The following is a 142139-nucleotide window of genomic DNA, read 5'->3' on the forward strand; positions in this document are numbered from 1 at the left end:
GAGCAGCCAGGCTGGGGCAGAGTGAGAGTGGGGCTGGGGGGAACACACGACCCCCCCAAAATCAGCGCGGGGACGGAGCGGGGGGTCCCGGCCGCACCCGAGGCCATGGGGAGGGGCTGCAGCAGCTGCTGGGTCAGGAGTTCTGTGGGTAGAGAAAAGGGGGCAGCACCTGACTGGGTCCCCATGGGGAGCGCGCACGCTCCGGGGTCGGAACACGACCCCCGGGACCCTCCCCTCACCCTTCTTGCACAGGTTGAAGCCGAGCCCCAGCTCCAGGAAGACGAAACCCAACACGGAGCCCCCGATCCCCATCAGCACCTTGCTGCGGGTGGTGTCTGGCGGCATCTCTGGGGGTCCACAGGCGTCAAGACCTCCCAAAATCTCTCACTGACGCCCCAAGCTACTCCAAACACCCTCCCAGTCACCTCTAGCCCCCCCAGGACTCCTTGAATCCTCCTCCCAATCTCTTCCCAGCCTCACCAGGACCCACCAACGCTCCTCCTGTCCCTCTCACGATCCCATAACCCCCTCCCAGTTGTCCCCCACCACCCCAGGACCCCCAAACCCTCTCCCAGTCCCTACCCAGTGTTACCAGGACTCACCAGGACTCCTCCCAGTCTCTTCCCATCACAGCCAACCTTATTCTAACCCTTGCTTTGAAGTTCCTGATCTTTCTCCATCCCTTCCAGGCTCACTCAAATCCCTCCCTGTTCCCCCCAGCTGATCCCAATGTCTCCCCACTCTCTCCCAGTGCCCCCCAGTGTGTCCATCTCACTGTGGCCCTCGAGCTCCCAGCCTGGCCCCCGCTGCCTGCTCTGCTCCATGGATTTCTATGCTGCTGAGATCCAGGTGAGGTTCTTCCAGGGCCAGCAGGAGCTCTCAGGGCATGTGGTGGCCTCCAGGAAGAAGTCCCCAACAGGAGATGGCTGGTGTGGCCCTGCGAGGGACTGGGAATGAAATTGGAGAGAGTGGGGGAACAGTGGGAGAGAGTGGATTGGACTGGGGCAATGGGAGAGAGGGTGGAGGTTTGGGATTGGACTGCAAAGGACTTGGAAAGGACTGGGAGGAACTGGGGTGTCATTGGGGGAGAAGGGAGAGATTTGGAAGGGCACTGGGAGGGCACTGGGAGAGAGGATGGAGGTTTGGGAGTAGATTTAGAAATACTGGGAGTGGGAATGGAATGGCTGGGGACTGAGAGGAATTGAGAGGGACTCTGGTGACACTGGGAGGGACTGTGAGGACACTGGGAGAGACTGGGATGGACTGGGAGAGCAGCCGGAGTCACTTGGGGTGAGGGGCAGGAGGCCCCGGGGATGGGCACAAGAAGGGCTGACGTGTCTCGGGTGATTCCCAGGGAGGTTCTGAGGGGCTCCAGGGTCATTCCCAGGGCAGGGCCCGAGGGGACACGCTCTGCCCCACGCTCACCTCTGCCCTCCACGAGGAACGGGCTGGACAACTCGTAGTTGTGCCGGCAGTGCCTGTCCACCGCAGCTCGTCTGTACTCCATCCATTGCGGGTCGCTGTTCCAGTGCCTGGCAGCCTTGTCCCCAAAGGAGGTGTCCCCACGTGCAGCCCCACATCGCTGCCCAAGTGCAGGAACTGCTCCCGCTTGGAGATGTTCCTCTCCACGAACCTCAGCCGGTCGGTGCCGTGAATGAAGTGACACTCGGACTAAACCATCTCCTGGAACAGCGCTGTGTGTGCAGGACACAGGTCCGGGGGTGTCCCCCCAGCAGCCCCCCAGCAGCCCCCCAGCAGCCCACAGTAGCCAAGAGCTCCGGGTCCCCGCCACACGCCCCATGGCCAGCGCCGGGCAGGGTCTGACACCTCCCCCTGTTGGAACCCTGGAAACTGAGGGGTTTGGGCTTTCTCTGCTGACAGGCATTGACCCCCAGGAAAACACTGCTTTTGACCTAAGGCCGTGAAGAAGCTTTCCAGAACTGAGTGATAGAACTGGGATCACTGGTGTGTAGTTTGAATAGAAGTGTGTTATGTCCCATGGTGGAAAATTTAGAATTTCTTGGTTTAAACTATATTAATACATATAAAACAAGATGGAGGTTTTAGGGTGGAGTTTCCTTTCTTTTTCACATTCTTCACGGGTCTAGGTGGTACTTTTGTAATTAGATAGAAAATTCCACATTGCAGGTCACGGGTGACTGGTTCTTGGGCTATTATGGTGTCTTTTTTTAATTGGACTCATTGGCCCTTAAAAGGGCTTGTAGAGACAGGTACGTCGCCATTTTTAGCCTGTTAGCTGTAAGTGCTGTTGAACTCACTGTAATATAGATAAGAATTAATAAACATCTGAGTCCGAACACGAAATTCCGTGTCTAGAGCATTTAATCTCGACTCTAGAAAAACAAAAAAGAAGATAAAACGCGATACCCCCCTCCCCAAATTCTCCTGGCGGGGGGCGCTGGGGGCGGGGCGCGGGTGGAGTCCAGGTGAGGAGCTCTGGGCGCTCTGAGACTGCCTGAGGAGTCATCAGCGCCGCGCGCTCTGATTGGCTCAATTATTTTGGTGCCTTCTCTGATTGGCTGAGGAGAGGCCCGGGAGTTGAGAGGAGGACCGGGAGAGATCCTGCCCCAGGCTAACGGTGGAAGAACATCCAATTAACAAGGCATGCAGATCATTTCCCAGCGGTGCCCACACTCCTGTAGGAACTAAATGCACCGAGGATCTCACGAGGGTCACCAACTCTCTGGCGGCCAAATCCAGCCCTGCGCTCCCTGCGGGTGCGGGCACTCTGGGAAGGGCTCAGCTGCGGGTCAGATGGCCGGAGAGTGGCTTGGTGGTCACCTCGTGTGTGAGGCAGTGATGGGCTGGGGAGATGCGTGGACACTGCAGATCATCACTTCCATGCAAAAATCATTCCAGGAAGGAGTAACAGCTTCTGAGAGAGACCAAGTGTTGCCACCAATTGCTCCAGGTGCTCCTGCCAACAGCTGCCTGCAGAAAGGAGCACACACACCAATGCACGTGGGCTTTGGCTGTCCTCTGGCAGAGAAGTCCCCAGGGGACACAGGTCTCTGTGGCAGGAGCAGGCACCAGCATTGGCAGGCCTTGGGGGCGGCAGGTCTCCTTTGGCAGGGACTCTGCCACACCTGCTGATTTCACTGCTCCCAGGACTCAGAGCAGCATTCGTACCCCGGGCCATACGTCCCGTGTCTGTGTCACACTCCTGTGTGTGTGACGGCCACCCAGCACCGGGTCTTGTCCCAGAGAGGCCCTGGCAGCTGCTGTGGAAGGCCCCGATGCCCTTCCTGCTGCAGCTGCATCGGCAACCGTGGGGGCTCCTTCTGCTGCCCTGAGCAGGCAGAGCAGAGGAGCATCTGCTTGTTGTTTGAGCCATTCCTAAAATTCCTGTTGGGCTGTCCTCGAACCTTGGGGGAACGTCTTCCTTGCAAGCTGGGCCACCTTGCGGGTGGGGGTGGGGTGGGGGTGTCCTCAGGGCACGTGGAGGTGTATCCCAGTGCACAGTGCACCGTGGTCACCGTGCAATAGGAAAGGGACAGAGCGTACAAGGGTGACCCTTTGTGACACGTCGTGACATAGGTGCTGGCGGTGACACGGCCACACCACAGTGCTCGGTGCACTCGTCGGGACAGGACGGAGAGAGCGATGCTGTGAGGAGCCCCCACACAGCCAGCTTGTTCCTTACTGACCCGGAGCTTTTCCAAAGCTTTTCCTCTGCAGGTGACCTCGAGGACAGACTGCAGGACACGGTGTCCTGTAGCCTTCCCAAAGCTTCTCTGTTGCAGGTGCCCACAAAGCACAACTGCAGCACTTGCTCATCTGGAGCTTTTCCAAGACATCTCTCCTGCAAGCAGTCCCAACTCCATACACTGACATGGAGCAGACACCACCCAGAGTGCCCAAGCTGGCCTGGGTGAAGGAGGAGGAGGAGGCTGCAGCTCCCTCAGCACAGCAGCCTGAAGAGCTGGAGCAGATCCAGCTGCTGCAGGAGGGTGAGTAGCAGAGCTGGGCTACAGAGCTGGTGCCTGCAGCCAGCTTAGCCCCATCCCATCCCATCCCATCCCGTCCCGTCCCGTCCCGTCCCGTCCCGTCCCATCCCATCCCATCCCATCCCATCCCATCCCATCCCATCCCATCCCATCCCATCCCATCCCATCCCATCCCATCCCATCCCATCCCATCCCATCCCATCCCATCCCATCCCATCCAACATGCCCATGGATAGGACAGAAGAGGAGCTGGGGCTGAAGCCCCAGGCAGCCACACCCCATCCCTGGAGCATCCCAGGGCTGTCCCTGCCTGGGAATGCAGGGCTGGCCTGTGTTCTCCGGCCTCTCCCACAGCCCCTCAGCCCTGGCTGCGCTCGCTCTTTGCCAGGTGCCGCCATGGACCCGACACAAGAGCAGGACCCTGCCCGTGGCCGCTTCCGCAGAACAGCGCAGGTACTGCAGCCATCCCCACCTGGGCTGGGCCTGCTGTCACTGCTCAGCCCAGCACCGTGCTTGGAGCACTCCATGGATTCTCCCTCTCTTCCTGCCCTTCTCCTGCAGATGATCTATGAATTCATCATGTGCATTTGGCGGGAAGAGACCACTGGTGTGGGCACTGGGCTCTTGGCAAACTTTCCCCTCTTCACTGCTGAGACCGGGGCTGCCATGCTGGATTTGCTTGTGGGGAAGGGTGTCTCCAATCCAAAGCAAGTAAGCAGCCTGTGGCCAGGGCTTGATCACCCCAGGAATTGTGTGGCGCCTCAAGCCAGCTCTGCTGGGTTCCTTCAGTCTTTGAGGCCCAGACCAATAGGGTGGGAAGGGCAGCACTTCTCAGGGGAAGCTGGGGAACCTGCTGCTCGGGCAGGTGTCCAAGTCTCCCCGGGCCTTCTGCAGGTGCCAGCCATGGTGAGGTGCATCCACAAGTGGCTCACGGCCAATGAGTCTGCTGGGCACAGGCTGGACAAGGCCCTTCTGGAGCTGACCAGGGAATACCCCTGCGATGTGCTGATGACTCTCTTGCGCTGGGCCCCATCGGGTGACAGGTACGGCAGCCCCACCTGCCTTGAGGGTTTAGGGTTCCCCGGCCCGTTACCCTGCAGAGCCTGTCCCTGGTGACTGCCAGACAGGGGGACAGTTCCAGGAGCCTCTGGCTCCTCCGTTTGCCAGTGCTGCCATGTCAGCCCCTGAGCGTGCTGCCACGCTCCCTCCCTGCCCCTCAAGATGCCTGCACCCCCGTGGGCTGGCTGGGTGCTGCCAGCGAGGGCCGGTGGGCAGAGGCAGGGCTGACGGCCAGCGCGGGCCCCTGCAGCAGCCCAGGCCACAGTGCTGTGGTCGAGACCCCCCTGACACAGAGCTCTGACCCCACAGAGCTGCTACGGCCATGTGGGGAGTGATCATGTCCTCCACTGGGACTGTGGAGCCGGCGCTGCAGATACTCCTCAATGTGCTGAACGCCTGGCCAGTGGACAGTGTGTACACCTCCGATGGGGACAGCACAGGAGTCTTTGCCCTGGCTGTGAGTTCCTGCAACTGACCTTGGCTTGCCCCTAGGCCACCTCTCCAGCAGCTAGCTCTCTGTCCTCCCCCCAGCTGCATCTCTCTGCCTCAGGCACTGGGCTGAAACCTGCCTTAGGGGCAAGGTTCAGGGGCACCAGGCTGGGCGCCCCCGAGGTGTCTCCCCCGGCCTCTCCCTGCCATGCTCGGGCCCTGCCACACGGATGTCTTGGCACTGAGTGTTGTCTCTGGGTGGTTCATTTTTTGCAGGCAACCGTGACCCTGTGGAGGGTCTTCAACCTGACCTGGTGCCCACCTATAGTGTTGGAGTATTTTCCCCGTCTCTTTCTGTGTCTGCTCTTCCAAGTTTACATCAGCGCACTGGATACGCCAGAGGAGGTTGATACCTTCTGGAAGGGGTGCCAGGAGCAACTGGGCCTTGCCACCAACCCCCAAAGGTGCTCCATCCCAGTCCTCCCAGTGTCCCCATCCCTTCCAAGGCAGGAGCCAGGGCTTCCAGCATCACCTGGGCTTTGCTCTGCACACAGGTTTGCGGTGCAGACCCTGAAGGTCCTGCTCTGCCGAGTGCAGTGTGAGCGTGTTGTGGTAGCCATGGAAGGCAAGGCTGGCTGGGACACGCTGCTCTGTACTGACACCCACCACTATGCAGTGGGACTCCTGGCCAGGTGAGACCCCCTTCTCCCTGCTGCCCCTGGCACTTGTGCCCAGGGTGCCCCACACAGTTCCCATGGGCATGGGTGAGAGGGCTTTGTCACAAAGAGACGGACGAGCAGACTGGAAAAGGCTGGCACAGGAGGGTGCCCGGGAACAGCCGCCTCCCAAAGCGCCCATGGGGTGCTTGGGAAAAGACCAGAGCTCCGTGGGTCACTCCTGGGAGAGCTTTGCCCTCTCGGCTCAGGGGCAATGATGCCTTTTCCCCCCCACCAGGGAGATGCGCTGTGTCTCCATGATCTGGTGTTGCAGCTTCATCTCCTGCCTCTTGGAGCTCCTCAGCCAAGACATTTCAGACTGGCAGCTGCCCGCCATGGCGTTCCTTGTGGAGGTGAGCCCCATGGGCAGCACAGCTGAGCCACCTCCCACCTCTCTGCCCTCTCACAGCCGCAGCTGCCTGGGACGGTGCCCGTGCCCTGTGCTGCTGCCTTGGCTCAGCCCTGTGCAGTTCTGAGCTCCTGCCAGCTGGGCACCCCAGTCACTGCTTTGTGCCTTTCAGGTCCTGGACCTCCTGGACATCAAAGAATGGGGTGACAGCCTCCTGGAGATCATGGCAAGGCGCCTGCAGAGCACGTCCAGGGAGATGCGTCGCCTGGTGCTCAGAGGCCTCGTGCAGCTCAGCAAGGACCCCTCGATGGTGAGAAGACAGCAGCGGCTGAAGCTGTGCGGGCAGCGTGGGGCTGGGGAAAGCAGCCCCTTGGGCTTGGCTGGGCTTTGGGAGCTGTGGCAGCTGCTCCCAGCTCTCCTGTGTTGCTGTTCAGCTGCCCGAGTGCTTCAGGACAGGCCTTCGGCCCCTGGGCTCCACGGCAGCAGCAGCAGCAGCGTGGGCTTGCCCTGCCTTGTCTTCCATGCAGAGCATTAGAATGTACAGCCTGACAGAAAGCCTTGTGGACCTGTTGCGGGATGCAGATGAAGACATCGTTGAGATGACCGTCGTGGTGCTCAGCTTTCTGCTCTCGCACAGACACCTCGCAATACCCAGCCCCATCGCCCTGCGGCTGGCTGGCGTGCTCTGGCCACTGCTGGACAACGTAAGGCTCTGTGCCCCCAGCCACGGCCACTGGGTGCTGCCCCCAAGTGTGGGGCCCCATGGATTTTTGGGCCTGTGCACAGAGGGGTCTGGAGCAGCTGATGAGGAGGGCGTTTGCTTCCTTTCCAACAGGACAACCGCCATGTACAGCTGCTCTCCATTCGCCTCTTCCAAGAGGTGATGAGGTTGGTAGCGGCCAAGGGTAAAAAGCCCCTCAAGATGCTTGTGAGCAAGAGCCTGCTGCCACTCTTCTTCAACTGCCACGATGAGAACATGCGTGTTGCAGAGTTGAGGACTCCTGGGCGCTGCTGTCCTCCTGGCAGGGGGCTCAGCTGTCTCCCTGCACCCGGGCACCTCATGGGCTCCAGCCTCCTCCTGGCCTTGGCACAGGGAGGCAGGTCCTGTGCCCTGGGCTGCCGTGCCATCTCTGGGTCTCTGCTGCTCTGCAGGCCTCTTGTGAAACGCTGCTTTCAGCACTAAGCTTCCTGAAGAGGAGAGATCTTGAGCACCTGCTGATGGCGGATCAGATGTGGAGGTTTGGCGAGTGCTTGGTAAGAACGCTGCTCCCTTCCCTGGGCTGCCCACGCGGGCTCTTCTCCAGGCTCCTCTGGCCCCAGGGCCGGAGCTGATGGAGCCCCGAGCTCCATCAAGCCCGCGCCTTGCCGGGCCCTCTGCCCCGCTCAGGGCTGTGCGGGCAGGGCAGGCCGGGGCCAAGGGACAGAGCCCGCGCCAACCCTTCCCTCCGTGCCCTGCCGCTCTCTCCAGCTGGCACAGGACAGGAGCCGAGCGGCCGAGCTGCTGCGCCAGGCGCTGCCGTACCTGCGGAGCCCACAGGAGCCCCTGCGAGAGGCGGCCCTCAGGTTTCTTGGTGAGCCACAAGCCCGGCTCCCTCCCCGCCCCGCCGCAGCTCGGCCCCAGCCCCGCCTGCTGCCCCGGCAGCGCCATCCGGGCCGGGGCTCTGGAGCCCCGCCTGCCCTCGGCGCCGCTGCCGCCCTCTCGCAGCCGTGTCCTTGGGCGTCAGGATGCGGCGAGGGCCCGGCCTGAGCCCTGCAGGGGAAGGCGCTGCTGTGGCCGCAGGGCTGGCAGCGCCGCTGCGGGGCAGCTGTGCGGCTGGGGCCGTGACAGGCTCTGTGTTGGCAGGGATGGCCGGGCGGTTCCTGAGAGAGCAGCAGCGAGAGTTGCAGCTCATGTGCAGGGGTGAGTGAGGCCAGCGGGCTGTCAGCGGGGGCTGGCGCTGGCAGCTGCGTTCCCTGCCCCGGCTGGGAGGGCTCTGCTCCCTGCGCGCACGAGGGGCGGCGTGGGCAGAGCACAGAGACCTTCCAGGGGCCTGCGGGAGGGACATTCGTGGCCAGCGCCTTCCAGCTGATCCTCGCTGTCTCCTTCCTCCAGGCTATGGCAGGAGCTGCCGTGTGGGAGGGATGGGGCAGGAGGGTCTCCCCAGGTCCCTGCAGCTGCAGGCTCTGACTGTGGCTCTGTTCCTCTCTCTTCCAGCCCTTCAGGACATGACAGATGACACCAGCCCTGCCATCTCATGCCTGGCTCTTCAGACTCTGTACATCAACAGAGCTGTACAGAGCATTCCCTCCTCCGGACTCCAGCAGATGCGAGATGGATTCCGCCGGCTCTGGAAGTCACGGCCTTCCCTGTGTCGCAGGGGCTGGTTGTCCTGTGTGAGCACTGTGGAGAACTGATCTGGGAGGCTGCGTCTGCTGGGGCCACCTGAGCCTGCAGGGAACACCTCTGCACTTCAAGGACGTTCTTTCACCCCATTGTAGGATTAGTAAATTGCTGTTGTCATACACAGAGGTCCAGGAGCTTTCTTCTGGTGCCCAGAGTCTTCAGGCCAATGGGGAAGAGGGCAAAAAGGGTGCTTGTGCTCGCCAAGTTGGCCGAGCGTGCGGTGTGGAAGGGAAAGTGGCCAAAAGGCCCTTGGCCTTTGGTGGTTCTGTGGAAGCCTTAAGGCTTCGGACAGAGCGGGCGGGCAGAGGCCGGAGCTGCGGCGGGGATCCCTGAGAGACCGGTCCCTGGAGATGGCCAGCACCCCTCTGCCAGCCTGGAAGCGCCATCTGTGTCCTGCCCGTGTGTTGCTGGCTGGATTGCTGAGGGCTCTGAGGTGCCTCTTGATGCGGCTCCTCTGGAGCTCCTTCAGCAGCCAGGCAGGCCTGGGGGAGGCGTGGAGGGCACGGGACAGTGGGAGGCCATGAAGGGCTGCGGTGCTGCCAAGGCCTGCCCGGAGAAGGCAGTGGGAAGGCGTGAGGGGGATGCGTGTGGCGCTGGGTGGCGGGAGGCTGTGATGGGCCAGGAGGACTTGTGTGGATGGGTTGGTGGGAAGCCCTGAGGAACTGGGTGGCAGAGGCCATAAGCAGCCCCCAGACAGCCACCTTCTTCCTGCCAGCCGGCTGCTCTGGCGCTTCCCCGACGCGTCTCTGGTGCCCGTGGCAGAAGCCCTCGAGGCCTGGCCTCAGCAGGACGGTGGGGACAGCCCCGAGGTGCCCAGGCTGCTTTGGCCAGGGACAAGGAGGGACAAGGACCCCAAGCAGGCCCTGCTGGAGCACGGCCACTGGCTGCTGCAGGCGAGGAGCAGTGGGAAGTGGCAGCGCTGGCGATCAGCCCGGGTCCCCAGAGCTGTCCAGGCCACTGTGCTGTGTGGCCAAGACTCCCCTGACACTGAGCTCGGGACCCACAGAGCTGCTGCCACCATGGCAAGAACGATGTCTCCTGGAGCTGGCCTGTGGAGCTGCTGCTGTCAACGTGGCTCTGGACACCAGAGAAAAATGACCAGAGTGTGCACAGGAACAGCAGCACCCAGAAGGCTTGTACCTCCTCAGGAAGACATGCACACCAGACAAGATGCCAAAAGAGGGGATGCTGTGTGCACAATTTTTCGTGGCTTGGCAAAGGGTGTAAGGGAAAGTGGTCACCATGGTTTTCTCTTGACTTGCCAGAATCACAGCAACGCTTGGCAGCTTCAGCTGCAGCCTGTCCCCCTGACTGACCTCAGCGGCTCTGCTCGAGGGCACACTCGCCTTCCAGAGTCGGCTGTTGCAAGGCAGCAGCGTTGGTGCCATCGTTAGAGACTCTGATGGGACACGAGCCCTTAGCTGCAGCTGCTGACACTCTCCTCCATTCAGGCACCTTTCTAAAAACAGCGTGAGCGTCTACATTGGAAATGGAGACCTTGCTGAGAAAGAAGGAAGAAGCAGCAGATGCTGAAGAAAAGCAGGACTCGTGTGGCTGAGGTTCAGGGATAGAGGGAAGTAAGGACTTTGGTGTCTGCTGAACAGATGGCCCAGGTCATAGGCTCAGGCTCTGCTGAGTGAGGATTCTCCTCTGGTCTTGTTGGAGGCCCTCCCTTATTCCTGGATCAAGTCTTGTGGAGCTGTGGGAACAAGTGTGTTCCGTGCCCATCGAACAGAAGAAAGTGGCAGGATACGTTTGCTCTCAGTGCTTGTCTTGGCTGTTCCTTCATGGGGCTGGCACCATCATCATCAGAGACACAAAACAGGTTGTCTCACCCCAGAGTTATCCCTATCTTGCCCAGGTTCCTTGCAAGTTCACCAGGGAAATTCACTGCGAGTTCCTGTCCATTCCCTTGCCCAGCAGGCACCCAGTTGTGTTTGGACGTGAGCTGCTGGCCACAGCCAGACAAGCAGCAACCTCCAGCATTGGGCATCACGTGCTGGGCTGATGTTTTTTACCAGAAAGCAAGAAAAACAGTCAGAAGGACACAAGGAAACTTGAGAGGATCTCCGTAAGAATCTAATTGTGTTGTGAAAGTCAACAGTGGATGGGGTTTTTGTGCTGCAGATAATCACTTCCAAGCAAAAATCATTCCAGGAAGGAGTAACAGCTTCTGACAGAGACCAAGTGTTGCCACCAGGTGCTCCTGCCAACAGCCGCCTGCAGAAAGGAGCACACACACCAATGCACGTGGGCTTTGGCTGTCCTCTGGCAGAGAAGTCCCCAGGGGACACAGGTCTCTGTGGCAGGAGCAGGCACCAGCATTGGCAGGCCTTGGGGGCAGCAGGTCTCCTTTGGCAGGGACTCTGCCACACCTGCCGATTTCACTGCTCCCAGGACTCAGAGCAGCATTCGTGCCCTGGGCCATACGTCCTGTGTCTGTGTGTAAGGGTCGGTCCGAAGTTCCCCTCGATTTTGCCTCCCGACCGTCGCAGGGAGACCTCGAGGACCCCCACCCAGGCTGACTCCCAACAATGGTTTACTGGCCGGGCCAGGTGGAAGCTCATGACTGTGTGCTGGTGTATTGTGTTCACTGGACTGTGCTGTTGTGGCACCAACCAGAGACTGTGTTGTACCAACTGAGGACTGCTTGTCCGTACCTGTCTCCTGCAGCACCACACAATGGTCCATAAATCTTCCCACCTTTTGGCCAGAAGCCACTCGCTTTGGAGAAGGACTATAAAAGAGCGACCCTCTGGGAAAGACCCTTTGAGATCTCTCCACTGATGAAGACCCCTGAGATCTCCCCACGGACGAGGACTCGTCTATTGGATGACCCGTGAGGACGCCCGTCTCGTCTGTTGGTAGCTATTCTCCCATCCCTTCCTTTCCTTCCCCTTTCCCTATCCTGTACCTCTCCCCTTTACCGTAACTGAATTGTTGGCATTTGATGAAATGCATTGCTGTTGTTGATTAAACTGATTTTCTGCTGTTGAATAAACTGATTTTGTCCCCTGCATTTTGCCTGTTTGCACCTTTGAGATCAAAAGAACCATCACGACCCCCGCTCTGCATTAATAGCGGATCGTGACATTAAATTGGCGTCACGGACAGGATTTTCTGGCAGACAGAAGGGATGCAAGGTTGTCTGTAGTCTGTATCAGGGGAAGGAAGACTTACTCCAGCCGCACCTAGCTGGCCACCTTGGATGGGTGAGCCTGTCTAGAAAGCAAGGAGGGTTTTTCTGATTTCCCACAGACTGCAGACACCTTGGTGTGGAGCATCCCCAGACTCGCTTGAGGGTTCTGTCGTCAGAATTTCACAAAAGATTTACTGGTGCAAAAGGCGGGACACTGTTGTTGTTGTTGTTGTTTTGTTGTTTTTTATGATGTTTGACTACTTGGTGCAGTGAAGAGACAACCTGGTGTTTTGTAACTAAGGAGTGCCTCCCAAGTAGTTTGGTCTCTTCACCCACACAGGGAAGCGAAGGGGGGCACACAGCGAAGCTGTTTCATTGTGTGTGGTAACTTAAGCAATAGACCTCCCTGTTGTGGTTTTTACTTATCCCTTCACAAAATGACTGAGAATTCCACTGTAACAAATAAAGCTGCATTTTATGCTCTATTAGCTAAGTATAGCGCCAGACCATCCCAAGGTGGGGAGGAATGGGCGAACAATAATTGGTTTAATCTGGAGAATGTGATTGATAGAATATATTCTCTGCAACATGAGTCAAAGTTCAAACTGGGCAAAGATAAAACCATGCTCTGCTCGGTTTTAGGAGCTTGTCTTACGGCAGCTATAGAAACTCGCTCTGAGCGCAGAAATGAGGAAAGAACAATTATAGACTCTCTACAAAATCTTGTTGAAATTTTGCAAAAACAATTAGATCAAGAAAGGAATGAGAACCATTTGTTGCGAGATGAAAATAATTTGTTAAAAGCTGCCTTAAGAGAAGAATGGGACGAAAATTCAAAGCGTGCTGATTCACCAAAAGGAACACAGGAGAAGGAAGCTATTCACATTAATCCAATGTACTCTCCAAAAGACCCAGTTTTGATGAAAAATTGTGGGGAACACTGCTGCTCCAACTTGAAACCTGTGATTAAAATAGAATATGATTATATCAGTGATGCACCCCCTGAGCAACCTTCTCCACAGGTTCTGGGCAGTGTACCAGAGCAAACTTCTCCACAAGTTCTGAACAATGCACCAAATCAATCTCCTGCACAGGCTCTGGGAGTTGAGCCAAAGCAGTTCACCTGCACTGGGCTTTCCCAAGGGTCTGAACATTCCCCCACTTCGGCCCACCACACTTTAGCCCAGGAATTAGAAAAGATACCCAAACCTGACAATACAGCTGTCTATCAATACATTGATGATATTCTGGTGGGAGGGGATGAAATAAAAGTAGTGGGGGATACCCAACAAAAAATAATCTCTCATTTGGAAAACCCTGATTTGCAAATTTCCTCAGAGAAAATTCAAAAACCTTCTCAGGAGGTGAAGTTTTTGGGAATTTGGTGGAAAGGAGGTATGACATGTATTCCACCTGATATTCTAACCTCCCTGGATCAAATTAAATTGCCTGAATCCAGGAAAGATATCCAACAGGATCTAGAATTATTAGTGTTCTGGAGAAAACACATCACAGTCACTATTGAGACCCCTCCCCCTGACGGGGTGGCCCAGAGATCCTCAGTTGGGAAGTGGTATGCCCAGATCAAACATTACTGTAACATCTTCTCAGTGATAGAAAGAGCTGTAAAAAATCTGGCAATACAAGAAACTGAGAGCTTAGCAAATAGCCATGACAAACCTGCCTTGGTAATTAAAGTGGCCACTCCTTTCTCCCCTGAACAATCAGCAAATTCTTGGTTCACTGATGCTTCTGCCAAACGAGAGGGAAAGGTGGGGAAATACAGGGCAGTAGCCCTCCCCACTTCTGCTGGTGAACAAATTATTACTGAGGGAGAAGGCAGCTCTCAGACCGGTGAGCTGACAGTTGTTTGGAGTGTTTTCCAACTTGAGGTACAGAATATCTCTCTTGTTTACATCTACACTGACTCCTATGCTGTGTTTAAAGGAGGTACAGAGTGGCCTCCTTTTCAGCAGCAAAATGATTGGGAAGTTAACAGAATTCCAGTCCATGCTACACACTGGATAGTTCCATCATTTTAATCTCCTGCCTCCTGGAGGCAGACTCTGTTTGTGTTTACTTTTCACAGAAGAACACCGAGGGACATGAAGAAGCACCCCCCTTAGTGTTGGATGACAAACCAAGGTTTTTCCTCCTTTCATGGTGACACAAGGTGATGATGTCGCAATAACTTGTAAATTAGTGGCTGGATCCCTCACTGAACCTGCATACAGTTATGGCATAGGATCTCATGGCCGGACTTTATATTGCAAAACCCAAAATCAAGACTGTTGGCTAAACCTAACTGCTGTACAATTTTCCTATAAAATCATGTGTGGAAAAAATGATACAAAATACTGGGGAGAACTTGATGTTAATGTTGTAACACCTACTACCCAACCACCGGTGTGCTAAGCCCTACGATTTTTCAATTTGGACCTTATGTAATTAGAAAAACTGGCCAACAACAAATATTGTTTAATCCGGCATGGTCTCTCAAACAAATCAAATTATTGAGGCAAAATAATGTCTCAGAAGTCCAACCAGTTTGTTCACCCTTTCTACAGACTTCTTTTGAGGGATGGACAACCTGGCTGCAGAAACGAAATCCTGCTAAAAAACGAATGGCAAGAGACATAACCGGTGTTGTGGGAACAGGATTGGGAATTTTGAATAGCATCGATTCGGAAGTACTAATGAATAAATTGGCTACCACAGCTGGAGATGTAACCAAATTACAACGGCCCCTGCAAACAGCCTTAACAGCTTTGGGGACCCAACAATGGTTGTTATCAAACATATTACCAAGTTGGGAAAAGGTAAACATAAATGACCACAAATTGATAATCGATGCACTTGGTGCTACTCAAAATAACATCTCTTTGGCTCTCAGTTGTATCCAGGCCCAGTTGTGGATGCAGTCAGTTGCTGCCTTAATTATAAGAGAAGGTGAGGAAGGCACTTTTCCCACTGAAATCCGAAAAATAGTCTGGGACAGTGCCACTGATTGTGAAAAAGAATTCCAGTCCTGGTGGAACTTAGTAAATTTTACCTATGATCCCAGCACAAACACTGCCACAGCCTTTGTACTGACAATTCGTAATGCTTCAGTGCATTCAATATTCCCCATCATTGCATTAGGGTTGAACCATGATGGAGCTATTCTCCATCCTTTCGAGCATAGGGAATGGGCCCGTCAAATTGGTGGGAGGTTGCAAACTGTCCATTTGGAAACTTGCATTGTCCGGGAACAACAAGGGTTTATCTGTGAAAGTAAGGCAATCAGAGCTCAAGATATCTGCTTGGACACAGAACAGAATGTTTGTAACTTTGAAATCCATCCAAATGAGATTCCTGAAACTGTATTAGTATATATAGGCAATGGATGTGCATGCTTTGGAACTGCTTGTGATAGTGTTTTTATAGAAAATTTGGTACTGAATACTAAAAATCATTCAAACTTTTGTGTCTGCAACTCTACTAGGATTTTAGGATGTGATTTTTCCTATGTAGCCCCAGTTACTTCTCACCATCTTTTGCAGTCAAATTACACACTGATCCACCATCTATTGCCCACTCCAATTGGAATGAACTTCTCTCTGGTGAAGCAATTGTTGCTCCACCAAGATCTGATCGAAATTTTGGAGAAGATTAAGAAAAACGGACAGAAAACTCTAATAGCCGTTCATCACAATGTGGAAAAAATACATCGTGTTTTAGAAAGGGTAAAGACAGATGCTGAACACAGGTGGTGGGATACTCTATTTGGGTGGTCACCTACTGCTACAGGTGTCCTGAACAAATTGTGTCATCCCACCATTGTTCTTTTGATTTTAGTTTTAATTGGTTTTGTTTTGTCAGCAATTCTATACATCATGACTTGGAGAATAACGAAACGATTAACACAATTGGCATCTGTGACAGATATACCCAGATCGGCTACTGTTGACATCCCCAGGGTTATTGACACAAGGTTTCAAATAAAATAAAAAAATTATGAATATGTTCTTTTTTTTTTTTTATCTTCTAATTTTAATTAGAATTGTTTAATCAAAAACTTGCTTTAAAAATTGATTTATTTCTAATCAAAATTGAAAAAATTTAAAGAATTGAGAATTGTTTAATCAAAAACTTGCTTTAAAAACTGATTTATTTCTAATCAAAATTGAAAAAAATTTAAAAAATTGAACAAATTGTTTGAAGTCATTAGCAATCAACAAAATTGAACATAATTAATCTGTTTTGTTTTCCCTTTTCTCCTTTTCCTTATCCTGTCCCTTATCTTTTTCCTACTTTCCTGTCTCTGTTTTCCGGGATATGCTACCAACAGGGACGAGTCCTGAAGACACCACAACTGAAGACTTCACAACTCTACAAAAGGGCGCTCTTGATGACGATCGTGAGTCACGGGGTGGTGTAAGGGTCGGTCCCAAGTTCCCCTCGATTTTGCCTCCCGACCGTCGCAAGGAGACCTCGAGGACCCCACCCAGGCTGACTCTGGACAATGGTTTACTGGCCGGGCCAGGTGGATGCTCGTGACTGTGTGCTGGTGTATTGTGTTCACTGGACCGTGCTGTCGTGGCACCAACCAGAGACTGTGTTGCATCAACTGAGGACTGCTTGTCCGTACCTGTCTCCTGCAGCACCACACAATGGTCCATAAATCTTCCCACCTTTTGGCCAGAAGCCACTCACTTTGGAGAAGGACTATAAAAGAGCGACCCTCTGGAAAGAACCCTTTGAGATCTCTCCACTGATGAAGACCCGTCTACCCCCTGGAGAAGACCCCTGAGATCTCCCCACGGACGAAGACTTGTCTATCGGATGACCCGTGAGGACGCCCATCTCATCTGTTGGTAGCTATTCTCCCATCCCTTCCTTTCCTTCCCCTTTCCCTATCCTATACCTCTCCCCTTTACCGTAACTGAATTGTTGGCATTTGATGAAATGCATTGCTGTTGTTGATTAAACTGATTTTCTGTTGTTGAATAAACTGATTTTGTCCCCTGCATTTTGCCTGTTTGCACCTTTGAGATCAAAAGAACCATCACGACCCCCGCTGTGCATTAATAGCGGATCGTGACAGGTCTGTGACTCACACTGGTGCTGCTTGGGAACTGTTCCTCCTCCCCTCCTCCCTCATCTCCCTCTTCTCCTCTTGGAGGCTCACAATTACAGCAGAGACATGAGCCTGCACTGGGCCATTGATCATACTCTCAAAATTTCTAAGCTTGTTTGTTGCTTGTTGGCAACAGAACCCACTGTTTCTTGGTTGTTATCAGCATTAATTGTTGCAGTAAAGGTGTATTGAGATGGCCCCAGGTTTGCCAGATTCCACAACATCTGCCCTGTGCACCTGACCTTGTCAGGGTCATTGTCATGCTGTCCATCCCTTCCAAAGAGCACCTCCAGCACTGCCACTTCTCTCAGCTCTTGGATCCCTTCCTCAAGGGTCTTCCAGCACATTCTATGGTGGTGCTCCTGCATTCTCTCTCTGTGGACAGACCTCTTTCTCACACTCATTAAAAGCCACTTCCAGAGGGAAAAGGGCCCTGGCTCCCTTACAAATACCTGGTCCACACCTGAGTCCTGGGTCACGGGTCCCAAATTCCTTGCCTCAGGACCATCCAGTTGGACGCCTGTACCCGTAAGGTCCCAGACCCGAAGTAACCAGGTTGTAAAAGCCTCACGGCCTCGTCACTCAATGTCTTTTCACAGACTAGAGAGACTTTCATATGACAGGGACTCGGTGATGATCTCAGCCTCTGGCTCCCCTGCTGGTTGTGAGGACCCTCCTTTCTTATTATCAAGGTGCTTTGTTTTCATCTTAGACTTCTTTGTTTCCACAGGGCTGACTATTGCTGGCTGTGATTGCCCTTGCAGTTCAGCTGGAATCTGGACAGATGTAATGTCTGTGGGTTCCACTGCTGCACCATCAGACTCTCCCTCTAAGGCAGGGGGAGGGTTTCTCACCAGCTGGGGAAAGGTACTCCTTCAGCATCTCACACATCTCCTTCACTGTAACGCCCACCCAGTCTGGGTGGTTCCTTTCTGAGGCAGGCTGTAGGGCAGGGTCAGTCTCTGCAGCAGCATCTCTATTTCCTGGGGTAGGTACCAGAGTGGTTATCCAAGCCAATATTCCCTTATCTCTGACTGCTAAATAGAACAGGCATATCAGCAACACCAGCTGTCGGAGAAGGGAGACGCGGACACCATATGGTCATCAGCAAAGTCTCGTTTATTGATACGCAGAGTGGCGATTAAATACAGTGCTTAATTAGCTCATGCATAGTGCAAAATCTGAGCTCATCATTGTTCTAGATGTGCTGCTTAGCTAAGCACTTCGGCATTCATGTTTTTCTCAATTCTACGTGCCTTCCTTATCTCAAGGACACTGTATCCCTGAGACTGAGGCCTGCTTTGCTAGCCTCACCAAGTTGATCTGACTATGGCCTTTTTCTTCCAGCTATTCCTGCACCAGGTTCTCTACACTTCCCCCGTTTTCTTTTTGAGCTAAAAGAGTGGCATGCCAAGCTTTGCTAACAGTCTTTTGAATAAAATTTTGTAAGCAAGTTATCAAGCAAGGTAGCAATAAAGCTAAGCACAAGAATATACCTAACACCATAATAGCATACTTAATAACGGTTTGAATCCATCCCCCAAGACCTAGGCTTTTTAACCACTCGTCAATGCCCTAACCATCTTCTTCTTTTAGGTTGTGTAATTTCTGCTGCATGTTTTGTATCTTTTTGTGGATGGACTCAGAGTGCTCAGATAAATTCATGCAGCACATTCCCTTGAACTCCTTGTAACCATACTGGCAACCTTACTAGGCAGGTTTTAAAAGGATTTTGTACTCCCTCTAGACTTAAGCAGATTGATTTTTGCTTTGTTATGTTAGCGAATGTTACCCATACGTTCTCCCGAGGCGCATGCTGCATTGGAAAAGATTTTGTGCGAGCAAAGTTAGCAAGCATAAGCAGTGTAATGATCATCATTTTGATTTCTTTGGCGGCCTATTCTTTTTACGCCCTGTATTGCTCCCCGTTATCTGCAGTTGTTTCACCTTTTCTATACTCTGATTTAATACCTCCTCTGGGTCTGTACCGGGCTTAACTGGTCCTACCCGAGGCCAAGGCAGGTGTGGGACTTTATGTCTGCATCTTGCAGCGATAATGTGCGAATTTGCATAGATGTGCTGCCTCTTAATCCAGTTGGTAAGTTCCCACCGGGCCCAAGCTAACAGGAGCTGTTCTGGTGTCTCGTATAGGTTTCGTACCTGGGCATATGGCACTCCTGCTTCTTTTTCTAGGGCCCGACCCCAATTTGAATCTCTTAGGTCGTCACTTTGACACCTCCAGCACCACAAACTAAACACTGCTCTCTGTTCCACCCACGAGCAGTCCCCACAGCCCCCGCACTTTAGGGCTACCCAGGCTTCACACCATGACCCCCCACACGCACAACAAGGACGGCTGCTGAGAGGCTGTTCTTCTTCGTGGGCGTGGCTCTCAATCCAATCAGCCCAATTCGGTGGTGGTTGCCTTAGTGCCTCACGGGCAGCGCTGTTATAGCGTCCCAACTTCTGTAAATAGGGCCGTAAGGTCACCGTCAACCTCTGCTGGATCCACTCTTGGTCGACTGGAGCCAGCCGCCTCCTCAGGAATCTTTCCACCAGTTCGGTCATTTAGGACGGGCTTTACCCACCTAGCAGGGACCCAAAGTGTTCCTGTGGGGGTAGAAACACAAACATAGCCTCTCCCCCAATATACCACTTCCGCTGGGCCATTCCATATTCCTGTCTTTGGATCCCGGTACTTTACCCATGCCTTCATGCGCTCTCCTCTGTTACCTTCCCTTTTCCCTCTATGCCTGATTGCAGGCGGCTCAGATTCATCCCCAAACACACACAAATAATTCATGACATAAAGAACCTTGGCTAGTCTTTCTTGTGGATCATCTACGGATTTGTGTTTGAATAAATACTGTTTGAGTGTCCCATTGGCTCTTTCTACTATGGCCTGTCCCGTGGGCGAGTGTGGTACTCCTGTAATATGTTTAATTCCCCAGAGTCTCATAAACTGACTTACTTTCCCACTGACATATGCAGGTCCGTTGTCGGTCTTTACCTCCTTAGGCGTTCCCATAACTGCAAAGCAACTTGTCAGGTGTCTAATTACATGGATTGCCTTTTCCCCTGTCTGTGCTGTGGCCCAGATATACTTACTATAAGTGTCTATGGTAACGTGCACATACTTGAGTCTACCAAACTCTGCCACATGTGTGATGTCCATTTGCCAAATTTCATTACTCTCCAGACCCCGAGGATTTACCCCACACCCAAGGCCTACCCCACTATTGTGATGACTGCAGGTGGGGCAGGCTCTCACTATTGCCTTAGCCTCTTGTATGCCTATTTTGAACTCACGCACCAATCCTTTAGCATTTTGGTGAAATCGTGTGTGTGACTCCCTTGCTTCAATCCCCCTGTCATCAGCTACATTCATAACCAGTCTATCCGCCCTGGCGTTGCCTTCTCCCAAGCCTACGTCCCACTTATGACTCCTGACGTGTATTATACAATAAGGCTTGAACCTTGCTCCTACTGCTCGCTTTAGCTGCAGCAAGAGTTCATAGAGTCTCTTGTTCTGCACCTCTTTCACAGAGGCGTCCTCAATTCTCTGTGCTACTCCTGCAACATAAAACGAGTCAGTGACCACATTCAAAGGCCCTTGCAGTTCACTTAGTGCCCACACAACGGCAAGCAATTCCAATGTTTGTAAGCTGTCCTCTGGGGCTGCATCTATTGTTTTATTCCTCCACCGAGGGCCTTCTTTCCAGGTGATCGCTGCTCTTCTCGTCTTTTTCCCGGCATCCGTGAAGGCTGTGGTAGCGCCCGCTATCGGCTGCTCCGAGCGCATTGGCTTTGCTATCCAGTCCCAATTTCCTAGCCACTGAAGGTGACGTGGTGTCAGCGGTCCTGTGCTGACTGCTGCTCCAGCTTCCAGCAAGGCCGTTTGTAGGTCCTCAGAATTGAGGAGGTACCAATCTAAGTCCTCCTTTTTCATGGGCAGATAAATTGTTGTTGGGCTCGTTCCGGTGATTTCCATGATCCTTACGCGACCCTTCCGAATTAGGGTAGCTACCTGTTCAATTTTTGTGCTAATTGTCCTTTTTGCTTGTAAAGGTGGGGTTATCCATTCTAGTACCCGTGTCTCCCGCGTTTTCTTTTGTAGCTGTGTGAGTGCACCGAGTAGGTGGTTGGCAGTACTCCAGATGGTAAGATCGATGGGCGAGGAGATATCTCGGCGAGAGACAAACCCCTCATCGATGCAGCGTATAATACCCTTGAGGGCTTCATGTTGTTGCGGGGTCACGGTTACGGGTGCGGTTGGGTCAGTTCCTTTAAGTAGTGGCCTGAGGGAGTCTAGCAAGGAGTTGGGTATCCCAACAATCGGCTTGAGCCATTGCAGATCTCCTAGCAGTCGCTGTGCTTCATTTAGAGTGGTGATCTTTGTTGCAAGTTGGAGTTTCTGCGGCCGTACGATCTGGCCTGTGATAGACCACCCTAAGTACCTCCATGGTGTGGATCGCTGTATTTTTTCTTGAGCTATTATGAGGGATGCCTTTGCTAGGGCGCTTTGAATCTCCTGCATCTGAGTGTCTGTAAATGCTGATTCTTGAGCAAAGAGGATATCATCCATATAATGATAAATAATTGTGTTGGGCCACTGTATTCTCAATGGTTGTAATGCGGCATCAACATACAGTTGGCACAGGGTAGGTGAGTTCTTCATTCCTTGTGGAAGAACAGTCCATTCATACCGTTTATCAGGTTCTTCTCTGTTTATTGCTGGTAGGGTGAATGCAAATCTTTTAGTATCTTGAGGGTGTAAGGCTATAGTGAAGAAGCAGTCCTTTAGATCAATGATTAGAAGAGGCCAATGCTGTGGGAGCATTGCTGGGTTGGGGAGGCCTGGCTGTAATGCCCCCATCGCCTCCATCTGATCATTTACTGCTCTTAAATCGTGCAGAAGACGATATTTTCCTGACTTCTTTTTGATCACAAAAATTGGCGTGTTCCATGGGCTTGTCGAGAGTTTCAAATGTCCTTGTTGGAATTGTTCCTTTACGAGTTGATGTGCTTGTATTAGACTTTCCCTTTTTAGAGGCCATTGCTTAACCATTACCGGTTCATTGGTAGTCCAGGTGATTGGGATCGGGAAAGTCCAAGCAATGGCAATTACCCCAAAGGGTGCTCGTTGGATAAAACGACCCCCATCTGAGCCAAGATGTCCCTTCCAATCAAGCAATGTACCGATGGCGGTAACGCAACTACGGACAACACAGTCACCAAATCTTGTCCATCTATAGTGACCCTTACTGGAGGTGTTTTTCTAGCAAGGGTGAACCCTCCGACGCCCGTGACGGTATCTGTAGTTTGCACTGATGGCCAGTTGTGGGGCCATTTTTCTGGAGAGACAATGCTGGTATCTGTCCCAGTGTCTAGGAGTCCCATCATTTCTATTGTCTGTCCTGCATAGGTTAGTTTCACCTTCTTTTTGGGTCTAGTATGGAGATCCATTGTGAGCATAGCAATACCTGATGATCCGAATCCTTGGTCTCCACGTGGGGTTTGCCTTTGTGGTTGAACACCCCGGCTCAACTGTGGAAGTGGAATAAATTGAGCAACATGCTGGCCCTTTTCAATCGTAATAGGAGGGAAAGGAGTATATACCATTATTTGTATTTCCCCGGTGTAGTCTGCATCAATGACGCCTGGAAGCACAAACAGCCCTACAATGGAGCTCGACGAGCGTCCCACTATTAGTCCTCCATGAGCTTGTCCTTTGATATTTATCGGGCCATAAACTCCAGTTGGGACTTTGACGGGGCGAGCTGTCATCAAAGATGTTTTTACTGCGGCTGCCAGGTCGAGTCCCAGGCTCCCTGTTGTGGCTGGTTGTAGACAGGAGATGGCGCTGATGTCACGGCGGCTACTTGTGTCCGGGCGCGGCTGCCGGGCGCGCTTCGCCGGGAGTTTCCCGACTTGCGGCGACAAGCTGACGTGTTATGCGTGTTGCTCTGGCAGTTTTGGCACCACACTTCTGAGGCTCGGCAGTCCCGTCGGACGTGGCCTCCGCTTCCGCATCTATAGCATCGCGCCGAAGGAGGCCGGTGGTCGCTCGATGTGGCCGGGGCTGCTGTAGAAGCACGGAGCGGAGCAAGAGCGGCTAGCACCTGTGACTGTGTGGACTCGGCTTGCTTTTGTAGCCCCAAGCCTAATTCTTTTAGTGCATTAACTAAGAAAACCTGCGCCCCTGTCGGCTGTAGAGCCATCCTTTCCAATGCCTCTTCTATCGTCCAATTGGCCCCCAAAGTTGATAATACCCTTTTTGTTGCCTCATTGCTATTCTGCAACGCACATTGCTTTAGCATGGCCCCTCTCATATACTCTGGGACTCCTGCCTTTTCAATAGCAGCAGCAGCCTTATCTACAAAGTCCCCAAAGGATTCATTTCTTCCCTGTTTTATCCCCATATACATGGGTATGCCTGAGCTATCCTTGACCTGATTGATGGCACTCCTTACTAGACGCATGGCTTCCCTAACCTTGTCGGGTCCCGAAATCATTTGAGCCTCTGTCCTGCGGTATTGACCCAATCCCATTAGTTCGTCTATGGTAATTCCAGCTAACGGATCTCCCGGACCCCTCTGTGCTGCAACTGACTCCTGAACAAGAGCCTGCCAATGCGCGTTAAATAGCAACTGCTGATGTTGCGTGAAAATCAGTTTCACTATACTTCTCATATCATTTGGCAACAGCAGGTATGTATCAAACAAGAAATCTAGCATCTGCTTAGCTGGCTCGCTCCGGAAACCAAACTGACTCACTGTCTGTCTCAGTTGGGCTAGCAGCTTCCAGTCGGGAGGCGAATACGCTCCCACTTGGACGGCTTGTCCTTGTTGATTTATCCCCTGTGTATACGTGACGGGGAAAACCCAGGTTTTCGCTGCGTCAACAGCGCTCTCGTCCCCAGTCTCCAAGCCGTGTCTGGCTAGCATACTCCACGCCTCCCCCCGCCGTCTTGCCATCTCCTCCCACAGGTCGCTTTTCGCCCTAGGGACCGGAGCTGGCTCCACGGCGGGCTTAGGGACGCTAGGCTCAGACTGGCAAGGGGATTTTTCGCCGCTGGTCTGGGGCCCTTCGCCCTCGGAAGGCGGGGTTACTCCGCCTTCTGCAATTGTCTCCGCCGCCGCGGCGGAATCCTCCTCAAGCTCTTCTAAGGGAGGTGCAGAGGGCCAAGCGCAGCTGGCCATGTCTGTCATTCCTGCTGTTCCCCCAGAGATAGGTATTTCAACTTTGGTCGTGCTGGGTGCTCGGGGCTCATTATCGCCATACTGAGCATTTCTTTTATATGCCTCTACTGCCTCCCGAGCCGCCCTTCTCTCTGCCTGCTGTTTTAGCAGTGCGTTGTGAACTACCCGCCAGATCTTTCCCAGCTTTTTTGCTGTTTTATCATCCTCTAATACCGCCTCCCACAGTGCATCCCCTAACTTACATTTAAATCATGCACGGTGTGAGGATTAGAGAATAAACCTTTAGCATAACCCCAGGCTAACAACCCCGGTATGTCCTTCCTGGGATTAATTTCTTTCAGCCCTAACTTATCTATATGTACTAAAAATAAATCATATGCTGCTTGCCTGTCCATTTTTTGTCGTCAGCGCTGTTGCAACTCTCCGGCTTCGGCAGCACGTATGGCCCAGGACCACCTTTGTAGCTCCTGGGGGTGTCTTCCCTACGTCGTTTGACACCGACCCGGTTGCAGCAGGCCCCAACTCTACTTCACCGACCGTGGCGCGTTCTCCCCCGTTTTCTTTTCAGCGACGGAGGGACGTCGGGGTTCACCATTTGTCGGAGAAGGGAGACGCGGACACCATATGGTCATCAGCAAAGTCTCGTTTATTGATACGCAGAATGGTGCTTAAGTACAGTGCTTAATTAGCTCATGCATAGTGCAAAATCTGAGCTCATCATTGGTCTAGATGTGCTGCTTAGCTAAGCACTTCGGCATTCATGTTTTTCTCAATTCTACGTGCCTTCCTTATCTCAAGGACACTGTATCCCTGAGACTGAGGCCTGCTTTGCTAGCCTCACCAAGTTGATCTGACTATGGCCTTTTTCTTCCAGCTATTCCTGCACCAGGTTCTCTACAACCAGCCACTGTATGATATCATTAGCATTTAGAGGACATTTTATCCCTTCAGAAAATGGTGGGGTAGACCCAAAAAACTGGGTAAAGGGTTGGGAGAAAAGTCTTCCCTGGTGTCATTCCCTCACAGTAGGTACCATTGTTAAAGTAATCCAAATAACACATTTAGAGTGTGATAGTCCTGAATCCACGTACCCGCCTTCCAAAGAAGTTAAAAATCCATTAATTTCTCACCTTATTAACCCATAAAGCAAACTGGATAACAGCCACAGTAGCTTTAGTTATAGGGCCTGCAAATGGGAGGAATACAGCCACGACCATGTGCCACCTGAACCACAGTAAGCTAGACCACATGGTGCCACCCAATGAGGTTCTATATCCAGCACACAAAAAAACAGGTTACCCAGGAGCTGTTATTCCTTCTTTCTCCCAGTGCCCTCAGACCCCATGTTGGGCACCAAAATCTATCTTGGTTTGAAAGAAGGTGTCTGCCAAGAAAGGCAGAAGCCTCTTTTTAAAATGGAGAATGTAAACTCCCACCCTCCAAATTATTATAATTTTGAAATTAAGAGGCTCTCTGGCAAAGATATGGGAATAGGCATAACAGTTCTTTACTAGGAAAATTAAAATAGAAATACAGTATCAGAGAGTAAAAACCCAAAAATAACCCACTGACAGTCAGAATACACCTGACACCGTGTCAGTCGGGGTGCTGGTAGCAGTCTGATTGAATGGTGGCTGCAGTCCTCCTGGATGACAGATATGGTTCAGTTGAAGCAGTGCTCCTGTAGAAACGTGCAGTTCTCCTCTGAAGGTCCAGTATTGATGTTGAAAGATCCAATTTTCCACTGCAATCCAGTGGAGAAAGACTGCCTTGGTGTTTCAAATCTCAGTTTTTGTCTAGCTAGGAAAGGCTTGGCTCCTCCCCCTGGCTGGAGCATCTCCCAATGCGATGATGGAATTTTATCATTCATTCATTGGGAACGGAAGGGATGATGTAATTTTATCAGTCATACAGTATAACTCAATAGCCCATTAACAGAAGATATCTTCCTGAAGGCAGGATGGGCTTTGGAAAAGATAAAGAACACTGCTCCACCTGATTTTAACAGATGGCCCATTAGCAGAGGATATCTCCCACAGAGATAAGGATCACTGCCCCAGCTGATTTCAACAGATGGTGATAGAATACATACTTTTTGTCCCATCCTGTATTGCAGCCTAAGACCAGGGGTCCTGGGGGGTCATGTGCCACCTCTCCTGGAGTGTGTGTGCTCCCCGTGGGGCCCCCACTCGGGTGTCACCTCCTTTTCTGTTCCCACAGAGCTGCTGAGCTGGCAGCAGCTGCAGCCCTGCCCCATGGTATCAGGCTTGGGCAGGACCCCTGCTTTGTCCCCACACTAATTTTAGGGGGATCATGTGTTACCCCCAGCCCTGCTGCCACTCTGCCCCTCCCCAGCTGGTCCCAGTGTTCCCAATAAAGCTTACCAGTTCGACCCAGTCACGTTTATTGTGTGGAGGGACTGGGGAAGGACCTGTGTAAGTGCCACAGGGGGTTAGTGACTGGGTGGGGTCCAGGTGGGGAACACTGGGTGCTGTGGATCTGCCTGGACACTGCTGTGTCAACAGAGCTGCTCTCTCTGATTGGCTGAATCTAAATTACATTATTTGATTGGCTGAGGAAAGGCCCAGGAGTTGAGAGAATGAACAGGAGAGATCCCACCCTGAGCACCTGAAGGGGAACAACAGACTGAGCCTGGGCACAGCAAGGGAATTTATTACCAACCAAATCACAGGAGAATAAGAAGGGAAAGAAATCTCTCCAACCCCTTCCCCCCACCCAACGAGGATAACCAGGACCACGGATCACCAGGGCTCTGCCCAACGGGGGTCACTGGGGATCATCCAACACCCATCCTCCCATGGGGGATGGAGCTGGAGCAGAGCACGAAGCTCTTCCCACACTCGGGACACTCACAGGGCTTCCCTTAGTGGTGCCTCCGTTGGTGTCGGTTCAAGGTTGAGCTCTTTGAGAAGCTCTTCCCACATTCAGGACACTCGTAGGGCCTCTCCCCAGTGTGGATGCGCCGGTGGACAGTGAGGGTGGAGTTGAGATTGAAGCCTTTCCCGCAGTCAGGGCAGCGGAAGGGCCTCTCCTCTGTGTGAATCCGCTCATGTAGGAGGAGATTGGAGCTGGTCTGAAACCTCTTCCCACACTTGGGACACTCGTAGGACCTCTCCCCGGTGTGGATGTGCTCGTGTTTTTTTAAGCTGGACATCCACGCAAAGCTCTTTCTACATTCCAAGCATGTGTAGGGCCTGTCCCCTGTATGGCTCAACTGATGCTGCAACAGGTAGGAACTGTTGCTGAAACCCTTACCACATTTCCCACACTCGTAGGGCTTTTGTCCAGTGTGGATCACCTGGTGCCGGATCAGATTGGAGCTGTAGCTGAAGCTCTTCCCACATTCCCCACACTCGTAGGGCTTTTCCCCAGTATGGATCATCTTGTGCCGGATCAGGTTGGAGCTGTTGCTGAAGCTCTTCCCACATTCTCCGCACTCATAGGGCTTTTCCCCAGTGTGGATCAGCTGGTGCCGGATGAGATGGAAGCTGACTCTGAATCCCTTCCCACATTCCCTACACTCATAGGGCTTCTCTCCAGTGTGGATCTGCTGGTGCCGGATCATGCTGGAGCGGTAGCTGAAACCCTTCCCACATTCCAAGCACTTGTGGGGCTTCTCCCCTCCAGGAGGCTTCTCCACCAGCTCTGAGCTCTGCCTGGATCTCCGGCCGCCTTCCCGGCTCAGGGAGGGTCTTTCCTCCTTGCAGCTCCCTGTGCTTGGTTTGCAGCCCCTCCTCCTATGGGATCTCCGGGGCTTTTCTGCCTCCTCCATCTCCTCACACCGTGGGAATGAAAAGTCCTGGTTTGGAAAAAAAACAAGAGAGCTCCATAAACTGAGAGTTCCTCCTTGCCCAAGTTCATCTGTGGAAGTCATTGAGCATCTTGTGTCTGTAATAACCTCCCAAACACCAAGATTCAGCCAAAATCCCCTCGAAAATTGGGCTGGTTTGAAAGCAAAACCTGTGAGAGACTCCAAGTCAGAAATAGAATTTTATAGAAAAAAACAAGAGAAAAAAATATAATACATGCAATACAAAAGAAAACAACTGACAGAGTCAGAATACAACCTTATGCCCCTCTAGTTAAGGTGGTGGTAGCAGTCCAGATGACGTGGTCTTGTTGTAGTAGTGATGCTGTAGAAAGGTCTGGTAGCTCTTGTCCTCTGGAAACCAGTGGGTAAGGGCTGCGTTGGTGTTCCAAATCTCAGTTTGAATCTAGGTACAAAATGTTTGGCTACTCCCCCTGTGTGCACAATCTCAAAATGGGATGATGTAATTTTATCAGTTATGTATTGAACTCAATGGCCCATTAACAGAAGATATCTGATATCTTCCTGCAGGAAGGATGGATGGAAGGAAAGATAAAGAACACTCCCCCACCTGTTTTCTAGCATATGGCCCTTTGACAGAGGATATCTCCCTCGGAGATAAGGATCCCTACCCCAGCTGGCTTCAACAGATGGTGACAGAATACATACTTTTGGGCACATTTTACATTGTAATCGAGGAAAAAAATATGAAGATTCAGCACCCACAGAAAAACTTCAGCCCCAACATTTAACCCAATAAAGCTCAGAAACACCAAGATTTACCCCTGTGCAAATCATGGATCCTTCTCCCTCATCACCTGTGGCACGTCAGGAGGTGCAACACTCCTGGGGCTGGGAGGGCCTGCAGATACAGGGAGGGGTGGAACCTTGTGATGTTTCCTGTTTCTGCTACTCCTCGTCCTCATCCTGTGTCCCTACTGCCCCTCACACTCCTCTTCCTCCTACTATTCCTCCTTCTCCTCCACAATCCCACCTGCTCCTCCCACATGCATCATTTGATCATGTTGTTCTTCAACCCTGCGTCTCCTTCCCTTCTCCTGCTTCCCCCAGGCCCAGCACCCACTGCCGGCTCCCTCTTCCCCCCAAACCCACAGCATCCCAGCGCAGGGGCAGCCATGGAGCTGGGGCAGCTCGGGCTGGGGCAGCGCTGGGCTCTCGGCCGCTCCCGCCCGCACTCGCTCCCCACTGCAGCCGCTGCCGCCACCACAGCGCGGGGGGGCCCGGCCTTGGTGCTCCCCCCCTCCCACCTCCCCAAATTCCCCTGCCGGGGGGCGCCGGGGCCCGGGCCGGGCGCAGGTGGCTCCAGGTGGGCAACGCTGGGAGCTGCGGCTCTGCCTGGACACTGCTGCGTCATCACCGCCGCGCGCTCTCATTGGCTCAGCGCTGCCCGAGGGGCGGGGCTGCACCAAGCCGGGACACCCTGCTCCAGGGGGGATGGCCCCAAAACGGGGGACCCCCATGCAAGGAACAACAGCAAAGGGTCTCTACAAACACATGCTGCGAATCCGCTTGGACACAGGGCCGGGGACGGGGACATAAGGAAGTGACAGCAGAAGCCATCAGGGTCAGAAAATGTTATTAATTGACCACACAGACTGCTGCTCAGCCAAGCTCCTGCTCAATTCAGGAACTCCCAGAAGAAGAACAAACACTTAACAGAGCCATGAATATCACTAGCTATACAAAAGTGGGGTGCATATTAAGGCCCAAGCACCCAGGGGCTCTCAGATCCTTAAACCATCTTCAACCAGGTGCCCTCCTCACATCGCCATCATTCAGTATTTGATGGCAAAGATGCTTTCTGGGGATGCCCATTTACACAGGATGGTAAACTGTATTTTCCTTTTGGGTGGGAACAAGAGGTAGAAGGGAAAATGGAAAAGACACGGACGGTCCTTCTGCAGGGATGCACGGAAGCACCGGCCTTATTCAGGAAAGACTTGCAGAAAATATCACAAGAATTTACCCCACCCCCAGGGATTTGGTTAATGCAGGATGTGGATGACTTGATCGAATCAGGAGGACAAGGAGTGGTAGAAGAAGCCTCTGTGAAATGGCTGAATGTTCAGGCTAAACAGCATCTTTGAGTATTTGAAAAAAAAAAAAAAGCGCAAATGGTGGAAAAAAAGGTTAAATATTTGGGACATATTTTGACTGCAGGTTTCTGGTGTATTGACTCAGAGAGAGACCAGGGAAGCTCAGAAATAACCCAGGATTAAAAAGGAGTTGCAAGAAGTATGACGATTAATCGGAAATTGCAGGGTCTGGATTGAGGATTCTCTGTTCTAGCCAGAACTCTTTGTGACTTTTTAACACCAGATAGCCTCAATGCTGTGGTATGGATACAAGAAATGGAACAAAACTTAAGAAAACGAAATAAACAAATGATTGATGCTGCAGCCATGGCTCTATCAGACTCAGAAAAAAAAATTTGAATTGTATATGGATGTTAAACAGGGCCATGCCAAAGGAACTCTTGTGCAAAAATGTTTAGCTCAGTGGCCAGAGTGGCCTCATTGTCTGCAGAATTGTGCAGCCACAGCTTTAATGGGACCTGAGGCCCAAAAACTGATGGCAGGAGATCTCCTGTTGTTCAAGTCTGGCACCAAGTGAAAGCTCTGATAACCAAAGGAGCCTCTACATGGATGAGCAGTGCTCGGTGATTACAGAATGAAACTTGTTCAGTGGCACAGGAGGATTTAGAATTGAGGACAGGGGAAGGGTTTAACCCAGGCTCCTGTTTGAACAGCCTGCACAGGGGGCTGGGAACAAACCCATGACTGCATTCAAGTGACAGAGCTCCAGAGCCAGGCTGGGAGGGATTTAGGAGAAATTCCCTGGCCTGAGGGACAAAATGTGTTTATGGATGGGTCTGCAAGGGCAGGAGAAGGGAAAAGAGCCCCAAGACACGCTCTGATGAAGGAAAGGGAATTAAACCAAGCTAAGTTTTCCACCTGCGTGGTCAGCTCAACCGGCAGAGCTGGGTGTGCTTGGAAGAGCCTGGCACTGAAATGCCCTGAGCAGGAAGGCTCAAATATCTGCTGGTGACAGCATGGCAGCTAACAGGGTGGCAAACGCAATTCTGACTTCTTCTGTTGAGTCGACTGCTGCTGTACTTGAGAGAGAAAACACAGCACTCTCTGATCCTTATGAAAAAGTCCTCTTTATTTTTCTGACTTCTTCTTAAACACCTTTCTTAATGTTCCCAGGTAAGCGCCTGTGATTGGTTCCAAGTTTAGGCTGCTCAGCCCTCTGACCAATAGCCCCTGCAGCTTAGGACAGAATTGAAGACAGACAAGGATGTAACCCAATGAGTTCCAGCCTATCTCTGTTCTCTGGGGGCCTGTCTATTATGCCAGGCCACTTCTCTTATCAGTGGCCAAATTCACTGCCCAGTGTAAGCCAGCTAACACTGTGACATTCTTCAGCAATCACTGGATCGTTTATTAAGGTATTTCTAAAACAACTCCAAGATAAAGGATTGTGGAAACAACAGACTCTCAGATGGGGAACTCTTTTTACAGCAAAGATCCTTCAGGGGGTTATGGCTGCTTTAGGAATACAATCGGACGTCCACAAGCCCTGGAACCCCCAGAGCTCAGGGCAGGTAGAAAGAACAAACGGGGAAATAAAGAAACTCCTTTGGAGGCTGGTGATAGAAACCAAGATGCAATGGCTACGGCAAGAATAAGAGCCAGACCCAGGGCAGATATTCAATTCTCTCCCTTGGAACTGATCTTTGGAATTCATTGCCCTGGTAATTCTCCACCTAGTGCAGGGTGGAGATAAGGGATGTATATTTCAAGCAGTCTGTGGCCAGAATCCTGTCTCTTGTGAAATCTCTGCCACAGGAAGCTGGGCTGGCACAGAGCCTGCCTTGGCACTTTGCTGTTCACAGCATCCACCCAGGCCATCGGGTCCTGCCTAAGGAGTGCAAAGAAGCACCACTGGTGGCCAAGTGCCGTGGCCCATTCCAAGAGTCCCTGAGCACAGAAACAGCCGCCAGCACAGCTCAACACGGGGGGACCCCTCACCCTGGGCTCAGGGGCTCTCAAGCCCCGGAGATTTGCAATTCCCGGCTGCAGGAGCAGCATGGGAGGGCACCACTGACCCTGCACTGAAGGCAACGCAGCAGCAGCCAGGGCTCCACATCGGGCCAAGCCCCTGGGCCTGCCCACAGATCCTCTGCTGAAATCCTCTGCCTGGGCACCCTCCTTTGGCATCTCCACACACTGGGGCCAATCCTTGCTGCCACTGCTGGAGCTTCGCTGCTTTCTGTGCCTGCACTGCCACAGCTGCTGGGGAAGACAACGGCACAATTCCACTCTGCCCCTCAGTTACACTCACACACTGGGCTGCCAGGGATTCCATGGCCGGAAAATATACCAAGTTGAAAAATGTTTTCAAAATTATTTCTCTAGGCAGGTCTGATTTGCATTTGTCTTGGAGAAAGGAATTATTGAGTGTGTTTTTAAAGGGATGTTACACTCAATGAACATGAGTTTATCATCCCAAGAGACTGGGAATAGCCCAAAAGATTCCCATAAAGCTAACAAACAACAGCGAAACATCAGCAAACATCAAGGAACACCCACTCCAGACACTGCCCCCGGCATACACGGAGGCACCTGGTCTGGAAAAGGCTGAGAAGGAAATCCAGGAATGTGGACCTAATTAACATCAGAGGAAAAGTAATACGGGGCCAATAGGATACCAGATATTAAGAACTATCCAACGTAGAAGCAATGAACACTAAACCAACGGATTCCAAAGGGTTTAAGACTGTATAAAGTTCAGGAAAAATCTAGTAAAACTCACGTGTCATGGAATGATTTTCTCTGCACACTCAGACAATTATGTGTGGATGAAATGATTTCTGTTGCACATCCTGCCCAGAATCAAATAATGCCTTGACTCTCTAAAGATATCAAGTAAAAAGCAGATTGTGGGGGGCCACATGTGAGTCATGCAACTCCTCCTCTGGAAGAGAACCTTTGGTACCAGGCAGTCAGAAGAGCTTTAGAAATGCAGATTAATACTGCTGGGGAAAATACCCATTTCTCATTTGTACTACAGCATTAGATTACAAGATGTCCTCGAAATAATAATGAAGCAGACAGATCCAGCTCCGAACCTTCATGACAACCAAACCACACCAAAGATGAAGGCGACATTTGTGGAAAATTAGATTATTCAAACTGCTATTTGCAAACAGATAAAAACCAAAAAGTGGTGAAACAGATAACAAAGGAAAGTAGAAAGTAGCTCATATTCTGGTAGAAATGTAGAAAGGATGAGAATTAGACAAGTTTTTGGGGCTCCATGGGTTAAACGAATGCTGTTCCTCCTCTGATGTGCTGCAGCAACTCTCATCTTTTTACCATGCACGACACCTTGCTGAGTGCAGCTCATTCAGCAGGTGAGCAAGGGGATGCAGGTGGCAGCCAGGCCTCCTGATCCACAAATGTCTATAAAAGGACAGGGAATGAGGACACTGAGAATAATCCCAAACCAAAGAGGATCCAGGAAAAGAGACTAAGCCAATGGACATTAAAGTTAGTAAAGATAATTACTGAGAAAATAAGAAGAGGATTTGAGTAGAGTAAGATGAATATGCCTGGAGATAGGGCCAGGGATTTGTATAAAAGGAAGTAATGGGAGAAACCATCGTTTTCAGAAACTGTTACTAATTTCCAGAGACAGATGCTCAGCCAAGATCCTGCTCAGTGCCTGACCTTCGAGAAGGAGAAACACTTAACAGAGCCATGAATATCGGATGTTATACAAAAGGAGAGGTACATATTAACGAGGACATGCAGTAGTCGGATCGGGAAGTCTGAGCCTTCAAAGTACCTCAGTCGGTGGCGAAAGGGAGAGGCGGAATGCAGCCGGGAAAATGAGGATAAAGAGGAGACTGCGTACTACAACAACTGGAGAGACTGCATGGCAAATGCCGCATGGCGTCTCCCTTTGTTCATGAACGAAGTCACTTTTACAGGACTCCTCTGTCTCCTTCGGGCACACAAACCTCTGGCCACGGGAATTTTCCCGCACAGCCCCGGCCACAGGACAGCCACCTCTGTGCCACCCACAGCAACCGGGACGAGCCAGCGCTGCTCCGGCACCGGCTCCTGCCGAGGCCCCAGCGGGAAGGAGACCGCGGGCAGCCGCTCCCGCAGCGCCCTCAGCCCAGCGCCAACACGGGCCGGCACCGGCACAACCAACCCGCCAGAGCCCCCTGCCGCCCCCTCGGCCCGCAGCGAGCCCCGAGCCCCCGCACAACCGAGCGCGGCTCCCACCTGCGCTGGGGCCGCCTCCGAGCTCCACCGCGGCTTCACCGGACTTGAGCAGCTGCCGCCGCTGCCGAGCCCACACAAACTGTCCGACAATGGCGCCTTTGCTGCACCCCGCCTCATGGGCGGGGCTTGTCCCCGCTCTGCCCAATCAGCGCGCGAGAACCAGGAGTGACATTGGCACAATCAGCCAATGGCAGCGAGGGCCGGGCTCTGCACACGGCCCAGCCTCGGCCCGCGCTCTCAGGGCCCCCCGGGCTGTGGGAGGGCAAAGGCGGAGATGAGGAACAGCCCTGGAACGGGCCCGGGCCCGAGCCGCCATTGGCCTGGAAACACAAACAAAGTTCTCCGCAGAGAATGTTGGGCACCAAAATTTCTTTCAGTTTGAAAGACATGTGTTTGCTAGGGAAGGCAGGACTCTCCCTCGGACTGGAAAATGTAAACCCCCTCCCTCTGAATTATTATAATTTTGAAATTAAGGGGGTTTTAATCGAAGATACGAGATAGGAATAACAGTTTCTTACTGGTATGTATAACAAGGCAAGAAAACAACAACTATGGAATTAATAACAAACAGAACCAGGGAGCCTGTGACAGCATTTCTGGCCGAGATGGGAAAGGATGGAGGAGAGGATTTGCTTCTCAAAGCTCTGGGGCAGTCAATCCCAGTGCCCCTGCAGGACTGAAAAGCACTAAGCTAGAACAGCAGGAATGAACAAAAGATGTTGGGCTGGTGGACGAGATGTATCAGAGAGTTTTTCGGCAGGAGTTGGAACCTCAGGACGTCCCAGCAGGGCAGGGCAGGGCGGGGCTTCAGCGCAGAGAAACTCAGAGCAGCGCTGAAGGAGCAGCGGGCAGCGGCAGCTGGGTGTGAGCAGAGGGTGATCGGTGCCTCTTTTAGTGAGGAAGGGGTTAATAAGGCCTTAGGTCAGTGGCTGCTCTTACGAGCAGAGGCTCACCCCAGAGGAGAAGGAGCAGCAGCTCTGTGCTGGGTCACGGGGACTTCCTCTCCTTGAGCAAGAGCAGCTCCAAACGTGTCTTCCAAAACCCAAAGCCTTGAGTAGCTGCCCACCCCCGCCCTCCTTTTTACCTGGGCCAGGCCAACCTTTTGTTTTCTCAAGCACCAACAAGTAGCTGCAGTTAGAATTTTCTAGCAATTCATGGGAAAAATTCTATAGGTAAGAAGGAACAAAAGAAAAGAAACCTAACCCCCAATAAATAGATAAATATGTAACAACAGTAAATATCTAACAGTAAATAAATATCTAATAGATAAATATCAAACAACAGTAAACATCTAACAACAGATAAATATCTAATAATATATAAATATCTAACAGTAAATATCTAACAGTAGTAATGTCTTGCACAGTTGGCTATCATGCAAAGACGAATCCTGATTATTACAAACAGTTCTTTAGGCACAGAAGAGGAATAATTTAAAACATGTTTTCATCTACATCAGTCTCTGTATTTTCAGTTGTTTCAGGAGCAGAACCCTTAACTCTGGAGCAGTGAATCCAGGGTCCTTTGCCAGCAGCTTTGACTGAGGTGAGGGTGGTCAGCAGGACTTGGAATGGTCCTCTCCACTTGGCTTGTAGAGGATCACTGTCCCACCACTTCACATAGACCCAGTGTCCAGGCTGGAAGGGATGTGCAGGTGTGTCCAGTCCTATGGGTCTGGATAGCAGGATGTAATTCTGGAGCTTCTGCAACGTGGAACCTAAAGCCATTAGATATCTCTGTAAATCCAGTTTCCCCTTCATGTGAATTTAACCTGGAACACATGGAATCTGATATGGCTGCCTGTTGTAATGCAATGGGGGTTTTTCCCTTTGTGGCAACTTCACCAGCCTGACCGGGTTACAGCGTGGCTAATAATAATAATAATAATAATAATAATAATGATAATAATAATAAGCGGGATGGGAATGATGGTGCCTGTGATATCCTTTTAATCCATCTGTGAACATGTGATCTGAGAGGCTGCATCCAAAGACCAGGGGGAGGGATATACACAGGGATACCCGAGGGCAAAGGTCCAAAGACAAATGAGAATTAGGGACGTGCCTAGGCATGCCTGACATGTCCTTACAAATCCCATGGTTTTAGGCTAAAGCCTCTGCATCTGCAGGGCAGGGACCAGACCTAATGTCTAAGGCCTTGCTTTTTAACAGCCTGCCTCCCAAGGTCTTAAATTTGTGCTTTCTTTATAGGGAATTTGGGCTAAATCCCAGTCCATCTCAGCCAAATCGACTACCACAGGAAGGGGCTGGATCCAGCTCTGGGGATTGCTCAGGCAGTGATTCCTGCCGGGATGAGAGAGGGTCATGGTGTCACCCTGTCCCTGTCCCCATCCCACAGGATGGACCTTGCTGGAGCCCATGGAGAGCGGGAGCTGCTCCAGAATTCCACCTGATCCTGTCCCAAACTTGCTCCATCCATCCAACTCATCCTGCTCTGGAACACCTCCCTGATCCCACTTCATCCATCCCACACCAATCCTGTTCCATCTATTCCACGTAATCCCGCCCCACCCATCCTGTCCCAATCCCTCTCTGGAATTCCAACCAATCCTGCCCCATCCATCTCACACAAATCCTGCCCCATCCACCCTGCACCAATCCTGCCCCATCCATCCCACCTGATCCCGCTCCAGAATCCAGCCCCAATCCCACTCCACAATTCCATCTGATCCTGCCCTGGACCCCTGCTCTGATCCAGAATCCCTCCCTGATCCCAATCAGTCCAATCCTGCCCCGATCCCTCTCTGGAATCCCACCCTCATCCCGCTCCATACCTGTGGTCAAGCTGTTGTTCCCACATCATTTCCTGCAGAAAGAGAAGATCCATGAGATTCTAGCACTGATCACACACCAGGATTAACCCCAGGATCCATCCTGAGATCTGCACAGAGGGGATCCAGAGCTGGATCCACCACTGGTACTCACTGGCTGCCATGCTGTATTCATTCCTGTCCCTCTCCCCTGTGGAGAAACAGAAGGATCAGCGTTGGTGGCACAGGATTCCCAGAACAGTGCCAGGTGGATCCGTGCCCCTTCCCGGCCCCCATCCCGTGCGTTACCGGATTGGTGCTTCCAGACAACGAATCCAATGAGGACAATGAGGATGATGATGGCAGCGATGATGGACACAGTGACCACCACAGTGAGATTCCTGCCAGCTGTCGGCTCTGAGAAATGTGGGATGGTGAGGAGGGGGAGGGGAATCCCCATTTGGGCATTCCAAATTCCCAATTCCCACATTCCACATTCCCAGCCTCACCCCAAGCGTAGATCCCAGGCTCCAACATTCTGGGATGCTCCACCCGGCACCGGTACTGCTCCCGCTCCTCCGGCCGCGCCTCGATCCTGGCCCAGGTGTGGAAGGTGCCGTCGCTGTTGGGAACGATCCCGCCCCACTCCGTCTCCTGATCCCAGATTTCATCCCCCTTCATCCAGTTGACTGCGATGGAGCTGGGGTAGAATCCGTACGCGTGGCAGGACAAGATCAGCGTCCCGTGTTCCTCTTTTCCAGACACATGGACATCAGGGGGCTCTGGAATGGGATAACGGTGAGAGACATCCATGGAATTCCATGGGAATGGGATGAGGGTGAGATCTGCCCATGGAATTCCATGGGAATGGGATGGGGGTGAGATCTGCCCCTGGAATTCCCACTGGAATGGGATGGGGGCGAGATCTGCCCATGGAATTCCCCCTAGAATGGGATGAGGGAGAGATCTGCCAATGGAATTCAATGGGAACGTGATGGGGGTGAGACCTGCCCATGGAATTGTCATAGTGCCTGGTTTTATATTGTGTTAATTGGTTTGTACTTAGTTCTACAATGGTTCACTCCTATGTTACACCCCTAGTTTGATATGTTTTGGATTCTCCCCTTCCTGCCTCTACCCATGTCCATCATCCCCGAACCCCTCCTATATTCCAGATTCTTCCCTGCTCGTCACCGTAGCCCCAACCCACATGGCTGTCAATCCCCCTTGGCCCCTCCTATCTTTCCAGCATGTTCTGTATCAGTCACCCCCTTCTTGGTACATGATTCGATGTTGCATTATAGTCTCCGCCTATGTTTCCCTCTATTGGTTGTATGTAAACTTAGTCCCGCCTTATGTCACACCCCTAAGCTGTAGCGATTGGTTGCTGTATTGTACCCTCCCATGGGGGAGGGCCCCTATTTAAGTTGCTGCAAGTCTGTGTTCCCTGCCTTCTGTGGTTCCTCCTCCGTGACTGTGGTTGGTTCTCTATCCCTCTCCAATAAATCCTATCCTGGAATTACAAAAGGACTCTCCTGCGCTCTTTTCCTTCCCTTGGACCGGTATCATCGCAGCAAGAGCTTGGAGCTCTACCTTTATCTCGGGTTCCCAGGATCCTGGGAAAAGGCCACTCTCGGCACAGGCTCGTCTTGGAGCTAGCAGGGTGACCCTAGCTTGAGTGGGCAAAGGGGAACTGTGTCAGAATTCTATGGGAATGGGATGAGGATGAGACCTGCCCATGGAATTCCATGCGAATGGGACAGGGGTGAGACCTGCCCATGCAATTCCCACTAGAATAGAACGGGGGCAAGATCTGCACATGGAATTCTCACAGGAATTACCATGTTCCCAAGTTCTCCATTCCCAAATCCCACATTCCCACAGGAATTCTGCTCCCACCTTTGTGGTCCAGCTCCTTCTGCCCATATCCGACATATTTCTGCAGCCATTCTGGACATTCGTGCTCCAGGGTATTCGTCAAACTCTTAGCATAATTTTCATGTTCCCAGTACCTCCTGGTGACCTCAGCAGCGCTGTTGGCCGTCACAAATCTCCCAGATCCCAGGTCAAAGGAGATGAAATCTTGCCCATCGTAGCCACTCCGGTAGGATCCCTGGACGCTCCCGTCGGACAGGAGATCACAGCCGGTAACTCGCAACAATGTGTGGAGACCTGCAGGGATTGTACCCACAGAGACCCATGGAATTGTCTCCTATCCCCACAGAGCCCCATTCCAACCCTATGGAGCCCCAGAGTCTGATGGAGACCCACAGAGCCTCATCCCAGCCCCATGGATCCACATCCCAACCCATGGATCACAAGATATCCCATACCAGCTTAATGGATGTATCCCCATCTCAGCCCCTTTGGCACCCTGTGAATCCACAGCCAAATCCCATAAATCTCATCCCAGCCTCACAGATCCCCCCACTCACCCCTGCTCTGGTTGTATCGGTCCTGCAGTGTCTCCAGGTTCCCAGCAGTCACGTGCTGGCCCCTCTCATAGAACTCGGTCTGGCTATCCCAATATTCCGGATCGGCTCCATCCTTCATCCACTGTGTCAGCGGCTCCATCCGGCCCCGCTCGCTGTCATAGCGTGTGAAGGGGATCCCATCCAGGTACCCCATGGACATGAACTGGGGGATCCCCGGGCTGGGCTCCGACACCCCCACAGACAGGAAGCGCAGGGAGTGGAGAACTGGAGGGACACGGAGATTTGGGGGGGTTGAGGGGGTCATGGATCAATGAAAGAGGAACTGGGAGAGCCGGGAATGGGGTGCATGGGGCCCCAGTGTCCAGCAATGGGGGCTCAGGGGACTCCCTGTGCCAAGGAAAGGGAGATACAAGAACTGGGAGAGGTGGGATGGGGTTCCAGGGTATCCCTGTGCCCAGGAAAGGGGGATACAAAGTTTAGGAGAGATGGGATGGGGGTTGCAGGAGATCCCTGTGCCCAGGAAAGGGGGTCCAGGGGTCCCCAGCCAAGGAAAAAGGGGTCACAAGGTGGGGAGACCTGGGACAGCTGGAATGGGGAGCTCAGGGGTCCTTGATGCAGAGGGAAAGGAGGCCTGGGGGGCGGAGAAAAGTAGGAATCAATGTCCAGGGGGTCTCAGGGTCAAGGAAAGGGGGAGTCTGGAAATAGGAAAGGCAGGATGGATGGGAAAGGGGGTGCAGGGGGGATTGGATAAGGAAAGGCAGGGGGCACCAGTGCTCAGGATTAAAAATTCAGGGGGTGCCCAGAGCCCAGAATCCCCCCGGGACCCTCCACGACCCCCCAGGCCCCCCCCCGACTCCCTGGGACCTACCACAGGACAAGCAGGGCGTGGAAAACTGAGGGGACGCAGAGACTGGGGGGGCAGGAAGCGGAATGTAGAGAGCCTTGGAAGGGTCCAAGGTCAAGGAAGGGACTGGGAGAGGAGGGATCGGGGATCCAGGATGTCCCTGTGCCCAGGAAAGTGGTCCAGGGGTCCCGGGTGTTGCGGGAAAGCGGGGTCTGGGAGCTGGGAAAGGCAGGAATGGGGGTTCAGGGGGTCCCTGGGTCACGGGAAAGGGGGGTCTGGGGATGGGAGAGGCGAGCGGATCCCGGAGGCGCAGGCTGGGAGACGGGAAAGAGACCGAGGGAGAGCGGTGGGGGAGGGGATGCGGGAAAGGGGGAATTCCAGGGAGTTCATCTGGATCCCATTGGATCCCCGCTGCGACCCCCCTGAGACCCCTGGGACGCCGGGGACCTCTTGGACTCCGTTTCGGGAAGCGGCGGGAGTGGAAAACAGGGAGGACACGGAAAGCTGGGAGATCCGGGGGGTCCAAAGGTCAAGGAAAAAAGCGGATCTGCGGTCTGGGAAAAGCGGGATGCCGGAAAAGGAGGAGCAGGGGGGTCCCAAGGCCGGAAATGGAGATTCAGGGGTGCCCAGGAATGGGGGTTCAGGGTGGTCCCGGTGCCAGATAAGGGACTACAGGGGGGTCCCGGTGGCCGGAAATTGGTGCTCAACGGAGTCCCCGTGCCCAGAAATGGGGGTACAGGGGATCCTAGCGCCGAGGAAGGGCTTGGGGGGGGGGTCACAGGACCCAAAATGGGCTATGGAGGGGTTTCCCGTACCCGGGAATGAAGGTTTGGGGGGTCGCGGTGCCCGATATGGGAAGTTCAGGGGGGTTCCCGGTCCGCGATTCGGGGTTCAAAGGGATCCTGATCCTCAGCAATGGAGTTTCAGCGGGGTCCCGGTGCCAGATGAGGGGGTACAGGGAGGTCCTGGTGCTAGGGAATGGGATGGGGGGGTCACAGGACCCAAAATGGGGATACCGGTGGGAGGGTGTACAGAGTGGTCGCGATTTCAGGGGTCCCGCTCACCTTTCGTCGCGTCCCCCGGATCCCAGAGGAGCCCCAGGAGCCCCAAGAGCAGCCCCAGACCCAGCGCTGGAGCCATCGCGCTGCTCCGCTGCGGGCCAGTCCCCAGCACTGGCCCCGCCCCCAGAGCCGCCTCCGGCCACGCCATTGGCGCCGATATTTCCTTTCCGCCAATGGCAGCCCGATATCTCAGTGACGTCATCGGTCGCCGGGTAGATCTCAGTCTCTCAGGTTTGGACGAGGAAACGAAAGAAACCGAGGGAGCGCGGTGGGGGAGGGGACGTCGGAATTCCACAGAATTCCTCTGGATCCCTCTGGATCCCCGCTGCGATCCCCCGGAGCCCTCTGAGAACCACCTGGGACCCCCTTAAGAAAATGCCGGGTAAGCCGTTTCGGATCCTTGTTATTAAAAATGTATAAATTGAGGCCCAAAGCAAATTAGATTAAATGATCTGCTGTTACTGTCAGAGACAAAAAATAATTTATTGGGGAAGGATTAAATAATAGCATTGGATTTGAAAATTGAAGTATCCCGAGGGTAACTTAAAATTTATGCCTTAACCAAAAACATGAGGAACAAATATGTCCTGAGGTGTGGTACACCCCTGGGGAAATAGGGAAGTTAAAAATGAAATCTATCAAAGTGACAATCACTGATCCTGATTTGCCAATCCGAGTTTGTCAATATGCAATATCAGTAGAAGGGAGCTCGGGCCTTCAGCCTGTCACAGAAAACCTTTTGCCACAAGAGGCTTCAGAACCATGCATGTCCCCACATAATACTCCTATTCTGCCTGTCAAAAAGACAGACGGGAATTACAGATTGGTACAGGATTTGAGGGCTATAAATCAGCGAACTGTTACCAAATTTCCTGTAGTAGCAAACCCTTACACTCTCTTAAGCCAGCTGTCCCCTGACTACACTTGGTATAGTGTAATAGATCTAAAAGATGCCTTCTGGGCATGCCCGTAAGAGGAAAGTAGCAGAGATTGCTTTGCCTTTGAATGGGAAGATCCTGATAAGGGCAGGAAACAACAACTGCGTTGGACACTATTGCCTCAGGGCTTTACAGAATCCCCCAATGTCTTTGGACAAGGCCTAGAAGAACTGATGCAATCTTTTGAGCTACTAGAAGGGGTGAAATGGTTACAATATGTAGACGATCTATTAATTGCAGAAAAAAGACCAGAAGTCTACTAGAAATGGGACTATATGACTTTGAAACTTTTTGGGACAACGGGGTTTGAAGGTATGCAAAGCTAAATTGCAATTCACAGAACCAGAAGTAGAATATTTAGGACATTGGTTAAGTAAAGGGAAAAAGAAATTGGATCCTAACAAAGTCTCTGGAATACTAAGCCTAGGACTCCAAAGACTAAAAAAGAAGTGAGGAAAATGTTGGGACTGCTGGGATACAGTCATCAATGAATAGTGGGATTTAGTGAGAAAGTGAAAATTCTATATAAAAAACTTACCAGTAATCGCCTGAAATGGGCAGAGGAGGATGACAAAAGTTTTGAAAAGGTCAGACATGCTTTAATTCAAGCCCCTGTACTCAGTCTCCCAGACTTGGAGAGACCATTTCAGTTATTTGTAAACACCTCTGATCAAACAGCATATGGGGTACTCACCCAGGAATGGGCAGGCAGTCGAAAGCCAGTGGGATTTTATTCTAAACTGCTCGACCCTGTCAGTCGGGGTTGGCCCACATGTCTGCAGGCCCCAGTGGCCACAGCACTTTTAATGGAAGAAGCCTGAAAGTCACCTTTGGGGTGACCCTAGTGGTCCACACCCCCATAATGTGAGGGGAATTCTGAATCAAAAAGCTGAGAAATGGTTAACTGATGCCCGAATATTAAAATATGAAGCTATTCTAATCACTTCCCCAGACTTAGAGCTAAAAGCAGCAACTGCTCAAAGTCCTGGACAATTCCTGTATGGGGAACCAGGAGAAAATTCAGAATGTGATTGTGAGGACATTAGTCCTCAGGAAAAACAAACAATAAAGAAATTAAGGGCAGAACAGCATGAGAATTAATAGGTTTTACCAGATGGCAGGGAAATTTTACTCAAAACCCAGTCAAATTATTGAACAATTACATCAACGAATTCATTGGGGAGCCATAGTGCTAGCAGACACATTTTTAAAATCTTTTGGATGCATTAACATTTTTGATATTGCAAAGCAGAGCATCCAGAGGTGTTTAACTTGTCAGAAAAGTAATAAAAAGTTATGCTACAAGGTCCATCAGGAGGACAGAAATCTGCTTACAGACCCTTTGAAAGAATAGAAATAGATTTTACAGAATTCCCATAAATAGGAAGATGGAAATATTTACTAGTAAAAGTAGACCAATTAACCCACTGGGTAGAGGCATACCCTGCAGCTAGGGCCACATCACAAGTGGTAGCCAAAATATTGTTGGAACACATAATCCCAAGGTATGGCCTGGTTCGAGCCATAGACTCAGAGCAGGGGACGCACTTTACATCAAAGGTGCTGCAGTCACTGACCCCGGCACTGGGCATCAGCTGGGAGTATCACACACCTTGGCACCCTCAGAGTTCTGGCAGGGTTGAAAGGATGAATCAAACATTAAAACAACAGCTGTGAAAATTAATGATTGAGACTAAAATGCCATGGACAAAGTGCCTCCCACTAGCCCTGTCTAATATACGAACAATGCCAAATTCCAAAACAGGGATGTCACCATATGAAATGCTGTATGGTATGCCTGACCCTAAAGGAGTACGCCTTGATCCGACCTTAGTTCAGGACCTTTCTCGTCAGAATTACATAATAACAATCAGCAAAACTTAGAAGAATTAAGAGAGAAGGGGATTTTAGCCCAAACTGTCCCTCTAGGATTTGCCATACATAAAATTAAGCCAGGACAACATGTGTTAATTAAAGTATGGAAAGAAGAAAATCTAGATCCAAAATGGGAAGGACCGTATTTAGTTCTGTTAACGACTGAAACAGCTGTGAGGACAGCTGGAAAGGGATGGACACATGTGAGTAGAGTCAAGGGTCCTGTAACCCCTCCTACTGCAGGTTGGGCAGTGACATCCGAGCCTGGAGACCTCAAAGGGCGAATTCGGAAGACTTGATGTCAATATCGGATCAATTCGTCTCGAAGGTCTCCTAATCAGGACTGAAAGTCACCTGCCCCAAACCCGGCTGTAGCCTGTTCATCAAGAAAAGGTGTCCATATTGTACTGAGTTGTTGTGGTGTTATTCCTATGGTGGGTATCCCCCATTCACATTATGTGTCCAGTGTAGAAGAAATGAATATAAGGAAACTATTAAAGTATTAATACCCTATCAGCACAAGGAAAAATAGAAATTGATAATCATAACTGGTGGATGGAATAAGGAAAAAAGAGAGCCAGAGCAGAGGTATTGACAAGAAAGTGTCAGAAGGGTTGTGTATACTGTGCTGTTACTGCTGTACCTCATACTGGAATGTCAAAGCTAAAAGCTGGGACAAAATTAAGAAACACTACCAAAAGAGAAAGACAAAGTGGGAGAGCCCAGGACATATTCCCTGCTGCCGAGAAGATCAAACAAACCTCGGCTACTGGCAGCAACCCCGTAGGCCTTGAGGGAGGCAGAGGGATGAAAATGGTCATGGGAGTCATCCTATTGCTAATGATGATAAAAGGAAATAATGCTGATGCTTGTTCTAAGTGTCACCAGACAATTGGGTACGGGGATGCACGGTATCCACCCTTGCCTTCCACACACACATCAATTCGGCCTGCTGTAATAAACACATTATGCACTATTATGGAAAGAAGTGGCCACCAATTCGGGAAAAGGAGGGTGGGCTCCATCAGCATACCAAAGTTGCCCAGTAGGAGAGACACACCTCTGCTGCACAAAAGAAGGTATGTGGGGATATTCAGATCAGGGAGGAGTGCAAGATCACAACAAGGAGGAATTGATTAAAAAAAAAAAACTAAAATGTTCAAGGGAAAAAGGACAAACCGTGGCGGAAGTTTTAACTTCTATGAGAAAATAAAACAACAACTCAGGGAACGGGACTTACCCACCTTGGGAAAGAATTTATTTGTAGAATTAATGAAAGAAATGACTACTGATCTTAACTCACTGTTGGATCTGTAGAGGAATGCAGATGACTGAACAATGGCCAAGGAGGAGGGGAGGGATTAGGGCCAGAACAGTTGCTACAGTGAAATCAAACAGAAATATCGAGGGGGAGTGTGTGGGAAATTTAATAATTCTGAATACTGATTAGAAAGTTATGATAATAGTGAAGTAATTACTAAAATTGCAGAAGAAATAAAACGAATAGCCCATGTACTGTACAAACCTGAAACAATATGATTAATGATAATTGGTGGAATAACCTGTTGGGGGGAGCCTGGTGGAAAAAATTAAGGTTTATGTTAACATGTGCATTATTAGAACTACTGTTCATCCCTTGTCTTGTTCCATGCTTCATTTGACTAATCCAGTCGGTGGTTCAAGGAATGCAAGTTGCTACAATACCAATAGACCCTGAGAAGGCAACAAAATTAATGGCAGTAGATGTATTAAATCTAGTACAAGAAGTACTGACAAAATTTGAAACCAGAACACGAATCAATGGGATAAAAAAAAGAGAAGTGGGGAAATTGTGACAATTGATAAAAGATTCGTGTTAATCACAAAAGCATTGGGGTTTCTATAAACCAGAATACTAAGCTCTGAAATGAAGCATGGACACTAGATAAAGGAAATTATATGATAAAATAATTCAGTTTAAAATCACATTGTTATGTTATATTATGTTATATTATCTTACATTATAATATGTTATGTTATGTTTTTCAAATATGTTGTATTGGCTACCAGCTTGCAAAATCGGACTTCCCAAAAAACCCTTCCTGCCTTTATCTAATCAATACTGCCTATCTCAAGGACCAGACTCCCAGAACTTCTCTGGTGCTTATCTAGAAGGACCGGATGGCTATCTGTGACTGATTATCACCCAAAGGCTTTGTGAATTTGTGTACAACGAGAACCCACAGTATAAGAAGAGGCTGCAAACCAAGGTTGGGTGGAGCGTGGAGTGGGCGGTGACCCCTCACGTTCCCCAGCGCTGCTTGCTCTTTCTATATCAAATAAAGCAATCTAAATTTTGCTGAATATCGAGACTTTTGTCTCTCATTTATAACAGGGTTCACCTTTTCCTCCTCCATGTGTAACGTCGTCTGGAGCACAGAGGTCCCGGGAGCTGCTTCCTCCTGAGCCAGTGGCACTCCTGGCCCTGGGCAGCGCAGGGCCCTGTGCCCCGTATATACCCCTGCAGGGCGGGGCTGTGCCATGTCACCAGGACAACAGAATGGCCAACAGCACCCAGGAACCCGATAGAACGGCCCTGTGTCACAAAGGGCCCAGCCCAGCAGCCCTTCAGCAGCCCAAGCCCCTGGAAGTGGCATGGAGCAGGTGCCCAGCAGGTGCTGGCTTTGCAGGCTGGGCTGTGCGGGGCCAGAGGAATTGGCCGGATGGACGCAGGCAGGGAGTTGTGGTCAGCGGCTCCATGGGCGGCTGCAGGCCGGGGATGAGGGGTGTCCCTCAGGGAGGGCTCTGCCTCGGCCCCGGGGGGGCCCAATGCGAGGGCGAGGGGCTGGGGGGGCCATGGGGGCGTTCGATCAATGGGGAGGGCCCGGGGAGTGCTGAGAAGGGGGTGGTGAGTGGGGGGGAGGGAGGGGTCCCATGGATTTGGGGGGAGTCTTGATGAGCGTGGGGGGAGTCCCATGGATTTTGGGGTCCTGGTGACGGGGGGGGAGCGGTGAGTGGGGGGGGTCCCATGGATGGGGGAGGGGCGGTGAGTGAGGGGGGGGTCCTGGCGCGCTGGGGTGGTCCCAAGTATCCGGGGGGGTCCCAGCGCTTTGGGGCGGTCGGTGAAGGGGGGGCAGTGAATAGGGGGAGCCCCGGTAAATTGGGGGGGTCCCTGGTGATAACCGGAGGAGGGTGGGGGGAAAGGAGCGAGCCCCAAGGGACGCCCCCCGGTGCTGGGGACACCCCGGTGCCCCCCCAGCTCACAGCCCCCCCCCCATTCCCGCTCCTGTTCCCGGGGGAAGTCAAAGGGGAGGGGCGGAATCCCCGGGATGGGCAGGGGGGGCACAAAGGGGGGTCCGGGCCCTGTGCACAGGAGGGTGGTCGGTACACGAGGGGGGTTCCAGTCCCGGTGCCCGAGGGGGCGTCCCGGTGCCCGGTGATTCGTGAGGGGGTGTCCGGTGATTCCTGGGGAGGTCTCCGGTGGTCCTGGTGCATGACGGGGGGGTCCCGGTGACTCATGGAGGGGTCTCCGGTGATCTCGGTGCCCGAGGCTGGCGATGTTTGAGGGGGGGTCCGGCGGTCCCGGTGCACGATGAGGGGGTGTCACTGCTCGATGGGGGGGGGAGTCCCGGTGCACGGTGACGGTGCTGATTGATGGGGGAGGTCCTCTGGTGGTGCCGGTGCCCGGTGATTGATGGAGGGGGTCTCCGGCGATTCCTCGGGAAAGGGGGGGCGGTCCGGTGATGCCGGTGCACGAGGAGGGGAGAGAGGAAACTCGAGGGTCCTGAGGGGGTCCCGGTGCACGAGGACGGTTAAATTCGGGGGTCCTGGTGCTCGGAGGGGGGGTCGGTTCCTGGTGTGTGACACAGAGAGAGACCCGGGTGACACTGGGGACCCTGGCACGGGGCTGGTGACACTCAGGGGCTCCGGGTGGCACAGAGACTCTCTCCAAATTCTCTGGCACAAGGTCCTGGTGGCACGAGGGGCTCTCGGTGATACGAGGAGCTGGTGGCACTCCAGGGGCTCCTGGTGGCACAAGGAGTTGGGGGCACTTGAGGGGCCATTGGTGACACAGGGCTCTCGGTGTCACTCGCGGGGCCCTCGGTGACACGAGGAATCCCCCCCGTTCCTCCTGGTGGCACTCGGGGAGCTCTTGGTGACACTCACGGGGCTCTCAGTGACACTAGGATCCCCCAGATTCCTCTGGGTGACACAAAGAGCTCCCCAAACTGGTCTGGGTGACACGAGGAGACGGTGGCACGAGTGGAGCCCTATGCACGAGGATCTGTCGCACGAGGACCCCCAAAATTCCTCGAGCGAGCCCCCCCGAAATCCTCGCGCGGGAACCCCCACTCAGCGCGAGCCCAATCCCCCCCCCCCTCCCCTCCTGCTCCTCACCCCGGGGGTCTCCGGGTGATCCCGCCCCAGGTCCTCCCCTTTCCCCCTTTTCCCCCAGGACTGGGAAGGTCGGAGGGACTGAAGGGGGGGTGCAGGTGCGGGTTTTTTCCGGGGGGGTCCCGGCGGCCCCCGGGGCGGGGTCAGTGCTCAGCAGCGGGGCCGCGCCGCTCGCACCCGTTGGCCGAGATCGGGGGGGCGGGGGCGGCCCGGGGAGCCCCCTGGGCCCCCAAATCACACCCGGGTCTGCTGCTTTAGTCCTGTGCTCCCAGCGCTGATTTTTCTCCTTATTCAGTCTTTTGTTGCATTTTTATGCTAAAGTTTAATAAACCTATGAGACTTTAAAAAACCCTGTTATGAATGATGTTCTATTTTTTCCAATTTATCAAGCAACAAGATTAAATTTAATAGTAAGTTTTTAATAGTAACAAAATGAATACAATCAAAGTATTGGAGATGACAATTAAAGTATTGGAGATGAAACAATCAAGGTGCATATATTTAAGAATATACAAAATTTGGCAGTAAGTAATTTAGTATAATTGAGGTTCATATAAAGCATAAGCAAAACCGACCGGGGAGGGGCCCCCTCCGACCGGGGATACGGGGATACGGGATACGGCATAGTGGCTCCCATTCCTCACGTATCAAAGCATCCAGGCTAACATTCCCACTTATATACTGTAGGCTACAGAAGTTTCTAGAAAGCTCCTCCTAGTTTCTATTCCTAAGATCTACGTAACTATACTGCACGGCGCATGCTCTACTAATGGGTTGGGGGTCTCTTATCCTTTTAAGGGTCTTATTTCCGGTGAAGGCTCATCATCTTCATCAGTGACCGAGGTGTGACCTGCAGGTAGCGCAGGCGCCCTGTGTGACTGAGCAGATGTTTTCCATAACATGACTCTAATTAAGTCCCATGCTTGGAATTATTCCATTTTTGCCCATTTCAAGGTCGAAGCTGTATTTCTAGATGCTGCTTATCAGACCTACGTCCTTCTTCTATTCTTATCTGACTTTCTTCCAACCTCCTTCTTCGACTCCCAACATCTGGAAGATGTCTTTTGTCCTGTTTCACCCATCTCCCCCCCTTTCACTCTGTAACAATAGTCTTTTATTGATCTAAATACAATTTTGTTAATATAGTTACAACTTAATTAGCACGAATAACATTTATCACACTGCTCCTTGCAACCACAGGGGTTTGGGGCAGTTTCTCTTTTTGGGGGAAATCAAAGCCATGCACTGAGGCTCCTAATTAGGGGTAAGAGAAATGAGGTTCCAGGGATTTCCACTGAGCCGGAGCCAGCGAACACGCAGGGCTGGGAAAGGCGTGCCGGGAGCTGAGGAGAACTTTGTTTGTGTTTCCAGGCCAATGGCTGCTCGGGCCCGGGCCCGTTCCAGGGCTGTTCCTCATCTCCGCCTTTGCCCTCCCACAGCCCGGGGGGCCCTGAGAGCGCGGGCCGAGGCTGGGCCGTGTGCAGAGCCCGGCCCTCGCTGCCATTGGCTGATTGTGCCAATGTCACTCCTGGTTGTCGCGCGCTGATTGGGCAGAGCAGCAAAGGCGCCATTGTGGCAGCGTCTGTGCGGGCCCGGCAGCGGCGGCAGCGGCCGGAGCCCGGGGAGGCGGCGGCGGAGCTCGGAGGCGGCCCCAGCGCAGGTGGGAGCCGCGCTCGGTTGTGCGGGGGCTCGGGGCTCGCTGCGGGCCGAGGGGGCGGCAGGGGGCTCTGGCGGGTTGGTTGTGCCGGTGCCGGCCCGTGTTGGCGCTGGGCTGAGGGCGCTGCGGGAGCGGCTGCCCGCGGTCTCCTTCCCGCTGGGGCCTCGGCAGGAGCCGGTGCCGGAGCAGCGCTGGCTCGTCCCGGTTGCTGTGGGTGGCACAGAGGTGTCTGCCCTGTGCCCGGGGCTGTGCGGGAAAATTCCTGTGGCCAGAGGTTTGTGTGCCCGCAGGAGACAGGGGAGTCCTGTAAAAGTGACTTTATTGATGAGCAAAGAGAGAGGCCATGCGGCATTTGCCATGCGGTCTCTAAAACGCAGCCTCCTTTTTATCCTCATTTTCCCGTCTGCATCTCCCTCTCCCATTCCCCTCTGGCTGACGTTTTTGGAAGGTTCAGACTTCCCGATCCGCCTACTGCATGTCCTCGTTAATATGCACCCCCCACTACGATATTAATCTTACTGCTTGCAATCCCTCCTTTTCTTATTTTCTCAAGAATTGCCTTTACAAACTTTTAATTTCCATTGACTCAATCTCTTTTCTTGCGTCCTCCTTGGAGCAAGGTGTCGTGCATGGTAAAAAGCTGAGAGTTGCTGCAGCACGTCAGAGGAGGAGCAGCATTCGTTTAAGCCATGGTCTGCCAGGGAACCACGAAAACGTGTCCCATTCCCATCCTTTCTCCGGAATACGAGTTATTTTCTTATCTCCTTTGTTATCTGTTTAACCACTTTTCAGTTATCATCTATTTGTGAACAGCAGTTTGAGTCATGTAATTTTCCGTAAACTCCTCCTCCTTCTGTTAATAGATAATCTGATCCTATCCCATGTGAAATGTCTCCTTCCTTATTTCAGTGGATTGGTCGTCAGGAAGGTCAGGAGCTGGAGCTCTGTGGTTGGTTATTATTTTGAGGACGCTTTTTACCCTAATTCTGCCAGTCAAATTATGGATGGATTTTCTGTGTCCTGATATGAATTCGTTAGAATTCCCAGGGGCTGGTCCATGGTGTTGTAGGATTGGCTCTTGTGTCTGTTCATCTTTTTTGGGTTTTTGGATGCTCCCTCCATCCAGGGCTGCATCAATTGACCACTTTTCTCTAATTAAATCACCACATACTTGGATTTCCAACTCATTTCCCTGAACTTATGGCACCAAAAACACCCCAGTGCCCCAATACACCCTATATAACCTGGACAGTGACAGCACAGGTTGGAGCAGGGAGAGGGATGATTTCCCCCCACTGTTTTTAGTAAAGCTTTTCCAACATTCTCCGTTTCCTGTTTCCCTTTGCAGCTTAACCAATTTCTGTTGCAGTCAGATATCCTCACTGTGGGCTCTGCTTGTAGTTGTGCAAATTCCATCTGTGCAAGCAGGCAGAGCGTGGGGTGAGAGACAGAGGCAATCACCGAAATTCCTCCCCCAGGCATGAAGATCCTGGTTCATTGTGCACACATTGCCCTAGCAGGGTTAATTTGCATTTCTAAAGCTCCTCTCCTGGATGTGCCTGGATCCAATGCTTCTATTCCAGAGCAGCCATTAGATTATCCACAAGTGCACCCCCACATTTTTTTTTTTAATTTTTTCTTTTTTTAAAACAATTTTGTATTAACTGTTTATGTGTTAAAGCCTCACCATTAATACTCTTCTAGTTTTTCAAAATGCAACATAAAGGTGAGCATCGAAAAACCCTTTCTGAAATTTTGCCATCATTAAGAGCCACCCATAAATACACACAAAGAAATTCCAATGCAATCAAGATTTTTCTACTTCTTCTCCTAGGAGTAAAAATTTACTCTCACACCCCTGGTCCAAACTTAACTCAGAATATAAAAGTAGGATTATTATGAAAAAAATTTCTAATGGTGTAGTCTTGTTACTGAAACTGCAGGAAAAACAAAAACTCTCTAACAATATCTTAATGTTAGAGAGTCAAGGCATTACTTGATCCTGGTCAGGATGTGCAACAGAAATAATTTCATCCACACATAGCCCGGGTATGCAGAGAAAATCATTCCATGAGATGTAAATTTTACTAGATTTTTCCTAAACTTTTTACAGTCTGAACCCATTGAAATCCATTGGTTTAGTGTTTATTGCTTCCAGGTTGTGTAGTTCTTAGTGTTTGGTTTCGTATTGCAGGCGGATTTCTCCTCTCCTGATGTTAATTAGATCCACATTCCTGAATTTCCTTCTCAGTCTTTTCCAGACCAGGTGCCTCCATCTGGGCCAGGGGCAGTGTCTGGGGTGGGTGTTCCTTTATGTTTGCTGATGTTTCCTTGATGTTTTGTTGAATGTTGTTATCTTTGTGGGAATCTTTTGGGCTATTCCCAGTCTGTTGAGATGTTAAACTTATCTCTGTTGAGTGGTCTAACATTCCTTAGAAAAAACCTTTTAAAATTTCTTTCCTGAGAGAAAGGCAAACCGAGCCTGACTAGTAAAATGAAATGTAAAAAAAATTAAATTTGGTATACTTTCCAACAGTGGAATTGCAGGCAGCCCAGTGTGTGAGTGTAATTGAGAGGCAGAGTCCTGGGTGGATGCTGTGAACAGCAAAGTGCCAAGGCAGGCTCTGTGCCAGCCCAGCTTCCTGTGGCAGAGATTTCCCAAGAGACAGGATTCTGGCCACAGACTGCTTGAAATATACATCCCTTATCTCCAGCCCGCCCTAGGTGGAGAATTCCCAGGGTAAGGAATTGCAAAGATCAATTCCAAGGGAGATAATTGAATATCTGCCCTGGCTCTGGCCAAAGGTTATAATGGCCGGATGCTTGGCCTTCAGCCAAGGGCACACACTGACTCAGAAAACACTTCCTAAATGCAGCAACATGTTGCATATTCATAGACCTTCATGCATTATTCTGAATCACTCCCCTCCAACCTGTAAATCATTATTTTTCCCTCCCTGGGGTTCTGGTGTCCCATAATCCAGGAATGTGAAGAATTTCCTGATTATCTTTTTTACCATTCTCTGAGTTAGTTACATGAACAAAAGCTTTTTACATCAAAATGTTGTACTTCAAAGAAATATATTTACCACTAGTATTTCTAAGTTGTGTTAATCGCAGATCTAAAATAAACTATGTTCATACAGGAAAGTTTTCCAACAGAGAGCATTCATTTTAATATTTGCAAAAAGCCAATAATATAATATTTACTTATAAGACACCTAGGATTCAAATTTATTTTCTGAGTACGGAAGAGCCATAGCTGGGGCACCAATCATTTTGTTATTTTTAATTTTCATTTTCTCTATTGTTTTTCATTTTATTTGTTCCTTTTCTTCTGTCCATACCACAACATTGAGGCTATTGGGTTTTAGAAAGTGATACAATGTTATGGATAGAACAGAGAACTCTCAATTCAGGTCCTGCAGTTTCCTATTAATGCTCAGAATTCTTGCACCTCCTTTTCAGTCCTGGATTACTTCTGAGGTTCTCCAGACCCTCTCTTGGTCAATACACCACAAACCTTCAGTCAAAATATGTCTAACTATTCTCCAGCATTTGTTCTTTTTTTTCAAATACTCAGAAATGCTTTTTAGCCTGAACATTCAGCCATTTCACAGAGGCTTCTTCTGCCACTTCTTGTCCTCCTGATTGCAGCAAGTCATCCACATCCTGCATTAACCCAATTCCTGGGGGTGGGGTAAATTCTTGTGATATTTTCTGCAAGGCTTGCCCCAATAAGGCTGGTGCTTCCGTGCATCCCTGCAGAAGGACCGTCCAGGTCTTTCCCATTTTCCCTTCTACCTCTTGTTCCCCCTAAAAGGCAAAATCCAGTTTACCATCCTGTGTAAGTGGGCATCCCCAGAAAGCATCTTTGCCATCAAGGACTGAATGGTGTCAGTGTGAGGAGGGCACCTGGTTGAAGATGGTGTAAGGATGTGAGAGCCCCTGGGTGCTTGGGCCTTAATATGCACACCACTTTTGTATAGCTAGTGATATTCGTGGCTCTGTTAAGTGTTTGTTCTTCTGGGAGTTCGTGAATTGAGCAGGAGCTTGGCTGAGCAGCAGTCTGTGTGGTCAATTAATAACATTTTCTGACCCTGATGGCTTCTGCTGTCACTTCCTTATGTCCACGTCCCCGGCCCTGTGTCCAAGCGGATTCGCAGCCTGTGTTTGTAGAGACCCTTTGCTGTTGTTCCTTGCATGGGGGTCCCCCGTTTTGGGGCCATCCCCCCTGGAGCAGGGTGTCCCGGCTTGGTGCAGCCCCGCCCCTCGGGCAGCGCTGAGCCAATGAGAGCGCGCGGCGGTGATGACGCAGCAGTGTCCAGGCAGAGCCGCAGCTCCCAGCGTTGCCCACCTGGAGCCACCTGCGCCCGGCCCGGGCCCCAGCGCCCCCCGGCAGGGGAATTTGGGGAGGTGGGAGGGGGGGAGCGCCAAGGCCGGGCCCCCCCGCGCTGTGGTGGCGGCAGCGGCTGCAGTGGGGAGCGAGTGCGGGCGGGAGCGGCCGAGAGCCCAGCGCTGCCCCAGCCCGAGCTGCCCCAGCTCCATCGCTGCCCCTGCGCTGGGATGCTGTGGGTTTGGGGGGAAGAGGGAGCCGGCAGTGGGTGCTGGGCCTGGGGGCAGCAGGAGAAGGGAAGGAGAAGTAGGGTTGAAGAACCAAATGGTCAAATACTGCACGTGGGAGGAACAGGTGGGATTGTTCAGAGGAAGGAGGGTTAGTAGGAGGAAGAGGAGTGTGAGCAACAGTAGAGACATAGTAGGAGGAGGAGCAGAAACGGGAAGGATCGCAAGGTTCCACCCCTCCCTGTATGTGCAGCCTCTCGCCCAGCTCCAGGAGCCTTGCCCTCGCCACGTGCAGCAGGTGACTGGGGAGGGGATCCATGATTTTATTGGGTTAAATATTGGTGCTTTGGTTTCTTTGCGGGGCCTGAATCTTTATATTTTGGGGGGCTTTTGGCTGAATCTTGATATTTGGGGGTTTTTGATCTGTGTCATGATATTTGGAGGATCTTTGTGCTGAATCTTGGTGTTTGGAGGTTCTTACAGACACAAGATGCACAATGTCTTCCTGAGTTGCACTTTGGCAAGGAAGAACCCCCCATCCCAAAGCTCTCTCTTCTTGTTTTTTCCCAATAACAGGATTTTTCATTCCCAGTGTGTGGGCAGATGGAGGAGGAGGAAAAGCCTCAGAGATCCCTCACGAGAAGAGGGTGCAAACCCAGCTCAGGGAGCTGTGAGGAGGAAAGACCCTCCCTGAGCCGGGAAGGCGGCCGGAGATCCAGGCAGAGCTCAGAGCTGGTGGAGAAGCCTCCTGGAGGGGAGAAGCCCCACAAGTGCTTGGAATGTGGGAAGGGTTTCAGATGGAGCTCCGACCTGATCCGGCACCAGGTGACCCACACTGGAGAACGGCCCTATGAGTGTGGGAAATGCAGGAAGAGCTTCAGGACTATTTCTCATCTGATGCAGCACCAGGTGATCCACACAGGGGAACGGCCCTACACCTGCTTGGAATGTGGGAAGAGCTTTGGGTGGATGTCCTACCTGAAGAAACACCGACACATCCACGCTGGGGAGAGGCCCTACGAGTGTCCCAAGTGTGGGAAGAGGTTTCACACCAGCTCCGATTGCCTCAAACACGAGCGGATTCACACAGAGGAGAGGCCCTTCCGCTGCGCCGACTGCGGGAAGGGATTCAAACGCAACTCCACCCTCACTGTCCACCGGCGCATCCACACTGGGGAGAGGCCCTACGAGTGTCCTGAGTGTGGGAAGAGCTTCTCCAGGAGCTCTCACTTGACCCGACACCAACGGAGTCACCACTAAGGGAAGCCCTGTGAGTGCCCCGAGTGTGGGAAGAGCTTTGTGCTCTGCTCCAGCTCCATCCCCCATGGGAGGATCGGTGTTGGATGATCCCCAGTGACCCCCCTTGGGCAGAGCCCTGGTGATCTGTGTTGGGAAGACACCTGGCTGGGGGGGGCTCCACATCTTCCTGTCTCCCTGTGGGCACCTGGATGAATGCAGGGGCAGGAACGTCCATCAGGATGCAAACCAACTTTGGCAATTCCTTGGGGAGAGTGGATTTGTTGCCATTCAACCCCAGAAAATCTTCTGTGTTCAATCCTATCTTCTGGTGGTGCCCTGCTGGGCAGGGTGGAGGAGGAACCCCCGGCCCGTGGCTGGAATTGAGTGCAGCAGGCGCTGGAGAACAGCCATGAAACCAGAAACTCATCACGGCTCCTCTGACTAAACCCTACAGTCCTCACCCGGCCCCCAGCGTGGCCTTGAAAGACTCTTTATTGTAAATAACTCTGACTGCCCCACCTGGAAAAAAATCATAAAACCCTCTGCTGCCCGGGCAAGGTATTAACTCTTGGAATGCCCAGAATAAAACTTTACAGATACTTTATTCTCTCTCCTAAAAAAACCCCAAAAAACCCAAAAACAACCAAAACACAAACAAAACCAAAAAAACCCCACCAAAATAGTCATACATACAGAAACATTATAAAAACACCGAAATCAAACAAAAAGAAAAGTCAAATATGAAATAAAGAAAGGAGAAAAGTAGTGAGCTAAAATTTATTTTTTTTAACTATGGAGAAAAGCCTCTTGTTTCATCCACAACACATAAAAGTATTTTGAAGTGAATATGACTGTTCTAACTGTACATATAAACAAGAGCATTTATATTAAAGTAAACAAATGTTAAGATTGCTGTAATCTCCTGTTTAAATAATGAAAAACCCTACTGTTCCCCCAAGAAAAAGAAAAAAATCTCTGTAATCAAAAATAAACTGTTTTTTTGTTTAAACTGTTATAATCCTTAAAGTGTGCCTTTTAAATTAACACAGTACTTAATAAAAGTTATGTGAAAAACTGTTAATCTGAAAAAAGGGTTTTTAGATAGTAATCAGATTTCCATTCTCCTGGGCAGCTAATCACTAACATCAAAACCACAAGAAAACTGTTCATTATTCTAAGTTTTTTTCTTACAGTTTCTATTAATAAAATTTCTGTTTCTACCATTTAAAGTTAAACCTGTTTTTTACCTTTGTCCTATTCCTATTTCAAAACAAAAACATTTTCAAATTAATAAACCAAAACCACTGCATCTAACCTCAGTGATTCCAGGATTTTGATTTCCTGTTGCCCGAGGGTGTCTTCCGCAGCCAAATGGTGACGGACTGGGGCAAAGACCAAGATTTTGGAGACAGTGGGGTGGAAACTCCTCCAAAAATTATTTTATTTTGGCCTTGATTTGCTTTTAATTTCTCTTCATCCCTTTAAAACATCCAACACTGGGGTGAAAATAAAGACACTGAACTGAGACATGGGTGTGGACATGGAGGGACAATGACATGGTGGGACACAGACATGGAGAGTGACATGGGGACACATGGACATGGAGGGGGACGTGGCCATTCGTGGGGACATGGGGGGACACAGGCATGGATGGAGATGTGGGGGACAGTGACAGGGATGGAAACATGGTGGGGACACAGCCATGGGTGAGGACATGGTGGGACATGGCCAGTGACATGTGGGGACACGGCCACGGCCGGTGCCATGGGGGGAACTTGCAGGGGCTGTGGGGGATGCTGGCTTGGAGGGAGTTGAGGGTTCCTGGCAGGGACTTGGGGCTCGCTGAGGCCTTTGGGGACCCCAGGCCGAGCGGCTCCGGCTGCGCTGGGAGACCCTGGCGGAGGTTCTGGGGCAGCTGCTCAAGGACCCCCTGCCCTGGAGCCCCAGCCGGGCATTGGGCTCCTGGAAGGGAATGAACGTCCTTGTCCCCAGCAGGACAGATTTCTTATTTCTTGCAGGTGCAAATGGTTCTCTTACCAGAATAGCTCTTTGTGTTAATTGTTTTCAGGTTTAAGATTGTTTTCACATGGGAACAAGCAAGTTACTTAGCTGCACATAGAAGAAGTGACAGGCTAGCTATTAATTTAGCAGAGAGCAAGACCTGATTTTATGAAGCCTTCCTTTTATAATTTGTCTACCAGACTGCAACATCTCACCATTTTTCATTAATTCAAAAAAGGCTCATATGTTCTGATGATAAAATAGCTCTCTCTTGTGAGGGTGTTATCTCATTAAGGTTATCACTGGTTATCTGTTAGATATGGGATAAGACGCATAAAAGATTACAATCAACAAAACTTAGCAAATTCTATCATGTCATTGACACAGGGTTTCACAGCATGAGAAAACAAAAGAATAATGTCCAGTGTGTCCTAGGGAAATGGAAATAAATGACCATTGTTTTAAAGTCAAAATAGTCCATTAGCTGGAAATGTTGATCTTTGACATCACTGAATGTGCTCTTGGATCCTGGAACAGGGAATAACTGAAGAAGGTTAGTAGGAACACTATACCATGATGATGACACAAGGCTTTTTTTTGCTATTTGCCTGTAAATTTCCAGACACAGCCATGTCTTGGCAGTCCTACTTCTGGTTTTGTTCTGGCCACGAAGGCTGCATGGTGATTAGGTTCTTTTTCTTCTCACTGGGCTTCATTTTCTTGGAGGCAACTGATGTTTGGCTGAATAAACAGGCGACTGCTTTGAACTTGTTGATGATAAAAACACATGCATACCTTCTCCTTAAGTTAATGAATTAATTAGACTTTGTCATTGTACATTCAACTGAGGAGCCTTACATAGAAATATTTTACTTTTTTTTGGTATTAATACTGAAAAAAAAATTATAAATATATAAATATTTAGAGCTAATTCCACCTTCTTTGTTTTAAAAACAGCATGCATGATTTTGCCATGAAAGGAAGTTCAAAACAAAACAATACATGTAGTAAAACCAAAAACTTAGAGTAATTGGGAATAATTCTGATACAACAATACAAAACATTTCCGATAACAGATATAATTAATAACACTTGTGAAATTAGATGATTAACAAGCATTAAAACATTGTACCATCATCCCAGTGCCTGCAACAGCTGATAAACCTCAAATCAGTGAAGAACTGGATGAGCGTCTGTTGGGGGTTGTTTTTTCCTTTCCTCTCTGCCTGTGGAATTTTTTCCCATTGACATGCTAAGAAGCACTGATGGTTGGGTCCCAGCACCAGGGAGGGCATCCCTGGTTTTTTGGGAGTTTCTCTCGGAGGGTGGGGGGAGGGAAAGGGGGAACACGGTGAGATTGGAAGCAGGTAAAGGAGGGTGGGGGGCAGTTGCTGGCTCTCGCTCGCTTTTGGCTCTCGGAGCAGAAAGGTCATTGCTACCCCCCCACCATCCCAACGCCGGGAGCTGCCTCTCTGTTTTGGACCCCGCAGCCCTGCTTGGACGCCCTCGTGCTTCAGCTTGCTGTTTTCCCAGCATCCTGCCTCTCCTCCATCCCTTCCCATCTGGGACACAGCTGCCATCACCCCCAGCCCCTGCAGGTGCCGGGATCGTCACATCTGCCCCGTCCACCGGGAATCTGCCAGCGCTCACTGCCAGCGGTGACGGTGACTGCAGCACAGGGGAAAAGTGCCTGAGGCCCAGAAGGACTGGAACTGGGTTCCTGTTCTGCTTCTTGTTAATTCCAGAGTTGTTGTTCTGTTTGCCTTCTTAGATATACTAGTAAAGAACTGTCATTCCTATCCCCATATCTTGACCTGAGAGCCCCTTAATTTCAAGATTATACTCATTCAGAGGGAGGGATTTGCTTTCTCCATTTCAAGGGAAGGCCCTGTTTTCCCTAGCACACACCTGTATTTTATTCAAACCAGGAGTGATTTTGACACCCAACGGTGGAACTGTGGACATTGAGTGGAAAGGCTGGAAAAGCAATAACAGTTCTTGAGCGACCTGATTTTGTGTTTTAGGTGACACCATGTTGTCCAGCTTACCCTGGTTTGGGCTGCACGTGGTCACAGCTACATCTCTCCCATTTGCAGGCCCTTATTTGAACATGGGTCCTATCACTAAGGCTACTGTGACTATTATCCAGTTCATTTTGTGGGTTGATAAGGTGAGGAATTCATGGGTTTTTAACTTCCTCTGGGAGATGGCAACGTGTATTCAGAGCTATTGCACTCTAACTGTGTGTTTTTGGGGTTTAATTCAATAATGGTACTTATCGTGAGGAAATGACAGAAGGGGAAATTTTCTCCCTTCCCTTCATCCAGTCCACCGTTTAGGTCCACCCCACCCGTTTTCAAAGGCTTCAAATGGTTCAAATCTTCTCTAAATGCTAATGCATTTACAGTGGCTGGTGTTGCTGATATGCCTGCTAAACCTGTTCTATTTAACATTCAGAGATAAGGGGAGATTGATTTGGATAACAACCCTGATACCTACCCCAGGAAATTGGGATGCTGCTGCAGAGCCTGACCCTGCCCCACAGCCCACTTCAGAAATGAAACACCCGGATTGGGTGGGTGTTTTAGTGAAGGAGATGTGTGAGATGAGCCAGATGCTGAAGGAGTACCTTTCCACAGCTGGTGAGAAACCCTCCCCCTGCCTTAAAGAGGGAGAGTCTGATGGTGCAGCAGTGGAACCCACAGACATTACATCTGTCCAGGTTCCAGCTGAACTGCAAGGGCACTCACAGAGAGCAATAGTCGCCCCTGTGGAAACAAAGAAGTCTAAGATGAAAACAAGGCACCTAGAAAATAAGGATAAGAAAGGAGGGCCCTCACAACCAGCAGGGGAGCCAGAGGTTGAGATCATCACCAAGTCCCTGTCATACAAAAGTCTCCATACTCTGCAAAAAGACAGTGAGTGACGAGGCTGTGAGGCTTTTACCACCTGGTTACTGCAGGTGTGAGGCCTTATGGGTACAGGTGTGCAACTGGATGGTTTAGAGGCAAGGAATTTGGGACTCTTGACCCAGGACTCAGGTGTGGATCAGGTATATCTAAGGGAGCCAGGGCCCTTTTCCCTCTGGGAGTGGCTTTCAATGAGTGTAAGAGAGAGGTTTGTCAAGAGAGAGAGAATGCAGGAGCACCACCATAGAATGTGCTGGAAGACCCTTGAGGAAGGGATCCAAGAGCTGAGAGAAGTGGCAGTGCTGGAGGTGCTCTTTGGGAGGGATGGACAGCATGACAATGACCCTGACAAGGTCAGGTGCACAGGGCAGATGTTGTGGAATCTGACAGACCTGGGGCCATCTCAATACACCACCTTTATTGCAACAATTAATGCTGATAATAACAGAGACAGTGGGTTCTGTTGCCAACAACCAACAAGCTTAGAAATTTTGAGAGTATGATCAATGGCCCGGTGCAGGCTCATGTCTCTGCTGTAATTGTGAGCCTCCAAGAGGAGATGAGGGAGATGAGGGAGGAGGGGAGGAGGAACAGTTCCCAAGCAACACCAGTGCGAGTCACAGACCCCAAAGTTAGAGTACACTCTGAGTATTTTATTGATAACTTACATCTTGCACTTCATGACAGTAAATTGTGTTAATCAGACTCTGTCATATCACGAGTTCCTGGAACACATTTTCAAGCCCTTCCAGCTGTAGCCCAAGGGAAGCTGTTTCTGTCTTGCATCACAAAATTGGCAGGTGTTTTGCCCTTTAAAAAGGACTTGTTACTTGCATTAACATCCAAGGGGTTGCTTTCAAAGACAGACAAAAAACCCCATGAACAAACAGAAACCAACCAAACAATATATTAAAAACAAGTACTTTATTTTTAGCTCTTGCTTTTAATATTTTCCAAGCTGGCCTCTTCTTCCACTGCAGTGTTTTTCTGTGGAGAGAAAAACACCCTTGCCAGATGATGTGACTTAACAAGGCAAACAGAATTTACACACAATGGATAGATTAAAGCTAAACATGCAGAGTCCCATTTCACAATCATCACCATTTATTTTCTGTTTATTTTGTTTTCAGAAGGGTGGGAACTGTATCTCAGATCCCTTGGCTAGTTTGGTGCCATAGCCACTGATTACCTGTCCTTTCTAATTATCTGTCCATTCTGTAGTTCCTCTGGCCATTTGTTGCTCTTTGATCGCTCTCTCCTTCACCTGATTTTTATATTTTTCTGGATTTGTGGGGGTTTTTCTATGGGTTTTGATTTTTTCTTGGTGGTTGTTTTGTTTGCCTGTTTTGTTGGGTCACAGTTTTGGTTTTGTTATTTGGTTGGGGTTTTTTCCAGTTACCAGTAGGAATCAGCTTGTGATTTGGATTGTAAAGTTTTGAAGACAGGTGTTGCACATAAAGGTTGTTTTTGTTTTTAAAGTCATCTCACACACAGCTCTGCAAGCCCCTGTGAGTTTGAGGACTGTGGGCTCTCAGACAGCAAATTGTGCATGAATAGGAAACTTGTAGTTCCTATCTGCATTACACACAGCAAAATGTAAAGTGTTTGGAATGGAATCAATTCTAACCTTTTTTTTTTTTTTTTCTGCCATGCCATAAATTGTGTCAGATTCATCAATGAACTCGGTTCTTCCAGGATGGAGTGTGCAAGGATAATCCCTTAGCTCCTGTGTGGAGCTGGTGTGCACCAGGCCAGACACAGCACTGTCACCCATAGCCAGCCTCTGTCTGCACAGAGAGCAGGGAGCTGCAGCTCTGAGGAACTCAGGGCTTGGTGAGCAAACACACCAAACCCCTCATTTAGATCAGTTCCTTTACTGGACTATTTGTTGCTATGTATTTAGTATATATTTATTTATAGTATATGCTGCTGGTGTATTTTTATATCCCCACCCAAAGCTGAAAAAAAAGAACCCTGGCAGTTTGCTTTAGCTGTGAAGTGAAGAGACTCATTTCAACAGGTTCCAGCTTTGCTCCCTGTTTGAATTCAAAGCAAGCAAAAACCTCTTCTGTTGGTCACATCAAACCAACATAAGTCTGTGAAAGACAGAAGAGTGTAAAAATTAGTTCATTTTCTAGTACTTACAGTCTTCTAATTCAGCCATGGGATAATTATGCCATAATTCACTAGATCAAATAACTGATAAAAGCAATAGAAATGTTTTTAAAGCTAGGTTTAAAAAAAGTGGATTCATTTCATAAACAAAACCATGTAGTAAAAATACAGTAATTTAAACTTCTCAAAGCCCTTTGATGATGGAGCCCTGCACCCCAGTCATGTGCAGTGCAGCCTCAGCTGTCCCTTTGAGCCCAGAGCTGCCAAGGATCAGGGCTGGGATGAGCCTTCACCCAAAAGTGAATCCAAAATCAGTCCAGAACAGGGCTCACACACAGAGCAAAGTCTCAAGACCAAGGCCAAACCTCCATCAGGTTGGATTTGTTTAAACACTGAATTGTAGAAAGTTTGCTCATCCTGTAACATCATTATTACCATGAAACTTTACATGAGCTGCTAAATAACCACATTCCCATCCTGAAATGCATTCCCAAATATTGTTGTGAACTTGCTCTGCCTCTGCTACTGCTCCTGGGGCTGCTCTTGGCCACGCAGCCTCAGTGGGAGCCAGCACTGGCTGCAGCCCCAGCGGGCTCCCCAGGACGAGGCCCAGCAATTAAGAGCCCAATTAAAGCACTGGACAGCAGCAGAACCCTTATCAGAGTTATTTGGACAACAGGGACTTGCCACAGCTCCACAGCAGCATGACCATGAGCCAGGCTACCAATGCAACGAGCAGAGTTTTAATCAAACTGCAGAGAAAAATCAGCAACTTACCGTCCTATCTGATAGAGCTTCCGAATGCCAAAATAGCAGCAGAGCAGGACAAGTGGCACAGTGAACATTGTCACTACTGTGCCGATCATGCAGGACCAGCGCACATCCTGGGGGCAGACAATTCTTGGAAGGCGCTCTGGATCCTGAGCATCTATTCCTGTTTCAGGGATAACATCTGTGGGAGCAATGGGGAGCGTGAGCCCGTGCTGTGCTCCACTGCTGAGCTGGCAGCTCGCTGCATACGGCCAGGACGTTCTCTGTTTGCCCCAGAGCTGGGGCCTGCAGGCACCTTGGCACCCCTTGGCACAGGCTGTGCCACCCAACAAAGCCCAGGAGGCCGGGAGGAGAGCCCGGGGCCAGCGCAGCTGCTTGGGCAGTCGCTGCTTCCAGGGAGCCGCGCCCAACCCATCCCTGAGCAGCCACTGCCAGCCCCGACCCTCCCTGCCCCGTGACAGCTCCCCCAGCCCAAGGGGACAGAGCCAGGCCCTGTCAGGACACACTGGAGCCCTGCTCTCCCCCTCTGCCCTTTCCCCACCATGGTCACCCCTTGCAGTCCCTCCCAGGTTTTGGGTGGTGTCTCCCACGGAGGGATCCCAGCAGGATTGCTCAGCCTGGCTGAGCCTGGCACAGCAATCACCTTCTGTGGCTCTGCCTGGCATCTCCTCCCTTTGTGTACCAGGGGCTGGCACGGAGCCATTGCTTCCTCCAGGAAGTGCTGCCTTCACCAAGGCCTTTTGGTCCATCTCTGGAGAAAGGAAGAGGCGCAGCTGGATCAGATGGAACCATTCCCCATTGGGGAGGGGGCATCTTCAGTAAGTAATATTTGTCCAAGACATGGGTAAGGATCAGGAAAAGGCCCAGGCTCTTGGGGTTGCCACGTGGCCCTCCCTCCTCCAAAGAGCCACCCCTCCTGATCTACCCTGAGACCAGGAAATTTCAGGGGATCCTCAGGGTGTGCATGGCCTGTGGGACACTTTGGGATCCCTGTCAGATGATGCCAAAAGCCTTCCTGCAGAGGCTCGGGAGGAGCTGCAGCCAGGCCAGGCTGGGAAACAGCCCTGCAGGCTGTGACAGCAGCAGTGGGACAGCGAGGCTGCCATGGATCCCTTCCCGCTGTGCCGGGCACGGCGTGTCCAGATGTGCAGAGAAAGCCCCCGGCTGCTGAGTGTCAGGAGAAGGCTGAGGGAAATGCACCCACCACGGTGTCTCTGCAGATCACTCAGCATCTGGTCCAGCAGTTTGGCTGCCTCCAGGGATTTCTTGTTTCCTGTTTCTTGGGCCTTGCCTGTTGGTGGATCTTAGAGCAAAGTAATTCAACTTCATGTGGATGGATTCCACAAAAGCAGTGCTCAGCTTGTGGGGTCAGCAGGTACACACTACTCACTCCTGCTATGGGAATTGGATTTGGACACAGCATCCAGCCCTGGAGCTGCCAAAGTGCTCCCTGCAGACACACCTGTAACTCAACAGCCACACAAGCTTCTGTCACCTGGTTTCTGCCAGGTTGTCAATGATTGTGCTGTGAGGGGAAGTTAAGAACTTACCTGCAGCAGCTCCCAAGAGTTCCAAATCATCTTCCACCCAACTTCCTTGAGAAGCCTTCCCAGGAATATCACCTAGAAGGGAGCACAGATCAGAAGCATTTCCATGGTGTGCTGGGATCCCCTTCTGCCTTAGGGAACTGGGCAGTGCAAGGAAGGGAAATGCACCCACCACGGTGTCTCTCCAGATCACTTAGCATCTGGTCCAGATGTTTGGCTGCCTCCAGAGATTTCTTGTCTCGTGTGTCTTGGCTCTTGGCTTTTGGAAGACCTTAGAGCAAAACAGTTGCACTTCAAGTGTATGCATAGGGTGAGGCTGTGGCAACCAGATGTGAATGGACATGGCCAAAGCTGCAGAGGGGCCTGGGGGGCTCTACGGTAGCTCTGGTCACTCTCCACACTCTTTCCATGCCCTGTTCAACATCCCTGGAGGGGATATCAGGGCAGCCCACGGCCACTCTGGCTCTCTCCCTCCCACTGAGGAAAACCTCCCTAAAGCCCTATGGAAAACCATCCCCAACGCTCCCTGGGGAGAAGGGAGCGCTGTCCCAGGAAAGGGGAGCCAGGCCCCCAGCTCACCTGCTCCCTGTGCTCTCCACGGAGCTGCCTGGGCAGCCCTGGCAGGCAGGGCCAGTGCCAGGAGGAGCAGGAGGAAGAGGCGCAGAGCCAGGGCCATGGTGCCTTGCCCTGTGCCAGTCCCGCAGCTCTTGCTGCCCCCGCTGTCCTGACACCGCTGTCCCAATGTCAGCACCACTGCCGCCGCCGCCGCTGCTGCCGCAGCAGTTGTGCTCAAGGCCTGACTGCTCGGTGCCTGTGGTGCTGTGCAACCACGGGGCTCTGGCACCTCTGCGACCTCAGAGCCTGCTGTGACCTCATGGCCAGGGTGGAATTTTGTGGGGAGTGGGATCTATGTTCTTTGGGAGGGAGCTCATCCTGCCCAGCAGCTCTGTCCAAGGGCTGTGACACAGTCCCAGCCCAGCTGATCTCACAGCCTGGGGGATGAAGGGATGGAGAGCAGCTCTGCCGGGAAGGGCTTGTGGGTGCTGCTAGATGAGAGGCTGGACATGAGCCAGCAATGACACATCCAAAGGAGTGAATGTTGAAGGAGGTGATTCCACCCCTCTGGTCTGATGAGACCCCACCTGGAGTACTGCATCCAGCTCTGGGTCCCAACACAGGAAGGAATGGTCCTGTTGGAGCTAGTCCAGAGGAGGGACAAAATGATCTGAGGGCTGGAGCCTCTCTGCTTTGGAAACAGGCTGGGAAGCTGGGGGTGTTCATCATGAAAGAGAGAAGGCTCCAGGGAGACCTGATTGCTGCCTTTCAGTACGTTAAGGGGGCTTCTAAAAAAGATGGGACAGAATTTTTAGTGGGGTCTGCCTTCTCCGGGCAGGCCTTGGCAGCACCGCAGCCCTTCATGGCCTCCCACTGTCCCGTGCCCTCCACGCCTCCCCAGGCCTGCCTGGCTGCTGAAGGAGCTCCAGAGGAGCCGCATCAAGAGGCACCTCAGAGCCCTCAGCAATCCAGCCAGCAACACACGGGCAGGACACAGATGGCGCTTCCAGGCTGGCAGAGGGGTGCTGGCCATCTCCAGGGACCGGTCTCTCAGGGATCCCCGCCGCAGCTCCGGCCTCTGCCCGCCCGCTCTGTCCGAAGCCTTAAGGCTTCCACAGAACCACCAAAGGCCAAGGGCCTTTTGGCCACTTTCCCTTCCACACCGCACGCTTGGCCAACTTGGCGAGCACAAGCACCCTTTTTGCCCTCTTCCCCACTGGCCTGAAGACTCTGGGCACCAAAAGAAAGCTCCTGGACCTCTGTGTATGACAACAGCAATTTACTAATCCTACAGTGGGGTGAAACAAAGTGCTTGCAGAGCAGAGGTGTTCCCTGCAGGCTCAGGTGGCCCCAGCAGACGCAGCCTCCCAGATCAGTTCTCCACAGTGCTCACGCAGGACAACCAGCCCCTGCGACACAGGGAAGGCCGTGACTTCCAGAGCCGGCGGAATCCATCTCGCATCTGCTGGAGTCGGGAGGAGGGAATGCTCTGTACAACTCTGTTGATGTACAGAGTCTGAAGAGCCAGGCATGAGATGGCAGGGCTGGTGTCATCTGTCATGTCCTGAAGGGCTGGAAGAGAGAGGAACAGAGCCACAGTCAGAGCCTGCATCTGCAGGGACCTGGGGAGACCCTCCTGCCCCATCCCTCCCACACGGCAGCTCTTGCCATGGCCTGGAGGAAGCAGGAGACAGCAAGGATCAGCTGGAAGGCGCTGGCCACGAATGTCCCTCCCGCAGGCCCCTGGAAGGTCTCTGTGCTCTGCCCACGCCGCCCCTCGTGCGCGCAGGGAGCAGAGCCCTCCCAGCCGGGGCAGGGAACGCAGCTGCCAGCGCCAGCCCCCGCTGACAGCCCGCTGGCCTCACTCACCCCTGCACATGAGCTGCAACTCTCGCTGCTGCTCTCTCAGGAACCGCCCGGCCATCCCTGCCAACACAGAGCCTGTCACGGCCCCAGCCGCACAGCTGCCCCGCAGCGGCGCTGCCAGCCCTGCGGCCACAGCAGCGCCTTCCCCTGCAGGGCTCAGGCCCGGCCCTCGCCGCATCCTGACGCCCAAGGACACGGCTGCGAGAGGGCGGCAGCGGCGCCGAGGGCAGGCGGGGCTCCAGAGCCCCGGCCCGGATGGCGCTGCCGGGGCAGCAGGCGGGGCTGGGGCCGAGCTGCGGCGGGGCGGGGAGGGAGCCGGGCTTGTGGCTCACCAAGAAACCTGAGGGCCGCCTCTCGCAGGGGCTCCTGTGGGCTCCGCAGGTACGGCAGCGCCTGGCGCAGCAGCTCGGCCGCTCGGCTCCTGTCCTGTGCCAGCTGGAGAGAGCGGCAGGGCACGGAGGGAAGGGTTGGCGCGGGCTCTGTCCCTTGGCCCCGGCCTGCCCTGCCCGCACAGCTCGGGGCTCCATCAGCTCCGGCCCTGGCGCCAGAGGAGCCTGGAGAAGAGCCCGCGTGGGCAGCCCAGGGAAGGGGGAGCAGCGTTCTTACCAAGCACTCGCCAAACCTCCACATCTGATCCGCCATCAGCAGGTGCTCAAGATCTCTCCTCTTCAGGAAGCTTAGTGCTGAAAGCAGCGTTTCACAAGAGGCCTGCAGAGCAGCAGAGACCCAGAGATGGCACCGCAGCCCAGGGCACAGGACCTGCCTCCCTGTGCCAAGGCCAGGAGGAGGCTGGAGCCCATGAGGTGCCCGGGTGCAGGGAGACAGCTGAGCCCCCTGCCAGGAGGACAGCAGCGCCCAGGAGTCCTCACCTCTGCCACACGCATGTTCTCATGGTGGCAGTTGAAGAAGAGTGGCAGCAGGCTCTTGCTCACAAGCATCTTGAGGGGCTTTTTACCCTTGGCCGCTACCAACCTCATCACCTCTTGGAAGAGGCGAATGGAGAGCAGCTGCACATGGCCGTTGTCCTGTTGGAAAGGAAGCAAAAGCCCTCCTAATCAGCTGCTCCAGGCCCCTCTGTGCACAGGCCAAAAATCCACGGGGCACCACACTCGGGGGCAGCACCCAGTGGCCGTGGCTGGGGCCACAGAGCCTTACGTTGTCCAGCAGTGGCCAGAGCGCGCCAGCCAGCCGCAGGGCGATGGGGCTGGGTATTGCGAGGTGTCTGTGCGAGAGCAGAAAGCTGAGCACCGCGACGGTCATCTCAACGATGTCTTCATCTGCATCCCGCAACAGGTCCACAAGGCTTTCTGTCAGGCTGTACATTCTAATGTTCTGCATGGAAGACAAGGCAGGGCAAGCCCACGCTGCTGCTGCTGCTGCCGTGGAGCCCAGGGGCCGAAGGCCTGTCCTGAAGCACTCGGGCAGCTGAACAGCAACGCAGGAGAGCTGGGAGCAGCTGCCACAGCTCCCAAAGGCCAGCCAAGCCCAAGGGGCTGCTTTCCCCAGCCCCACGCTGCCAGCACAGCTTCAGCCACTGCTGTCTTCTCACCATCGAGGGGTCCTTGCTGAGCTGCACGAGGCCTCTGAGCACCAGGCGACGCATCTCCCTGGACGTGCTCTGCAGGCGCCTTGCCATGATCTCCAGGAGGCTGTCACCCCATTCTTTGATGTCCAGGAGGTCCAGGACCTGAAAGGCACAAAGCAGTGACCGGGGTGCCCAGCTGGCAGGAGCTCAGAACTGCACAGGGCTGAGCCAAGGCAGCAGCACAGGGCACGGGCACCGTCCCAGGCAGCTGCGGCTGTGAGAGGGCAGAGAGGTGGGAGGCAGCTCAGCTGTGCTGCCCATGGGGCTCACCTCCACAAGGAACGCCATGGCGGGCAGCTGCCAGTCTGAAATGTCTTGGCTGAGGAGCTCCAAGAGGCAGGAGATGAAGCTGCAACACCAGATCATGGAGACACAGCGCATCTCCCTGGTGGGGGGGAAAAGGCATCATTGCCCCTGAGCCGGGAGGGCAAAGCTCTCCCAGGAGTGACCCACGGAGCTCTGGTCTTTTCCCAAGCACCCCGTGGGCGCTTTGGGAGGCGGCTGTTCCCGGGCACCCTCCTCTGCCAGCCTTTTCCAGTCTGCTCGTCCGTCTCTTTGTGACAAAGCCCTCTCACCCCTGCCCATGGGAACTGTGTGGGGCACCCTGGGCACAAGTGCCGGGGGCAGCAGGGAGAAGGGGGTCTCACCTGGCCAGGAGTCCCACTGCATAGTGGTGGGTGTCAGTACAGAGCAGCGTGTCCCAGCCAGCCTTGCCTTCCATGGCTACCACAACACGCTCACACTGCACTCGGCAGAGCAGGACCTTCAGGGTCTGCACTGCAAACCTGTGTGCAGAGCAAAGCCCAGGTGATGCTGGCAGCCCTGGCTCCTGCCTTGGAAGGGATGGGAACACTGGGAGGACTGGGATGGAGCACCTTTGGGGGTTGGTGGCAAGGCCCAGTTGCTCCTGGCACCCCTTCCAGAAGGTATCAACCTCCTCTGGCGTATCCAGTGCGCTAATGTAAATTTGGAAGAGCAGACACAGAAAGAGACGGGGAAAATACTCCAACACTATAGGTGGGCACCAGGTCAGGTTGAAGACCCTCCACAGTGTCACGGTTGCCTGCAAAAAATGAACCACCCAGAGACAACACTCAGTGCCAAGACATCCGTGTGGCAGAGCCCGAGCATGCCAGGGAGAGGCCGGGGGAGACACCTCGGGGTCACCCATCCTGGTGCCCCTGAACCTTGCCCCTAAGGCAGGTTTCAGCGCAGTGCCTGAGGCAGAGAGATGCAGCTGGGGGGAGGACAGAGAGCTAGCTGCTGGAGAGGTGGCCTAGGGGCAAGCCAAGGTCAGTTGCAGGAACTCACAGCCAGGGCAAAGACTCCTGTGCTGTCCCCATCGGAGGTGTACACACTGTCCACTGGCCAGGCGTTCAAGCACATTGAGGAGTATCTGCAGCGCCGGCTCCGCAGTCCCAGTGGAGGACATGATCACTCCCCACATGGCCGTAGCAGCTCTGTGGGGTCAGAGCTCTGTGTCAGGGGGGTCTGGGCCACAGCACTGTGGCCTGGGCTGCTGCAGGGGCCCGCGCTGGCCGTCAGCCCTGCCTCTGCCCACCGGCCCTCGCTGGCAGCACCCAGCCAGCCCACGGGGGTGCAGGCATCTTGAGGGGCAGGGAGGGAGCATGGCAGCACGCTCAGGGGCTGATATGGCAGCACTGGCAAACGGAGGAGCCAGAGGCTCCTGGAACTGTCCCCCTGTCTGGCAGTCACCAGGGACAGGCTCTGCAGGGTAACGGGCCGGGGAACCCTAAACCCTCAAGGCAGGTGGGGCTGCCGTACCTGTCACCCGATGGGGCCCAGCGCAAGAGAGTCATCAGCACATCGCAGGGGTATTCCCTGGTCAGCTCCAGAAGGGCCTTGTCCAGCCTGTGCCCAGCAGACTCATTGGCCGTGAGCCACTTGTGGATGTTCCTCACCATGGCTGGCACCTGCAGAAGGCCCGGGGAGACTTGGACACCTGCCCGAGCAGCAGGTTCCCCAGCTTCCCCTGAGAAGTGCTGCCCTTCCTACCCTATTGGGCTGGGCCTCAAAGACTGAAGGAACCCAGCAGAGCTGGCTTGAGGTGCCACACAATTCCTGGGGTGATCAAGCCCTGGCCAGAGGCTGCTTACTTGCTTTGGATTGGAGACCCCCTTCTCCACAAGCAAATCCAGCATGGCAGCCCCGGTCTCAGCAGTGAAGAGGGGAAAGTTTGCCAAGAGCCCAGTGCCCACACCGGTGGTCTCTTCCCGCCAAATGCACATGATGAATTCATAGATCATCTGCAGGAGAAGGGCAGGAAGAGAGGGAGAATCCATGGAGTGCTCCAAGCACGGTGCTGGGCTGAGCAGTGACAGCAGGCCCAGCCCAGGTGGGGATGGCTGCAGTACCTGCGCTGTTCTGCGGAAGCGGCCACGGGCAGGGTCCTGCTCTTGTGTCGGGTCCATGGCGGCACCTGGCAAAGAGCGAGCGCAGCCAGGGCTGAGGGGCTGTGGGAGAGGCCGGAGAACACAGCCCAGCCCTGCATTCCCAGGCAGGGACAGCCCTGGGATGCTCCAGGGATGCTCCAGGGATGGGGTGTGGCTGCCTGGGCATTCAGCCCCAGCCCCTCTTCTGTCCTATCCATGGGCATGTGGGATGGGATGGGATGGGATGGGATGGGATGGGATGGGATGGGATGGGATGGGATGGGATGGGATGGGATGGGATGGGATGGGATGGGATGGGATGGGGCTAAGCTGGCTGCAGGCACCAGCCCTGTGGCCCAGCTCTGCTACTCACCCTCCTGCAGCAGCTGGATCTGCTCCAGCTCTTCAGGCTGCTGTGGTGAGGGAGCTGCAGCCTCCTCCTCCTCCTTCACCCAGGCCAGCTTGGGCACTCTGGGTGGTGTCTGCTCCATGTCAGTGTATGGAGTTCGGACTGCTTGCAGGAGAGATGTCTTGGAAAAGCTCCAGATGAGCAAGTGCTGCAGCTGTGCCTTGTAGGCAGCTGCAACAGAGAAGCCTTGGGAAGGCTACAGGACACCGTGTCCTGCAGTTTGTCCTCGAGGCCACCTGCAGAGGAAACGCTTTGGAAAAGCTCCGGGTCAGTAGGGAACAAGCTGGCTGTGTGGGGGCTCCTCACAGCACCGCTCTCTCCGTCCTGTCCCGATGAGTGCACCGAGCACTGTGGTGTGGCCGTGTCACCGCCAGCACCTATGTCACGACGTGTCACAAAGGGTCACCCTTGTACGCTCTGTCCCTTTCCTATTGCACGGTGACCACGGTGCACTGTGTCACAAAGAGCCCTAGTGTTACCGTATGGACTAGAAATCCTGAATATTAGAATATAAAGTGTATAAACCATAATAGTAGTAGTAATGCTAAGGCTTGAAGACTGCAGTCCTCAGAGTAGGCCCTGGGAAACTAACTTAAGAGTGTGCTGTGCTGAGAGCATGCAGAACCGTTAGTGATAAGGTTAAAGTCTAAACATAAATAAAGTACTGGTGGTGGGCAGTGGCATAAGAGAGAGATTGAGGGGGAGAACACTATAGTCCTGAGGCAGTGGCGCCAGAGAGAGATTGAGGAGGAGAACACTATAGTCCTAAGATAAGCAACCATGTAGGATTTATGACGCCAAAATGCTATCTTCAAGGTGAATGTATCTACAGAAGAATGTGTACTTCTGCACATAAACCATTTGTAAAAAGGGTATAAAAAACCCTCTAAAAAGGGAACCAGCGGGATCCTGACTTGGGACGCGAGTCCGCAGGTCCCCGGGCCCTGAATAAAGCACCGCATAAACTGACACTCTGTTAGTTTGTGTTTTACTTGGGGTTTCGGGCAGCACTAGGACACACCTCCACGTGCCCTGGGGACACCCCCACCCACCCCACCGCCAAAGTGGCCCAGCTTGCAAGGAAGACGTTCCCCCAAGGTTCGAGGACAGCCCAACAGGAATTTTAGGAATGGCTCAAACAACAAGCAGATGCTCCTCTGCTCTGCCTGCTCAGGGCAGCAGAAGGAGCCCCCACGGTTGCCGATGCAGCTGCAGCAGGAAGGGCATCGGGGCCTTCCACAGCAGCTGCCGGGGCCTCTTTGGGACAAGACCCGGTGCTGGGTGGCCGTCACACACACAGGAGTGTGACACAGACACGGGATGTATGGCCCAGAGCACGAATGCTGCTCTGAGCCCGGGGAGCAGTGAAATCAGCAGGTGTGGCAGAGTCCCTGCCAAAGGAGACCTGCCGCCCCCAAGGCCTGCCAATGCTGGTGCCTGCTCCTGCCACAGAGACCTGTGTCCCCTGGGGACTTCTCTGCCAGAGGACAGCCAAAGCCCACGTGCATTGGTGTGTGTGCTCCTTTCTGCAGGCGGCTGTTGGCAGGAGCACCTGGTGGCAACACTTGGTCTCTGTCAGAAGCTGTTACTCCTTCCTGGAATGATTTTTGCTTGGAAGTGATTATGTGCAGTGTCCACGCATCTCCCCAGCCCATCACTGCCTCACACACGAGGTGACCACCAAGCCACTCTCCGGCCATCTGACCCGCAGCTGAGCCCTTCCCAGAGTGCCCGCACCCGCAGGGAGCGCAGGGCTGGATTTGGCCGCCAGAGAGTTGGTGACCCTCGTGAGATCCTCGGTGCATTTAGTTCCTACAGGAGTGTGGGCACCGCTGGGAAATGATCTGCATGCCTTGTTAATTGGATGTTCTTCCACCGCTAGCCTGGGGCAGGATCTCTCCCGGTCCTCCTCTCAACTCCCGGGCCTCTCCTCAGCCAATCAGAGAAGGCACCAAAATAATTGAGCCAATCAGAGCGCGCGGCGCTGATGACTCCTCAGGCAGTCCCAGAGCGCCCAGAGCTCCTCACCTGGACTCCACCCGCGCCCCGCCCCCAGCGCCCCCCGCCAGGAGAATTTGGGGAGGGGGCTATTGCGTTTTATCTTCTTTTTTCTTTTTCTAGAGTCGAGATTAAATGCTCTAGACACGGTATTTCGTGTTCGGACTCAGATGTTTATTAATTCTTATCTATATTACAGTGAGTTCTACAGCACTTACAGCTAACAGGCTAAAAATGGTGACGTACCTCTCTCTACAAGGCCTTTTAAGGGCCAATGAGTCCAATTAAAAAAAGACACCATAATAGCCCAAGAACCAATCACCCGTGACCTGCAATGTGGAATTTTCTATCCAAATACAAAAGTACCACCTATACCTGTGAATAAAGTGAAGAAGAAAGAAACCTCCACCCTAAAATCTCCATCTTGTTTAATATATATTACTACATTCTAAAATCACAAATTCTAAATTTTCCACTATGTGACACTGCACACTTCTATTGAAACCGCACACCAGTGATCCCAGTTCTATCACTGAATTCTGGAAACCTTCTTCCCAGCGTCAGGTCAAAAGCAGTGTTTTCCTGGAGGTCAATGCCTGTCAGCAGAGAAAGCCCAAACCCCTCAGTTTCCAGGGTTCCAACAGGGGGAGGTGTCAGACCCTGCCCGGCGCTGGCCATGGGGCGTGTGGCAGGGGCCCGGAGCTGTTGGCTACTGTGGGCTGCTGGGGGCTGCTGGGGGGACACCCCCGGACCTGTGTCCTGCACACACAGCGCTGTTCCAGGAGATGGTTTAGTCCGAGTGTCACTTCATTCACGGCACCGACCGGCTGAGGTTCGTGGAGAGGAACATCTCCAAGCGGGAGCAGTTCCTGCACTTGGGCAGCGATGTGGGGCTGCACGTGGGGACACCTCCTTTGGGGACAAGGCTGCCAGGCACTGGAACAGCGACCCGCAATGGATGGAGTACAGACGGGCTGCGGTGGACAGGCACTGCCGGCACAACTACGAGTTGTCCAGCCCGTTCCTCGTGGAGCGCAGAGGTGAGCGTGGGGCAGAGCGTGTCCCCTCGGGCCCTGCCCTGGGAATGACCCTGGAGCCCCTCAAAACCTCCCTGGGAATCACCCGAGACACGTCAGCCCTTCTTGTGCCCATCCCCGGGGCCTCCTGCCCCCTCGCCCCAAGTGACTCCGGTGGCTCTCCCAGTCCATCCCAGTCTCTCCCAGTGTCCTCACAGTCATTCCCAGTGTCACCAGAGTCCCTCCCAATTCCTCTCAGTCCACAGCCATTCCATTCCCACTCCCAGTCCTTCTAGCTCCACTCCCAAACCTCCACCCTCTCTCTCATTGCCCCAATCCAATCCACTCTCTCCCACTCTTCCCCCACTCTCTCCAATTTCATTCCCAGTCCCTCTCAGTGCCACACCAGCCCTCTCCTGCTGGGGACCTGGTCCTGGTGGCCACCACATGCTCTGAGAGCTCCTGCTGGCCCTGGAACCACCTCACCTGGATCTCAGCAGGGTAGAAATCCATGGAGCAGAGCAGGCAGCCGGGGCCGGGCTGGGAGCTCGAGGGCCACAGTGAGATGGACACACTGGGGGGCACTGGGAGAGAATGGGGACACACTGGGATCAGCTGGGGGGAACAGGGAGGGATTTGAGTGAGCCTGGAGGGGATGGAGAAAGATCTGGAGCTGGAAAGCAAGGGTTGGAATGAGGTTGGCTGTGATGGGAAGAGACTGGGAGGAGTCATGGTGAGACCGGGTAGGGACTGGGAGAGGATTTGGGGGTCCTGAGGAGGTGGGGGGCAACTGGGAGGGGTTTATGGTATCGTGAGAGGGACAGAAGGAGCGTTGGTGGGTCCTGGGGAGGCCGGGAAGAGATTGGGAGGAGGATTCAAGGAGTCCTGGGTGGGCTAGAGGTGACTGGGAGGGTGATTGGAGTAGCTTGGGGTGTCTGCGATAGATTTTGGGAGGTCTTGACGCGTGTAAACCCCCAGAGATGCCGCCGGACACCGCCAGCAGCAAGGTGCTGATGGGGATCGGGGGCTCCGTGTTGGGCTTCGTCTTCCTGGAGCTGGGGCTCGGCTTCTACCTGTGCAAGAAGGGTGAGGGGAGGGTCCCGGGGGTCGTGTTCCGACCCCGGAGCGTGTGCGCTCCCCATGGGGCCCCCAGTCAGGTGCTACCCCCTTTTCTCTGCCCACAGAACTCCTGACCCAGTAGTGGCGGCAGACCCTGCCCATGGCCTCGGGTGAGGCAGGGACCCCCCGCTCGGTCCCCACGCTGATTTAGGGGGGATCGTGTGTTCCCCCCAGCCCTCCTGTCACTCTGTCCCAGCCTGGCTGCTCCCAGTAAAGTTTCCCAGTTCTCCCCGTCCCGTTTATTGTGGGGCGGGACTGGGAAAGGACTTGGGGGACCCCGCGGGGGGATCGTGACTGGGCGGGGAGGGCGGGTCCAGGTGGGGAACACTGGGTGCTGCGGGTCTGCCCGGCAACCGGTGAGTCATCACAGCTGCTCTCTCTGATTGGCTGAATCTTCTCCATTGCATTCTCTGATTGGCTGAGAACAGGCCAGGGAGTTGAGAGAGGAACAGGAGAGATCCCGCCCCGAGCACCGGCACGGGAACAACAGAGCCAGCCTGGGCACAGCGAGGGAATTTATTACGAACCAAATCACAGCGGGACAAGGAAAAAAAATCTCTCCAACCCCTTCCCCTTATCCAACGGGGATAACCAGAACCACGGATCACCAGGGCTCTGCCCAACGGGGGTCACTGGGGATCATCCAACACCGATCCTCCCATGGGGGATGGAGCTGGAGCAGAGCACGAAGCTCTTCCCACACTCGGGACACTCACAGGGCTTCCATTAGTGGTGACTCCGTTGGTGTTGGGTCAAGTTACACCTCTGTGAGAAGCTCTTCCCACACTCAGGACACTCGTAGGGCCTCTCCCCAGTGTGGATGCGCCGGTGGACAGTGAGGTTGCCATTTTGCTTGAAGCCCTTCCCGCAGTCGGGGCAGCGGAAGGGCCTCTCCTCTGTGTGAATCCGCTCATGTAGGAGGAGATTGGAACTGGTCTGAAACCTCTTCCCACACTTGGGACACTCGTAGGGCCTCTCCCCGGTGTGGATGCGCTGGTGTTTTCTCAGGTCAGAGCTCCATGCAAAGCTCTTCCCACATTCCGAGCAGGTGTAGGGCCGTTCCCCTGTGTGGATCACCTGGTGCTGGATCAGGTTGGAGCTGTTGCTGAAGCCCTTCCCACATTCCCCACACTGGTAGGGCTTCTCCCCAGTGTGGATCCTTTGGTGCCGGATAAGATGGGACCTGTAGTTGAAACCCTTCCCACATTCCAAGCACTTGTGGGGCTTCTCCCCTCCAGGAGGCTTCTCCACCAGCTCTGAGCTCTGCCTGGATCTCCGGCCGCCTTCCCGGCTCAGGGAGGGTCTTTCCTCCTCACAGCTCCCTGGGCTGGGTTTGCAGCCCCTCCTCGTGAGAGATCTCCGGGGCTTTTCTGCCTCCTCCATCCCCGCACACCTGAGGAATGAAAAATCCTGGATTAGGGGGAAATAACAAGAAGAGAGCTCCATAAACTGGGTGTTCCTCCTTGCCCAAGTTCATCTCTGGAAGTCATTGAGCATCTTGTGTCTGTAATAACCTCCCAAACACCAAGATTCCTGCCCAAAATCCTCCAGACTTTAAGACACAGATCAAAACCTCCCCAAATATCAAGATTCAGCCAAAATCCCCCCCAAAATTGTGCTGATTCGAAAGCAAAACCAGTGAAAGACTCCAAGTCAGAAATACAATTTTATAGGAAAAGAGATAAATACATGCAATAGTACAAAAGAAAACAACTGACAGAATCAGAATACAACCTGACACTCCGCTAGTTAGGGTGGTGGTAGCAGTCGAGATGAAGTGGTCTTGTTGTAGTAGTGATGCTGTAGAAAGGTCTGGTAGCTCTTGTCCTCTGGAATCCAGTGGGTAAGGGCTGCCTTGGTGTTCCAAATCTCAGATTTTATCTAGGTAGGAAAGGCTTGGCTCCTCCCCCTGGCTGGAGCATCTCCCAATGGGATGATGGAATTTTATCAGTCATGCAGTGGCACTCAATGGCCCATTAACAGAAGATATCTTCCTGGAGGAAGGATGGGTTGTGGAAAAGATAAAGAACACTGCCCCACCTGGTTTTAACAGATGGCCCATTAGCAGAGGATATCTCCCACACAGACATAAGGATCACTGCTCCACCTGGTTTTCCACCTCTTTTTGTTCTTTTGTTTCTTCCCAGGTCCTCTGACTGGTTACTTCATGTTTGCTGCTGATTTCCTCTCCCTTTTGAAGATGAAAATGGTAAAAGTGTCTTTGACCTGCCTTGCTGGATATTGTGAAGAGGAACAGTCATCTACTGCAAGTGGAAGTGTCACAGGTGGAGCAGAGTTCTGTGAGTGCTGTATCAAACCAGACCTCGTCAGACCTGCCAGAACAACTGGTCCATGCTGCCCTTCACTGCTCTGCCTGTTCCACACTGTTTCATGCCAGAGTAATTTAACTGTTGTTAATTGGGTGTGTATTTCACTCGATCCAGTCCAGCAGAACCAGCAGAAAGCAGCCCCAGAATGAATGGGGCTCTGCAGAGGAGCCCCAGACTATTCATCAGCCTGCCCGCAGAACTGGCTCCAACTCTGAACCCTTGTGACCACACTCTGAAGAAGACACACTTCTGATATTTCTGAGGCACTTATGACTGAGGCACTGCATGTGCCTGTGCAGGGAAGAATCCCAAAGTTCTTTCTTACTTCAGGAAAAACCCTGCAGCAGTGCATACCCAGCATCTGCTATCAGCACATCCTGGCTGCACGTGCAGGAGAAGCAGCAGCAGCATTGTACACGTGGGTTTGTTAAGCTGAAATCCCCTACACTTTGAACAGTGCTCATCACAAATATATTTAATGGCACACCGATGCCATACATTTCTCCTAAAAGCCTCCCTTGTAACTAAACTTTGCTGGAAAGTTAATGCCGAGGATGAAGGAGCAACTTCGGTCTCAGTCCGGAGGTGGAGGGGTTCTAAACACTGACTTTCCGAGAGCAGCATCTCTCCTGAAGCGCTCGGGGCCACCCGAGGCGCCGCCGGGAGCGCGGTGCAGAAGCCGGCCCGGACTCAGCCGCAGCGCCGGGCACCGCGCATCGCTGCTCTGCAGGGCGGCCCGCACATCCTCCAGCAGCTGCCGCAGGCTGCCCTTCTCCTGCTGCAGCTCGGCCATGCGCTCCTCGGCCCGCTCCAGCGCCACCATCTCCTCGCAGCGCTCTCGGGAGCAGGGCCCCGGCGGCCGCCGCTCGGGCTCGGCGGGGGCTGCGCGGGCGGATTTGGCTCTTCTGTGTTCAATCCTCTCTTCTGGTGGTGCCCTGCTGGGCAGGGTGGAGGAAGAACCCCCGGCCCGTGGCTGGAATTGAGTGCAGTGGGCGCTGGAGAACAGCCACGAAACCAGAAACTCATCACGGCTCCTCTGACTAAACCCTACAGTCCTCACCCAGCCCCCAGCGTGGCCTTGAAAGACTCTTTATTGTAAATAAAGACTGCCCCACCTGGAAAAAATCACAAAACCCTCTGCTGCCCTCTGGGCAAGGTATTAACTCTTTGAATGCCCAGAATGAAGCTTCACAGATACTTTATTCTGTCTCTCCTTAAAAAAAAAACAACCAAACAAAACCGAAACACAGAAACAATATACAAACATCAAAATCAAACAAAAAGAAATGTCAAATCCCAAAGAACTATAATTTCTCTTTTTTAGGATATGGCGAAAAACCTCTTGTTTCGTCTATAACACATAAAAATATTATGAACTGAATATGACTGTTCTAACTGTCAATATAATCAAAGGCAGTAATATTAAAGTAAACCCATGTTAAAATTTCTGTAATCTCCCAAGTTTAAATAATCAAAATCTCCCTTGTGTTCCCAAGAAAAAAAAACCAAAAAAAACCACCTCTCTTCTCAAAAATAAAGTAAGCTTTTGTTTAAACTGTTATAATCCTTAAAGACTGCGTCATAAATCAATATAGTCCTTAATAAAACTTGTGAGAAAAACTGTTAGTCTGAATAAAGGGTTTTTAGATAGTAATCAGATTTCCATTCTCTTAATCACTGTAACATCCAAACCACAAGAAAACTGTTTGTTATGAAGAAACCTCCATAGACTGAAAAAAGTCTCCTCTTTGAAGTAAATTAATAAAAAACTATTTTAAAGATGGCAAACTACCTGAATTGCTTTTGTATGTTTTCAGTATTAAAAAGAATTGTGTGGAAGAAAAAAAAGTTGTCTAAAGTTTTATTCTAAGTTATTATTTCTTATAGTATCCAGCAATAAAATTTCTCTTTCTACCATTTAATGTTAAACCTGTTTTTCGTCTACTTCTTAATCCTCTCTCACCACAAAAAAAAGTTTCAAATTAATAAACCAAAACCACTACATCAAACCTCAGTGATTCCAGGATTTTGATTTCCTATTACCTGCACTAGGAGACCCTGGCGGAGGTTCTGGGGCAGCTGCTCAAGGACCCCCTGCCCTGGAGCCCCAGCCGGGCATTGGGCTCCTGGAAGGGAATGAACGTCCTTGTCCCCAGCACGACAGATTTCTTATTTCTTGCAGGTGCAAATGGTTCTCTTACCAGAATAGCTTGTTGTGTTAATTGTTTTCATGCTTGAGATTGTTTTCACCTGGCAACAAGCAAGTTACTTAGCTGCACATAGAAGAAGTGACAGGCTAGCTATTAATTTAGCAGAGAGCAAGACCTGATTTTATGAAGCCTTCCTTTTATAATTTTTCTACCTGACTGCAACATCTCACCCTTTTTTATTAATTCAAAGAAGGCTCATATGTTCTGATGATAAAATAGCTCTCTCTTGTGAGGGTGTTCTCTCATTAAGGTTATCACTGGTTATCTGTTAGATATGGGATAAGATATATAAAAGACCGATTACAATCCACAAAACTTAGCAAATTCTATCATTTCACTGACACAGGGTTTCACAGCATGAGAAAACAAAAGAATAATGTCCAATATCTCCTAGGGGAATGGGAATGGGACCATTGTTTTAAAGTCCAAATAGTCAATTAGCTGGAAATGTTGATCTTTGACATCACTGAATGTGCTCTTGGATCCTGGAACAGGGAATAACTGAGGAAGGTTAGTAGGAACACTATACCATGATGTTGACACAAGGCTTTTGTTGGCAATTTGCCTGTAAATTTCCAGACACAGCCATGTCTTGGCAGTCCTACTTCTGGTTTTGTTCTGGCCACGAAGGCTGCATGGTGATTAGGTTCTTTTTCTTCTCCCTGGGCTTCATTTTCTTGGAGGCAATTGATGTTTGGCTGAATGAACAGGTGACTACTTTGAACTTGTTGATGACAAAAACACATGCATACCTTCTCCTTAAGTTAATGAATTAATTAGACTTTGTCATTGTACCTTCAATTGAAGAGCCTTATATAAAAATATTTTACTTTTTTTGTATAATTATTGCAAAAAAATTTTTATAAATATATAAATATTTAGGAGCTAATTCTCCCTTCCTTGTTTTAAAAACAGCATGCATGATTCTTGCCATGAACATGAAGGGAAGTTCAAAACAAAACAATACATGTAGTAAAACCAAGAACTTAAAGTAATTGGGAATAATTCTGATACAACAATCCAAAACATTTCTGATAACAGATATAAATAATAACACTTGTGAAATTAGATGATTAACAAGCATTAAAACATGGTACCATCATCCCAGTATCTGCAACAGCTGATAAACCTCAAATCAGTGAAGAACTGGATAAGCATCTGTTGGGGATTGTTTTTTCCTTTCCTCTCTGCCTGTGGAATTTTTTTCCCATTGACATGCTAAGAAGCACTGATGGTTGGGTCCCAGCACCAGGGAGAGCCTCCCTGGTTTTTTGGGGAGTTTCTCTCGGAGGGCGGGGGGAGGGAAAGGGGGAACACGGTGAGATTGGAAGCAGGTAAAGGAGGGTGGGGGGCAGTTGCTGGCTCTCGCTCGCTTTTGGCTCTCGGAGCAGAAAGGTCATTGCTACCCCCCCACCATCCCAACGCCGGGAGCTGCCTCTCTGTTTTGGACCCCGCAGCCCTGCTTGGACGCCCTCCTGCTTCAGCTTGCTGTTTTCCCAGCATCCTGCCTCTCCTCCATCCCTTCCCATCTGGGACACAGCTGCCATCACCCCCAGCCCCCTGCAGGTGCCGGGATCGTCACATCTGCCCCGTCCACCGGGAATCTGCCAGCGCTCACTGCCAGCGGTGACGGTGACTGCAGCACAGGGGAAAAGAGCCTGAGGCCCAGAAGGACTGGAACTGGGTTCCTGTTCTGCTTCTTGTTAATTCCAGAGTTGTTGTTCTGTTTGCCTTCTTAGATATACTAGTAAAGAACTGTCATTCCTATCCCCATATCTTGGCCTGAGAGTCCTTTAATTTCAAAATTGTTCTCATTCATAGGGAGGGATTTACTTCCTGCATTTCAAGGGAAGGCCCTGCTTTCCCTAGCACACACCTGTCTTTTATTCAAACCAGGAGTGATTTTGGCACCCAACGGTGGAACCTGTGGACATTGAGTGGAAAGGCTGGAAAAGCAATAACAGTTCTTGAGTGACCTGATTTTGTGTTTTAGGTGGCACCATATTGTCCAGTTTACCCTGGTTTGGGCTGCACGTGGTCACAGCTACATCTCTCCCATTTGCAGGCCCTTATTTGAACATGGGTCCTATCACTAAGGCTACTGTGACTATTATCCAGTTCATTCTGTGGGTTGATAAGGTGAAGAATTCATGGGTTTTTAACTTCCTCTGGAAGATTGCAACGTGGGTTCAGAGCTATTGCACTCTAACTTTGTGGTTTTGGGGTTTAATTCCATAATGGTACTTATTGTGATGAAATGACAGAAGGGGAAATTTTTTCACTTCCCTTCATCCAGTCCACCGTTTAGGTCCACCCCACCAGTTTTCAAAGGCTTCAAAGGGTTCAAATCTTCTTTAAATATTAATGCATTTACAGTGGCTGGTGTTGCTGATATGCCTGTTAAACCTGTTCTATTTAACATTCAGAGATAAGGGGAGATTGATTTGGATAACAACCCTGATACCTACCCCAGGAAATTGGGATGCTGCTGCAGAGCCTGACCCTGCCCCACAGCCCACTTCAGAAATGAAACACCCGGATTGGGTGGGTGTTTTAGTGAAGGAGATGTGTGAGATGGGCCAGATGCTGAAGGAGTACCTTTCCACAGCTGGTGAGAAACCCTCCCCCTGCCTTAAAAAGGGAGACTCTGATGGTGCAGCAGTGGAACCCACAGACATTACATCTGTCCAGGTTCCAGCTGAACTGCAAGGGCACTTGAGCCAGCAATAGTCACCCCTGTGGAAACAAAGAAGTCTAAGATGAAAACAAAGCACCTACTTAATAAGGATGAGAAAGGAGGGCCCGCACAACCAGCAGAGGAGCCAGAGGTTGAGATCATCACCAAGTCCCTGTCATACAAAAGTCTCCATACTCTGCAAAAAGACATTGAGTGACGAGGCCGTGAGGCTTTTACCACCTGGTTACTGCAGGTGTGAGACCTTATGGGTACAGGTGTGCAACTGGATGGTCCTGAGGCCAGGAATTTGGGACCCTTGACCCAGGACTCAGGTGTGGACCAGGTATTTGTAAGGGAGCCAGGCCTCCTTTCCCTCTGGGAGTGCCTTTTAATGAGTGTAAGAGAGAGGTTTGTCCACAGAGAGAGAATGCAGGAGCACCACCATAGAATGTGCTGGAAGACCCTTGAGGAAGGGATCCAAGAGCTGAGAGAAGTGGCAGTGCTGGAGGTGCTCTTTGGGAGGGATGGACAGCATGACAATGACCCTGACAAGGTGAGGTGCACAGGGCAGATGTTGTGCAATCTGGCAGACCCGGGGCCATCTCAATACACCACCTTCATTGCAACAATTAACGCTGATAATAACAGAGACAGTGGGTTCTGTTGCTAACAAGCTTAGAAATTTTGAGAGTATGATCAATGGCCCAATGCAGGCTCATGTCTCTGCTGTAATTGTGAGCCTCCAAGAGGAGATGAGGGAGATGAGGAAGGAGGGGAGGAGGAACAGTTCCCAAGCAACACCAGTGCGAGTCACAGACCCCAAAGTTAGAGTACACTCTGAGTATTTTATTGATAACTTACATCTTGCACTTCGTGACAGTAAATTGTGTTAATCAGACTCTGTCATATCACGAGTTCCTGGAACACATTTTTAAGCCCTTCCAGCTGTAGCCCAAGGGAAGCTGTTTCTGTCTTGCATCACAAAATTGGCAGTTTTTTTGCAAAGACAGCCCTTTAAAAAGGACTTGTTACTTGCATTAACATCCGAGGGGTTGCTTTCAAAGACAGACAAAAAACCCCATGAACAAACAGAAACCAACCAAACAACATATTAAAAACTTTATTTTTAGCTCTTGCTTTTAATATTTTCCAAGCTGGCCTCCTCTAACACTGCAGGGTTTTTCTTTGAACAGAGAAACACCTTTGCCAGAGGATGTGACTTAACAAGGCAAACATAACTTACACACAGTGGATATATTAAAGCTAAACAGGCAGAGTCCCATTTCACAATCATCATCATTTATTTTCTGTTTACTTTGTTTTCAGAAGGGTGGGAACTGTATCTCAGATCCCCTGGCTAGTTTGGTGCCATAGCCACTGATTACCTGTCCTTTCTAATTATCTGTCCATTCTGTAGTTCCTCTGGCCATTTGTTGCTCTTTGATCGCTGCCTCCTTCACCTGATTTTTATATTTTTCTGGATTTGTGGGGGGTTTTGTATAGGTTTTGATTTTTTCTTGCTGGTTGTTTGGTTTGCCTGTTTTGTTGGGTCACAGTTTTGGTTTTGTTATTTGGTTGGGGTTTTTTCCAGTTACCAGTAGGAATCAGCTTGTGATTTGGATTGTCAAGTTTTGAAGACAGGTGTTGCACATAAAGGTTGTTTTTGTTTTTAAAGTCATCTCACACACAGTTCTGCAAGGCCCTGTGACTTTGAGGACTGTGGGCTCTCAGACAGCAAATTGTGCATGAATAGGAAACTTGTAGTTCCTACCTGCATTACACACAGCAAAATGTAAAGTGTTTGGAATGGAATCAATTCTAACCTTTTTTTTTTTTTTTTCTGCCATGCCATAAATTGTGTCAGATTCATCAATGAACTCGGTTCTTCCAGGATGGAGTGTGCAAGGATAATCCCTTAGCTCCTGTGTGGAGCTGGTGTGCACCAGGCCAGACACAGCACTGTCACCCATAGCCAGCCTCTGTCTGCACAGAGAGCAGGGAGCTGCAGCTCTGAGGAACTCAGGGCTTGGTGAGCAAACACACCAAACCCCTCATTTAGATCAGTTCCTTTACTGGACTATTTGTTGCTATGTATTTAGTATATATTTATTTATAGTATATGCTGCTGGTATATTTTTAGATCCCCTCCCAATGCTGAAAAAAAAGAACCCTGGCAGTTTGCTTTAGCTGTGAAGTCAAGAGACTCATTTCAACAGGTTCCAGCTTTGCTCCTTGTTTGAATTCAAAGCAAGCAAAAACCTCTTCTGTTGGTCACATCAAACCAGCATAAGTCTGTGAAAGACAGAAGAGTGTAAAAGTTAGTTCATTTTCTAGTACTTACAGTCTTCTAATTCAGCCATGGGATAATTATGCCATAATTCACTAGATCAAATAACTGGTAAAAGCAATAGAAAAGAAATTTTTTAAAGCTAGGTTTAACAAAAGTGGATTAATTTCATAAACAAAACCATGTAGTAAAAATATAGTAATTTAAACTTCTCAAAGCCCTTTGATAATGGAGCCCTGCACCCCAGTCATGTGCAGTGCAGCCTCAGCTGTCCCTATGAGCCCAGAGCTGCCAAGGATCAGGGCTGGGATGAGCCTTCACCCAAAAGTGAATCCAAAATCAGTCGAGAACAGGGCTCACACACAGAGCAGAGTCTCAAGACCAAAGCCAAACCTCCATCGGGTTGGACTTGTTTAAACACTGAATTGTAGAAAATTTGCTCATCCTGTAACATCATTATTACCATGAAACTTTACATGAGCTGCTAAATAACCACATTCCCATCCTGAAATGCATTCCCAAATATTGTTGTGAACTTGCTCTGCCTCTGCTACTGCTCCTGGGGCTGCTCTTGGCCACGCAGCCTCAGTGGGAGCCAGCACTGGCTGCAGCCCCAGCGGGCTCCCCAGGACAAGGCCCAGCAATTAAGAGGCCAATTAAAGCACTGGGCAGCAGCAGAACCCTTATCAGAGTTATTTGGACAACAGGGACTTGCCACAGCTCCACAGCAGCATGACCATGAGCCAGGCTACCAGTGCAATGAGCAGAGTTTTAATAAAACTGCAGAGAAAAACCAGCAACTTACCGTCCTATCTGATAGAGCTTCCGAATGCCAAAATATCAGCAGAGCAGGACAAGTGGCACAGTGAACATTGTCACTACTGTGCCGATCATGCAGGACCAGCGCACATCCTGGGGGCAGACAATTCTTGGAAGGCGCTCTGGATCCTGAGCATCTATTCCTGTTTCAGGGATAACATCTGTGGGAGCAATGGGGAGCGTGAGCCCGTGCTGGGCTCCACTGCTGAGCTGGCAGCTCGCTGCATACGGCCAGGACGTTCTCTGTTTGCCCCAGAGCTGGGGCCTGCAGGCACCTTGGCACCCCTTGGCACAGGCTGTGCCACCCAACAAAGCCCAGGAGGCCGGGAGGAGAGCCCGGGGCCAGCGCAGCTGCTTGGGCAGTCGCTGCTTCCAGGGAGCCGCGCCCAACCCATCCCTGAGCAGCCACTGCCAGCCCCGACCCTCCCTGCCCCGTGACAGCTCCCCCAGCCCAAGGGGACAGAGCCAGGCCCTGTCAGGACACACTGGAGCCCTGCTCTCCCCCTCTGCCCTTTCCCCACCATGGTCACCCCTTGCAGCCCCTCCCAGGTTTTGGGCGGTGTCTCCCACGGAGGGATCCCAGCAGGATTGCTCAGCCTGGCTGAGCCTGGCACAGCAATCACCTTCTGTGGCTCTGCCTGGCATCTCCTCCCTTTGTGTACCAGGGGCTGGCACGGAGCCATTGCTTCCTCCAGGAAGCGCTGCCTTCACCAAGGCCTTTTGGTCCACCTCTGGAGAAAGGAAGAGGCGCAGCTGGATCAGATGGAACCATTCCCCATTGGGGAGGGGGCATCTTCAGTAAGTAATATTTGTCAAAGACATGGATAAGGATCAGGAAAAGGCCCAGGCTCTTGGGGTTGCCACGGGGCCCTCCCTCCTCCAAACAGCCACCCCTCCTGATCTACCCTGAGACCAGGAAATTTCAGGGATCTCAGGATGTGCATGGCCTGTGGGGCACTTTGGGCTCCCTGTCAGATGATGCCAAATGCCTTCCTGCAGAGGCTGGGGAGAAGCTGGAGCCAGGCCAGGCTGGGAAACAGCCCTGCAGGCTGTGACAGCAGCAGTGGGACAGCGAGGCTGCCATGGATCCCTTCCCGCTGTGCCGGGCACGGCATGTCCAGATGTGCAGAGAAAGCCCCCGGCTGCTGAGTGTCAGGAGAAGGCTGAGGGAAATGCACCCACCACGGCGTCTCTGCAGATCACTCAGCATCTGCTCCAGCAGTTTGGCTGCCTCGAGGGATTTCTTGTTTCCTGTTTCTTGGGCCTTGCCTGTTGGTGGATCTTAGAGCAAAGTAATTCCACTTCATGTGGATGGATTCCACAAAAGCAGTGCTCAGCTTGTGGGGTCAGCAGGTACACACTACTCACTCCTGCTATGGGAATTGGATTTGGACACAGCATCCAGCCCTGGAACTGCCAAAGTGCTCCCTGCAGACACACCTGTAACTCAACAGCCACACAAGCTTCTGTCACCTGGTTTCTGCCAGGTTGTCAATGATTGTGCTGTGAGGGGAAGTTAAGAACTTACCTGCAGCAGCTCCCAAGAGTTCCAAATCATCTTCCACCCAACTTCCTTGAGAAGCCTTCCCAGGAACCTCACCTAGAAGGGAGCACAGATCAGAAGCATTTCCATGGTGTGCTGGGATCCCCTTCTGCCTTAGGGAACTGGGCAGTGCAAGGAAGGGAAATGCACCCACCACGGTGTCTCTCCAGATCACTTAGCATCTGGTCCAGATGTTTGGCTGCCTCCAGAGATTTCTGGTCTCCTGTGTCTTGCCTCTTGACTTTTGGAAGACCTTCGAGCAAAATAGTTGCACTTCAAGTGTATGCATAGGGTGAGGCTGTGGGAACCAGATGTGAATGGACATGGCCAAAGCTGCAGAGGGGCCTGGGGGTCTCTATGGTAGCTCTGGTCACTCTGCACACTCTCTCCATGTCCTGTTCAACATCCCTGGAGGGGAAACCAGGCCAGCCCAGGGCCCGTGTGGGCTCTGCCTCCCACTGAGGAAAGCCTCCCTAAAGCCCTATGGAAAACCATCCCCAACGCTCCCTGGGGAGAAGGGAGCGCTGTCCCAGGAAAGGGGAGCCAGGCCCCCAGCTCACCTGCTCCCTGTGCTCTCCACGGAGCTGCCTGGGCAGCCCTGGCAGGCAGGGCCAGTGCCAGGAGGAGCAGGAGGAAGAGGCGCAGAGCAAGGGCCATGGTGCCTTGCCCTGTGCCAGTCCCGCAGCTCTTGCTGCCCCCGCTGTCCTGACACCGCTGTCCCAATGTCAGCACCACTGCCGCCGCCGCCGCTGCTGCCGCAGCAGTTGTGCTCAAGGCCTGACTGCTCGGTGCCTGTGGTGCTGTGCAACCACGGGGCTCTGGCACCTCTGGGACCTCAGAGCCTGCTGTGACCTCAGCCTGCTGTGACCCCAGAGCCTGCTGTGACCTCATGGCCTTAGCTGTGCCCCCACAGTGTACCCCCATCTGCACGAATGCACTGCCCTGATTGTAAATGTTTTGCTCCCTCAAAGGCCATTGCTTAGCAAAACCTTTGTTTTGCCTGCTGACACTGCTGGTCAGGCTGTGTCTCTGGAGATGCTCTCAATGGCTCCTTTTTTTCCTGGGATTGCCATTGGAGGAGGTCCAGGCCCAGATGATGGCACTGAAGGAGATGTGTCCTCAGCCCAGGGATGCTCAGCACGGGCTCCCCCAGCCCCTCGGGGCCCCGTCGCTGGTCACAGCAGCCCCTGCCTGGCTCCTGCCTGCCCGCACCGTGGGCATCCATGGCTGCTTCTGGACATGTAGCTCATCCAGTGCTGGTGCCGTCTGGGCTGTGCTGGTGGTGGACACTGCGGTGACAGCTCCATCTCTTTATTGAAACAGAAGAGCTGATTTTGGAGGCTCTCAGTCGATGTTCAGTTGAGCTCGTTTCCTGGCAGAAATAGATGGCCAAACTTGCCCTTATCACAATCAACCAGCGTGTTCCCTGACAGAAACCCTTTCCAATGCCCTTCTGGCAATCAGGAACACGTGTTGAGGTGCTGGCTGCACCTGTGGGAGCAATGGGGAGCGTGAGCCCGTGCTGGGCTCCACTGCTGAGCTGGCAGCTCACTGTATACAGCCAGGACGTTCTCTGTTTCCGCCAGAGCTGGGGCCTGCAGGCACCTTGGCACCCCTTGGCACAGGCTGTGCCACCCAACAAAGCCCAGGAGGCCGGGAGGAGAGCCCGGGGCCAGCGCAGCTGCTTGGGCAGTCGCTGCTTCCAGGGAGCCGCGCCCAACCCATCCCTGAGCAGCCACTGCCAGCCCCGACCCTCCCTGCCCCGTGACAGCTCCCCCAGCCCAAGGGGACAGAGCCAGGCCCTGTCAGGTCCCAGTGCAGCCCCTGCCCAGTCAGAAGCCAGGGCTGGCTGTGGCCCTGGGCTCGTGGCCGGGCTCCCACTCGGGGCTGCTCCTGTGCCTTGATACTCTGGGCACTCAGGGCAGCTCCGGGAGCAGCTACAGCAGGAGGGACCTTGGTGCACGAGTCCCGTTTCCCACTGGTTGGGAATGAGCCCCAGAGGCCTCAAAGCCAAGTCGCCTCCAGCTTTGGCTGCTGCTGGGCCGTGCAAGGGCAGGCCCTGGGGGAAGAGCTGCCACACAGCCCTGCCCAGGGCTGAGCCTGGCTCAGCAATTTCCTCCTGTGCCTCTGCCCGTGCCTGGTCTCTCCTCCTTTCCTTCATCAGGGGCTGGCACAGAGCCATTGCTTCTTCTAGGATACGCCAGCATCTGCACAGACTTTTGCTGCATCACTTGAGAAAGGAAAAGGGACAGCTGGATCAGATGGAACCATTCACCATTCGAGAGGTGGCATGTTCAGGAGGCAATGCTTGTCTAAGTCATGGATAAGGATCAGGAAAAGGCCCAGGCTCTTGGGACAGGGCTCTCTCTTGTCCACCACCCCTCCTGATCTACCTGGAGATCAGGAAATTTCAGGGGATCTCAGGGTGTGCATGACCCCGAGTCTCTTTGGGCTCCCTGTCAGATGATGCCAAATGCCTTCCTGCAGAGGCTGGGGAGAAGCTGCAGCCAGGCCAGCCTGGGAAACAGCCCTGCAGGCTGTGACAGCGGCAGCGGGAGCAGCTCAGGCTGCCTGGGGCCGGCAAAGGAGCCACACAAGGCACAGCGCACAGAGGACAGTCCGCCCCGGATGACAGCGGCACCGGGGACCGGCGGGTCCTCCGCTCCACCGGCCGCCCCCGGAGCAGCGACGCCCCCGCCACGGAGCCGCCGACAGGGGGGAGGAGGGCTCGGCAGCGGTTCTCTCCCTCGGCCCCGGGATTCGGCCGAAATCTGCTGCCCGGGGACTGTAACACCCGCCCCAGCTCGCACGGCACCGGGCCGCCTGCCCGCCGGACCCTTCCCAGCCCACCCGGAGCCGGTCACAGCGCATCGCCACGGAGGAAATGCGCCTGGCCAGGGCCGGCCACCGGCTGGGCAGGGGTCCCCGCATGGGCCCGGCCCCCTCGGCCTTCCCCCGCGGCGGGTGCCCGGGGGATGGAGGGGAGACGGAGGCGAGGATCCGCCGAACCCGTGCCGGCCGAGCGCAACTCGCCGGGTTGAATCCTCCGGGCGGACTGCGCAGCCCCACCCGTTTACTTTTAACGGTTTCACGCCCTCTTGAACTCTCTCTTCAAAGTTTTTTTCAACTTTCCCTTACGGCACTCGGTGGCTATCGGTCTCATGTCGGTATTTAGCCCTGGATGGAGTTTACCACCCGCTTTGGGCTGCATTCCCAAGCAACCCGACTCCGAGAAGCCCCGGGCCCGGCGCGCCAGGAGCCGCTACCGGCCTCACACCGTCCGCGGGCTGCGGCCTCGATCACAAGGACTTGGGTCCCCCGAGAGCGCCCATGGGGACGGGGGCTTCTGTACAGCACAGGTCCCGCTCCCCACCGCGGGGCGAGGATTCAGCGCTGGGCTTTTCTCTCTTCACTCGCTGTTACTAAAAGGAGTCTTCGTTAGTTTCTTTTTCTCCGCTGACTAATATGTTTCAATTCAGCGAGTCGCCATGAAATAGAGAAATTGAAATTTAAGAATCAAGCATTAAGAAATGCTTTGACTAAAAGGGGACTGACAAAACTGTATTGTTTGCTATAATTTACGGCGCTTACAAGAACAGAAGGAGAGCAAGGCTACAAGGTGGGGTCAAGGGCTAGAATGTGCAAACAGGCTGCAAGGACAAAGACATCACAGGATAAGGGGGTCCTCAGACCCGTGAGACCTGGAAAACTGATAGCAAAGTCTGGAGAATGATCGAAGGACTAAAAAGAGAGCATGTGCAAGAAGGCAAGGTGAAAAGTTCAAACCGAGAGGAAGAGTGTTTACCTTATCCCAAAGAGTCCTAGACGACCACCAGAGCAACCTAAAAGGAACAATGCTCTGTAGGGACACATATTGAGAAAGCAAGACAATTACAGCCTGGAAAATATTCCAGGCCGGAGCTTCTCGGCTCTGTTCCCAGCCGATAAGCTGGTCCAGCTGAAAGTTAGGGGGAATTTCTCCCATGGTGATAACTTGGTCAAAATAAAAAGGAATTAATAACAAAGATAAAGCACCTGCTGTGGTACGTGACCAGGCCCTGTGAATGGGGTGTCTTCTCTCTGAACCAGTCATCTTCTTTTACTCTCGGAGTTGTGAGCCATGCTATAAAAACAAACATGTTTCTGAATAAACTTGTCTCTTTCTTTCCTATCATGAAAGATGACCATGTAACTTTGCATTTTATTTCCAATGCACTTAAAGGGTTAAAATCCCTTTCCACGGCTACAAATGCTCAGTCGAAAAGAGGAGTGAAAGTAATTTCAATGTGAAGCTGGGATAGGCAATGCATATGTATTAGGTGTGTTGTGTAGTCCTAGTTTGTAGAGAATAAAAGGAGAGGCCAGGTCGCCAAAGGTGTGCATGTTTTGGAAGAGCTATCCACCATGCACCTCAGCGCTGAATAAATACACATCTACTCTTATAACTCATTTTGTGGGTTATTGAGTGTTTTTCCACGCTTCAATGGGGCCATGGTCAGTTCATCCCCAGTGGCTTCTCCCTCTGCTCAGGGACAGGAGTCGTTCCCCTGCTGCACCTTGGGGTCCCTCTCACAGGAGATTTCTCCTGGACTTCTCCAACCTGAGTCCATCCCATGGGTACCAGCCCCCTTCACTCTGCTGCAGCGTGGGTCACTCTGCCACGGGCTCAGTCCTTCAAGGACAGGCTGCTCCAGCGGGGGCCCCTCTGTCTGCGGGGTCACAGCCTCCTCTCAGGGATCCCCGCGCTCCTGCGTGGCTCCTCCAGGGGCTGTGGGGGGATCTCTACATCCCCATGGATCTCCAGGGTCTGCAGGGGGATCTCTGCCTCCCCATGGATCTCCAGGGCCTGCAGGGGGATCTCTGCATCTGGAACTGCTGTGTTTGGAGGCAGCAGGAATAGGCTGAGCTCTGCCTGAAGCTCTTCTCACAGTCCCCACACTCGTAGGGCCAATCCCCAGTGTGGATGTTCTGATCTTTCCTCAGCTTGTAGCTCCACCTGAAGCCTTCCCACATTCCAAGCACCCGTGGGGCTTCTCCATGGCCTGAGGCTTCTCCACCAGTTCCAAGATCTGGCCGGATCTCCCATTGCCTTCCTGGCACAGGGAGGGTCTTTCCTCCTCACAGCTCCCTGGGCTCGGTTTGCAGCCCCTCCTTGTGTGGGATCTCTGGGACTTTTCCTTCCCGTTGCATTTCTGTGCCACGGAGCCACTCAAAACGGCCTCTTCCACAAGGTTCTGTGCCAGGGATTTGTTGTCCCTGGTCTCTGTCTGCAGCTCAATGTCTGGGGGAGGAAGGACAAGGAGAGGAAGGGACAGCAAGAAGGGAAAAGGAAAAGGCAGGAGAGGAAAGAACAAGAAGGAGCAAGGGAGGAAGGAGAAGGGAAAGGAACGTGGATGGATGAAGGACAGGAAGAGGAGAGGGAGGAAGGTGGACAAGGAGAGGATGGGATTTGCCTCCATTGCAGATGGAAGAGGAAGGAGATCCCCCCCAATCCGTCCCTGGCAGGAGGTGTCGGCAGCGGGGTTGTCCTGCAGCCAGGGGTGATGCTGGGCTGGGAGATGGAGCAGAGGAGAGGAGGAAAGGGGCACCTGCCCCTTCACCTGCCTCCTACCCAGGGCATCTTCCTTTTCCTCGCAGCCTCCTCCTCCAACATCTGAACAAAGTTTGGGATTGACAGATTCTGGCTTGGGGGGGAAAGAAAGTGGTGAGCACCTTGGGTTTTGTGAGGAACCAGCCTCACTCTTTAAAATTTTTAAAAGTTTAATAAGAGATAAAAGGGACAATAACAGTGCTGGGTGCGTAGCCACAGCCAGAGGCACACTGGTTAACCATAACAACTTTTTCATTGCATTGGTCAAATACATATTTATAGGGATTATACATATTCAAACATTGCTTTGAATTCGTTTACATCTGGCAATTCTTTAGCTTGGTTCGACCCCTGTCCCCCCTTCTGTGCAGTTTAGAGGGTCCTGTGTCACTTGCTCACAAGGGTCCCCTGTTTGGTAATTTCAGTGACAGTTATTGACAGTCAGCAGCAGAGTCCTCCTTACATCTGTTCTCTCAATGTTATCTGCATGGTTCTTTCAATGATGTCTGAACATGCAAACGGTTTCATCTATTTCCACTACTGTAAGTTTATTGTAAGTACTTTGAATCAACACAGCCATTTCATAAATATATTTGAGTTATTCTAAATATTGTCAGTTAGTTATAAAATTAAAAGTACTATTTATTATTTCACAACTAAATTTATTTCTGCAAATATTAATATTATAATGCACAATACAAAGCCTCTATTAAATCCTTTGTGAAAGTTTTAACTATAATATACATTTATCATGGATTAGTGTGTCTCGACCCCCTAAACTCCGAGTTTTTGGGGGACTCTCAGCCCCAAGAAAATGGAGATGTAGAGCATCCACAGTATGCCACTGGGATCCATCTCCAAGACATCTGTGGATGCTCTCTATCAGAGAGCAGAATTCCATTGGGATCCACAGAGTGGTGAGGTTTTCTACTTAATCTGTCTCTTTCACTCTTTCTCTCCCCCCACCTCTATTCCATTTCTATTTTTCTCTTTTTTTTTCATTCTCTCTGCCACTTGTTTACCCTACAGTAAAATCCATACTGCTGACTTTGCCACATGCTCTCATTTGCACCCTAATTGAGGCAGAGCCATTTCTGATCATTTTCATCAGTGGATCAGAACAAGGGGCTCGAAGCCCTCCAGGCTGGCTGCTGCTCCATGCCACTTCCAGGGGCTTGGGCTGCTGAAGGGGTGCTGGGCTGGGCCCTTTGTGACACAGGGCCGTTCTATCGGGTTCCTGGGTGCTGTTGGCCATTCTGTTGTCCTGGTGACATGGCACAGCCCCGCCCTGCAGGGGTATATACGGGGCACAGGGCCCTGCGCTGCCCAGTGCCAGGAGTGCCACTGGCTCAGGAGGAAGCAGCTCCCGGGATCTCTGTGCTCCAGACAGTTGCACATGGAGAAGGAAAAGGTGAAGCCCAACTCCAAAGCAGCCAGCCCCATGCCCAGCAGGTTGGAAGAGCAGGCCCTCAGCGGGCAGTGGCTGGGGACAGGCGACAGCTCAGGCCTGCAACCATGCAGCAACCTCAGCAACAGCTGCCGTGAGGGATCCCAAGGGGAAGCCTGCATTGAGCAGGAGCTGTCCCCAGCAGAAACCAGCATGTACCATCAGGAGTCCCATGAGGAAGCGTGCTCTGTGCAGGACCTCTCACCAGCAGACGAGGATGAAGGAGATAGAGTCAGCCTCCTGGAGCTGTAGGAAGACCAGGCAGAGAGAGAGCGCAGATGGGCAGGTCTGTCAGCAGGCGGGTTCCCCTGGGCTGCCCCTCGCCAGGCCTGGGTTGAGCCGGGATCAGCTGAGCCGAGCTCCCCAGGCCCGTGCTGTGCCTGCCCTGCCCGTGTGGAAGAGCCTGCACCCATCAATAACCATCGATCCCGGCTGCGGCGGGCACTGCGGGCGCTGCGCCGCCTCTGCCGCTGCCCCTGCCTGGCTCCACTGCCCCAGCAGGAGGGCTGGAAAAGGAGCAAAAATAAGAAAAAAGAAACAGAAAGGATAAGAATAATAAGAATAATTTTAAAATGAATAGGACAAAGAATAGTAATTAAGAATAAGGAATAAAACCCAGTAAGAATAAGAATGAGACTATAAGAATAAAAGAATATAAGAATAAGATGTAGAAGGAAGAGAACAGGTTGAAGAAGCCAATAAGAAGAAATAATAGTAGTAGAGAAAAATAATGGGAAGAAGAATAATAAAAATACTAAGTTGAAGAAGAAATAGTGGTAGCAGTAAATGCCATAATCATTATAAGTATAGACAGAAGAAGAAGAAGAAGAAGAAGAAGAAGAAGAAGAAGAAGAAGAAGAAGAAGAAGAAGAAGAAGAAGTCCTGCATGGTTGGAATCCCTGTCCCTCCTTGTCCCTAGCCAAACCAGACTGGGCACCTCGGGGCTGTCCCCACCGTCCTGCTGAGGCCTGGCCTCGAGGGCTTCTGCCATGGGCACCAGAGACGCGTCGGGGAAGCGCCAGAGCAGCCGGCTGGCAGGAAGAAGGTGGCTGTCTGGGGGCTGCTTATGGCCTCTGCCACCCAGTTCCTCAGGGCTTCCCACCAACCCATCCACACAAGTCCTCCTGGCCCATCACAGCCTCCCACCACCCAGCGCCACACGCATCCCCCTCACGCCTTCCCACTGCCTTCTCCGGGCAGGCCTTGGCAGCACCGCAGCCCTTCATGGCCTCCCACTGTCCCGTGCCCTCCAGGCCTCCCCCAGGCCTGCCTGGCTGCTGAAGGAGCTCCAGAGGAGCCGCATCAAGAGGCACCTCAGAGCCCTCAGCAATCCAGCCAGCAACACACGGGCAGGACACAGATGGCGCTTCCAGGCTGGCAGAGGGGTGCTGGCCATCTCCAGGGACCGGTCTCTCAGGGATCCCCGCCGCAGCTCCGGCCTCTGCCCGCCCGCTCTGTCAGAAGCCTTAAGGCTTCCACAGAAACACCAAAGGCCAAGGGCCTTTTGGCCACTTTCCCTTCCACTCCGCACGCTTGGCCAACTTGGCGAGCACAAGCACCCTTTTTGCCCTCTTCCCCATTGGCCTGAAGACTCTGGGCACCAAAAGAAAGCTCCTGGACCTCTGTGTATGACAACAGCAATTTACTAATCCTACAGTGGGGTGAAACAAAGTGCTTGCAGAGCAGAGGTGTTCCCTGCAGGCTCAGGTGGCCCCAGCAGACGCAGCCTCCCGGATCAGTTCTCCACAGTGTTCACACAGGACAACCAGCCCCTGAGACACAGGGAAGGCCGTGACTTCCAGAGGCGGCGGAATCCATCTCGCATCTGCTGGAGTCGGGAGGAGGGAATGCTCTGTACAGCTCTGTTGATGTACAGAGTCTGAAGAGCCAGGCATGAGATGGCAGGGCTGGTGTCATCTGTCATGTCCTGAAGGGCTGGAAGAGAGAGGAACAGAGCCACAGTCAGAGCCTGCATCTGCAGGGACCTGGGGAGACCCTCCTGCCCCATCCCTCCCACACGGCAGCTCTTGCCATGGCCTGAAGGAAGCAGGAGACAGCAAGGATCAGCTGGAAGGCGCTGGCCACGAATGTCCCTCCCGCAGGCCCCTGGAAGGTCTCTGTGCTCTGCCCACGCCGCCCCTCGTGCGCGCAGGGAGCAGAGCCCTCCCAGCCGGGGCAGGGAACGCAGCTGCCAGCGCCAGCCCCCGCTGACAGCCCGCTGGCCTCACTCACCCCTGCACATGAGCTGCAACTCTCGCTGCTGCTCTCTCAGGAACCGCCCGGCCATCCCTGCCAACACAGAGCCTGTCACGGCCCCAGCCGCACAGCTGCCCCGCAGCGGCGCTGCCAGCCCTGCGGCCACAGCAGCGCCTTCCCCTGCAGGGCTCAGGCCCGGCCCTCGCCGCATCCTGACGCCCAAGGACACGGCTGCGAGAGGGCGGCAGCGGCGCCGAGGGCAGGCGGGGCTCCAGAGCCCCGGCCCGGATGGCGCTGCCGGGGCAGCAGGCGGGGCTGGGGCCGAGCTGCGGCGGGGCGGGGAGGGAGCCGGGCTTGTGGCTCACCAAGAAACCTGAGGGCCGCCTCTCGCAGGGGCTCCTGTGGGCTCCGCAGGTACGGCAGCGCCTGGCGCAGCAGCTCGGCCGCTCGGCTCCTGTCCTGTGCCAGCTGGAGAGAGCGGCAGGGCACGGAGGGAAGGGTTGGCGCGGGCTCTGTCCCTTGGCCCCGGCCTGCCCTGCCCGCACAGCTCGGGGCTCCATCAGCTCCGGCCCTGGCGCCAGAGGAGCCTGGAGAAGAGCCCGCGTGGGCAGCCCAGGGAAGGGGGAGCAGCGTTCTTACCAAGCACTCGCCAAACCTCCACATCTGATCCGCCATCAGCAGCTGCTCAAGATCTCTCCTCTTCAGGAAGCTTAGTGCTGAAAGCAGCGTTTCACAAGAGGCCTGCAGAGCAGCAGAGACCCAGAGATGGCACCGCAGCCCAGGGCACAGGAGCTGCCTCCCTGTGCCAAGGCCAGGAGGAGGCTGGAGCCCATGAGGTGCCCGGGTGCAGGGAGACAGCTGAGCCCCCTGCCAGGAGGACAGCAGCGCCCAGGAGTCCTCACCTCTGCCACACGCATGTTCTCATCGTGGCAGTTGAAGAAGAGTGGCAGCAGGCTCTTGCTCACAAGCATCTTGAGGGGCTTTTTACCCTTGGCCACTACCAACCTCATCACCTCTTGGAAGAGGCGAATGGAGAGCAGCTGCACATGGCCGTTGTCCTGTTGGAAAGGAAGCAAAAGCCCTCCTCATCAGCTGCTCCAGGCCCCTCTGTGCACAGGCCCAAAAATCCACGGGGCACCACACTTGGGGGCAGCACCCAGTGGCCGTGGCTGGGGGCACAGAGCCTTACGTTGTCCAGCAGTGGCCAGAGCGCGCCAGCCAGCCGCAGGGCGATGGGGCTGGGTATTGCGAGGTGTCTGTGCGAGAGCAGAAAGCTGAGCACCGCGACGGTCATCTCAACGATGTCTTCATCTGCATCCCGCAACAGGTCCACAAGGCTTTCTGTCAGGCTGTACATTCTAATGTTCTGCATGGAAGACAAGGCAGGGCAAGCCCACGCTGCTGCTGCTGCTGCCGTGGAGCCCAGGGGCCGAAGGCCTGTCCTGAAGCACTCGGGCAGCTGAACAGCAACGCAGGAGAGCTGGGAGCAGCTGCCACAGCTCCCAAAGCCCAGCCAAGCCCAAGGGGCTGCTTTCCCCAGCCCCACGCTGCCAGCACAGCTTCAGCCGCTGCTGTCTTCTCACCATCGAGGGGTCCTTGCTGAGCTGCACGAGGCCTCTGAGCACCAGGCGACGCATCTCCCTGGACGTGCTCTGCAGGCGCCTTGCCATGATCTCCAGGAGGCTGTCACCCCATTCTCTGATGTCCAGGAGGTCCAGGACCTGAAAGGCACAAAGCAGTGACCGGGGTGCCCAGCTGGCAGGAGCTCAGAACTGCACAGGGCTGAGCCAAGGCAGCAGCACAGGGCACGGGCACCGTCCCAGGCAGCTGCGGCTGTGAGAGGGCAGAGAGGTGGGAGGCAGCTCAGCTGTGCTGCCCATGGGGCTCACCTCCACAAGGAACGCCATGGCAGGCAGCTGCCAGTCTGAAATGTCTTGGCTGAGGAGCTCCAAGAGGCAGGAGATGAAGCTGCAACACCAGATCATGGAGACACAGCGCATCTCCCTGGTGGGGGGAAAAGGCATCATTGCCCCTGAGCCGGGAGGGCAAAGCTCTCCCAGGAGTGACCCACGGAGCTCTGGTCTTTTCCCAAGCCCCCCGTGGGCGCTTTGGGAGGAGGCTGTTCCCGGGCACCCTCCTCTGCCAGCCTTTTCCAGTCTGCTCGTCCGTCTCTTTGTGACAAAGCCCTCTCACCCCTGCCCATGGGAACTGTGTGGGGCACCCTGGGCACAAGTGCCGGGGGCAGCAGGGAGAAGGGGGTCTCACCTGGCCAGGAGTCCCACTGCATAGTGGTGGGTGTCAGTACAGAGCAGCGTGTCCCAGCCAGCCTTGCCTTCCATGGCTACCACAACACGCTCACACTGCACTCTGCAGAGCAGGACCTTCAGGGTCTGCACTGCAAACCTGTGTGCAGAGCAAAGCCCAGGTGATGCTGGCAGCCCTGGCTCCTGCCTTGGAAGGGATGGGGACACTGGGAGGACTGGGATGGAGCACCTTTGGGGGTTGGTGGCAAGGCCCAGTTGCTCCTGGCACCCCTTCCAGAAGGTATCAACCTCCTCTGGCGTATCCAGTGCGCTGATGTAAACTTGGAAGAGCAGACACAGAAAGAGACGGGGAAAATACTCCAACACTATAGGTGGGCACCAGGTCAGGTTGAAGACCCTCCACAGTGTCACGGTTGCCTGCAAAAAATGAACCACCCAGAGACAACACTCAGTGCCAAGACATCCGTGTGGCAGGGCCCGAGCATGCCAGGGAGAGGCCGGGGGAGACACCGCGGGGTCACCCAGCCTGGTGCCCCTGAACCTTGCCCCTAAGGCAGGTTTCAGCGCAGTGCCTGAGGCAGAGAGATGCAGCTGGGGGGAGGACAGAGAGCTAGCTGCTGGAGAGGTGGCCTAGGGGCAAGCCAAGGTCAGTTGCAGGAACTCACAGCCAGGGCAAAGACTCCTGTGCTGTCCCCATCGGAGGTGTACACACTGTCCACTGGCCAGGCGTTCAAGCACATTGAGGAGTATCTGCAGCGCCGGCTCCGCAGTCCCAGTGGAGGACATGATCACTCCCCACATGGCCGTAGCAGCTCTGTGGGGTCAGAGCTCTGTGTCAGGGGGGTCTGGGCCACAGCACTGTGGCCTGGGCTGCTGCAGGGGCCCGCGCTGGCCGTCAGCCCTGCCTCTGCCCACCGGCCCTCGCTGGCAGCACCCAGCCAGCCCACGGGGGTGCAGGCATCTTGAGGGGCAGGGAGGGAGCGTGGCAGCACGCTCAGGGGCTGACATGGCAGCACTGGCAAAGGGAGGAGCCAGAGGCTCCTGGGACTGTCCCCCTGTCTGGCAGTCACCAGGGACAGGCTCTACAGGGTAACGGGCCGGGGAACCCTAAACCCTCAAGGCAGGTGGGGCTGCCGTACCTGTCACCCGATGGGGCCCAGCGCAAGAGAGTCATCAGCACATCGCAGGGGTATTCCCTGGTCAGCTCCAGAAGGGCCTTGTCCAGCCTGTGCCCAGCAGACTCATTGGCCGTGAGCCACTTGTGGATGTACCTCACCACGGCTGGCACCTGCAGAAGGCCCGGGGAGACTTGGACACCTGCCCGAGCAGCAGGTTCCCCAGCTTCCCTTGAGAAGTGCTGCCCTTCCCACCCTATTGGGCTGGGCCTCAAAGACTGAAGGAACCCAGCAGAGCTGGCTTGAGGCGCCACACAATTCCTGGGGTGATCAAGCCCTGGCCAGAGGCTGCTTACTTGCTTTGGATTGGAGACACCCTTCTCCACAAGCAAATCCAGCATGGCAGCCCCGGTCTCAGCAGTGAAGAGATGAAAGTTTGCCAAGAGCCCAGTGCCCACACCGGTGGTCTCTTCCCGCCAAATGCACATGATGAATTCATAGATCATCTGCAGGAGAAGGGCAGGAAGAGAGGGAGAATCCATGGAGTGCTCCAAGCACGGTGCTGGGCTGAGCAGTGACAGCAGGCCCAGCCCAGGTGGGGATGGCTGCAGTACCTGCGCTGTTCTGCGGAAGCGGCCACGGGCAGGGTCCTGCTCTTGTGTCGGGTCCATGGCGGCACCTGGCAAAGAGCGAGCGCAGCCAGGGCTGAGGGGCTGTGGGAGAGGCCGGAGAACACAGGCCAGCCCTGCATTCCCAGGCAGGGACAGCCCTGGGATGCTCCAGGGATGGGGGGTGGCTGCCAGGGGGTTCAGCCCCAGCTCCTCTTCTGTCCTATCCATGGGCATGTTGGATGGGATGGGATGGGATGGGATGGGATGGGATGGGATGGGATGGGATGGGATGGGATGGGATGGGATGGGATGGGATGGGATGGGATGGGGCTAAGCTGGCTGCAGGCACCAGCCCTGTGACCCAGCTCTGCTACTCACCCTCCTGCAGCAGCTGGATCTGCTCCAGCTCTTCAGGCTGCTGTGCTGAGGGAGCTGCAGCCTCCTCCTCCTCCTTCACCCAGGCCAGCTTGGGCACTCTGGGTGGTGTCTGCTCCATGTCACTGTTTGGAGTTGGGACTGCTTGCAGGAGAGATGTCTCGGAAAAGCTCCAGATGAGCAAGTGCTGCAGTTGTGCCTTGTAGGCAGCTGCAACAGAGAAACCTTGGGAAGGCTACAGGACACCGTGTCCTGCAGTCTGTCCTCGAGGCCACCTGCAGAGGAAACGCTTTGGAAAAGCTCCGGGTCAGTAGGGAACAAGCTGGCTGTGTGGGGGCTCCTCACAGCACCGCTCTCTCCGTCCTGTCCCGACGAGTGCACCGAGCACTGTGGTGTGGCCGTGTCGCCGCCAGCACCTATGTCACGATGTGTCACAAAGGGTCACCCTTGTACGCTCTGTCTCTTTCCTATTGCACGGTGACCACGGTGCACTGTGTCACAAAGAGCCCTAGGACACACCTCCACGTGCCCTGGGGACACCCCCACCCACCCCACCGCCAAAGTGGCCCAGCTTGCAAGGAAGACGTTCCCCCAAGGTTCGAGGACAGCCCAACAGGAATTTTAGGAATGGCTCAAACAACAAGCAGATGCTCCTCTGCTCTGCCTGCTCAGGGCAGCAGAAGGAGCCCCCACGGTTGCCGATGCAGCTGCAGCAGGAAGGGCATCGCGGCCTTCCACAGCAGCTGCCAGGGCCTCTCTGGGACAAGACCCGGTGCTGGGTGGCCGTCACACACACAGGAGTGTGACACAGACACGGGACGTATGGCCCAGGGCACGAATGCTGCTCTGAGCCCTGGGAGCAGTGAAATCAGCAGGTGTGGCAGAGTCCCTGCCAAAGGAGACCTGCCGCCCCCAAGGCCTGCCAATGCTGGTGCCTGCTCCTGCCACAGAGACCTGTGTCCCCTGGGGACTTCTCTGCCAGAGGACAGCCAAAGCCCACGTGCATTGGTGTGTGTGCTCCTTTCTGCAGGCGGCTGTTTGCAGGAGCACCTGGTGGCAACACTTGGTCTCTGTCAGAAGCTGTTACTCCTTCCTGGAATGATTTTTGCTTGGAAGTGATTATGTGCAGTGTCCACGCATCTCCCCAGCCCATCACTGCCTCACACACGAGGTGACCACCAAGCCACTCTCCGGCCATCTGACCCGCAGCTGAGCCCTTCCCAGAGTGCCCGCACCCGCAGGGAGCGCAGGGCTGGATTTGGCCGCCAGAGAGTTGGTGACCCTCGTGAGATCCTCGGTGCATTTAGTTCCTACAGGAGTGTGGGCACCGCTGGGAAATGATCTGCATGCCTTGTTAATTGGATGTTCTTCCATCGCTAGCCTGGGGCAGGATCTCTCCCGGTCCTCCTCTCAACTCCCGGGCCTCTCCTCAGCCAATCAGAGAAGGCACCAAAATAATTGAGCCAATCAGAGCGCGCGGCGCTGATGACTCCTCAGGCAGTCCCAGAGCGCCCAGAGCTCCTCACCTGGACTCCACCCGCGCCCCGCCCCCAGCGCCCCCCGCCAGGAGAATTTGGGGAGGGGGGTATCGCGTTTTATCTTCTTTTTTGTTTTTCTAGAGTCGAGATTAAATGCTCTAGACATGGAATTTCGTGTTTGGACTCAGATATTTATTAATTCTTATCTATATTACAGTGAGTTCTACAGCACTTACAGCTAACAGGCTAAAAATGGCGACGTACCTCTCTCTACAAGCCCTTTTAAGGGCCAATGAGTCCAATTAAAAAAAGACACCATAATAGCCCAAGAACCAATCACCCGTGACCTGCAATGTGGAATTTTCTAATTACAAAAGTACCACCTATACCCGTGAAGAAGGTGAAAAAGAAAGGAAACTCCACCCTAAAACCTCCATCTTGTTTTATATGTATTAATATAGTTTAAACCAAGAAATTCTAAATTTTCCACCATGGGACATTACACACTTCTATTCAAACTACACACCAGCGATCCCAGTTCTATCACTCAGTTCTGGAAACTTCTTCACGGCCTCTGGTAAAAAGCAGTGTTTTCCTGGGGGTCAATGCCTGTCAGCACAGAAAGCCCAAACCCCTCAGTTTCCAGGGTTCCAACAGGGGGAGGTGTCAGACCCTGCCCGGCGCTGGCCATGGGGCGTGTGGCGGGGACCCGGAGCTCTTGGCTACTGTGGGCTGCTGGGGGGCTGCTGGGGGGACACCCCAGACCTGTGTCCTGCACACACAGCGCTGTTCCAGGAGATGGTTCAGTCCGAGTGTCACTTCATTCACGGCACCGACCGGCTGAGGTTCGTGGAGAGGAACATCTCCAAGCGGGAGCAGTTCCTGCACTTGGGCAGCGATGTGGGGCTGCACGTGGGGACACCTCCTTTGGGGACAAGGCTGCCAGGCACTGGAACAGCGACCCGCAATGGATGGAGTACAGACGGGCTGCGGTGGACAGGCACTGCCGGCACAACTACGAGTTGTCCAGCCCGTTCCTCGTGGAGCGCAGAGGTGAGCGTGGGGCAGAGCGTGTCCCCTCGGGCCCTGCCCTGGGAATGACCCTGGAGCCCCTCAAAACCTCCCTGGGAATCACCCGAGACACGTCAGACATTCTTGTGCCCATCCCCGGGGCCTCCTGCCCCCTCACCCCAAGTGACTCCGGTGGTTCTCCCAGTCCATCCCAGTCTGTCTCGGCGTCCTCATGGTCCCTCTCATTGTCACCAGAGTCCCTCCGAATTCCTCTCAGTCCACAGCCATTCCATTCCCACTCCCAGTCCTTCTAACTCCACTCCCAAACCTCCACCCTCTCTCCCATTGCCTCAGTCCAATCCACTCTCTCCCAGTGTTCCTCCACTCTCTCCAATTTCATTCCCAGTCCCTCTCAGGGCCACACCAGCCCTCTCCTGCTGGGGACCTGGTCCTGGTGGGCACCACATGCCCTGAGAGCTCCTGCTGGCCCTGGAACCACCTCACTTGGATCTCAGCAGGGTAGAAATCCATGGAGCAGAGCAGGCAGCGGGGGCCGGGCTGGGAGCTCGAGGGCCACAGTGAGATGGACACACTGGAGGGCACTGGGAGAGAGTGGGGACACAGTGGGATCAGCTGGGGGGAACAGAGAGGGATTTGAGAGAGCCTGGAGGGGTTGGAGAAAGATGTGGAGCTGGAAAGCAAAGGTTGGAATGAGATTGGCTGTGATGGGAAGAGACTGTGAGGAGTCCTGGTGAGTCCTGGTGACACCGGGCAGGGACTGGGAAAGGGTTTGGGGGTCCTGGGGTGGTGGGGGGCAACTGGGAGGGGGTTATGGGATCGTGAGAGGGACAGGAGGAGCGTTGGTGGGTCCTGGGGAGACCGGGAAGAGATTGGGAGGAGGATTCAAGAAGTCCTGGGGGGGTAGAGGTGACTGGGAGGGTGATTGGAGTAGCTTGGGGTGTCAGTGAGAGATTTTGGGAGGTCTTAACGCCTGTGGACGCCCAGAGATGCCGCCAGACACCGCCCGCAGCAAGGTGCTGATGGGGATCGGGGGCTCCGTGTTGGGTTTCGTCTTCCTGGAGCTGGGGCTCGGCTTCTACCTGTGCAAGAAGGGTGAGGGGAGGGTCCTGGGGGTCGCGTTCCGACCCCGGAGCGTGTGCGCTCCCCATGGGGCCCCCAGTCAGGTGCTACCCCCTTTTCTCGGCCCACAGAGCTCCTGACCCAGCAGCTGCTGCAGCCCCTCCCCATGGCCTCGGGTGCGGCCGGGACCCCCCGCTCCGTCCCCGCGCTGATTTTGGGGGGGTCGTGTGTTCCCCCCAGCCCCACTCTCACTCTGCCCCAGCCTGGCTGCTCCCGGTGTTCCCAGTAAAGTTTCCCAGTTCGCCCCGTCCCGTTTATTGTGGGGCGGGACTGGGAGAGGACTTGGGGGGGACCCCGGGAGGGGGTCGTGACTGGGCGGGGAGGGTGGGGTCCAGGTGGGGAACACTGGGTGCTGCGGGTCTGCCCGGCAACCGGTGAGTCATCACAGCTGCTCTCTCTGATTGGCTGAATCTTCTTCATCGCATTCTCTGATTGGCTGAGGAGAGGCCCGGGAGTTGAGAGAAGGAACAGGAGAGATCCCGGCCCGAGCACCGGCACGGGAACAACAGAGCCAGCCTGGGCACAGCGAGGGAATTTATTACCAACCAAATCACAGCGGGACAAGGAGAAGGGAAAGAAATCTCTTCAACCCCTTCCCCCTCATTCAACGGGAATCACCAGGATCACGGATCACCAGGGCTCTGCCCAACGGGCGTCACTGGGGATCATCCAACACCGATCCTCCCACGGGGGATGGAGCTGGAGCAGAGCATGAAGCTCTTCCCACGCTCGGGGCATTCCTAGGGCCTCTCCCCAGCGTGAATCTTGAGGTCCTTCATGCTGTGGGGGTTCTTGCTGAAGCTCTTCCCGCCTTCCAAGCACCAGCAGGGTTATTTCTTAGTTTGGATCTCCTGGTGCCGAATCAAGTGGGAGCTCAGGGTGGAGCTCATTCCATGTTCTAAGCTCTTGTAGGGTGTCACAGTTTGAGTTGTGATTTTTAAGAGGACACTCTGGAGTGAGTATCATCTCCTCTACAGGGTTCCAATAATCCCTTTCCACAAATACGAAATTAATATTAATAGATGAAAGTGGAAAAAACTCCATCACTTTATTAACAAACAGTAAGCCCACAAGGCAAGGAAAAAAATGAAAATAATTGCTAGATATTAAATTGTCCGATCTTATCCCACACAAACACCTGGGACAAAAGACCCAAAATGCCAGAGAAATCCCCGCTCATGACACACGGTACAGCCGCCGGCTTCTTCCCCAGGGGGAAAACCAACCAGGGGCTGTCCCGAAGGAGATGAAAGCCCGGGGCTCGCCTGCCCTTGAACTCCTCCCCAGCCGAGCTCCGCGGGCACGGTCCCGGCAGGCGAAGCAGCGGGGCTGAAGCCTCGGGCTGTTTTCTCTCCCGGCTCGGCCCGGCTCGCAGCGGCTTTGGGCTGCAGCGGCGCCGCTCCGCTCCTGCCGGCGCGGAGCCCCCGGGCTGCGACACAGCAGCTGCTCAGTTCGCCTCCAGGCACGGCAAGGCTGCCCCTGCATCCTCTCCGAGCCAAGAAAAGGGAAAAAAAATCCTTTGTTTGCTTGGGGCAAAACCGATTCTCAGGCAAACAGAAACCCACGGTGCACAGAGAGAGCCGCGGAAAACCCGAGCAGCGAGGCTTCAAAACGCCCGCGGAATGAACAAGGAGCCTCTCCCCGCCCCGGCCCCGCACACATCCCCTCCCGGGCTGCCGGGGTTTAGATACAATAACCATTCTTTGGGCACAAAGCAGAGGATCATGGAATTACCATCACCGTAACTCACTGCAAGAGAATCATGTACACAATAATCACATGTATCTATCTGTAAAAGCATGTACTGAACTCTGGGTACAGCAATGTGCTCTAGGACAGGAGCAGAGAGGATGAACGGACACCAGGGGAGATGGGGAATGTACGGACACAGCAAACCCTCCAAGGGCTTTAACCTCATTCCCAGCTTTTCCGTGCTTCCAGGGCTTTGACTGCTGGATTTGAATGAACTGAGATGTCACTGTGAAAAGCAGAGCAGTCTGGAACCAGAACTGGAGTCTGGAACTGCTGCTGGAGTTAATGTCTGGACTTATCACATCTCAGATTTGAAAATATATTGAATAAAAAACTCCAGTACCCACAACCTTTCCCAGCACATACCTCTTCGCACATTACAAAATACAACGGAATTATTTCTATAGGGCAAAAAATAAAGTAAAATGGATATTGAAAATGTTCCTGATAAAAAGTCATGTTGAGAAAACAGAAAATAACGAAGTGTGTTTAAAAAAGCCGGCTGTGATTTCTCAGGTATTGGGCTCAGGGTCAGCTCCGAGCCGGGCTCTGTCTCCCAGGTGCCCAAGTGCCCGGGCCAGCTCTGAGCAGCCTCTCCCGGCTCTCCAGCCCGGCTTTGCCCCGGCTCTGCCCCGGGCAGGCGCTCGGTGTTTCCGTGGTGCCCCTGCCCCGCTCAGCTCCCCGTGCCCTGCAAAGGCGCCGAGGCTGCGCTCGGTGCCCCTGGGTGTCACTGAGCGAGGCACTGACGAGCCCCGGTGCCCGGGCACAGCCCTGAGGGACACCCCTCGTCCCCGGCCTCCCGCGGGACACGGAGCCACTGCCCACAAGGCCCTGGCACGTCCGGCCCGGCCAATTCCTCCTGCCCCGGCCAGCCCGGGCTGCAGCCCCAGGGCTCTGCAGGCCGGGGCTGGGGCTGCCGGCTCCCACCGTGGCCAAAGCCTCCCAGGGCTCTGGCCACGCCAGGGGCTACAAGGCCACGAGGCCGGGGCTGCTCCGGGCCGCTTCCAGGCTGTCCCTCTGCTCTTGGGTGCCAGGGGTGGCCCTTTGTGACACGGGCGGGTGTCAGGGCCCTCGGTGATGCGGGACATTGTGGTGCTGTCATGAATGAGATTGAAATCCATTGAAATCCATTTATCCACTCATCATCAATGAGAGTATTTAAGATCGCTTAAAAATTGGTGACAAGGGCATGAACAAAAGTCAGATTTAATATTGAGCGACAAAATACAACAAGTTTGATGGCAAGATTGACTCTACTGCCTACAGAACAGCTAAGGCACAACAAGGGAAAACAAGCAACAACAAAACCAAACAAAAACCAGTCAACCAAAACAGAAATGAACTGAGAACTCCCTAGGGGAGTGTGGGTGGGTGTGTGCTGTGTTTATGCGCATGGGACAAAAGACAGTGCAGGGAAGGATTAAAAGGAGCATGGCCTAAAAATTTTACAACTCTAAAGAACACTTTAACTTCTCCCTTAATTTGTCACTTAACTTATACCTTAGTCCCTGCAATGCAACAGAGGTACAACACTGAACTAATACCTAACTTAACTTATAACTTAACGTTAAGAATTCCACGGAGGAATAACACTTAACAGCATTTAACCTAACTTATAGCTATAACTTGCAAGTTGTACTTAGCAACTTAATAGAAAAACACCACTTAGCTTATGACTTACATTTAACAATCTAGCAATAGAATAATAGAAGTATTTAAGAAAGTTCATAACTATAACTAAACCTTGCATACAGACCTTAGGTATCCAAGGTACTTTCACATCTAGGAAAGTAAGATTTCTCCCAGATTTGCTGTAGCATATGTGCAGGGGCACACACACAGACAGTACACTCAGTGCAAGCAAGGTACCTGGGAAAAATTCCCCTCAGAGCTCAGTGAAATCCTGCCTTCAGATGTTTTTGCATCTCCCACTGGCCGAAGGATGGGGCCTTGAGCAGTGAGGGTATGGGCCCAGGACACGTCGTGTTTCAGCGATCCTCCAGGCACAGCAAAGCCGAGGGTTTGCTGGCTCTGAGAGGCCCCTCAGAGGGAGACTGCTGGTCACAGCCCACGGTGGCCCAGGAGAGTTCAAAGGTCTCCTTTTGGATTTCTGCTGAGAGGGTCACAAGAGAGTGGGCTCCAGTCATAACCATGTTTCATCCTGGCCTCAGTTTGGGTTGGCACTTTCTCTAGGAGTGGGGGAATGCATCACCACACTGGGATCTCAGGGGTGCCCATGGCCTGGATGACGCTGGCCCAATGCCAGGCACCCATCAAAGCCAATATGACCCTGCCCCTCCAGCTGCACAGGGGACAGAAAATTTAATAGAGAATTTCTGGGTCAGATTAAGACAGGGAGAGATCGTCCAAAAACAGCAGAACAGGCATCACAGACCCAGCCTGGGAACAGGGAGGAAATTTATTACCAACCAAATAGCTCAAAGACAAGGAGAGTGAAAAGTTCTCTCCAACTCCTTCCCCCCACCCAACACGGATCACCAAGGCTCTGCCCAATGGGGGTCACTGGGGATCATCCAACACAGATCCTCCCATGGGGGATGGAGCTGGAGCAGAGCATGAAGCTCTTCCCACACTTGGGGCACTCACAGGGCTTCCCTTAGTGGAGCCTCCGTTGGTGTTCGGTCAAGTGAGAGCTCTGTGAGAAGCTCTTCCCACACTCAGGACACTCGTAGGGCCTCTCCCCAGTGTGGACGCGCCGGTGCCTGATGAGGGTGGAGTTGCGGTTGAATCCCTTCCCGCAGTCGGGGCAGCGGAAGGGCCTCTCCTCTGTGTGAATCCGCTCATGCCGTAGGACATGGGAGCTGGTGTGAAACCTCTTCCCACACTGGGGACACTCGTAGGGCCTCTCCCCAGTGTGGATGCGTCGGTGTTTCTTCAGGTAGGACATCCACCCAAAGCTCTTCCCACATTCCAAGCAGGTGTAGGGCCGTTCCCCTGTGTGGATCACCTGGTGCTTCATCAGATCAGAAATCGTCCTGAAGCTTTTCCCACATTTCCCACACTCGTAGGGCTGTTCCCCATTGTGGATCATCTGGTGCTGGATCAGGTGGGAGCTGCAGCTGAAACCCTTCCCACATTCCAAGCACTTGTGGGGCTTCTCCCCTCCAGGACGCTTCTCCACCAGCTCTGAGCTCTGCCTGGATCTCCGGCCGCCTTCCCGGCTCAGGGAGGGTCCTTCCTTCCCGCAGCTCCCTGGGCTGGGTTTGCAGCTCCTCCTCCTGAGGGATCTATGGGGCTTTTCCTCCTCCTCCATCTGCCCACACCTTCGGAATGACATATCCTAGTTTGAGGAAAAGAACAAGATAAGAGGTACTTGGGCTGGGGGCTTCTCCTTTCCCAAGATCATCTCAGGAAGTCACTGAGCATCTTGTGTCTGTGTGTAAGAACCTTCAAAACACCAAGATTCAGCCCAAAAATCCTCCAAAGATCAAGATACACCTCAAACCCCACCCCCCCAAACAACAAGACTGGGCCAAAATCCTCTCCAAAATAGAAAGATTAAGGCCCTGCAAATAAACTAAAGCACCAACAGCCCAATAAAGCTCAGAAACACTAAGATTCATCCCTGTGAAAATCGTGGAACCCTCTCCGTTGTCACCCGCTGCAGGTGGGAGGAACAACACTCCTAGGGCTGGAGGGGAGGCTGCACATACAGGGAAGGGTGGAACCTTGTGCTGTTTCCCGTTTCTGCTCATCCTCCTCCTCTGTTTTCGCCAAATGTCCTCACACTCGTCTTCCTCCTACTATTCCTGCTCCTCCTGCACAATCCCACCTTCTTTTCCCACGTGCAGTATTTGACCATTTTGTGCTTCAACCCTGCTTCTCCTTCCCTTCTCCTGCTGCCCCCAGGCCCAGCACACACTGCCGGCTCCCTCTTCCCCCCAAACCCACAGCATCCCAGCGCAGGGGCAGCGATGGAGCTGGGGCAGCTCGGGCTGGGGCAGCGCTGGGCTCTCGGCCGCTCCCGCCCGCACTCGCTCCCCACTGCAGCCGCTGCCGCCACCACAGCGCGGGGGGCCCGGCCTTGGCGCTCCCCCCCTCCCACCTCCCCAAATTCCCCTGCCGGGGGGCGCTGGGGCCAGGACACAGACGAGTGACAGATCAGGGGGGCTGGGAAGAGTCGGCAGCCAGAGAGCACTGAAAATCTCAGCAGGGACTACAGTGGGATCTTCGGGGACTGAACATGGCAGGGCACCCGTGGAGGGTAGAAAGGGAAAGCCAGGAAGGGATCCCAGCAAAAGGGATGATGATCCCAAAATATCTCTGAAGGGTCCCTTCGGAATATGTTGAGGGAGTTTGCACATTCTCCCAGAGGTAATCAAGGACATGGACACCCTGGGAGGCAATAAGGAAAGTCGAGAAGGGATGGAAGGTGTCGGTGTGCTGGGAAGGGATTGGGTGAAGGAGACCGTGCAGGAATATGGTTCAGGCAAGAAGCAGAAGGAGGAATATATGTGGGAAGAAAAAGGGTGATGGAAAAGAGGAGGAAGAGAAAAATACTGAGGATGGGGATGTTTTTCAGCAGGCTCTTATCCTCAGAAGTTGCCAGCTGCTGCAGATCCTTTGTATCCCCGGTTGCCAGGACAGGCACACAAGGAGGTCAGGATTGCAGGGGGTTTCTCTGTGCTGGGCAGCGGCAGGAGCGGGCGCAGAGGGGCGGCACCGGGAGCACGGGCTGGGGGCCTGTGGGGAGCTGCGGGGCCGGGCCGGGGCTGTGGGGCAGCCGGGGCTCAGCGCCGGGCGCTGCCTGAGCCCAGCACCCCACGGCAATTGCAGGCCCGGCAGTGGCCCCCGGCCCCCAGGAGGCTGCGGGACGCCCCGGCCGCTGCCCGGCCCCGTGGAGCTGCCGGCCCTGCCCGCCGGGGGGGCCGCGTTTGGACACTGCGGCAGGACAGGCACCGGCTCTGGGATACGGGCTGGCCACGGCAGCCACAGCACAAGGAGCAGCAGGACAAAGGAACAGCTGGGAAATGGGCATTGGACGTGCAAGGATCGAGATCAGCTTTTAAGCATTTTCCTTGGGTCACTGCAGAAAGGAATGATTGAGCAGAAAGCTCAGCAGCTGTCAGAGGATGAGCACCCCCAGGCACTGAGGGGGCTGCAGGAGGGGCAGAAGAAGCCCCTGGAGCACTTGGTCACAAAGGCACAGCAGGGGAATGCAAGAAGGGATGAGGAAAAGGCCAAGGGGAAGGCAAAGGCCATGGCAGAATTCCTACAGCTCCTGTGCCCATGGGGTCACTGTTTTTCCAGGGAAAATGGAAAAGACATGGACGGTCCTTCTGCAGGGATGCACCACGGAAGCACCGGCCTTATTGGGGCAAGCCTTGCAGAAAATATCACAAGAATTTACCCCACCCCCAGGGATTGGGTTAATGCAGGATGTGGATGACTTTCTGCAATCAGGAGGACAAGAAGTGGCAGAAGAAGCCTGTGTCAAATGGCTGAATGTTCAGGCTAAAAACCATCTTTGATTATTTGAAAAGAAGTGCAAATGCTGGAGAAAAGGGTTAAATATTTGGGACATATTTTGACTGAAATTTTCTAGTGTATTGACCCACAGAAGTACCATACAATTTCAGAACTAACATTATCCAGCACTAAAATGGAGCTGGGATAATTCTGAGGTTTAGCAGGCAATTGCAACACCTGCACTGAGGATTCTCTGTTCCAGCCCGAATATTGTACGACTTTTTAAACCCAGACAGCCTTAATATTATGGTATGGACATAAGAAAAAGAACAGAACTAGAGACAATGAAAAAAACCAAAGTGATTGAACCCCTGCCATGGCTCTACCAGACTCAGAAAAGAAATTGGAATGGGATGTGGATGTTAAATAGGGCCATGCCAAAGGAATTTGGAATTCCCGGCTGCAGGAGCAGCATGGGAGGGCACCACCGACCCTGCACTGAAGGCAACGCAGCAGCAGCCAGGGCTCCACATCGGGCCAAGCCCCTGGGCCTGCCCACAGATCCTCTGCTGAAATCCTCTGCCTGGGCACCCTCCTTTGGCATCTCCACACACTGGGGCCAATCCTTGCTGCCACTGCTGGAGCTTCGCTGCTTTCTGTGCCTGCACTGCCACAGCTGCTGGGGAAGACAACGGCACAATTCCACTCTGCCCCTCAGTTACACTCACACACTGGGCTGCCGGGGATTCCATGGTCGGAAAATACAGCAAGTCTAATTTTAAAAATCTATTTCTATACTCAGGCTTCATGTGCCTTTGCATTGGGGAAACGAATTTTAAAGAGATTTCTAAGGAATGTTCCTCCACTCAACAGAGATGAGTTTAACATCTCAATAGACTGGGAATAGCCCAAAAGATACTCACAAAGATAACGACCATTACGGCCCATCAGGAAACATCAAGGAACACCCACCCCAGACACTGCCCCGGCATAGTTGGAGATGCCTGGTCTGCAAAAGGCTGAGAAGGAAATCCAGGAGTGCGGACCTAATTAATATAGAGGGGAAGAAATCCGGGGCCGATAGGAAATTAAATACTTAGAATTATATAAATTGGAAGCAATGAACATAAAACCAATGGATTTCTATAGGTTTTGAATGTAAAAAGTTAAGGGAAAATCTAGTAAAACTCACATCTCATGGAATGATTTTCTCTGCACACCCGGGCTATGTGTGGCTGAAATTATTTCTTTTGCACATCCTGGCCAGAATCAAGTAATGCCTTGATTCTCTAACAGTAGAAATGGTGTTGAAGAGTTTTGGGTCCTCCCGCAGTTTTGGTGACAAGATTACACCATTACAATGTTTTTTCTTAATAATCCTACTTTTATATTTTCAGTTAAGATTGGGCCAAGGGTGTGAGAACACATTTTAGTGTTAGGGTAATAAGCAGAAAAAATCTTTATTCCTTCGGGGATTTTTTGTGTATGTTTATGAGTGGCTGTTAGTGATGGCAAAATTTTGGTATGGAATTTGTAATGTTCACTGTTCACCTTTAGGCTGCATTTGGCAAAACCAGAAGCCATAGAATATTGTTTTAAAAACAGACCAAAAAAGAAAAGCAGCGGGAGGGGGGAGGAGAGAGAGGAGGGAGAGAATATGTGAGTCCCCTGATGGGCTTTCGAGAGGTGCTTGAATTGGGGAAAAGGGGGTTGGATCCCCAGAGGTAGCAGGAGGGACCTGGAGCTGTCCGCTTTGAAACTACACCCCAAAAATGCTGAAAATCAGGGATTCCTCCCAGAAAAAAGCTGTCAGGAGCTGTCCAAAAAGAGTGAAAGAGGGGATTGGGAACCCGAGATTGAGCAGGAGAGGCCTGGAACCCCCAAAAGCAAGAACGGGGCAGGGGGTTTGATGTTGGAATGATGATTGGGAATGGGCCAAAGGATGGGGGAAAAGAGGGAGCTGGGATGCCCAAAGATTGGGGGAGGGGGCTGGGAAACCCACATTGAGTCGTGAGGGGTCAGTAGATTTGGGGAATGATGAGAAAGGGTGGGAGAGGGGAGGGAAAGGTGGAGTTGGGATGGAAGAAAGGTGGTTCCCTGTCCCTTAGCACTCGATCCCTGGAGCGATTATCTGCGGCTTGGATGGGGGGGCAGATCCGCACTGGAGGGGCCCCCTGCCCATCCCAGTGTGTCCATCTCGCTGCTTCCCTCGAGCTCCCAGCCCGGCCCCGGATGCCTGCTCTGCTCCCTGATGGATTTCTACCCTGCCCACATCCAGCTGAGCTGGTTCCAGGGCCAGCAGGAGCTCTCGAGCCACGTGGTGGCCACCGACCTGGTCCCCAAGGGGACTGGATTTCTACCAGCTCCTGGTGCTGCTGGAAACCCCCCCGGCACGGGGTCAGCTCCAGCTCCAGGTGGAGCACGTCAGCCTGGAGCACCCCCTGAGCCGGCACTGGGGCACGGCCCGGACCCCACAGCGCCGGGAGGGGCTGGCAGGACACGGAGGGGATTGGGGGTCCTGGGCTTGACGTGGACACCCTCCCTGGGAACCCTCTTCCCGCTCCCCCATCTCCCTTTATACCCCCTCTCCCACCCCTTTCCCACCGCTCCCGTTCCCGCCCCGCTCACCCGAGAGAGCTCCTCGCCGGCAGCCGAGGGATGGAGGAGAAGGAGCAGGAGAGGGAGGAGGAGGAGCAGGAGGAAGAGGAGGGGTAGAGGAGGAGCAAGAAGAGGAGGAGGAGCAGCGAGAGGAGGCAGCCCGTGCGTCCATCGCTCTCTGGATCTGCAGCCCCTTCGCGCCCGCAGTATCGGCCCCCCCGTATTGTGTAGGTGACCGGGGAGGGGGACCTCGCCCCCAATATCTTGGGCGGTCCTGGCAGGGTTTTTTTGAAAGGGGGAGGGATATTTGGAGCTCACCCGAAGTATCTTTGGGTCTCCCTGTTTGTGTATTTCGGGAGGTGGCGGGCGGAGCGATGTTTGCATCTTGCAGGGCTCCAGAGCTGTCCCGAAATCCCCTTTTGGGGGATCCTGTGGGGTCCCCGGGTGGTTTTTTGGGGATGTCTGGGTGGCGGCTGCAGACAGAGCCCCGGCGGTGGGTGGGGGATGGAGGTCCCCGGAGCCCCGTGGCGATCGCCCGGGACTGGCAGGGCGAGGGGAGCAGCCTTGAGGGGGGGAAAGCGAAAAGGGGAGAGCCCCGGGAGTGCCGGAGCCTGAAATGGGGGCCTGGAGAGGGGGGACCCCGAGAGCCGGGAGTGAGGGGAGCCTGGAGAAGGGATGAGCCTGGAGACGGGGAACCCCTGGGACACCAAAGTGGGGACCCCAAAGCCTCCCAGGGCTCTGGCCACGCCAGGGGCTACAAGGCCACGAGGCCGGGGCTGCTCCGGGCCGCTTCCAGGCTGTCCCTCTGCTCTTGGGTGCCGGGGGTGGCCCTTTGTGACACGGGCGTGTGTCAGGGCCCTCGGTGATGCGGGACATTGTGGTGCTGTCATGAATGAGAGCGTTTGAGATCGCTTAAAAATCGGTGACAAGGGCATGAACAAAAGTCAGATTTAATATTAAGCAACAAAGTACAATAAGTTTGTTGGCAAGATTCATTCTACTGCCTACAGGACAGGTGAGGCACAACAAGGCAAGAACAACACCAAATAAAATCCATGCAATCAGAACAGAAATTAACTGGGAACTCTCTAGGGGAGTGTGGATGGGTGTGTGCTGTGTTTAGGTGCATGCAGGGATTAAAAGGAACACGGCCTAAAAACTTAACAACTCTAAACAACTCTTTAACTTCTACCTTAATTTGTAACTTAACTTATTCCTTAGGCCTAGCAAAGCAACAGACGAACAACAGTGAATTTGTACCTAACTTAACTTATAACTTAACATTAACAATTCCACAGAGCAATAACACTTAACAGCATTTAACCTAACTTACAGCTATAACTTCCAAATTGTATTTAGCAGCTTAATACAAAAACAACACTTACGATTACATTTAAGAACTTAGCAAAACACTTAGCATTTAATAGCATTTAAGTATGTTCATAACTATAACTGAACCTTGCTTACAGGCCTTAGATATCCAAGGTACTTCCACATCTAGGAAAGCTGTATTTCTCCCAGATTTGCTATAGCATATGTGCAGGGGCACACACAGACAGGAATAGTCAGAGCAAGCAATTCCCCCCAGAGCTCAGTGAAATCCTCCCTTCAGATGTTTTTGCATCTCCCACTGGCCGAAGGATGGGGCCTTGAGCAGTGAGGGTATGGGCCCAGGACACGTCGTGTTTCAGCGATCCTCCAGGCACAGCAAAGCCGAGGGTTTGCTGGCTCTGAGAGGCCCCTCAGAGGGAGACTGCTGGTCACAGCCCACGGTGGCCCAGGAGAGCTCAAAGGTCTCCTTTTGGATTTCTGTTGAGAGGGTCACAAGAGAGTGGGCTCCAGTCATAACCATGTTTCATCCTGGCCTCAGTCTGGGTCAGCACTTTCTCTAGAAGTGGGGGAATGCATCACCACACTGGGATCTCAGGGGTGCCCATGGCCTGGGTGACACTGGCCCAATGCCAGGCACCCACCAAAGCCACTCTGACCCTGCCCCACCCAGCTGCAACAGGGGAGAAAAGGTTTAACCAAGAGTTCCTGGGTTGGTGTAAAAAGGAGAAACATCCCGTACCAAACAGCAAAATGTGCATCACAACCCCAGCCTCGGCATGGAGAGGAAATTTATTACCAACCAAATCACGGCAGGACAAGAAGAAGGGAAAGAAATCTCTCAAACCCCTTCCCCCTCACCCAATGGGGGTCACTGGGAATCATCCAACACCGATCCTCCCATGGGGGATGGAGCTGGAGCAGAGCACGAAGCTCTTCCCACACTTGGGCACTTACAGGGCTTCCCTTAGTGCTGGGTCCTTTGGTGTTGGGTCAAGTTAGAGCTCTGTGAGAAGCTCTTCCCACACTCAGGACACTCGTAGGGCCTCTCCCCAGTGTGGATGCGCCGGTGCCTGATGAGGTTGGAGTTGTGCTTGAATCCCTTCCCGCAGTCGGGGCAGCGGAAGGGCCTCTCCTCTGTGTGAATCCGCTCGTGTAGGAGGAGATTGGAGCTGGTCTGAAACCTCTTCCCACACTTGGGACACTCGTAGGGCCTCTCCCCAGTGTGGATGCGCTGGTGTTTTCTCAGGAGAGAGCTCCATCCAAAGCTCTTCCCACATTCCAAGCAGGTGTAGGGCCGTTCTCCTGTGTGAACCACCTGGTGTGGCAACAGGTCATAGATGTCTCTGAAGCTCTTCCCACATTCCCCACACTCATAGGGCCGTTCCCCAGTGTGGGTCACCTGGTGCCGGATCAGGTGGGAGCTCCTGCTGAAACCCTTCCCACATTCCAAGCACTTGTGGGGCTTCTTCCCTCCATGAGGTTTCTTCATCAGCTCTGAGCTCTGCCTGGATCTCCGGCCGCCTTCCCGGCTCAGGGAGGGTCTTTCCTCCTCGCAGCTCCCTGGGCTGGGTTTGCAGCCCCTCCTCATGAGGGATCTCTGGGGCTTTTCCTCCTCCTCCTTCCACTGACACCTTAGGAATGAAAAATAGTGGTGAGGGGGAAAAACAAGAGGATAGAGTCTTGGGCTGGGCATTTCTCATTCCCCAAGTGCAACTCAGGAAGACATTGATCATCTTGTGTCTGTAAAAATCTCCAAAATAACAAGATACAGCCTAAAAATGCTACAAACATCATAACACAGATCAAAAACCCCCAAACAGCAAGATTTAGACAAAACCCTCTCCAAAATACTAAGGTTCAGCCCCTGAAAAAAAACAAAGCCCCAATATTTGGAAAGTTAAAGCTCAGAAACACCAATATCCACCCCTCTAAAAATTGTGGAACCCCACTGTGGTCACTCGCTGCATGTCGGGGGGGCAACGCTCCTGGGGCTGGGGGAGAGGCTGCAGATACAGGGCGGGGTGGAACCTTGTGCTGCTTCCAGTTTCTGCCCCTCCTCCTCCAGTATCCCTGCTCTTCCTCACACTTCTCTTCCACCTCCTACTCCTCCTTCTCCTGCACAATCCCACTTTCTCCTCCCACGTGCATCGTTTGACCATTTTGTTCCTCAGCCTCGCTAATCTATCCCTTCTCCGGCTGCCCCCAGGCCCAGCACCCACTGCCGGCTCCCTCTTCCCCCCAAACCCACAGCATCCCAGCGCAGGGGCAGCGATGGAGCTGGGGCAGCTCGGGCTGGGGCAGCGCTGGGCTCTCGGCCGCTCCCGCCCGCACTCGCTCCCCACTGCAGCCGCTGCCGCCACCACAGCGCGGGGGGGCCCGGCCTTGGCGCTCCCCCCCTCCCACCTCCCCAAATTCCCCTGCCGGGGGGCGCTGGGGCCCGGGCCGGGCGCAGGTGGCTCCAGGTGGGCAACGCTGGGAGCTGCGGCTCTGCCTGGACACTGCTGCGTCATCACCGCCGCGCGCTCTCATTGGCTCAGCGCTGCCCGAGGGGCGGGGCTGCACCAAGCCGGGACACCCTGCTCCAGGGGGGATGGCCCCAAAACGGGGGACCCCCATGCAAGGAACAACAGCAAAGGGTCTCTACAAACACATGCTGCGAATCCGCTTGGACACAGGGCCAGCGACGTGGACATAAGGAAGTGACAGCAGAAGCCATCAGGGTCAGAAAATGTTATTAATTGACCACACAGACTGCTGCTCAGCCAAGGTCCTGCTCAATTCATGAACTCCCAGAAGAAGAACAAACACTAAACAGATCCGTGAATATCGTTAGCTATACAAAAGTGGGGTGCATATTCAGGGGATGAAGCAGTGAGTGCATTGGGAAATCTGTACCTCTCAAATACTTCATCCAATGAGGAGAGGGAGATGCAACTGGAAAAATTAGGATGAAAAGGAGGCTGTGCTCTCCAACAATTGCAGACACGCCATGGGAAATAGCTCATGGCCTCTCCCTTGTTTTATGAATGAAATTGCTTTCATAAGACTCCTCTGTCTTATTTGAGCACAGAAACCTCTGGTGATGTGAATTTTTCCACACACCTTGGGGGTCGGCAGGAATTCCTTCCCCCGTCCGGGGTGGAGGGCAGTGAGTGGAGCTGAAGGTGCCTCACCCAGTTTGGGTGATCAGCTCCCTTGGGTGGCGGCGGCACCGGGCATGGATTGGGGTTGGGAAGGATGAATTAGGGAAACCTTATCAATACGAGTGCCTAACAAAAGACTTTGAGAATAGGAAAAATATAAGCAAAATAGAAATGACAGCCATTTTTGACTGTGTGGCTGAAAGCAACTGAATGCCTGAAGGCCCCTTTGTTTAGATCATGTTAGATGCTGCGAATACCAAAAAGCAAACAGACATCCTCCCTAGGCATGGCACGAAAGGTCCCAGGTAAAATTTAGAGATAAGAAAAGCAGTAAAACATGGTAATATAGTAATTCCTATAGGTTGCATACAAATGTTAGACAATTTGTATCTTCTATAAGAGTGGTTAGTGGAAACTAGAATATTCAACATAGAAGGAAATTTCTTGTATCGTAAACGGGAAAATCTCACTCTTATGCACTTACTCTTGCCATCTTTCTTACTCTCTTACGCTCTCTGCTCTAACTCTTGCTCTGTCCCTCTCTCTCCGTCCTGCTTTGAGCTGCAGCTGGAGTTCCTAGCAGGGCCTTATATATACCCACGCCCTACCAAATAAACTGCAAACTTCAAGACCAGAGCGCCTCAGTTTGTCCCTACAATCCCAACGCAGTAATTCCTACAGACTGGGTACCCGAGAGTGACCAGGAGACAGACAAGTCACAGATCACGGGGGGCTGGGAAGAGTCGGCAGCCAGAGAGCACTGAAAATCTCAGCAGTGACTACAGTGGCATCTTCGGGGACTAAACATGGCAGGGCACCCATGCAGGGTAGAAAGGGAAAGCCAGGAAGGGCTCTCGGCAGAAGGGATGATGATCTCAAAATATCTGTGAAGGGTCCCTTGGGAGTATGTTGAGGGAGTCGGCACATTCTCCCAGAGGTAATCAAGGACAGGGACACCTAGGGAGGCAATAAGGGAAGTCAAGAAGGGATTTAGACAACAGGGGATGGATGGTGTTGGTGTGCTGGGAAGGGATTGGGTGAAGGGCAGTGTGCAGGAATATGGTTCAGGAAAGAAGCAGCAGGAAAAATCTATGTGGGAAGAAAATGGATAATGGAAAAGAGGAGGAAGAGAAGAATACTGAGGATGGGGATGTTTTTCAGCAGGCTCTCATCCTCACAAGTTGCCAGCTGCTGCAGATCCTTTGTATCCCCGGTTGCCAGGACAGGCACACAAGGAGGTCAGGATTGCAGGGGGTTTCTCTGTGCTGGGCAGCGGCAGGAGCGGGCGCAGAGGGGCGGCACCGGGAGCACGGGCTGGGGGCCTGTGGGGAGCTGCGGGGCCGGGCCGGGGCTGTGGGGCAGCCGGGGCTCAGCGCCGGGCGCTGCCTGAGCCCAGCACCCCCCGGCAATTGCAGGCCCGGCAGTGGCCCCCGGCCCCCAGGAGGCTGCGGGACGCCCCGGCCGCTGCCCGGCCCCGTGGAGCTGCCGGCCCTGCCCGCCGGGGGGGCCGCGTTTGGACACTGCGGCAGGACAGGCACCGGCTCTGGGATACGGGCTGGCCACGGCAGCCACAGCACAAGGAGCAGCAGGACAAAGGAACAGCTGGGAAATGGGCATTGGACGTGCAAGCATCCAGATTAGCTTTTAAGCATTTTCCTTGGGTCACTGCAGAAAGGAATGATTTAGCAGAAAGCTCAGCAGCTGTCAGAGGATGAGCACCCCCAGGCACTGAGGGGGCTGCAGGAGGGGCAGAAGAAGCCCCTGGAGCACTTGGTCACAAAGGCACAGCAGGGGAATGCAAGAAGGGAGGAGGAAAAGGACAAGGGGAAGGCAAAGGCCATGGCAGAGTTTCTACAGCCCCTGAGGGATGAACCCCAGGGCCCAAGGGGGCCCCAGCACCCAGGGGCTCTCACATCCTTACACCATCTTCAACCAGGTGCCCTCCTCACACTGACACCATTCAGTCCTTGATGGCAAAGATGCTTTCTGGGGATGCCCACTCACACAGGATGGTAAACTGGATTTTGCCTTTGAGGGGGAACAAGAGGTAGAAGGGAAAATGAGAAAGACATGGACGGTCCTTCTGCAGGGATGCACGGAAGCACCAGCCTTATTGGGGCAAGCCTTGCAGAAAATATCACAAGAATTTACTCCACGCCCAGGGATTGGGTTAATGCAGGATGTGGATGACTTGCTGCAATCAGGAGGACAAGAAGTGGTAGAAGAAGCCTCTGTGAAATGGCTGAATATTCTGGCTAAAAAGCATCTTTGAGTATTTGAAAAACAAAAAGAGGAAATGGTGGAGAAAAGTTTTAAATATTCGGGAGGTAATTTGACTGAAGGTTTGTGGTGTATTGATCTAGAGAGGATCTGGGGAATCTCAGAAGTAATCCAGGACTGAAAAGGAGGTGCAAGAATTCTGAGGATTAATAGGATATTGCAGGACCTGGATTGGGGATTCCCTGTTCTAGCCAGAATATTGTATGACTTTTTAAAGCCCAATAGCTTCAATGTTGTGCTATGGACAAGAGAAAAGAAAGAAAAGCTGAGAAAATGAAAAATAACAAAACCACTGGCAACCTAGCTATGGCTCTTCAAGTCTCAGAAAAGAAATTTGAATTGTATGTGTGTTTCAAGTACGTATTATATTACATTATTGGCTTTTTCAAATAATTAAATGAATGCTGTATGTTGGAAAACTTTGCTGTATGAATATAGTTTTAGTTCTGCGATTAACAGAACTTATAAGTAGTAGTGATAAATATATTTTTTGGACTATAATATTTTGATGTAAAAAGCTTTTGTACATGTAACTAACTCAGAGAATCCTAAAAAAGATAATCAGAAAATTATTCAGATTCTTGGATTATGGGACACCAGAATTCCAGGGAAGGAAAAACAATGATTTACAGGTTGGAGGAGAAGGATTCTGAATAATGCATGAAGGTCTATGAATATGCAACATGTTGCTGCATTTAGGAAGTGTTTTCTGAGTCAGTGTGTGCCCTTGGCTGAAGGCCAAGCATCCGGCCATTATAACCTTTGGCCAGAGCCAGGGCAGATATTCAATTATCTCCCTTGGAATTGATCTTTGCAATTCCTTACCCTGGGAATTCTCCACCTAGTGCGGGCTGGAGATAAGGGATGGATATTTCAAGCAGTCTGTGGCCAGAATCCTGTCTCTGGTGAAATCTCTGCCACAGGAAGCTGGGCTGGCACAGAGCCTGCCTTGGCACTTTGCTGTTCACAGCATCCACCCAGGACTCTGCCTCTCAATTACACTCACACACTGGACTGCCTGCGATTCCACTGTTGGAAAGTCTACCAAATTTAAACTTTTTTCACATTTCATTTTACTAGTCAGGCTCGGTTTGCCTTTCTCTCAGGAAAGAAATTTTAAAAGGTTTTTTTTTAAGGGATGTTGCACCACTCAACAGAGATGAGTTTAACATCTCAACTGACTGGGAATAGCCCAAAAGATTCCCACAAAGATAACAACATTCAACAAAACATCAATGAAACATCAGCAAACATCAAGGAACACCCACCCCAGACACTGCCCCTGGCCCAGATGGAGACACCTGGTCTGGAAAAGACTGAGAAGGAAATCCAGGAATGCGGATCTAATTAACATCAGAAGAGGAAACCAAACACTAAGAACTACACAACTTAGAAGCAATGAACACTAAACCAATGGATTTCAATGGGTTCGGACAGTAAAAAGGTTAGGAAAAATCTAGTAAAATTCACATCTCATGGAATGATTTTCTCTGCACACCCGGGCTATGTGTGGATGAAATTGTTTCTGTTGCACATCCTGACCAGGATCAAGTAATGCCTTGACTCTCTAACACTAAAGATACTGTTGGGGAGTTTTTTATTGTCCCTGCAGTTTCAGTGACAAGATTACACCATGAGAAAAATTTTTCACATTAATCCTACTTTTAGATTGTCAGTTAGGTTTGGGCCAGGGGTGTGACAAGCAATTTTACTCCTAGGAGAAGAGGCAGAAAAGACTTGATTGCATTGGAATATTTTTCTATATATTTATATATATATATATATATATATATATATATATATATATATATATATATATATATTAATGACGGGAGAATATCGGAATGGATCTTTAGAAGCTCACCTTTAAGTTGCATTTTGCAAACCTAGGAGAGTATTAATGGTGAGGCTTTAACGCATAAACTGTTAATAAAAAAGCGTTAAAAAAATAAAAAAGAAAAATAAAGCAGGTTGTGAGGGTGGACGTGTGGATCACCTAAAGGCTGCTCTGGAAGAAAATCCTAGTTCCAGGCAGCCAGGAGAGGAGTTTTAGAAATGCAAATTAACATTGCTCTGGAAAAGTGTGGACAATGCCCAAGGGCCTTCTTGCCAGGGGGAGGAATTTCCCTGAGTCCATCTGCCCCTCACCCCCAGCTCTGCCTGCTTGCACAGATGGAATTTGCACAACTAAAGGCAGAGCCCATAGTGAGGATATCTGACTGCAACAGAAACTGGTTAAGCTGCAAAGGGAAACAGCAAACGGAGAATATTGAGCAAATTTCATGAAAAAAAGTGTGTGTGTGGGGGGAATCATCCCTCTCCCCAAAGCAATGAGGTGTTTTTGCTAGTCCAGAGAAATGAGTTGGGAATCCAAACATTTTATCATTTCATAAGATAAAAGTGGTCAATTGATGCAGCCCTGGATGGAGGGAGCAACCAAAAAAGGGAAAAAGATGAACGGCCACCAGAACAAATGCTACAACACCATGGACCAGCCCCTGGGATCCCTAACGAATTCATATCAGGACACAGAAAACACATCCATAATTTGAGTGGCAAAATTAGGTTAAAAAGTATTCTTGAAATAATAACCAAGCAGACAGCTCCAGCTCCTGACCTTCCTGCTGACCAAGCCGCTGAAATGAGGAACGAGACATTTCACCATGGGATGGAATCAGATTATCTACTTACAGAAGAAGGAGGAGTTTGTGGAAAATTAAATGACGCAAACGGCTGTTTGCAAACAGATGATAACTGAAAAGTGGTTAAAAAGATAGCAAAGGAAATATGAAAATATCTCGTATTCCGGAGAAAGGTTGGGAATGGGACACGTTTCCGTGGTTCCCTGGCAGACCATGGCATAAATGAATGCTGCTCCTCTTCTGATGTGCTGCAGCAACTCTCAGCTTTTTACCATGCAAGACACCTTGCGTCAAAAAGGATGCACGAAAAGAGATTGAGTCAATGGAAATTAAAAGTTTGTAAAGGCAATTCTTGAGAAAATAAGAAAATGAGGGATTGAAAGCAGTAAGATTACTATCGTAGTGTGGGTGCATATTAACGAGGACATGCAGTAGGTGGATCGGGAAGTCTGAACCTTCCAAGTATCTCAGCCAGTGGGCAAAGGGAGAGGGAGATGCAGACGGGAAAATGAGGATGAAAAAGGAGGCTGCATTTTAGAGACCGCATGGCAAATGCCGCATGGCCTCTCTCTTTGTTCACCAATAAAGTCACTTTTACAGGACTCCTCTGTCTCCTGCGGGCACACAAACCTCTGGCCACGGGAATTTTCCCGCACAGCCCCGGGCACAGGGCAGACACCTCTGTGCCACCCACAGCAACCGGGACGAGCCAGCGCTGCTCCGGCACCGGCTCCTGCCGAGGCCCCAGCGGGAAGGAGACCGCGGGCAGCCGCTCCCGCAGCGCCCTCAGCCCAGCGCCAACACGGGCCGGCACCGGCACAACCAACCCGCCAGAGCCCCCTGCCGCCCCCTCGGCCCGCAGCGAGCCCCGAGCCCCCGCACAACCGAGCGCGGCTCCCACCTGCGCTGGGGCCGCCTCCGAGCTCCGCCGCCGCCTCCCCGGGCTCCGGCCGCTGCCGCCGCTGCCGGGCCCGCACAGACGCTGCCACAATGGCGCCTTTGCTGCTCTGCCCAATCAGCGCGCGACAACCAGGAGTGACATTGGCACAATCAGCCAATGGCAGCGAGGGCCGGGCTCTGCACACGGCCCAGCCTCGGCCCGCTCTCTCAGGGCCCCCCGGGCTGTGTGAGGGCAAAGGCGGAGATGAGGAACAGCCCTGGAACGGGCCCGGGCCCGAGCCGCCATTGGCCTGGAAACACAAACAAAGTTCTCCGCAGCTCCCGGCACGCCTTTCCCAGCCCTGCGTGTTTTCGGTGGCTCCGGCTCAGCGGGAAGCCCTGGAGCCTCACTTCTGCTACCTCCTAATTAGGAGCGTCAGTGCATGGCTTTGATTTTCCCCAAAAAGGGAAAACTGCTGCAAACCCCTGTGGATGAGTGGAGAAGGGAAAAGATTTCTGGCAGAAAACTCCAAAAACTCAGAGCGGGATAATGAGATGTAAATGAAGACCCTTCTAACCAGCTTTCCCTCACCCCTCCCTCCTTCCAGCTGCACCTCCTACCCCGGCAGTGCACGGTGTGAGAAACGACGCTCATTTTAAAATTTTAAAGGTTTATGAAGTCTTAAAAAATATAATAGTGGACTTGTGAGAATCGACAGGTGTTGGAAAGGATAAGGATTTGACAGGAAGGTCTCACAGATATGTATGTGTAACAGAAAGGTCTTTGAATGTAGAATCTGAAGTAGAAATACAAATCATAGCAAATTTCGATGTAGAAGGAAAGAATCGCTGAGCCAGTCTGACTGGGTAACCAGAAGGCAAAGAGCAAGTGAGTTGGAAGGGGCTTTTATGATTTAGAGCAAAGGATAAACCACCTCGAACAAAAGATTTTGGAAAAAAGGTTTTAACAAGCAAAAAGATTTTCACAGACAAACAAGAAAGCCAATGATGCAAGTAGAGAAAAGATCTCAGAATTTTCCAATGCAAGAAAACTGAAAAAGAACTTCTAGCTTAAACTGTAACATAGTAACCTTTTGTGATTGGACAATAGTAACATGAATATGGTTATGTTAGTAGTAAGGACAGGCTATAGGTAACAGTAAAGGTATGGATTGGGTGTCATGTACTGAGATGCTCTGTAATGAAACGTATAGAATGCACTGTAACCAGAACTAGAGATGCTTCAGACGAACCTACAGCTGTGGCTGAAAAGGCTCCACGACCTGTGAATTGCTGCATCATCTGGATACAATAAACAGCATTTGAAAGAGCCACCTGGAGCCCCACATCCCTCATTTTTGGCTCTTACACAAATGCAGAGCTGAGTCCTTTGTTTGAACTGCTAAAAGTAGACTCAGACCTTTTATCACGTAGAAGACTCAATTCACAAACTCATCAAGCCCTGCAGGGCAAAGCTTAGCAAAACCACAAGGTGCACTATGTGCACTTCTTTTCATAATTTTGGGCTCAGCTAAACAGCCTCATGCTTTGATACTTCAATGGGACTCCGATGAACCAGACCCTTTGTTTATCATGGAATGGATTTTTTGGCCACACCAAGCAACGAAAGCCATCAGTACCCAACATGGAATGATGGCACAGCTGATTGTTAAAGCCCGACAGAGACTAACTTCCCTGGCAGGAGTGGATTTTTCCACTATTTACATGACTATTACCACCTTTTATTTGGATTGGATATTTCAGGAATCTGAGGCTATTCAGATGGCCTTTGCTGAATTCAGCGGGCAAATTTCAATACACCCACTAAAACATAAGCTTTTAACCCCTTTATTCCAATTGATAGAAAAACCAAAGAGAAGTGAAGTCCCACTTAAAGCTTTAACAGTATTTACAGATGGTTCTGGTCGCTCTCATAAATCAGTGGTGGTATGGAAGTGATCCCTCACCTGGTGCTCGGAAATCAGATGTGCCCACAGTTGAGGGGTCTCCCCAAATTGTTGAACTAGCTGCTGTTGTCAGAGTTTTTAAAAAATTTTCTCATCCCTTTAATTTGCTAACAGATTCAGCTTATGTTGCAAGAATTGTGATGACAGCTGAAGCATAAGTTTTGAAAGAGGGTGAATATTCACAACTCTTTTATTGGTTACAGCTTCTTGTTTTTTCCTTAGAAAATAGAACATCTCCTTATTTTGTTATGCATATTCGATCATACACAGACCTTCCTGGATTTTTGGCCGAAGGGAACGGGCTGGCTGATCTTTTAGCAATGCATGTACTAAATTCTCTACAGAAGATGGACCAAGCTAAATTGAGTCATTCCTGTTTTCTCCAGAACGCTGCTGCTTTGATTCAGAACTTTGGCATTACTAAAGCCCAAGCTTCAGTAATTATCACTGTTTGTCCTGACTGTCAAAGGTGTTATTTTCCTTCTATTGCAGGAGGTGTTAATCCCCCGAGGGCTTCAAAGCCTTCAAATCTGGCAAAGAGATGTTACCCATTTTGCTGAGTTTGGCCGTTTAAAATACATTCATTCCTCTATTGACGCCTTTTCTGGCGCTCTTTTTGCATCAGTCCATTCAGGGGAAACAGCTAAAGATGTCTGCAGACACTTTACTGCTGCTTTTGCAACTCTGGGTGCACCTTCTGAGGTGAAGACCGACAACGGCCCAGCTGATACTTCCCATCGAGCTGCTGCCTTTTTTGCTCTATGGGGAATTAGTCACAAAACAGGTATCCCTCATTCCCCAACAGGCCAATCTAGCATTGAATGAGCTCATGGCTCTCTTAAGCGTCTTTTAATACTACAAAAACTGGGAGCTGGAGATGGCACCCCTGCCGAGAGACTGCAGAAAGCTCTTTATGTTTTTAACTTTTCGAATTGTTCTTTTATGGACCCCAATCCACCAACTGTTCACATTTTAATTGTAATTCACAATTGCAACATAAGGAAAGGCCCCCTGTTTTAATAAAAGATCCAGAATCCCGTAAAATATTGGGGGCTTATCCTTTGATCACCCGGGGTCGAGGTTTTTCTTGTGTCCTTACAGAGAATGGTTCCAAGTGGATCCCTGAAAATAATGTGAAGCCATTTCGAGAACCCCTGAATGCAGCACTGGAGGATTCGCCTTTAACTGCAGCACCTGAAGACCCACCTGTAATACCACCATGGAAGGAGGACACCCAGGAACAGGACTTTTAACTGAGGTAGAAGAGTCCTTTTTGCTTCATTCGAACAAAGGGAGAGGCCATGGGACATTCCCCTGGCATCTCTCCAATTTTTGGAGGACGCAGCCTCCTTTTTATCCTGTTTTCCCGGCCGCATTTCCCTCTCTCTTTCCCCATTGGCTGAGGTACTTGAGAGGCACAGACTTCCCGGAACGCCTGATACCTAAAATTCCCCTCTAATGTATAACCCTCTCTTTTCATTTTTAATCTTATAGAATTCATAGTTTTCCCCCTGTTGCTTCTTTCATCTTTCGATATCCAATTTCATTTATCAGCAGCCTTACAGTTTGTTTGTAAAGGCAAATATCTCTTTCCATTCATCAATCAGTGGAATCCATCCCATTGTTTCTTTTATCTCTCAGTGCTAGCCTTATCTACAGGCAGATCCACAACTCATTTGTAAAGGACAAATTCAACATTCCTCTCAACCCCTCCTCTTTTATTTTTTCAATAATTGTCTTTACAAACTTTAGCTATCATTGACTTAATTTCTTGTTCCTGAGTTCTTTTTGGTTTTGTAATTATTTGGAGTGACATCAATTTCTGTCCTTTTGGAACCATCTCTGGATCAGTAGGCGTGGCTATTACCTGCATCCCTTTGATCACATGTTGAATAAGTTGTACTAAGCAAGGGATCATGCATGGTAGAAAGATTAGAGTTGCTACAGCACATAAGAGGAAAAAAAGTAGTTGTTTAACTTATAGTCCACCAGGTAGCCAAGAAAACATGTCCCATTCCCATCCTTTTCATCTTTGGACTGGCACATGAGCTAATTTTTTTAATTCATTTTGCAATTTGTTTCACCACTTTTCCATTGTCATCTATTTGCCTTATTTTAGGCAATAAGTGTCTTTTTCAGAAGAATGAAGCAGCCATGGACTTCCTTCTTCATCCCAAAATCCTGTTCCATTACGGACCTCACTCAGGGTGCTAATCTACTATTTAGGTTTTACTGGGCTGGCCACCCATGGCCCGTTTTCAGATTCTCCTGGACCTCCACAGACCCAACAATTGCTAAGGTTAAAGGTTTTTGCTACTTCTTCTCCTAAGGTCAAAAAATTATTTTCCCATTCTTGGCCCCAACCTAACCGATAATATAAAGGTAACATTATTAAGAGAAACATTCTGATTGTGTAATCTAATTTCCTAACTTCATTTTTACTTTCACGTTGTCTTCCACACCACCTGTGGCGAGTGAAGGCACAGAAACAGCTCAACATAAAGAAAACAATGACAGCAAGGGTTGGCCCCCAGTGCCTGGAGATCTGAGAGGAGGGATGCCCACTGTCCTAGGGTGATGTTATGGTGTTTCTATCTCCAATCGTGTGTCCTGATTATGTTTGGTATTATGTCCTGTGCTTCCAGGACTGAGTCTGAGAGTGAAGCTTTGTTTTGTCTTGTTATCAGCCGGCTCACCTCCCCCATGGTCTATGTTTAGGAGAGGTTTTAGCTCTGCTTGCTTGCTTGCCTGCTTGCTCGCTTCTGCCTTTTTCTTTCCTTCGCTTTGCCCTTGCTTTCTGCTTATTAGTTAGTTCAGCTAGGCAGTCCAACTTTTTCCCTGGACTGTTTTCTCTTCCACCCCGTCCCCTCCCTCTCCTGGATACCATCTGAACGGACGGGGACCTGGGAACCCCAAGAAACACCGGGAGGCTACACTTTGTCACCTGCAGCAGTCATCCCCAGCGCCAGAGACTGATAACTGCGCGACCACTCGCCAGAGAGACTGAACTTGTCATCCCTTCAGAACGGTGAAAGAGTTTTTTGTCAGCTGGTGTTGTTTTTTTTCCCTGTGCTGGGGAGTGTCTTGCTTGTTAAATAAACAGGTTTTTTCTCCCACTCTTCTCCGAGGAAATTCTTCCCGAACCCGGTGGGGTGGGGGGGGGAGGAGTCGTGGGGTTTGCTGTCTGGGGGCTCCTCCTGGAGGTTTTCCCCCAAATTTGGCCGAAACCAGGACACCCACACAGACTATTTCAGCAGGCACTCTGTGGGTGGGCACACGAGGCTTCCCCCGATGTCGACGCCCTGGCTGCTGCTCCAGTCCACTCCTGCCGAGTGTCAGTCGCGGCTTCCCGTCCTTCTCCTCCAGCTGAGATGTCCAAATCTCTGGGGCTGCAGAGACCTTGGCCCGAGTGTGATGGGTCCAGCCGTGTTCAGCTGTCTTGACGGCTGTGTCTGTGCTCAGCAATACCTGGAAAGGTCCACGCCACTTGGCCACCAGTGGTGCTTCTTCCCACTCCTTAACCAGGACCCAGTGTCCCGGTTGGATGTTGTGAACAGCAAAGTCCAAAGGCAGGGTCTGTGCCAGCTGAGCTTCCTGTCGAAGAGATTTCACAAGAGACAGTATCCGAGCCACATATTGTTTCAAATACACATCACTTATCTCTATCCCCCGCACTCGGCTGAGAATTACAAGGGTAAGGAATTCCAAACATCAATTCAAAGGGAGATAATTGAATATCTCCCCTGGGTCTGGCTCTTATTCTTGCTAAAGCCAGGGGCAGGAGCCGTACCCATGGCATTTTAGTTTCTATCCCCAGCTTCAGGAGATGTTTCTTTATTTCTTCATTCATCTTCTCAACCTGACCCGAACTCTGTGGGTGCCAGGGGGTATGGAGGTTCCACTGTATCCCTAAAGCAGTCATAATTCCTTGAAGAATTTTTCCTGTAAAATGAGTTCCCCTATCTGAATCTATTGCTTCCACCATCCCATATCTTGGAATTTCTTGTTCCAAAAATATTTTAACAACTGATCCTGTAGTTGCTGACACAGTTGGAAATGCTTCTGGCCACCCGGTTAATTGACATACTATTACCAGAAGATATTTAAATCTTGCCACTCGAGGCATTTCAGTAAAATTTACCTGGCATCTCTGGAAGGGACGTACTGCCCAACGCCTCCCTCCCCTGGCCAGAACAACTTTGTTGTTGGTTTTAGCACAAGTTAAACAACATTCAATAGCTCGCTTTGCCAGGCTAAAGAGACCAACAGCAGCGTTCATTTTGAGGAAGGCTTCTGCCAGTCCTCGGGAGCCCCAATGACTCCCTTCATGAAGCTGTTTTAACAATTGTAAGGCTAGAGCTTTTGGTATCCACTGCTTACCATCTCTTGTAAACCAATTATTTTTTTTCTTTCCTCTGCCCCACTCTTTTTAATTATCTCAAGTTCCTCTGGTGGAAAAGAGAGTTTCTCTGGCAGCGGTGCAGTTACTGGGAGCATAGGCAGGATCTTAGAGACTTCTGGCAACAATGCAGCTTTGCGAGTTTCTTCATCAGCCAGTCGGTTTCCTATTGCCTCCTCCGACCATCCTGCCTGATGCCCCTTAATGTGGATTATCGCCACCCTTTTTGGTAAATTCACTGCCTCCAATAGGCGAGAGATTAAGTTCTCGTGAGCTAATGTCTTTCCTTTGCAGCTGAATAAACCTCTTTTTTTTTTTTTTTTTTTTTTTTTTTTTCCCATCGTTTTCCAAATGCATGTATCACCCCATATGCATATTTAGAATCAGTAAATATATTTACTGTCTTGTCCTGGTATAATTCACAGGCTCTCACAAGCCCGTACAGCTCTGCTGTCTGAGCTGACCAGGTGTGTGGTAACCTCCCCCCTTCCCTTAATTGCTTCCCATTCACGATAGAGTATCCTGTAAATCGTTTATCTTCTACCACCTTGGAGGACCCATCAATGAACACATTCTCTCCCTCAGGCCAGGGAATATCCCGTAGATCTTCCCTAGCCCGTGTCTGGAGGTCTATAACCTGGATACCATCATGGATTTCTTCCTGGCCCCCCTTTTCTCCAGGGCCATTTAAATAAGAGGCTGGATTAAAAATTTCCCCACCTTTAAATTCTAAATCCTCCTGTTCCATTAAACAAGATTCATACTGTAATAATCGAGCACTCGTCATCCACTTAGAGGCTCTCTCAGTTAACAAAGCTTTAATCTGATGTGGGACTTTAACAATGAGATGCCCTCCCCTTGTCAGCTTTCGGGCCTCAGCCACCATCAGAGCTGTGGCTGCACAGTTCTGCAGACAATGGGGCCGCCTCTGGCCACCGGGTCTAACAACTTAGAAAAACAGGCAACAGGCCTCCGTGTTCCCCCATGCTCTTGCACCAAAATTCCTTTAGCATGACCCTGTTTGACATCCACATATAGTTGAAATTTTTTTTTTCTGCATCTGGAAGAGCTAAGACTGGGGCATTAACCAATTTGTCCCTGGGGCTGCCCATACTTCCTAATTTATTTCAGCATAAGTCTTCTCAGACATTTTACACAAAGATACCACAGTTTCGGACTCCGTGTCACTTTTTTACAATGCTAATTTACATTCCCATTCTAGCCATCAAATCTCTTCCCAGTAAATTACAATCACAATTAGGAACAAACAAGAATTCATGCAGTTCAAATCTGTCCCCCACATTCATTAACAGCGGTTGAATAAAATGCACTCGCTCATCCTTCCTGCTTACTCCTTGAATAACCAAGGATCTTTTTGACAATTTCCCCCCCTTAGGTATAAAATTTAAGGTGGATGGAGAGGTCCCTGTGTCTACCAGAAAACACACCTCCTCTCGATCCGGACCCATCTTAAAAGTTATCAAGGGCTCCTGAGTGGTGGGTCCTTGGTATAATAGGAGCCCCTGACACCCCTAACAATCCATTTCCATTATCCTCTGGACTTCCTCCTCCTGAGGGTCCAGTTGTTTCTGCAGACACTCGTTTTTCCAATGCCCTTCTGCCCTGCAGACAGCACACTGGTTCTTCCCCAGCCGCTGTTTGGGTCGGCTGTCCCCTGCCGAGGAGGGAATCCCTCTGCCCCTTCCTTGTGGCCGACCCCGTCCCCTCTGTCCCTGGGGACCCTTGGACCCTGTGGTTTATTCCTCCGGGGCTGCACAAACTCTGCCATCATCCTTGCTTTAGCTTTTGCCTTTTCCTCATCCCTTCTTACATATATCTGCTGTGTTTTTCTAACCAATTCCTCTAGAGGCTTATTTTGCCACTTTTCATCTTTTTGTACTCCTTTCCGTATATCAGGCCAGGCTTTAGTAACAAATTGTACTTTAAGCAATGTGTTGAAGGCTGGCCCTTCAGGATCCATCCCCCCGTGCTTCCTCAAGGCATCCCTAATCCTCTCCAACCAATGAGGGCTTTCCTGTTTCTCCTGTTCCAACGACAGAGCCTTAGCTATGTTGTTAGTTCTGGGAGCCGCTGACTTGATTGCCCTGATCAAATAAGCACGGCAATCACGGTGAGCCAGACTGGCCTGGTTATTTGGGTCCCACTGGGGGTCTGCCTGGGGGATGGCATCACCCACCGTAGGTGCATTGGGTCCAGCCCCCCCTGCTGCTTGTGGGTGTTCATCCTCCCACAGCTGCCGAGCTTTCTGCAAAATCATTCGTTTCTCTGATGACCCAAACAAAATTCCCAAAAGAAAATCCCAATCCTTCCATTTATAATCCGCATTTCCCAAATATTCCTCTATCTTTTCCCCCACCCCTATGGGATCATCCAAATATGGGGGTAATTCTTTTTTCAACCCTCTTATATCCTGGGTAGTGAGTGGTACAATTACAAACCCAAATCCTCCCCCTTGACCCCCCAAAGGAACATGACAGAGTGGCATCTGGTGTACCCCTGTCTCTTGGGGGGCTTCTGATGCCCTAAACTGAGTTCAAATTCTAGTTCTGGGGGGTGATACAACATGCTGCTCCCCTCCCCCTACACCATCATCCTTCTCAGGTGGGGCTGTAGGAAAAACATTCTCCTGATCCCTTTGCTCTGAAAGTTGAGGATACAGACGACCTGCAGCTGGCCCTGGGTCAGCTGGCAACACTGGAGAACAAGACGGGGGAAGGAGCTGAAAAACATCCCAATCCTCACTACTTTCCTCTTCCTCCTCTTTTTCCTCTTCTCCTTTTTTTCTTAACATATAAATTTCTCTTGTTTCTTGTCTGACCCATATTAATCCACATTCCCTTTCAATCCATCCTTTCCAATTCTCCTCTAGATACCTCCACAAAATTCTACACAAATGAATTTTATCTGTTCCATAAGGTGGCCATATAAGTCCCCTTGCCAGCTTATACTCTGGCCACACAAAATAACAATATTTTACCATAATTTCCATAGTTACTTCTGGGTGAATATACAATCTGTCCCAAGACCTCAGCATTCTCCCCAAGGGACTCTCCAGGGGTATTATGGAATCGTCATCCCTTTTGCTGGGGCCCCTTCGCGGCTTCACCTTTCCAACCCTCTCTGGGTGCCCCGTTTTACCTGTGCTACCCTCCATGGGTGCCCTGTCAGGTTTACCTGTGCTACCCTCCATGGGTGCCCTCCCAGGTTTGCTCCCCGAAGATCCCATTTTACTCACCGGTGAGATTTTCAGTGGTCCTTCCCTGCGGACTCTTCACGGACCCCCCTGGTCCGCCACTCGTCTGTCTCCTGGACAGTCTCGGGAACCCAATCAATCGCCCGGTACCGGCCGGCACCAAGGGGAGCTGATCACCCAAACTGGGTGAGGCGCCTTCAGCTCCACTCGCTGCCCCGGACGGTGGAAAGATCCCCGACGAGCCCCCAAAATTGTCAGGAAAATTAATCCACAAACACCAGAGGTTTATGTCCAAAGAGGAGACAGAGGAGTCCTTTTTGCTTTATTCGAATAAAGGGAGAGGCCATGGGACATTCCCCTGGCATCTCTCAAATTTTTGGAGGACGCAGCCTCCTTTTTATCCTATTTTCCTGGCCGCATTTCCCTCTCTGTTTCCCCATTGGCTTAGGTACTTGAGAGGCACAGACTTCCTGGAACGCCTGATACCTGAAATTCCCCTCTAATGTATAACCCTCCCTTTTAATTTTTAATTCTTACAGAACTCATAGTTTTCCCCCCTTAGCTTCTTTCATCTTTCGATATCCAATTTCATTTATCAGCAGCCTTACAGTTTGTTTGTAAAGGCAAATATGTCTTTCCATTCATCAATCAGTGGAATCCATCCCATTGTTTCTTTTATCTCTCAGTGCTAGCCTTATCTACAGGCTGATCCACAGCTCATTTGTAAAGACAAATTCAACATTCCTCTCAGCCTTGATTTCCCCCAAAATGGGAAAACTGCCCCAAACCCCAGGGGATGACTGGACGGGAGAGATTTCTGGCAGAAAACTCCAAAAACTCAGAGCAGCATAATGAGAAGTAAATGGAGACCCTTCAAACCAGCTTTCCACACGCCTCCCTCCTTCCAGCTGCACCTCCTACCCTGTCAGTGCAGGGTGTGAGAAACGGCGCTTGCTCTTTTAAAACTTTCAGCAATTTCTTAAATCTTAGAAAAATACAGCAAAAGACTGAATTAGGAGAAAAATCAGCACTGGGAGCACAGGACTAAACCACCAAGTGCTCCCCTACAGAATGGATGTTCTGCCTTTTATGCCCCTGGGCCCTCCCAAAGTCTTGTCGCTGAACTCCTTCTCTGCCGTCCATTGCTGGAGACTCCTTTCTTACATCTGCACTGGAGGTCAGGTGTAGGAACAAGCCGGCCCTCCCCAAATGCCCCGACTACCTGAGCCATGTTGTGACAACAATGCAAGGGGGAGGGGAAAGAGGACTATGGGAGGATATATTACAATAACATCATTATACATCCACAAAACTTATCTTAACATACACACACTGTTCATCCTTTAATTGTGAGAGCCAACCACCACATTGCTCATCTGTAACAACAGCGACTGCACTGGCCCCCCTAGATCAGAGGGGGATGGAGCCAGTGCCAGTCCACCCGAATCGGTGAGGGCAGAGACTACCCCCTGCCCACCTGGGTATTGCATCAGCCCAATACATATTTACAAAAGGCTATACATATTCAAGCACTTAAACAGAGTTTGTCCCCGGTCCTACCTTTTTCAAGCATGTGCAGTTTTTCCAGTCCTCATCATTTGTTACTTTTCAATACATTCAACAGGTGTGAATTCCTTCATTGGTTAAATCTTAACATTACAACAACTCTTCACCAACATTCACAACACAACATTCGCATTAAAAGATCTCTAAACTTTAGGAAAACTTCTTTTACAGAAGTCAACCTTATGAAACACGTAGTATTCACTCTAACAATTGCTAAAGCCGACAGTGTAATATATTTATCACAGTGATCTTGAGTTCAGAGCCGGGCTTGGGCTAGGGAGTGTGACTGGGGCTGCCATTTGGCTTAGGAATAAGAACGGTGTTGGCCTTAGGGCAGGAACTGGGGCTGAGCTTGGGAATTCAAGCTAAAGCTGGCATTGGAGTGTGGGCTGGCACTCAAAGCTGCACTTAGGGCTTGAGACTGCCATTGGGATTGGGCTTAGAGTTGCAATTGGGGCTGGCTTTGGGCATAGGGCTAAACGTGGCATTTGGTTTAGGGCTGAGCATTTGGTAGGGTCTGGAATTGTGGCTGGGCTTTGCAGTTAGAACTGGGTTTTAGATTAGAGCTGGAATTGGGGTTAAGGCTAAATGTGCCATTTGCCTTAGGCCTGGCCTTGAGATTGGCTCTGGGGCTGCACGAGTCTGGCACTGGGATGAGATTAAATCCAGGAGAGTGAGTGTGTCTCAACATGGAGTGAGATTGAGATCAGGATCAGGGTGAGCTTTGGGACCGAGCGCACGCCCAGACGGACAGGGGAGATGTCACTGCAGGATGTCCCTGGCATCGTCACAGCCCTGCTCAGGCACCACCAAAAGGCAGCAGGAGCTGGCTGGTCCAACATCCAGGTGCTCCCAGCACCGAGAATATCCCTCTGTCCAGTCCCTTTGGCTGTCCTGGACAGGCTCCCTCCAGGCTCTTTGTCACCTCCTCGATGGCAGAGCATGGGATATTGAGTGGCTTCTAGGACCCTGCAGAGTCCTTGAGGAGGGCAAGGCTTGCTTAGCAACAACCAAATTCTCTCCCTGTCATACACAGCATTCCCATCCTGCATCCAATCCCATCCCTGTGCCACTTTCTGGGAAGAAATGAAGTCCAGTCAAATCCAAAACAGTGGGAACATTCTGACAAGTCTCCGAGAAAATCCTAATGTATTTAACACTAATGCTCCGAAGAAGATCAGATCTTAATCTGTAAACACATTCCTGGTACTCGGAGGCCATCTGACCAGTAGAGTGGGGGAGCTTCCTGCAGGTGGAAAAACCTCCTTGGTTTCATGTGAATCTTTCCCGCTGCAAAGCGTGGGGGGTTCCCCACTGGAACAGGGACAGCGTTCTGGGAACTGACTGTAGGCTGAACACAAGTGGCTCCAGGACACTTCCTGCTGGGACATTTGTCTCTGGGAACAGCTTCTTGGAGAAGTCTGGGCTCCCCTTTTTACTTCCAGGCATTTTCTGCCCATCTGCATCCTCAGGGATGAGGCTGTTTGTCTCATAGCCGTGGCTCTGAGGGAGCAGGGACGCCTGTCCAAAGGGCTGCCTCCCTCGGCATTCTGGCAGCTCTCACCCAGGCTCTGGCAGGGGTGAAGGCTCTTGCAGAAATATCCCAAGGCTGGAGATCTTCCTCACCCTGCTCCTCCACTGCTGATACCACAGAGTTCCCTGCACATCGGAACATCACCTTTTCTTCTGGAGGAACCTGTTCAGCACAACACCCAAGGGTCTTCTCCTGTGGCACTGCCACAGCATCCTTAAAGCTGTGGACTAGCAAGTGACAGCTCCTGGAAATTGCTGCTGTGTGTCTGGCTGCAGGAAACCCCTTCTGGAATGCCCTTGGTCTCCAGTTTTGCTTTCTGGACTTTCCTGGCCAATCTGCATTGATTGCCAGCGAAAATCGCGAGGGTGCGGCGTGAGCAGCGGCCGAAAGCGCTGAGCGGGGCCATCAAACCCAGCCCAGCAACTCCCGGCGTTCGCCAGCCCAGAGGTGGCGCGGACAGCGCGGCCGAGGGTGGAGAACCAGCCCGGCTGTGCGGGAGGGCTCTCACAAAGCGCGGAGCTCGCCAAGCCAGTCCAAGTTGCTCTCGGCGCTGCCCAAGGCCTCGAGTCAGGCCCTTCTCCGGGCCCCCCGGCATAAAGCCGCCGCCGCGCCGAGCGGGGATCGGAGCGGGCGGAGCCGCGGAGCACCGGGCTGGGGGGCGGCGGCGCCGCTCAAGAGCGGGGCTGACCCGGGGGGCACCGAACCGGGCCGGGTTCCCTGCGGGATCCGCCGGCAGGAAAAAACAACACGGGGCCGCAAGAGCCCACGGCGGGGAGGGGCTTTGGGGCAGCTGCCCCACGCTAAGAAGCCAAAAGGCAGCGGGAAGGGGGAGGGTGCCGGGCTGTGCCGGTTCCCCGGGAATACCCGCCGGCATAAAGCCGTAGGAGCGGGGCGCCGAGCCGAGGAGGAGAGGAACGGCGGAACCCACCCGGTGCTATGGGGGTCCCTGCATCGTAGGCAAATTGATTTTACTTTCCGAGACGAACGTAAAGTCTTTTTTTTTTCCTTCTCCTTTCTTTCTTTTTCCTTCCTTTCTTTTCCCTTCTTTTTCCTTCTAGCTGATTGGGAAGGCAAGATTTGTTGCGAGGACCTGTAATTGTCTGTCAGGAAGGCGGCTTCTGTTGTGAGAACCAGTGATTGGCGGGAAGAATGGGACTAAGAGGAATGGGACTTCCTAAGGAAGGAATCCCCGAGGAGGAAAAGAAATGAGAAGATATCAACAGATATACTCTTAAATAGCCCCCTGGGAAGAAAACTACCCCGTTGAAAATATTACTCTAACACCAAAGAATTTAAGATGATACAATATTGTATAATAGAATAGACTAAGAGAGAAACTAAGTTCGACTATATTTACTGGCCTTGGGATGAGTCTGAGAGGAATGTCGAATTTGTCTTTACAAATGAGCTGTGGATCTGCCTGTAGATAAGGCTAGCACTAAGAGATAAAAGAAACAATGAGATGGATTCCACTGATTGATGAATGGAAAGAGATATTTGCCTTTACAAAGAAACTGTAGGGCTGCTGATAAATGAAATTGGATATCGAAAGATGAAAGAAGCAATGGGGGAAACCTATGAAATCTATCAGAATTAAAAATTAAAAGAGAGGGTTATACATTAGAGGGGAATTTCAGGTATCAGGCGTTCCGGGAAGTCTGTGCCTCTCAAGTACCTCAGCCAATGGGGAAACAGAGAGGGAAATGCGGCCAGGAAAATAGGATAAATAGGAGGCTGTGTCCTCCAAAAATTTCAGAGTTCCCAGGGGAATGTCCCATGGCCTCTCTCCTGTCTCCCAGTACTGCTCTGTCTCCTTTTTGGACATAAACCTCTGGTGTTTGTGGATTAATTTTCCTGACAAGTCAAATAAGGAATGGATGTGTCAGGCTTTAAACATCCATGTAAAAGCTAAGGAACAAGCCCGGTACAGATCTGGGAGAGGGGATTCTTCACTGAACAACCTTTCTAGCTCTGGCCTCTTGTCCTAGGGTGATGTTATGGTGTTTCTATCTCCAATCGTGTGTCCTGATTATGTTTGGTATTATGTCCTGTGCTTCCAGGACTGAGTCTGAGAGTGAAGCTTTGTTTTGTCTTGTTATCAGCCGGCTCACCTCCCCCATGGTCTATGTTTAGGAGAGGTTTTAGCTCGGCTTGCTTGCTTGCTTGCCTGCTTGCTTGCCTGCTTGCTCGCTTCTGCCTTTTTCTTTCCTTCGCTTTGCCCTTGCTTTCTGCTTATTAGTTAGTTCAACTAGGCAGTCCAACTTTTTCCCTGGACTGTTTTCTCTTCCACCCCGTCCCCTCCCTCTCCTGGATACCATCGGAACGGACGGGGACCTGGGAACCCCAAGAAACACCGGGAGGCTACACTTTGTCACCTGCAGCAGTCATCCCCAGCGCCAGAGACTGATAACTGAGCGACCACTCGCCAGAGAGACTGAGTTTGTCATCCCTTCAGAACGGTGAAAGAGTTTTTTTTGTCAGCTGGTGTTGTCTTTTTTCCCTGTGCTGGGGAGTGTCTTGCTTGTTAAATAAACAGGTTTTTTCTCCCACTCTTCTCCGAGGAAATTCTTCCCGAACCCGGTGTGGGGGGGGGGGGGGGGGGGGAGGAGTCGTGGGGTTTGCTGTTTGGGGGCTCCTTCTGGAGGTTTTCCCCCAAATTTGCCCAAAACCAGGACAAATAAATTGGCGCCCAACTCGAGGCTCGAGAAAGTGGGAAAAAACCCTGTTCTAATAATAATAATTTGGTTCAAATTCTTTTGTGTTGGTATGGAGCAGTTATTGGCTATGTTGTTGGAATTCATGTCTTTTGGGGTGGAGGCCTGCATGGGATTTTGGTCCCTAGGGTTTTTTGAAGTCTTAATACCTTTGTGGTCCCTGGGTTTATTTGCTTATCCAGAAATAGCTCCGGTATTGTCCCTAATGCGTAGTTTCTGTAGCAGAGGGGCATTGACCAAAATATCCATCGGGCTGGGCTTGGTTTTAATGGCCTGCAGGAGATTTATAAAGGTGCTGGAATCTGTTCCAGGAATGTATGGTTCTTGGTTGTGGTTGTGCACTCAGTTTGTTAGAGGAGAAGCAGGGGATGAGGCTTTTCAGCCTTTGTTCTCCTTCTTCTCCTCTGAATTTGTTACATCCTTATTAGAGAATGTTCAGTTCCCCCTGAGTGTTAAAGAGACCATCTTTCTGGTGTTTAATATAGTAAGCTTTCTCTATACAGTCTGCAGTTTCTCTAGAATGAGAGCTGAGATTTCTAGAGGGGCTGAGACCCCTGACCCCAGAGTAGAGCCAGGCGTGAGGAATCCTGAATGGTGTGGGAAATGGGAGGATATGGGCCAAATCTTAAAGGAATTTTCTGACCCTACATCCTGGGATTTTCCATGTGAACAAATTCAGAACCCAGCTGAGGTGGCAAAGTACATGAAAGAGAAGTGCCATGGTAATTCTAAGGAGAAGAAGATCATTGCAGTGAGCTGGGCCCTGGCATATGCTTACCGTACCCTGCTAGATACTGTAGGGCAGCAGACAGAGGAAGGGGGACAGGCAGATAAATCAGCCACTATCCCAGTCACTCAGGCTGCAGCCAACACCCCAGGCTCGAGGCCAACAACTACACCAGACAGTGAGCCTAAGCCAGCAGCTAAACCTGTCAGTAAGCCTCAACCAATGGCTGTTGCTACCAGCACGAGAAGTGGAAAGTGCACAGACAAGACTGATCGACCAGTGGATGATGATGATGATGATGCAGGAGAAGGACCCT

General features: G+C 52.2%; 2 protein-coding genes across 5 annotated transcripts; both read right to left on the minus strand.

The window, feature by feature from the left end:
- Positions 1-25847: 25847 nt before the first annotated feature.
- LOC148218022 (uncharacterized) lies at positions 25848-91582 on the minus strand. Its single transcript, XM_088158032.1, has 4 exons — positions 91558-91582; positions 77291-77836; positions 72864-72872; positions 25848-28006 (listed from the first exon to the last, which is right to left on the minus strand). Exons 1-4 carry the CDS (start codon positions 91580-91582, stop codon positions 27249-27251), a joined length of 1338 nt encoding a protein of 445 aa, XP_088014158.1. The 3' UTR covers positions 25848-27248.
- LOC148218023 (class I histocompatibility antigen, F10 alpha chain-like) lies at positions 35756-41840 on the minus strand. Of its 4 annotated transcripts, none has more exons than XM_088158002.1 (8): positions 41627-41840; positions 39719-39982; positions 39183-39455; positions 37793-38065; positions 37593-37700; positions 37459-37494; positions 37308-37339; positions 35756-36216 (listed from the first exon to the last, which is right to left on the minus strand). In XM_088158002.1, the coding sequence occupies exons 1-7, from the start codon at positions 41823-41825 to the stop codon at positions 37314-37316; spliced, it is 1179 nt and encodes a 392-aa protein (XP_088014128.1). In that variant the 5' UTR covers positions 41826-41840; the 3' UTR covers positions 35756-36216; positions 37308-37313. The 4 variants fall into 4 exon arrangements, with proteins under 4 accessions (XP_088014128.1, XP_088014127.1, XP_088014130.1 ...); XM_088158001.1 differs by having other exon boundaries at positions 35756-36230; XM_088158004.1 differs by lacking the exon at positions 37593-37700 and having other exon boundaries at positions 41627-41778.
- Positions 91583-142139: the final 50557 nt, after the last annotated feature.

This window comes from Sturnus vulgaris, unplaced genomic scaffold, assembly GCF_052056855.1.
Source record: "Sturnus vulgaris isolate bStuVul1 unplaced genomic scaffold, bStuVul1.hap1 Scaffold_195, whole genome shotgun sequence".
NCBI lineage: Eukaryota > Metazoa > Chordata > Aves > Passeriformes > Sturnidae > Sturnus > Sturnus vulgaris.

Excerpts from the sequence above, each read along its gene's own strand:
- LOC148218023 (XM_088158002.1), bottom strand. The coding sequence starts at position 41,825 with ATGACGTCACTGAGATATCGGGCTGCCATTGGCGGAAAGGAAATATCG. Across the intron at positions 38,066-39,182 it reads GAAGGAGCTGGACCACAAAG|AGCCCCCTGATGTCCATGTG; the intron begins GTGGGAGCAGAA and ends ATCCCATTCCAG. Across the intron at positions 37,340-37,458 it reads TGAATACAGCATGGCAGCCA|GAAATGATGTGGGAACAACA; the intron begins GTGAGTACCAGT and ends CTCTTTCTGCAG.
- LOC148218022 (XM_088158032.1), bottom strand. The coding sequence starts at position 91,582 with ATGAGACCGATAGCCACCGAGTGCC. Across the intron at positions 77,837-91,557 it reads ACCGATAGCCACCGAGTGCC|GCGGCCGGAGATCCAGGCAG; the intron begins GTAAGGGAAAGT and ends TGAGCCGGGAAG.